Source organism: Aquarana catesbeiana, linkage group LG10, assembly GCF_042186555.1.
Source record: "Aquarana catesbeiana isolate 2022-GZ linkage group LG10, ASM4218655v1, whole genome shotgun sequence".
In the NCBI taxonomy this organism is placed as follows: domain Eukaryota; kingdom Metazoa; phylum Chordata; class Amphibia; order Anura; family Ranidae; genus Aquarana; species Aquarana catesbeiana.
In genome coordinates this window covers 230,597,356-230,741,534 of record NC_133333.1, presented here as the reverse complement: position 1 = coordinate 230,741,534, position 144,179 = coordinate 230,597,356, and the positions used below count along the sequence as shown (strand labels likewise).

The 144,179-nt window shown below is 43.1% G+C and overlaps 1 protein-coding gene across 1 annotated transcript; it reads left to right on the top strand.

Annotated features, from left to right (window-relative positions):
• Positions 1-59,225: 59,225 nt before the first annotated feature.
• Positions 59,226-120,645, top strand: LOC141111262 (indolethylamine N-methyltransferase-like). The gene is made up of 3 exons (XM_073603405.1): positions 59,226-59,416; positions 61,944-62,151; positions 120,082-120,645. Exons 1-3 carry the CDS (start codon positions 59,266-59,268, stop codon positions 120,503-120,505), a joined length of 783 nt encoding a protein of 260 aa, XP_073459506.1. The 5' UTR covers positions 59,226-59,265; the 3' UTR covers positions 120,506-120,645.
• The last annotated feature ends 23,534 nt before the right edge of the window (positions 120,646-144,179 follow it).

Sequence of the window (144,179 nt, the reverse complement as noted above, 5' to 3'; positions counted from 1 at the left end):
GGAGGCACTAAGTATCAAAAATATTTCCCTTGTATCTGCATAAACTACTTCCATGGTCCCTCCCTACCGCTCTGCACCGACTCGGGGATGAACCACATTCTGCAGATACATCATTGTAACTAACTACCAGTTAATCCACCATAACTGGCATTCCACCGGGGACCCATACCTTAGATGGGTCCTAATCATCTGATCACAGCAAGTTATTTTAAAATGCCTCCAAAGACCCAACCGAATGTACCCTGTAAAATAAAAAAAACAGCCAACACAACAAAAAAGTAAGCATAGAATGATCCAAGCTGATGTAGAGAGTAAGGATGAGCTCCAGTGTGTTCGCACACCCCACGTACAGAGCCCGCCAGGAAGTCGGCACTACGCTGCGCTAATCACAAGCAGTGAGACATTTCCTGATGCGTGGCTGCAGAGATTGGGAAATGTCTCACTGCCTGTGATTAGCTCAGCGCAGTGCCAACTTCCTGGCGGGCTCTGTACGTGGGGTGTGCGAACACACCGGAGCTCATCCTTAGTTGGGAGGGCGGGCGGGAATGCTTCTCCTTCTCGTCTACTCCCAGGATTACTGGTTTCACATTGTCTCCCACACTCCTGGCTTTTTGCAGTCCCTCCCCCACGCTAGCTGCCCAATTCCCTGCAGCCCCATGTTGCCTGACAACATGTTTTAATCCCGACTTGCCTGGCTTTCATGTGCTCCTAATCATGCTAGCACTACGCTATTTTTTGGGGGGGCTTCGGGCTATACTCTCTATTCACCAAAAAGTGCACTGAGGTGAATTAAAGTGGATTGTATATGCCGCTTTGTCATTTTTTACCTGCAGGTAATCCTATAATAAGGCTTACCTGTAGGTAAAATGAATAGCCCCTAAACCTGTACGGTTTAGGAGATATCCACCTCAGATGCAGCTGCTGACATCAGCGGCGGTGCATGCGCTCTGAAGGTCTGGCGGACTCTGCAGAAAAATCAAAGCTCCTCGCCGGAAAAAGCACTCCCACGCGCATGCGCGGGAGAGACCTCATCGCGGCTCCGGCGCTGTGAGTGACCCCAGAAGAGACGGCGAGGCAACGTGTCAGCCCCCTCAGCGCTGACCGGGTTGGGCTGCTGGGGCCTCGTTCTAAGGTATTTCATAATGTGTTAGTATGCGATGCATACTAGCACATTATGCCATTGTCTTGCAGGTTTCTTTTTTTTTTTTCTTCCGTGGTGTAATACCGCTTTAATTTGCACTGGAACTGTAAAATCTAATCTAAAGTTGCTATGTGTTAAAACAGATGTTATATTTCTTGCCAAATTGACCAGTTAAAATTTTTGTGAATAGCCTTTTACATATACTATTCTACAGCCCCCAAATACATACATACTATACCCCCCTCTTTTATTACACAATCCCATGCCTACTTCAGTTTCCTAAGTCCCCCTTCACATCACAGTTTCCCCTTCACAGTAGTGTTCTGAAGGAATGAGGAGTCATGTGTGTATGAATTTGAAAATGGACCTTTTATGTGTATTAGATGATAATGCCTGTGTGTATATAATGTGTACGTAGATGAATGATGATGATGGTGTGTCCTGTTTCTTTCCAGATTATGTACACTACTTACCCTGAGGCGTAATGGTCCGCTGCTTCCTGCCAGAAGTTGATGCTATTGGAGAGTCCGGGATACGGATCGGGCTTTCTGTTAAAGACGGAAGAAAAGACAAGAGTCAGGGTAATGTTCAAGATAAAGTCAACAGCTTTATTTATTATTTTTGCCTGGTATATGTTGGATGACAACAACATATTTGATAATCTAAGCGTAAAAAAGTGCACTGAGGTGAATTAAAGTGGATTGTATACCCCGCTTTGTCATTTTTTTACCTACCGGTAATCCTATAATAAGGCTTACCTGTAGGTAAAATGACTATCCCCTAAACCTGTACGGTTTAGGAAATATCCACCTCGGATGCAGCCGCTGATGTCAGCGGCAGTGCATGTGCTCTGAAGGTCCGGCGGATGGTGCAGAAAAATCAAAGCTCCTCGCCGGAAACAGGACTTCCACGCACGTGGGTGGGAGAGACCTCATCGCGTCTCCGGCCACTCACAGCGTCGATGCCCGGAAGAGACGGCGAGGCAAAGTGTCAGACCCCATAGCGCTGACCGGGTCGGGCTGCTGGGCAGTGTTAATTTTAGTCTTAGGACTAAAATGGCATTTTAGTTTTAGTCCCATTTTAGTCTTCTGCAATTCTTTTAGTTTTAGTCGTATTTAGTCGACTAAATCTTCAGTACACTTCAGTAATTCAGTAATTTAGTATTAGTCATAGTCTTTTGACTAAAATGGCTTTTAGTTTTAGTCGTATTTTAGTCATCTCAATTGTTTTAGTTTTAGCCATATTTTATTCGACTAAAATAGTATTTATTTAGTCGACTAAAATGTTTTAGTCATTTTAGTCGACTAAAATGTTTTAGTCATTTTAGTCAACTAAATTAACACTGCTGCTGATATATGATATATTTCTTGGCAAATTGACAAATTAACATTTTTGTGAATAGCCTTTTACATATACTATACTATACCCCCCTCTTTTATTACACAATCCCATGCTTATTTCAGTTACCCCTTCACAGTAGTGTTCTGATCTGAACCACCTTCACACAATGGTATCTTCTCCCCCACCTTCATAGCTAGGGTTGCCACCTTTTCTTCAAGCCAAATCTGAACACTTTCACGGCGCACTGCATTTTTTTTGTAGTACACGCTATAGGATTGTAAAATACCTGGGACACCTTTTGGGTTACCCAAAGAGAGTAGTAATGAGGTGTGCTACGGTGAACAATGGCTGTGGCCAAATTGAATTAAGTGTGGGGGGGGACTTAAAGGGGCATGGTTAAATAAAACAAAAGCATTAGTGTACCCATAAAATATGATTCGATAATAAATTAATAAAAGAAATGTCAGTTAAAATATGAAACTAGCCTACCTTAAAAGTGGACACTCTTAGCCAGTAGGGTAGTAGATTGTGTCAGTAGAGCAGTGGATGGTGTCAGTAGGGCAGTGGATGGCATCAGTAGGGCAGTGGACGGTATCAGTAGAGCAGTGGACGGTATCAGTAGAGCAGTGGACAATGTCAGTAGGGCAATGGACGGCATCAGTAGGGCAGTGGACAGAGTCAGTAGAGCAGTGGAAGGCATCAGTAGAGCAGTGGACATGGTCAGTATAGCAGTGGATGGTGTCAGTAGAGCAGTGGATGGCATCAGTAGGGCAGTGGACGGTGTCAGTAGAGCAGAGGATGGTGTCAGTAGAGCAGTGGACTGTATCAGTAGGGCAGTGGATGTTATCAGTAGAGCAGTGGATGGTGACAGTAGAGCAGTGGATGGTGTCAGTAGGGCAGTGGAAGGCATCAGTAGAGCAGTGGATGGTGTCAGTAGAGCAGATATCGGTGTCAGTAGAGCAGTGGAAAGTAACAGATTAAATATCAGACTGTGCCTGTGCCCCCCCAATAGAGACCTCCATTACTGCGAGACAAAAAAAACCCTTACCTTCCAGGAGCCACTGCAAAGATGTATGTGTGTGAACCTGTTAGGGGGCGGAGTCTGTAATACCATGCTTTCTCCTGCAAAAGCGTCCTTGGTTGTTAGGATACCAGTCCAGTGGCCCTCCATTCACTGTCTCTGGTGGCATCGGCACTGGCGGCTGGGTGGGAGAGAGAGAGCGCACAGACAGACAGTGCAGTGTGAGCCGGCTGCAGGACCTTAGCCCCACTGGAGCGGGGGAAGAAGGGGGGAGGTGTGTGGTGTTTGGGGGAGCTGACAGAGGAGGGGGGTAGCTGATAGAGGAGGGGGCTGACAGAGGAGGGGGGCTTACAGAGAGGAGGGGGCTGACAGAGGAGGGGGTGGCTGAAGGAGGAGGGGGCTGACAGAGGAGGGGGGTTGAGGCTGACAGAGAGGAGTGTGGCTGACAGAGGAGGGGGCTGACAGAGGAGGGGGGCTGACAGAGAGGAGGGGGGCTGACAAAGAGGAGGGGGGCTGACAGAGAGGAAGGGGGTGGATGACAGAGGAGGGGGGCTGGCAGAGGAGGGGGTGGCTGACAGAGGAAGGGGGAGAACAGAGAGGAGGGAGGCTGACAGAGAGGAGGAGGGCTGACAGAGAAGAGGGGGGCTGACAGAGAGGAGGGGGGCTGACAGAGGAGGAGGGGGACTGACAGAGGAGGGGGATGAATGACAGAGATGAGGGGGCAGACAAAGGAGGGGGGCTGACAGATGAGGGGGGTGACAGAGAGAAGGGGGCCTGACAGAGGAGGGGGGCTGACAGAGAGGAGGGGGGCTGACAGAGGAGGGGGGTGACAGCGGGGGCTGACAGAGGAGGGGGGCTGACAGAGAGGAGAAGGGCTGACAGAGGAGAAGGGTTGACAGAGGAGGGGGGCTGGCAGAGAGGAGGGGGGCTGACAAAGGAGGGGGGCCGACAGAGAGGAGGGGGACTGACAGAGGAGGGGGGTGATTGACAGAGAGGAGGGGGCAGACAAAGGAGGGGGGCTGACAGATGAGGGGGGTGACAGAGAGAAGGGGGGCTGACAGTGGAGGGGGGCTGACAGAGGAGGGAGGTGACAGCGGGGGCTGACAGAGGAGGGGGGCTGACAGAGAGGAGAAGGGCTAACAGAGGAGAAGGGCTGACAGAGGAGGGGGGGCTGACAGAGGAGGGGGGGCTGACAGAGAGGAGGGGGGCTGAAAAAGGAGGGGGGCCAACAGAGAGGAGGGGGGCTGACAGAGGAGGGGGAGCTGACAGAGGAGGGGGGCTGACAGAGAAGGGGGGCTGACAGAGTGGAGGAGGGCTGACAGAGTAGGGGGGACTGACAGAGAGGAGGGGGACTGACAGAGAGGAAGGGGGTGGCTGACAGAGGAGGGGGGCTGACAGAGAGGAAGGGGGTGGCTTAAAGAGGAGGAGGCTGACAGAGAGGAAGGGGGTGGCCGACAGAGGAATGGGGCTGACAGAGAGGAGGGGGGCTGACAGAGGAGGGGGGGTGATGGGGGGCTGACAGAGAAGGGGGTTGACAGAGAGGAGAAGGGCTGACAGAGGAGGGGTGCTGACAGAGGAGGGGGGCTGACAGAGAGGAGGGGGGCTGACAAAGGAGGGGGGCTGACAAAGGAGGGGGGCCGACAGAGGAGGGGGAGCTGACAGATGAGGGGGGCTAACAGAGAGGAGGGGGGCTGACAGAGGAGGGGGAGCTGACAGAGGAGGGGGAGCTGACAGAGGAGGGGGACTAACAGAGAGGAGGGGGGGCTGACTTGGTGCTGGGGGAAGAGAGACAAAGTGAGCTGCAGCATTCAGGATTCAGCGAGGGTAAGGGGGACCGGACCGAGACTGACTCATCACTGTCACCGTTCACCAGTGGCAGTGAAACTGCCAAAAATCATTAGCCCTGCTGGAGCAGAGGAAGCGTGCTGCTGGCGGGAGGGCAGGCTGCATTTGCCGATCGGCATTAACACACTGACGGGGGGAGAGGTGGATGGAGGGGAACTCTCACCACTGAAGCCACACAGGACAGGAGCTGTCGGGGGGGCAGGTGCTGTTGGAGAGTGTGCATCCAGAAACAGGATGGGGTCATGCTGCTTCCGAGACACAGAACGGAGCGCAGTCAGCTACAGGAGCGGGGGGGGGCTATGCTGCTGGAGGTATGAACACCCACTTCCCACACTGGCAGGAGCCTATGCTGCTCTGTCTGGGTTTCAGGAGGAGAGAAATCCGGGCACAGCTGTCAAAACCCGGACTGTCCGGGTCATTCCCGTACAGGTGGCAACCCTATTCATAGCACCCGAGCACAGCTGTGTGCTCTGCCCTCCCCCTTCACATCCTAACCCCCCCGCAACTCGACCCTCCTTCACATTACAGCCCCAGAACCTCTGGCCCCCTTCACATCACAGCCCCGGCACCCCTGGCCCCCTTCACATTACACAGCCCCCGGCACCTCTGGCCCCTTCACATTACACAGCCTCTGCACCTTTGGCACTTTCACATCCCCCCACAGCTCTGCCCCATCCTACCTTACTTGGGCACACAGAGCCGGAGACACGGCAGCACTGAATAATGGGCGGGAGCAGGAGGTGCTGAAGTTAACCAGCAGTTGATTGGTTGCTAGGGCCTCATAGCAACCAATCACCTGCTGTTTAACGTGGGAAGTTATTTTCAGCAGCTCTGCGATAGTGACAGCAGCAGAGGCAGGCAGACAGAACCGGCACCTAAATGGCTGGACTGGGGCGGTCTGGATGGCACAGTGACTCGGTCCACATCTGGCCCACAGTCCGCCATTTAGCGATGCCTGCTTTAAATGTTAAATAGGCGTTCATCATTATACATCCTTTGTCTTTGTGTTAGGTACTCACCAGAATGTCGATGGGATGGACTTGGAGCTGATCGCTCTACAGATGATGTTGCTCGATCTGAAAAACATTAATTTAAACAAAAACGTAAGTCTCACATGTGTAGTCATAAAAAATAATAGTGAGCTTGAAACAACCATATAACTGCAATATAAAATGATATATTTAATTTTACTCACCACCAGCTCTTTGATGTGAAGTCTGTGGACCCCTGCTGCTGACTCCAGGGACATCTTCTGCCAGAAGGCCAAGGCCATCTCTCAGCTCTGCCTCCCACTCTCGGAACTCAACGGGCTTTCCCCTAAAATACTCTCCCCATAAATGCTTCTTCATCTTTTTGATGACTGCCGCCCGACAATCATAGAATCTGCACATAAAAAAAACATTATTAGTTACAAAAATTAGAAACCAAACTGATTTTTTTTTTCGAAAAAAACAACCTGTCGTTTCACACAGTGATGGTTTTATATATACACGTTACAATATTTCCATGTATGTTAATGTTCTTTTCTGTATGTGGCTGTGCCAAATAAATAGTTTTGTAAAGTAGAACTGTTACTTTTTATTGACTATTACACTGTGTAATTTTTACAAATGTGTGTTCTAAGAGTGAAAGAATATTGGAATAATTACCTGTGTCTGACGCCAGTGGTGGGCCTGCGAAACTTGGAGACCGCATTCACAGAGTCCTGGATTTGTCCCCAGCCTGCTGTCTTCTCGGATGTTGGCACGGTTTGGCAGAAGAGTGTCACTTTTGCTATTAGAACTGCAGCAACCTCTTGGGTATATACAGGCCCCCTTGATCTTTATCACTTGCTTTGGTGGGGTTGCTGCATGTCTGAGTCAGCACTCTCTGATGTAGGGGGGACACATGTCTCCATTTTTAGCCATGCTTCCGCTCCACTCCACCTCCACACTTCCTTCCAGGCCTTGGCTCCACTACATGCCTCCGTTCACCTCCACTCCTCTCCCCTCCACTCCTCCTCTCCCCAACAATACTCTCCCCTTGACGCCTCTCCTCCCCTCTACGCCTCTTCTCCCCTCTACGCCTCCCATCCCCTCCTCTTCTCTCCTCCCCTCCTCTTCTCTCCTCCCCTCCACGCCTCTCCTCCTCTTCATGCCTTCCCTCACCTCCACGCCTCCCCTCACTTCCATGCCTCCCCTCCCCTCCACGCCTCCCCTCCATGTCTCCCCTCACTTCCACGACTCCCCTCCACGCCTCCCCTCACTTCCACTCCTCCCCTCCCCTCCACGCCTCCTCTCCCATGAGTCCCCTACTCCACTCCTCCGCTCCCCTCCTCCACTCCTTCGCTCCCCTCCACTCCTCCGCTCCCCTCCACCCCTCTCCCCTGAGTCCCCTCCTCCACTCCTCCGCTCCCCTCCACTCTCAGTCACACCAACAACAACTCTCATACCAACACACTCACTAACACCAACATTCTCACTCACAAGACTCACATGTCCATTCTCACTCCCAGACATTCTAATTGCAACAAAACAATCAAACCACACAAAAACAACTACAAAAACCACTCTCTGCTCCTCCCTCACCACACCACTGTATACCCTCTCAAAATGGAGTACAGGGGCGGAGGTTATAGCCGTGTGTTGAAAACGACTACAACTAAAATACGACATTGCGATTCATTACGAATGACCGCAATGTATTTCTGAAAGTACGAATCCATTCAAAGCACGGTAGGCGGAGGTTATAGCCGCGCGTTGAAAACGAAACTTAAATACGAGATTGCGAATCCTTACGAAAGACCGCGATGTATTTACGAAAGTACGAATCCATTCTATGCACGGTAGTAGACATTGGTACATTACGAATAATTCAGAATCAACTAAAATAAAACTGTTACAAAAATACGAACGATTCCGAATATGGAACCGTGTCTTACGAAATTACGAATTTCTAGACTAACAGAATTACAAATGATCTCGTATTAACGAAAATACAACTGTTACGAAAATACGAACAAGTCCGAATATGAAAACTCGCGTCTTACGAAATTACGAATCGTTACGAATCTATGAAAACGAGACAAAACGGAATGAAACAAAATGAAATTTTTTGTTGTGCACATGTCTAGTGATGTGAGCTAGTTCATCTTTTTATTAAAAAAATAGAAACCAAGCTTAAATTCTTTGGTTTTCACTTGTTAGAGCCTCAAAATTATTACATATAACTTCTCAATAAATTATACTAATCAGCCACTGGATAAACCTTTTAATACAGAAAACTAAAAGACAAGGAGCGTGGCCGGCCGGGAACGGAGATGGCAGTGTGAGAGCTGAGCTCCTCTTCCCACGAACCATCAGCGGCTCTAAGAGGGGGATTTCTCCCCACAAATAGAGCGATCTACACCCTACAGCATCGGGGACCATGACCAGGAAGAGAAAGGAGACGAGGGGACCCCAAAAACTGATGGACTTTGTATCCTGGCAAGCACATTGAGGTAGGCAAGATGGCGCCAGCAGCACATCTACCCCAGCCCAGAACCCACACTCCAGCCAAGCTAAAAAGGCCTCTCATAACTTTAATAATGGGTCTCCCCGCAGCCCGCAGTCATGCCCTAACACCCCACAATCTGCAAGCCCAGCTAAAGCCAGATTTAAGATGGATGGATCTGGATGCAATTCAGCAGCCAGTCCCAGCGGTGATTCAGGGGAATACACTAGAGAACTGCCAGATAGCATTGAAGTGTTCCCAACAAATAACATGCCTGTTATGGACACTGTCTTAAAAGACATGTTGCTATCACTAAGAAGCTCAATTCAAACTGACATGATGTCCTGCATGCAAAAATTCAATACAGACATCCAAGTAGTGGAATCGAGGGTGGAACACATTGAAAGCAAGATGGGGGAGTTTGCATCCACCATAAATGATTTGGTGGATGTACATGATGAGAAAGAGGAGGTAATAGAAGGGCTCAAATCCAAAATGGCTGACATAGAAGACAGAAGCAGAAGAAACAACTTAAAAATTAGAGGGATCCCAGAAACAGTTCAGCAGAATGACCTGCGTGATTATACTATCACCCTGTTTAAAGATATCCTCCCTGATCTCACAGATCTTGATGTAATCATAGATAGGATCCATCGCTTGCCCAAACCTACATACCTCCCTGATCAAGTACCAAGGGATGTAATATTATGGCTACACTTTTTCCATGTGAAGGAAAAATGAATGTCTGCGATGCGTTCCAAGGAGCATGTACCCCTGCAACATCAAAACCTGCAATTCTTTGCGGATCTGTCGCAGTACACCCTCCAAAAGAAACGGAACTTAGCTACAATTACTAAGGCCCTCAGGAACCATCAGATCAACTATAGATGGGGCTTTCCCATAAAAATCACAATCACCAAGGAAGGTTGCACTTTCAATGTAGATTCATTGGAAAAAGGACTGTCTTTGCTAAAAGAATGGGGGATCATTCCAGAGCCTGATAACAATCCTTCTCTCCCTAAGAGCACCTCACCTGTAAACCCTGAATGGCAAATGGTCACAGCCAAAAATGCTAAAAAGCACTGACCATCTGGAAAACATATTCATGCTATATACTGTTCTGGGGAGGAACAGCTTCTCTCGGCTCACAAACTCACCCCTCTGACTACTCTTGAGCAGTAAAATGCTGCATTCGGGTATACAATACCCATATTTGGTTCAAAAAGTTCAGTTACTACACTTACGAACTGTTCATAATCAGTTATATTTTTCTTTATAACATATTTTTCCAATACAGTCGAAACTTACAGATTCCTTTACAGCCTTTGGATGACTTCAGGTATGTCTCCTCCGAGATAACATCTCTACGAAAACTCCAGCTACTCCATATGCAAAACCACAACGAAAAAGCACGATGCAAGGTCTTCAATGTGAGTACAAACCATTTTAAATCTGCATTAGCTCTTGCAAACATATTCTATACCGATTTTGACCACTAGAGGAAGCCCTTCTTCCACAAAAGAACTCTCATGCAAGTTAAGTACCACATGCTTGTTTTTTTGCAGCACAAATGGGGGTGACTTTCCTCTCCATAAATGCTAAGGGCCTTAACCACCCTGTCAAGCGCAAATCAATGTGGAATGAAGCTATACAATTTAAAAGCAACATTCTATGTGCACAAGAAGTATATCCCCAGCAGTATATCCCCACCAAAATGCACAAACAGGCAGTTCCCCCATATTTTTACTGCTAATACGGACTCAAAAAAAAGAGGGGTTCTTATTGCAATACGAGACACGGTATCTTTGCAATCTTACGAAGTAATCACAGATCCACAGGGAAGGTTCAGAAAACAAAAAGACTCAGAGAATTTACCCAGAGTTTGAAAGGTTGTTTGAACTTCAGAACAATGGGTTGTATTGGTGCACAAACAGATAAGACCTGGACCCAGAAAGAAGTAAACTTTTTTTTTTTTTAAACTGAAACTGTTCCATGTTTACAAGGCTTTCAGAACTTACAAGTGTTACTGATGCCAAGCTAGTGAAAAACAAACCTAAACCTTTCTATTCAGCTGACCAAGAGCCAACACTCTTAGGCCCCTTTCACACTGGGGCGGTGGGGGCGTCGGCGGTAAAACAGAGCTATTTTTAGCGCTGTTTTACTGTTGTTTTTGCGGCTGTATTCGGCCGCTAGCGGTTCGGTTTTAACCCCCGCTGGCAGCCGAAAAAGGTTTAAAACCGCTTGAATAGCGTGGCTATAGCCGCGGTATTGCCGCGGTATAGCCGCGCTGTCCCATTGATTTCATTGGGCAGGAGCCGTGAAGGAGCGGTGCATACACCGCTCCTTCGCCGCTCCAAAGATGCGGCTTGCAGGAGTTTTTTTCTTCTCCTGCCAGCGCACCGCTTCAGTGTGAAAGCCCTCCGGCTTTCACACTGAACAAACAGCAGCGGCTGCTTTGGGTCACTTTGCAAGCGGTATTTTTAACGCAATAACGCCTGCAAACCGCCCCAGTCTTAGGCCCCTTTCACACGGACGGATAGAATGGTGCTTTTAGCTGCGGATTTTCTAATTTTCTACCGCAGCTAAAAGCACACAATGCTTTCCTATGGCCCCATTCACACACTGTGTTTAGCTGTGAATTAGATACATGCGGTTCTGTGCGGGTAGAAAAAATAGAATTGACTGTGTCCAGGTGCAATTTAGCGCAGCTATCCGCACATAACCGCAGGTAATCGCAGTGCACTGTGTCAGCTGCGGATAACAGTGCTTAGCTGCTCATCGGGAAAGGAAAAATCATTTTTCCTTTCCCAATGAGCGACAAGCACGGGGATCCGACTCGGATCCCCGCCAATGCCCGGCACTGTTTGGTATGAATCTTGAGGGGGAACTCCACGGCAAATTTTAAATTAAAAAATGGCGTGGGGGGGCGTGGCTTGGCCGAGCTGGGAGATGGCTGCCTGAGAGAACAGCTCCCGCCGTTGCAGTCTTTTCAGCAGTCATACCGGAGGTAATTATCTCTATACCTGTCAATGATACGGTGGGAACGGCCTCCCGACACACCTCTACCTCGAGGTCCCACTCACCCCGTGAAACGACCGGGAATTCGAACCAAAACATCCCTGAAATGTTCAGGGCGCAGAGAAGCAACATGGCGTCGTCCCGTCATGACTCCTCACAGGCCTCAGCAGCACAGCTAGCGGGACAGTTCTCTACATCCCAAATGTCACTCCCTCTGACCGCGGGACCACAGGATAATCCACAACCGCCATCCCTCAACATACATGATCTGAGGGCGATTGCTACCGACATCAAGGAATTAAGAGTAGATATCCACACCCTAAATGACCCTGTTCTTGAAGTGGAAAAACTACAGCAAAACATGACATGGTCCTCCGCAAAGCGACACGTCGGATAGACACGCATACCATGCAGCTAAGAGAGACACAACGCCGCATTGAAAATCTCGACAACCGCGGTCGCAGACATAACCTCCACATAAGGGGCATGCCGGAGTCCATTGAGGCAGATCACTTGTCCCCTGCTGTGACTGAACTGTTCAATACCCTGCTGGAAAGGCCACCTCAGACCCGCATAGAGATGGAGAGAATCCATAGGGCATTACACCCCAAAGGCAGAGAAAATGACCCACCCAGGGATATAATTTGTTGTCTTGTGGATTACAAGATAAAGGAAGATATCCTGAGGCAGGCAAGGGTTAAACAACCATTACAATACAATGGCGCCCATCTTCAGATTTTTCAGGACTTATCAGGAATCACACTTCAGCAGCGCAGGGACCTGAAACCACTGCTAGATGTGTTACGCGCCAATGGGATTATATATCGCTAGAAATTCCCCTTCTGTCTGGCAGCTACCCATCTCGGCCGTACAGCATTCTTAAAAGTGCCTGAAGACCTGCCTCACTTCTGTGATAGCCTGGGTATACCTTTGGTTGATGTACCAAACTGGTATGCAGACTTCCGCCATCATGCTGCAGGAAGACACCCCATGCAGGAAGAACCGATGGAAGCACAGGATTCGCGCTCACGCAGAAGGAGGTCTCCATCCAGCATCAGATCGCACGCAGGATATCAAGGCTTTCAACAACGCCACAGCCCTACGGATTCCCCACGTTCTCGGAGAGCTGGTAGAGACTACTGATATTTGCCCTATTCAAGGCGGCTGCCAAGATTTCAGTTTCTAAACTCCAGTTTTCACACTCCGTGGTGATATTCACCAATACAGGTTCCTGTAGTTTTGTCCGAATAGATGTTACCCACGCTGTGAATGCCCTATTCAGTTTCGGAAGTTGGTCACCTCAGTGTCTTATGCAGAAAACTCCAACTGTAAACTCGCACTGCACAGTGTCCCTCAGACAAAGCATATTTCACTCTGCTTGAATTATGTGATTGCCCACAGTGAGCTACGGCTGACAAATACTTTTGCTTCACAGTTAACCAGCCCTGCGCACTCTGATACTCTACTGTATACAGTTTTCATCATAAAGACATCTATCAATATGCAACGTACATCCTCAATAGGATCGTCACAATGTATGCAGCTGCAGACTCATGTAGACTCAAGTCTCCAACCTAAACTCGATATTACAAACTATATACAGTATGAGTAACGATAACTGACTTATGCCTCAACAGTAGTGGGCAGAATGCAACTCTTTCGTATAACAGGTTGGTGTGTCGGTTATGCATGTACAGCTATATACAAAGATGACTAATACTGTAAGGTACGATGTTCGGTTAGACTATAGCTTGCTAGCTCTTCCTATGCTGTTTAGACCACACATTTACGCACAACCAGGGCGCCAAATTATAAAATATACCATTTCTTCACGCTGCATCTTTTCATCTCCACTTTTCCAAGCACCTAATTACCGCGCCTCTCAAATGTACGAGGCGATACCATACCCTCAGAAAAGTATACTATTTAGCATATTACCTGCTCATTCTTTTCATTCCAGAATACATGTGGAATCGCACTATCGGTTCATAGTGGGTGTCTACCTCTGATGGTAGATTCCTACGTAAGTGGACTGAATTCTAAGGTAAAATGATATGACTAAAGATACTGACAGGAGGAGTGCGTTTGCCACGGCGGATGACACCTTCAAAAAGGTCACCTTTGTACATACTTACCTCACACCGCTTGTTCACTCATCTCTATATAAGAGATTCTGGCTGCTTGGAAACATCTCATTTTAAATGTGGAGAGAACAGATGTTAGAAGAAATATTGAGCCTAATTCTGGGGGGGCACAATTTAACTACAGTGCATGAGCTAGTATTTCAGAAGCCTATACCAATGTCACTATTGTGTTCTTTCCTTTTTTCTACTTTTTTAAGTTTCACAGGTTTAACTGTTTATGTTTTTACTGTTCTCGCAGATTAGTTTGCTTTACATGACTAATGGAAATATGATGTGTGTTTAACTATCGCTGATCCCAAACTTTAATACGGCTTGTGACAATACAGGTTGCCCTCATGACGTAACAATCTACAGAATGAACATTGACGCACTGAGTCTGAATACGTATCCCGCTCACAGCACGCTGATTTAGACTATACTCCTACAGCTAGGGGATTTCCTCTATCCTCTACCCTGTACTCTAAACTATAAAAGCTTTAGGGAATGATAGCACGACAGAGGTTGATATATTCAACATTATAATTTAAAACTATTGACCTGACCCCCTCCTTCTATAGAACTAAGTAGAATGCAACGGCGGAATACCACCTTTACGTACAACTCACAGTAGATCCATGGCTCGGTACACCCCAACCCCCACACAGTGCAGTGAGAAGGCTCAGGCTGTTATCTGGTCCTTTTCACACTAATTGTGCACTGAATCTTTCTGACCTTTCTTGTCGTAGATAAGGTTAGTTAATTCTACCTTTCCCCATCCCCATACTTTCACCCTCCTCTATATAGACACACAGCTTCATCATAGGCTTTACACTCCAATCGGAGGAACCACCGTATCCCTATCTTAACTGAAAGTTTGACACCCTACCACCACTACTAACATGGCAGATACTGGTCATGCTATACGCAAGAAGACAAACCATAATAATCCACAAAATAATGTCCAAATAAGAATTGACTCCATAAACATCAGAGGTCTGAATACTCCTGAAAAACGGTCACAACTGTTATATTCACTACACAAAAATAAAACACAAATCGCATTTATCCAGGAAACTAATTTCCGTACTGACAACGTACCCAAACTGAGGAATTATCGCTACCCTACAGTATACCATGCCTCCAATGCCTTCTCTAAAACAAAAGGGGTTGCTATACTAATTTCAAAACATTGTCCTTTGCTAATCACAGAAACCATGCAAGACCCTAATGGTAGATACCTATTTCTTAAAGGAACATTACATAACAAGCCCATCACCCTTGCGAACATATATGCTCCTAACACTAGACAGGTCACATTCTTTAGAGAAACCTTACAATTGCTCACAGAATTCTTCTCTGGCATCCTTGTACTGGGTGGTGATTTTAATGTAGAGTTAAACCCTCCCCAGGATTCCTCAACTGGAACAACGTCCTTGCCATATAGAGCTCTAATGCCCCGTACACACGGTCAGACTTTGTTCGGACATTCCGACAACAAAATCCTAGGATTTTTTCCGACGGATGTTGGCTCAAACTTGTCTTGCATACACACGGTCACACAAAGTTGTCGGAAAATCCTATCGTTCTAAACGCGGTGACGTAAAACACGTACGTCGGGACTATAAATGGGGCAGTGGCCAATAGCTTTCATCTCTGTATTTATTCTGAGCATGCGTGGCACTTTGTCCGTCGGATTTGTGTACACACGATCGGAATTTCCGACAACGGATTTTGTTGTCGCAAAATTTTATATCCTGCTCTCAAACTTTGTGTGTCGGAAAATCCGATGAAAAATGTGTGATGGAGCCTACACACGGTCAGAATTTCTGACAACAAGGTCCTATCACACATTTTCCATCGGAAAATCCGACCGTGTGTAGGGGGCATAAGAGCGATCAAACAACAATTACATGAGTTGACATTACATGATACGTGGCACACGCTTCACCCAAATAATAGAGATTTTACATTTTTTTCACCACCCCATAACAAGTATTCCAGAATTGATCACCTTTTTATTTCCCAAAATTACTTATCTTATCTCAAACATGTGACCATAGACCCTATGATCCTTTCTGACCACAATCCCATTTCACTGACATTAAATATCCCGATGGCACGCCCCTCACACTCGATATGGCATTTAGACAACTCTCTCCTGACAGACCTGGACTCTACATCCAAAATTAATAAAAGACTCGTCCATTACTTCAAAGAAAATGCCACTGGGGAAACAAGCCCATCCATCGTATGGGCTGCTCATAAATGTGTAATAAGAGGTGAATTAATCTCAATAGCTGCATCCAAAAATAAACAACGAAAAGCCCATATAACATCCTTAACCTCCAAAATCCATGCACTTGAAAGGATTCACAAAGCATCCCTGGCCACTAATTCGCTTACAGAACTTCTGCAAGCGAGGGAAGAACTTAGAGAAGAATTGCATAAATCACTACGACGCAAATACATTTTCACACAAAAAATATATTATGAATGTGGCAATAAATCCGGTAAATTAATGGCTAAAGCCCTGCAACATAGAAAGACAGCTCTGACCATCCACGAGATTAAAGATCCTAGCGGGAAGTCTTTTACATCCCCGGAAGACATTGCCACACAGTTTGTAAATTATTTCACCAAACTCTACAACCTACCAACAACAGAAGTTAAAGATCCCTCGTGAAATAGACAGGAAGCAATATCCACCTTCTTGTCACAGCATGGTGTACCACACATCTCCCCTGAAGCATCCAAGACCCTTGACTGCCCTATTAGTATTGAGGAAATCACAACAGCATTAAAACAACTCAAAACAGGGAAAAGTCCTGGTCCAGATGGGCTTACTGTCGGCTACTACAAAACATTTTAAGATATCCTTACCTCTCATTTTGTTACAGCATTCAATGCACTCTCTACCGTCCCACAAAATAATAAAGATTTATTAGAAGCACATATCACCCTTATTCCGAAACCCGGAAAAGACGATACACTAGTGACTAACTACAGACCTATATCCCTCCACAACGTAGATCTTAAACTTTATGCTAAAATTCTTGCAAATCGATTACTCCCTCTCATCCCTGACCTCATCTCCCTCGACCAAGTTGGTTTTGTCCCCAGCAGAGAAGCTAGGGATAACACCATAAAAGCCCGACATATCCATCATATCCTTTCATCATCTTCCTCACACAAACGCCAGGGTTTCCTCCTATCGCTCGATGCGGAGAAGGCGTTGGACAGAGTAGCATGGGACTACATGGCAGCGACGTTGCAAGCAATGGGCCTCCCTCTGCAATTTCTTCAAATGATATTGGCTTTATACTCATGCCCTACTGCTAGAATAAGAATTAATGGACGCCTGTCGGATGCCTTCTCCGTATCGAATGGTACATGTCAAGGGTGCCCGTTATCACCTCTTATTTTTGTACTCACGCTGGAACCTATCCTACGCAAACTGCGGGCAAATCCTGACATTAAAGGTATTGACATTGACAATAAACAGTATAAGATAGCTGCTTATGCGGACGACATCCTACTTTTTCTTTCAGAACCCCTGATAACTATACCCAATCTATTAAAAGATTTTGCTTCCTTCAACGAACTCTCAAACCTAAAAATCAATTTCACAAAGTCTAAAGCCCTGAATATCTCCCTCCCACAGTCAATAGTGACACAATGTAAAACAAATTTCCCTTTCCAATGGGAAACCCATGCCCTTACCTATTTGGGAATCCAAATACCAACACACTTCGAAGAGCTATACGACAAAAATTATTTATAATTACTAAGTAATATTCAAAAAGATCTCATTACGTGGTCATCTAGCCCTTTCTCTTGGTTTGGAAGGATTGCCATCGTAAAGATGAATATATTGCCGAGAATACTGTATATCCTTCAGACCATCCCAATCAAATTGCCCCCATCATTTTTTACCACATACAAACGAATCTGTCGTGACTTCATATGGGCAGCAAAATCCCCCAGACTGAGCTGGAATAGAATGACTATCCCCAAACCAAAAGGAGGCCTCAGCCTCCCGGACATCCAGAAATACCATTGGGCTTGTCATCTTACGAGAATTATTGATTGGCATATACACAAATCCACTAAAGATTGGGTTAGCATTGAAGACTCCTCCGCCCAAATGCCCCTTTCTCACCTACCCTGGATTGATGAGAATTCATTACCTAAAGAATACACTACACACCCATTGACAGGACCGATGACCCCCCTGACTAATAACCCAGACTTCGCACCTGGAGTTCCATTTCAGGACCGATCTCAAACTCAGGCCCACCATCCTCTTAGAGCTTCACAATTTTTTCACAAGGGTGTACTTCATCCTTATGATAGGATACCTTCACACTTCCCTGAATATTATATACCATTTTACAAATTTCTACAAATTAGACACTTTCTGACTAATGCCAAACCCACTTCTCAAAGGTTTAGAGACCTAACTCCCTTTGAAGCGCTTTGTACCAGTACACCTCCACAAAGACATCTCATCTCAGAGGTCTATTCACTACTCTTTCCCGATCAAGATCCCACAATCAAGGCAGCTAACCAAAAATGGGAAACAGAACTCGAGATACACTTACTGTATCTACGGAAGATTGGGGAAACATTTACGAACACATCCATAAAGGTTCAGTGAATGTTTCAGCACAAGAAAATTCTTACAAAATATACTCAAGATGGTACAAAACACCAGACAAGATTCACCTATACCACCCCTCTGTTTCTCCCATGTGCTGGAGATGCAATAGTGCAGTGGGTTCCTTGCTTCATATTTGGTGGAACTGTCCACAGATACAACAATTCTGGAAAAAAGTATATGAGGTGATACGCCATATTACTACTTACACCCTGTCTTTTACACCATCGCAATACCTATTACATCACTCTACAATTTCACAACATGCATACAAGAAGTCCCTCACACTCTACCTAGTGAATGCTGCTAAACAATGCATACCAGTACAATGGAGGAGTAATACACCACCTACTTTAACAGATTGGTTCAAGCGTATAGAAAAGATCTCTGAGATGGAAAACATAATCCACCAAGCCAAAGACACTCCTTCGAAATACGGGAAAACTTGAGCTTGTTGGATACACTTCAGGGACTCCCCAAAATACCAAGAGTTTCTTCAACACCTATAATCTTGTCAGGCAACAACTAAAGTATAGCAGACCTTTATCTACTTCATGATCAATACCATGGCATATAGACTTACAGATTCCTTTTCTCTGCACAGGGTATATCTAGGTTCATTCCCACCCCCCCTCCTTAACTGACATGAAGCGACATACGCCCATACTGGTCCCTGATACATGTCTTTATGCTTCTAACTCCCACTTTACCTGACGTTCAGTACACACACCCCTATTTAACAAAATAATTAGAACAACATCTCAAATGTTCCACCTATCATTCCCTTTTTGATAGAAAACTACATCCGCAATCTCCACTACATATCCCTGTCTTTTATCTCACTGAGTGACATAGTCCATCCCTATAATGTCACGGAGGCACATTATATCTAAATATATAAAAATACATCAAAGCCAGAATAAATGAAGTTTTGCTAACCATACACACCGCGAAGTATGATCCCTTTAGGGGTGCGGGAATGAGAAACTGGCATCTATTGTCCTAATTGCCTAATGCACATAAAATTGTAGGCCTCAGAAATCATATTGACATACAAGTCAGCCTATGTTACATCCTTTAGTTATTTCATATGTTATGTTCCCATAACAATTACGATGTTATCTACATTTGATATCATACTAACCACTATTACAGTATGTACCTGTAAAGAAAGCTGTTCAGTTAAGCGTACTTAAGAATGTACCCATAATACAAGATGTAAATTTAACGTTCATTTGATGTTATTGTCATTACTTTCTCATGAAAGATTTGACTATGTACTGTTATACCACTTGTACAACATAACTTTCTTAAAATAAAATAAAAATCTTTTGAAACAAAAAAAAATGGCGTGGGTCCCCCCCAGGGGCATACCAGGCCCTTCGGTCTTGTATGGATTTTAAGAGGAACCCCTACGCCGAAAAAACGGCGTGGGGTCCCCCCAAAATCCATACCAGACCCTTATCCAAGCACACAGCCCGGTTGGTCAGGTAAGGGGGTGGGGACGAGCGAGCGCCCCCCCCATCCTGAGCCATATCAGGCCGCATTCCCTCAACATGGGGGTGGGTGCTTTGGGTGAGGGGGCACCCTGCGGCCCCCCCACCCCAAAGCACCTTGTCCCCATGTTGATGAGGACAAGGGCCTCTTCCCGACAACCCTGGCCGTTGGTTGTCGGGGTCTGTGGGCGGAGGGCCTATCGGAATCTGGGAGCCCCCTTTAATAAGGGGGCCCCCAGATCCCGGCCCCCCACCCTATGTGAATGAGTATGGGGTACATGGTACCCCTACCCATTCACCTAGGGAAAAAGTGTCAATAAAAAAAACACTACACAGATTTTTAAAGTAATTTATTAGACAGCTCCGGGGGTCTTCTTCTGGCTTCGGGGGTCCTCTTCCGACTTCAGGGGTCTTCCTCTGGCTTTGGGAGTCTTCTTCCAGCTTTGGGGGTCTTCTTCCGACTTCGGGGGGTCTCTCCGGTTCTTCTCTGCGCTCTCCGGGTCTTCTGCCGGGCTCCTTCGCTATCTTCCGCTCTTTTGGCACTCTTTTGCTAGCGGAGGAGCCCGGTCTGCTACCTTCTGCCTTCTTCCCTTTTCTTTTCTTCTGATGTTGACATGACGCTCTCTCCGGCTGGAATGCACTCTGGGCACTCTGCTCTGACTTATATAGGCGGTGACCCCGCCCCCTTATGCCGTCACAGTCCCTGGGCATGCTGGGACTGTGACATTTTAGGGGGCGTGGTCATTACCTGATGACCACACCCCCTAAAACGTCACAGTCCCAGCATGCCCAGGGACTGTGACAGCATAAGGGGGCGGGGTCACCGCCTATATAAGTCAGAGCAGAGCGCCCAGAGTGCATTCCAGCCGGAGAGAGCGTCGTGTCAACATCAGAAGAAAAGAAGAGGGAAGAAGGCAGAAGGCAGCAGACCGGGCTCCTCCGCTAGCAAAAGAGTGGCAAAAGAGCAGAAGATAGCTGAGGAGCCCAGCAGAAGACCCAGAGAGCGCGGAGAAGAACCGGAGAGACCCCCAAAGCCGGAGGAAGACCCCCCGAAGTCAGAAGAGGACCCCCGAAGTTGGAAGAAGACCCCCCAAATCCGGAAGAAGACCCCCAAAGCTGGAAGAAGACCCCCGGAGCTGTCTAATAAATTACTTTAAAAATCTGTGTAGTGTTTTTTTTATTGACACTTTTTCCCTAGGTGAATGGGTAGGGGTACCATGTACCCCATACTCATTCACATAGGGTGGGGGGCCGGGATCTGGGGGCCCCCTTATTAAAGGGGGCTCCCGGATTCCAATAAGCCCTCCGCCCGCAGACCCCGACAACCAACGGCCAGGGTTGTCGGGAAGATGCCCTTGTTCTCATCAACATGGGGACAAGGTGCTTTGGGGTGGGGGGGCGCAGGGCGCCCCCCTCCCCCAAAGCACCCACCCCCCATGTTGAGGACATGCAGCCTGGTACAGCTCAGGAGGGGGGGTGCTCGTCCGTCCCCACCCCCTTTCCTGACCGACCGGGCTGCGTGCTCGGATAAGGGTCTGGTATGGATTTTGGGGGGACCCCACGCTGTTTTTTTGGCGTAGGGGTTCCTCTTAAAATCCATACCAGACCGAAGAGCCTGGTATGCCCCTAGGGTGGAACCCACGCCATTTTTTTATTTAAAATTTGGCGTGGAGTTCCCCCTCAAGAATCAGTGCGAGTCGGCACCCTGTCGGGTTGCCATGGAAATGGCAAACCGAAGCCAAACGCGACCGCAGTTAATCGCACTGTGCAAATGCAGCTGATCGCAGTGCCTGGAGTCTTGAACTCCACAGGAAAAAAAACATGCTTTTAACTGCGGCAGAATAGCCGTCCGTGTGAAAGGCGCCTTAAATTCGATGACAGTGTACTCTATTGTTCAACTTAAAGTGAAATAAACCCAACTATCATTTTCAGTCAAGGAAGCTGTCATCTTGGTTTCTGTTTACTCTTCAACTGCCATTAAGCTGCACATGTGATCAGTTGATTGGATGGTTTATCGGGTTGAGGTCAGAACTCTGTGCAGGCCAGTCAAGTTCCTCCACCTCAAGCTTGCTCACCCATGTCTTTATAGACCTTGCTTTGTGCACTGGTCTAAGTCCTTGGGTGGAGAGGGGATTATGGTGTGGGGTTGCTTTTCAGGGGTCAGGTTTGGCCCCTTAGTTCCAGTGAGGGGAACTCTTAAGGCATCAGCATACCAAGACATTTTGTACAATTTCATGCTCCCAACTTCGAGGGAGCATCGCCCCTTCCTGTTCCAACATGACTGCACATCAATGCACAAACCAAGGCCCATAAAAACATGGAGTCCTGACCTCAACCAAATAGAACACGTTCGAGATAATTTAGAGCAGAGATTGCAAGCCAGGCCTTCTTGTCCAACATCAGTGCCTGACCTAACAAATGCACTTCTGGAAGAATGGTTAAACATTCCCATAGACACACTCCCAAACCTTGTGTATGGCCTTGCCAGAAGAGTTGAAGCTGTTATAACTACAAAGGGTGGGTCAACTCAATATTGAACCCTACGGACTAAGACAGGGATGCCATTAAAGTTCATGCACATTTAAAGGTAGGCATCCCGATACTTTTGGTAATATAGTGTATTTACCCAGGTACATGTGCAAAATTCCTTTTACTGATATACCTTTTTGTACATTGGATGTATGTACTGTTAATAACCTTTTCTTATATAAAGCTTGTATTATTTCCATACGGGTCTGCAACTTTATACTTATACAAGAGGAAAAGGAAAAAAAGCGCCAAGCAGGCATCGTGAAGCACAATTTGTTAAAGGATAAAAAATGATATAAACAGCAATGGCACTCACAAGCGGATGTGGTGGGGGATGAAGTTTGCAGTGGATGAGATGACCAAGTGTGAACCGAGAGCTATGGTCTTTATCCATTATAGGAAGAAGGCAAGCTGTATAGAGGGAGTGAGATCAGCCTGAGATCTGTCCAGAGGGAGCCAGCATCAAGCTGCCCTGTATAGCCGGGATGATTTGTCTGGTGTTCGGATATCCATCCAAAGTATGTATCTTCAGTGGGAGTGTAGAGAGGAGCTGCCAGTCCATCTGCCATGAGAACCAATGGGAACGCGTTTCGGAAGCAAGCCACACTACCTTCAACAGCCTCTTTTTTTATTATTGACATTTATTCCTATACCTCCGGGAATAAGACTTTTTTTGGCTGTCTATATTAATCAGTTGCTTAATTATATCCTTTGACCATGGGATTGGCACAGAGATAGCGCTGTAGTGTATTGTGTTTTGTAGTTTTATCCTTATGCTTATGGTTAATAGTATATGCTAATAAATTTACCACAGCGCTGTCACTTTAAAAGCATGAATATTTGCCTTGGACTGCTTGCTGTTTATCAAGTACCAGAATTTTAGGCAGTTGTTTGTTCTCATCATATATGCATTTGTGCATTAATTACAAAATTAATGAAATGGTATAATAATTTCTTATTTATTGTTATATCAGTTTCATTAGTTTTGTATTTAATGCACAAATATTAGCATGAGAAGGACAGCGCTGTGGATAGAGATTAATAATGGTATATGCTGGTTGCAGTAGTTCCTCTGCTCCCAATAAGTTTGTTTAGATTTCTGTTTAATTTCTGAGTAAGGGAGTCCCCACTGTTCACAGAGACCCTGCCCTGGGTGAAGGCACTGCCAAATTTATGATCAAACTCACACTTCTACTTACCGACGATTCTGGTTCTCTTATTTTCCTTGGGGTTTAGTGCAATATCCTGTTTGGAATTGTTATTTCCCATACCCCCCTCCCAAAAAAGTGAACTACACTCCTTAAACTTTTAGTCAGGTAAACACAAAATATTGCATACACTTACTTAATATTTACTAATAATATTTCTACCCACATATAAAGCTCTCAGCTCCTTTATACAGCTCAGTAGCTCAAGCAGAAATTTACTGCAGAAATGAATGAGTCAGGAGACAAGCATTTACATCTTTCAAATTTTTCTGTCTATAAAGCCTGTACACACTTATAGGGCGTACACACGGTCGGATTTTGTTCGGACATTCCGACAACAAAATCCATGGATTTTTTCCAACGGATGTTGGCTCAAACTTGTCTTGCATACACACGGTCACACAAAGTTGTCGGAAAATCCGATCGTTCTGAACGCGGTGATGTAAAACACGTACGTCGGGACTATAAACGGGGCAGTGGCCAATAGCTTTCATCTCTTTATTTATTCTGAGCATGCGTGGCACTTTGTCCGTCGGATTTGTGTACACACAATCGGAATTTCCGACAACGGATTTTGTTGTCGGAAAATTTTATCTCCTGCTCTCCAACTTTGTGTGTCTGAAAATCCGATGGAAAATGTCCGATGGAGCCCACACACGGTCGGAATTTCCGACAACACGCTCCGATCGGACATTTTCCATCGGAAATCCAACCGTGTGTACGGGGCATAACAGTTTTTTTTTGCAGGCTGAACAAAAAAATGAAGGAGGAGCCGCTTTCCTAACTATCCGATGTTAGCAATCTCCCTGGCTGAGCTATTGTGTTCTGACAGGGGCCCCTGCCAGAACACACTGGTCAGCGCTCTCAGCCACTAGGTGGTAATCAGCAGACCTTTTTCGGTCAATAGAAGGGCTGAATCTCAGCCAATTTCTATTGAATCAGTCTATGCCACCTGACATGCGGCCTGTGTGTGCGGCACTTAAAGGAATTGTAAAGTCAGAAGGTTTTTGTTATCTTAATGCATTCTATACATTAAGATAAAATGCCTTCTGTGTGCAGCAGTGGCCCCAGCACCCCTAATACTTAACTAAGCCCCATCTCTGTATAGCAATGTCCACGTGTGTCTCGGCCATCCGAGACTCTCCCTCCTTAATGGCTGAGACTCAGCTGATGTCATTCAAAGTCAGTCAGCCAATCAGGAGAGAGAGGGGGTGGGGCTGGGCCGCAGTTCTGTGTCTGAATGGACACCGGAATCTGTGGCTCGGCTTGGGTGCCCCCATAGCATGCTGATTGCTGTGGGGGCACTCAACAGGAGGGAGGGGCCAGTAGAGCCAAAGAGGCCTGAGAAGAGGAGGATACGGGCTGCTCTGTGCAAATCCACTGCCCAGAGCAGGTAAGTATGACATGTTTGTTATTTTATTCAGAGAGGAAATTCATAAGAATGAAATGCACCTAAATACGTTTATCAAGCAGGGTTTTAAAAGTGTTTCTTAACAGGAAAACATAACCTCTGTGGAGGTGTTACCACTTGTTGACTGCATTGTTAATGCACGGATACTGGATTTCATAAGGAAAATTTAAAATGAATGCATTTTAATCTCTGACCACCTCTGTACCATGTCCACATCCTCTGACCACCTCTGTACCATGTCCACATCCTCTGACCACCTCCTCTGTACCATGTCCACATCCTCTGACCACCTCCTCTGTACCATGTCCACATCCTCTGACCACCTCCTCTGTACCATGTCCACATCCTCTGACCACCTCCTTTGTATCATGTCCACAATCTCTGACCCTCTCCGTACTATGTCTGCATCATCTGACCACCTCTGTACCATGTCTGCAGCCTCTGACCACCTCTGTACCATGTCTGCATCCTCTGACCACCTCTGTACCATGTCTGCAGCCTCTGACCACCTCTGTACCATGTCTGCAGCCTCTGACCACCTCTGTACCATGTCTGTAGCCGCTAACCATCTCTTGTATCATGTCTGCAATCTCTGACCATCTCTTGTCTTGTATCATATCTGCAGTCTCTGAGGGGGAGCCTGGAGAGGCATTGAAAGTTAGAATGCTGCCGGGATGGGAATTACGGGAGAAGTCAGTGTGGACTGTGGAGACGTGACTATAGGATAAAACCAGAGCCACCAAGCTGCAGCCAACTGACTGAGCCCTGCACGGTGCACCTGAGAGGTCAGTGATAGCATTGTCAGGCCAGTCTGAGGGGGGGATCACTGGTATAAGGGGGGAGTGAATTGTAAAAAGTAGCTTTTAGCTGAAAAATACTTTTCTAACTTTCAATGATGATTGTGTGACAAATTTCTGAATTGTATGACTGAGTCGACTTGAATCAAACCATGTGATTTATTTACGCACAAAGGTTACAAAAATACTTGAAAAAGTTGTACATTAGAATACAAAATGAATGTTGCTTCAAATATGATCAAAGATATAAAATAAAGTTGTTTCTTTTAAAATATAGTTCATTTGATATTATCTAAATTGGCTGCTGTGTCCTTTGTTCTTAAAGCATGTGTAAAATTGTCTGTATGCTGAGTCCTGTAGTAGTTAGCAGTGTAGGAAGAAATGTGTAAGAGACCTTCTTCACAAGGATCTGCCCTTATATATCAAATCTGGTTTCTTAGTTAAAATTTGCGCCGAAAACCAAATACTCCCATTCCTCTCCCTTTTCCTTCCTTCCAAAGGTGGGGATTAAGAGTATGTAGCATTTGACCAGCATGTCTAATTAACACCAGACTCAGGAAATGGGTTTGTCTGCCACAGACTAATTTACTATGCCATATGTTTTTACAACAAGGTATCTATAACATAGCAGTTATATCAATCAAAAATAATCTGACAACTTCTTGAAATTGAGAACTCAGTTCAAATGTCACCATTTGTAGGTTATTAACTCAGAAGACTTCACATACACACTTTTTTTTACAGGGGAACTCCTCAGATATATGTTTTTTTTAAAACCAAATACATTTTGAATATAAAGAATATAACATAAATACAATAATGTAAGGGGGCTCTGATACCTTATATCAGTAACCCCCCCCTTACGTTAGTGTATTCACTCTGCAGAAGGTGGACTCTGGTCACCAGAGTGCCCCCCACAACAGAGTTCCAAGTGTTCCCCTTTACATCAGTCTGCAAGGGGATTCTGCAGAACCTGATGTAATATATAAATATAACACTCCCCTCTGAAATATGAATAATAACCATATTTCATATTCTAATCATTCATACTTCATTCGTGTCACAAATACTCTGTCTTTGACCTACTATTTCCAGATGTATTTTCATTTGTAACTGAGTTTGAAACTCTAAAACCCATTCTTCTTTTAAGCCTATTTTGCAATAAATCATCACCTTTCCTGATTTTATTTCTAATTTGATAATATAATTTTTTCATTCTAAACATTAAACATAACTGAAATATAATGAATAACATAATAATAATAAAAATAATAACTATAGGATGCGATAAAATATTTCCTGCTGCTGAAGTTATTGAAGTTTTTCCCCAAATTGATATACTAATTACTTAATTTTTTCTAATCAATATTTCCTGAAAACTCTGACCATTGATGAGCTATTTCTTGTAAATGTCCTTGTTCATTTTTAAACAATATCTCTGCATTCTGAAGTTCCTTAGCTAAAACTATTAATAAACCTTTATCCTTTTGAATTACATTTGCCCATTTTTCCCATGGAAATTCATCTATCTGAGATATATTGTATTGTGTGGGAAGAGCACGTATATTTTTCATAAGCATATTTGTTAAATTTGTTCTCAACCCTTAACACTTATTGATACAATGCCTCCTTCTATACAATACAAGCCTTGATTTAGGTTTTCTCTATTTGTACAAGAAGAGAAAAAAGTTTTAACCCTTTATGTGTCTGTCATGATCTGAAAACAAACCTTCTTTTTATCTACAAGAGTAATTCATTCAGAAATAGTTTCAACTTTTTCTATTCTTGCTGAACATAATGTATGATTATGATAACAAGAAAGAAATATACTTTTGATTAGGTAAACAGATAATTTTAGACTGGAATTGTAAAAATGATGACAGATCTAAATGTTCTAATTCAGAATTTTCATTGTTAAATGCAAAATCTGTATACTGTAATTTATAATCTAATAATTGTGTATTGCTGACTGGTAATCCCAAGACAGTAATTGGAACCAATATTTGTTCTTTCCCTGCTATTGGAATAATATAAGAACTATAACATACATCCTGATTGCATCATATCCATTTATTTACCCATAAATCTGTATAATTTATTGCATATACATATCCTGTGGGTAAATTCTATAAAATGCCAAGAGGAGTTATTCTACTCTGAAATCCTTGCACAATCATTTTAAAATTAGTGGAATTTTCAGTCTGGATCTCTAAACATACTCTGGCTATATGAAAATGTTGTTCACTTGTCATTAAATTAAGAGTAATATTTTAAAGATGTATTATAGATGGACCCATTATATTAGCTGTTTTAACCATATCTTCTAATATCTGATTTATACTTCTTTGTACCTTAATACTTTTACTTCCCACTAAACAAGCTGTTCCAAGATCAGACCTTAAAGTATTAATATCCATACTATTTGTTTTACTTCCAAAAGTGCCAATTCCTCCTAAAATACCTTCAACAATACCACACTTATTTCTGTTATGATTTCTACTATTAATTCCAAATCATCTTTCAATAACCAATTCCATATTAACCAAATGTCCTTGACATTGTGGAATCTTTAATAATTTTTCCATTCAGAAACATTAAAGTTCCACAATATAATGACAAAATTTCCCTCTCTCAAGAGAGCTCTTGATTGGAAATGGTTAATCTGAAAAGGATTAGCAGGAACACTTTTCTTATTAATACATGGAGCTTTCCTTGGAGACACTACAACAACACTTGCCTTAGCACATTTCACTGGATAATTTACTATTGATATGCAACATTCATATATACCAGTATCATTTAACCACTTGCCGACCGCCGCACGACTATATACGTAGGCAGAATGGCACGGGCAGGCAAAAGGACTTACAGGTACGTCCTTGCCTGCCCGCGGGTGGGGGGTCCGATCGGACCCCCCCCGGTACTTGCGGTGGTCGGCAAATCTCCCCCGGCGATCGGTGGTGAGGGGGAGGCCATCCATTCGTGGCCCCCCCCTCGCGATCGCTCCCAGCCAATGGGATCATTTCCCTGCCTCTGTATTGTACACAGAGGCAGAGGAAATGATGTCATCTCTCCTCGGCTCGGTATTTTCCGTTCCGGGCCGAGGAGAGAAGACTGCAATGTGAGTGCACAACACACACACACACAGTAGAACATGCCAGGCACACAAAACACCCTGATCCCCCCCCGATCGCCCCCCGATCCCCCCCCAATCACCCCCCCCTGTCACAAACTGACACCAAGCAGGTTTTTTTTTTTTTTTTTTTGATTACTGTATTGGTGTCAGTTTGTGACAGTTACAGTGTTAGGGCAGTGAGTGTTAGGCCCCCTTTAGGTCTAGGATACCCCCCTAACCCCCCCTAATAAAGTTTTAACCCCTTGATCACCCCCCATCACCAGTGTCGCTAAGCGATCATTTTTCTGATCGCTGTATTAGTGTCGCTGGTGACGCTAGTTAGTGAGGTAAATATTTAGGTTCGCCGTCAGCTTTTTATAGCGACAGGGACCCCCATATACTACCTAATAAATGTTTTAACCCCTTGATTGCCCCCTAGTTAACCCTTTCACCACTGATCACTGTATAACCGTTACGGGTGACGCTGGTTAGTTCGTTTATTTTTTATAGTGTCAGGGCACCCGCCGTTTATTACCGAATAAAGATTTAGCCCCCTGATCGCCCGGCGGTGATATGCGTCGCCCCAGGCAGCGTCAGCTTAGCGCCAGTACCGCTAACACCCACGCACGCAGCATACGCCTCCCTTAGTGGTATAGTATCTGTACAGATCAATATCTGATCCGATCAGATCTATACTAGCATCCCCAGCAGTTTAGGGTTCCCAAAAACACAGTGTTAGCGGGATCAGCCCAGATACCTGCTAGCACCTGCATTTTGCCCCTCCGCCCGGCTCGGCCCAGCCCACCCAAGTGCAGTATCGATCGATCACTGTCACTTACAAAACACTAAACGCATAACTGCAGCGTTCGCAGAGTCAGGCCTGATCCCTGCGATCGCTAACAGTTTTTTTGGTAGCGTTTTGGTGAAATGGCAAGCACCAGCCCCAGGCAGCATCAGGTTAGTGCCAGTAGCGCTAACACCCACGCACGCACCGTACACCTCCCTTAGTGGTATAGTATCTGAACGCATCAATATCTGATCCGATCAGATCTATACTAGCGTCCCCAGCAGTTTAGGATTCCCAAAAACGCAGTGTTAGCGGGATCAGCCCAGATACCTGCTAGCACCTGCGTTTTGCCCCTCCGCCCGGCCCAGCCCAGCCCACCCAAGTGCAGTATCGATCGATCACTGTCACTTACAAAACACTAAACGCATAACTGCAGCGTTCGCAGAGTCAGGCCTGATCCCTGCAATCGCTAACAGTTTTTTTGGTAGCGTTTTGGTGAACTGGCAAGCACCAGCCCCAGGCAGCGTCAGGTTAGTGCCAGTAGCGCTAACACCCACGCATGCACCGTACACCTCCCTTAGTGGTATAGTATCTGAACTGATCAATATCTGATCTGATCCGATCAGATCTATACTGGCGTCCCCAGCAGTTTAGGGTTCCCAAAAACGCAGTGTTAGTGGGATCAGCCCAGATACCTGCTAGCACCTGCGTTTTGTCCCTCCGCCCGGCCCAGCCCAGCCCAGCCCACCCAACTGCAGTATCGATTGATCACTGACACTTACAAAACACTAAACGCATAACTGCAGCGTTCGCAGAGTCAGGCCTGATCCCTGCGATCGTTAACAGTTTTTTTGGTAGCGTTTTGGTGAACTGGCAAGCGCCAGCGGCCTAGTACACCCCGGTCGTAGTCAAACCAGCACTGCAGTAACACTTGGTGACGTGGCGAGTCCCATAAGTGCAGTTCAAGCTGGTGAGGTGGCAAGCACAAATAGTGTCCCGCTGCCACCAAGAAGACAAACACAGGCCCGTCGTGCCCATAATGCCCTTCCTGCTGCATTCGCCAATCCTAATTGGGAACCCACCACTTCTGCAACGCCCGTACTTCCCCCATTCACATCCCCAACCAAATGCAGTCGGCTGCATGAGAGGCATTTTCTTTATGTCCTCCCGAGTACCCCTACCCAACGAACCCCCCCAAAAAAGATGTTGTGTCTGCAGCAAGCGCGGATATAGGCGTGACACCCGCTATTATTGTCCCTCCTGTCCTGACAATCCTGGTCTTTGCATTGGGGAATGTTTTGAACGCTACCATTCACTAGTTGAGTATTAGCGTAGGGTACAGCATTGCACAGACTAGGCACACTTTCACAGGGTCTCCCAAGATGCCATCGCATTTTGAGAGACCCGAACCTGGAACCGGTTACAGTTATAAAAGTTACAGTTACAAAAAAAGTGTAAAAAAAAAAAAAAAAAAACACAAACAAAAATATAAAATAAAAAATAATAGTTGTCGTTTTATTGTTCTCTCTCCATTCTCTCTCTCTCTATTCTCTCTATTGTTCTGCTCTTTTTTACTATATTCTATTCTGCAATGTTTTATTGTTATTATGTTTTATCATGTTTGCTTTTCAGGTATGCAATTTTTTATACTTTACCGTTTACTGTGCTTTATTGTTAACCATTTTTTTGTCTTCAGGTACAGCATTCACGACTTTGAGTGGTTATACCAGAATGATGCTTGCAGGTTTAGGTATCATCTTGATATCATTCTTTTCAGCCAGCGGTCGGCTTTCATGTAAAAGCAATCCTAGCGGCTAATTAGCCTCTAGACTGCTTTTACAAGCAGTGGGAGAGAATGCCCCCCCCATCGTCTTCCGTGTTTTTCTCTGGCTCTCCTGTCTCAACAGGGAACCTGAGAATGCAGCCAGTGATTCAGCCAGCTGACCATAGAGCTGATCAGAGACCAGAGTGGCTCCAAACATCTCTATGGCCTAAGAAACCGGAAGCTACGAGCATTTTATGACTTAGATTTCGCCGGATGTAAATAGCGCCATTGGGAAATTGGGGAAGCATTTTATCACACCGATCTTGGTGTGGTCAGATGCTTTGAGGGCAGAGGAGAAATCTAGGGTCTAATAGACCCCAATTTTTTCAAAAAAGAGTACCTGTCACTACCTATTGCTATCATAGGGGATATTTACATTCCCTGAGATAACAATAAAAATGATTAAAAAAAAAAAAATGAAAGGAACAGTTTTAAAATAAGATAAAAAATCAAAAAAATAATAAAGAAAAAAAAAAAAAAAAAAGCACCCCTGTCCCCCCTGCTCTCGCGCTAAGGCGAACGCAAGCGTCGGTCTGGCGTCAAATGTAAACAGCAATTGCACCATGCATGTGAGGTATCACCGCGACGGTCAGATCGAGGGCAGTAATTTTAGCAGTGGACCTCTTCTGTAAATCTAAAGTGGTAACCTGTAAAGGCTTTTAAAGGCTTTTAAAAATGTATTTATTTTGTTGCCACTGCACGTTTGTGCGCAATTGTAAAGCATGTCATGTTTGGTATCCATGTACTCAGCCTAAGATCATCTTTTTTATTTCATCAAACATTTGGGCAATATAGTGTGTTTTAGTGCATTAAAATGTAAAAAAGTGTGTTTTTTCCCCAAAAAATGCGCTTGAAAAATCGCTGCGCAAATACTGTGTGAAAAAAAAAATTAAACACCCACCATTTTAATCTGTAGGGCATTTGCTTTAAAAAAAATATATAATGTGTGGGGGTTCAAAGTAATTTTCTTGCAAAAAAAAATAATTTTTTCATGTAATCAAAAAGTGTCAGAAAGGGCTTTGTCTTCAAGTGGTTAGAAGAGTGGGTGATGTGTGACATAAGCTTCTAAATGTTGTGCATAAAATGCCAGGACAATTCAAAACCCCCCCAAATGACCCCATTTTGGAAAGTAGACACCCCAAGCTATTTGCTGAGAGGCATGTCGAGTCCATGGAATATTTTATATTGTGACACAAGTTGCGGGAAAGAGACAAATTTTTTTTTTTTTTTTTGCACAAAGTTGTCACTAAATTATATATTGCTCAAACATGCCATGGGAATATGTGAAATTACACCCCAAAATACATTCTGTTGCTTCTCCTGAGTACGGGGATACCACATGTGTGAGACTTTTTGGGAGCCTAGCCGCGTATGGGACCCCGAAAACCAAGCACCGCCTTCAGGCTTTCTAAGGGCGTAAATTTTTGATTTCACTCTTCACTGCCTATCACAGTTTCGGAGGCCATGGAATGCCCAGGTGGCACAAAACCCCCCCAAATGACCCCATTTTGGAAAGTAGACACCCAAAGCTATTTGCTGAGCGGTATAGTGAGTATTTTGCAGACCTCACTTTTTGTCACAAAGTTTTGAAAATTAAAAAAAGAAAAAAAAAATTTTTTTTTTGTCTTTCTTCATTTTCAAAAACAAATGAGAGCTGCAAAATACTCACCATGCCTCTCAGCAAATAGCTTGGGGTGTCTACTTTCCAAAATGGGGTCATTTGGGGGGGGTTTGTGCCACCTGGGCATTCCATGACCTCCAAAACTGTGATAGGCAGTGAAGAGTGAAATCAAAAATGTACACCCTTAGAAATCCTGAAGGCGGTGATTGGTTTTCGGGGTCCCGTACGCGGCTAGGCTCCTAAAAAGTCCCACACATGTGGTATCCCCGTACTCAAGAGAAGCAGCAGAATGTTTTTTGGGGTGAAATTCCACATATGCCCATGACCTGTGTGAGCAATATATCATTTAGTGACAACTTTGTGCAAAAAAAATAAATAAATAAATAAATTGTCACTTTCCCGCAACTTGTGTCAAAATATAAAATATTTCATGGACTCAACATGCCTCTCAGCAAATAGCTTGGGGTGTCTACTTTCCAAAATGGGGTCATTTGGGGGGGGTTTGTGCCATCTGGGCATTTTATGGCCTTCAAAACTGTGATAGGTAATGAGGAGTAAAATCAAAAATGTACGCCCTTAGAAATCCTGAAGGCAGTGATTGGTTTTCGGGGCCCCGTATGCGGCTAGGCTCCCAAAAAGTCCCACACATGTGGTATCCCCATACTCAGGAGAAGCAGCTAAATGTATTTTGGGGTGCAATTCCACATATGCCCATGGCCTGTGTGAGCAATATATCATTTAGTGACAACTTTTTGTAATTTTTTTTTTTTTTTTGTCATTATTCAATCACTTGGGACAAAAAAAATGAATATTCAATGGGCTCAATATGCCTCTCAGCAATTTCCTTGGGGTGTCTACTTTCCAAAATGGGGTCATTTGTGGGGGTTTTGTACTGCCCTGCCATTTTAGCACCTCAAGAAACGACATAGGCAGTCATAAATTAAAGGCTGTGTAAATTCCAGAAAATGTACCCTAGTTTGTAGGCGCTATAACTTTTGCGTAAACCAATAAATATACACTTATTGACATTTTTTTTACCAAAGATATGTGGCCAAATACATTTTGGCCTAAATGTATGACTAAAATTGAGTTTATTGGATTTTTTTTAGAACAAATATCATTTTTTTTCAAAATTTTCGGTCTTTTTCCGTGTATAGCGCAAAAAATAAAAACGGCAGAGGTGATCAAATACCATCAAAAGAAAGCTCTATTTGTGGGAAGAAAAGGACGCAAATTTCGTTTGGTTACAGCATTGCATGACCGCGCAATTAGCAGTTAAAGCGACGCAGTGCCAAATTGTAAAAAGTGCTCTGGTCAGGAAGGGGGTAAATCCTTCCGGGGCTGAAGTGGTTAAAGATACACTTATTTGCTGATAAACAAATGTATCATTCATCCAATTCACACTTCCAAAAATTCCTTTATGAATTATATTAATAGTACTGTGAAGAAAGCTACCCAAAAATTCACCATTCCTTTTCCAAGTTAACAATGAACTTTGAAGTAATTATATTTCTGTATTACATATCAAATGCAAACTATCTTTGTCTTCAATGATTTTCAAAGACTGTGGAGACACTTTCATTTCTGGAATAATCATATCTACAACAATAATACTCATTTTAACCCTTATTTGAGCAAATTCTCTTGTTACTTTAAAATCCCATGTTCTTACAATGTCCCCTTTTTCATCTCATATTATATTTAAATGTCCTGGATCTAATATTTTTTACAAAACTTTGTATTAGGTAATAATATTGCTCTAATGGGTAAAGTAATTTCCCAGGCCTTATCATATTATTAGTAACATCAGAACAAATTGTTGAATTATTACCTTTTACAAATACTGACCAGAAACTCCTTTCCATTATATTACACTCAAAAGTTCCAGTTCTGTTGTTTAGTTTATAAGATCCCTGCATTTTAACAAAATTTGTTCTAGATTCTATTTTAATGTTGACTACAGCATTATTACTATGAACGAAATACAATTCCATACAGCAATCATATCCCTGTCCTACACATACTACATATCCGAACAAATCTTCAGCTGTATTGATATTAGCATATCTAGAATTATGATTTTTGTCATTTGTATTAAGATCAATATCTTTATGACTCATGTCCTCTGTATTGATATCAGTTTCTTTATCATTTTTCTCATCTGCATGATTTTACCTGTAAAATGGGATCCTCTGTCACTACTGAGGTTTGCTGGTATACCACAAACTGGAAAAACATGATTAATCAACATCCAACAGTTGTCAAAACATCATCTTTAGTAAATTCCACCTGTAGGTGTTGTGGTATAACAGGACGCAGAAACCCATCTAAGTCATGACACAAGATCCCGTTTTCACAAACAAAGAATGATCTTATGTCACCCGGAGAAAAAGACAAAAGAAACCATCCCCTTCATGTTCCTCTGCAAATGAGGGAATCTGTGTGTCTGTTTTCTTAACATCATTAATTGAAACCAATTCAGGTTGAATCACTAATTCTCCATACAAAGCTGCTTCCTTAGCTAATGTTCTTTTGCCTACAGCTAACTCAGTATTGTCTTAAATAAAATGTATTCAGCTGCTAATTGAGGACAAAGCTGCTAATTACCCCCACTTTCATGTGGACTAAACCTATCAATTTTCCATCTGAACAAAACAAACAAAATAAAAAATATAATAATCATAACAAGGAAAAATTTTAAAAAATAATAATCCAAAGGATTATCCTTGAAAATACTAAAAATAGGCCCTCTATAATATTCCAAACATGAAGGGCAAATCTCTAAAACTCACATCATAACCTTATTCATAGCAAAGAAACATTAACCAGAAAATTCTTACGATCCATACAGTTCATTAAGGACTGCTAACATTGTTTCTCCAGTGCTATATTCTATATAGTGATGCCTTTTCTGTCTTAATTGACTATTTTCAGTTTGTAATCTCTGCATTTGGATCTTAAAAGGGAAATGAGTTTGATTACTCTGGCCTCTATACCTTGAATTGAATTACTACACCATCTCGCAGAATAAACGTCATAACGTCTTGGTGTAATTTTCGGATAATACGACCTCCTTTGCATATCATTATTAGCCATCAAACAAAATCTGGCTATGTGACCCTCTCGTTTGCAAACAAAACATTTGAGAGCTGGCCTTTCTGCATAGACTCTTCTCTGAGCATATGGCGATGAAAACATTTCTGCATAACATTACTATAATTGGAATTAACAGACTTTATACTTTCATTGTCTGAGGAATTACTAACAATGGACTCGTCATAAATCTCCACTGTTTTAACTCCTGAATCAATTTCAAGTGCATTTATTACACTTTTATTTATCAGATCTCCAACATTGATTCCCACCATAGCAACATCACTAACACTCGCATCTGACTTTTCTACATGTTCAAGAGCCTCCATCTGTGCTAAGCACTGAGCATGTGCGGAGGACTGAGCTTCCTATAATTCCTTTCTAAGCAATGTTATAATACACTCATTTTCAACCTCTTTCTGAGTCAAAAAAGCAATACAACTTTCTCTTTGTTTAACCATTTCATCCCCCGGAAGATTTTACCCCCTTCCTGACCAGAGCGTTTTTTGCGATTCGGCACTGTGTCGCTTTAACTGACAATTATGCGGTCGTGCGACGTGGCTCCCAAACAAAATTGACATCCTTTTTTTTCCCACAAATAGAGCTTTCTTTTGGTGGTATTTGATCACCTCTGCGATTTTTATTTTTTGCGCTATAAACAAAATAAGAGCAACAATTTTGAAAAAAACGCATTATTTTTTACATTTTGCTATAATAAATATCCCCCAAAAATATATAAAAAAACATTTTTTCCCTCAGTTTAGGCCGATCGTATTCTTCTACATATTTTTGGTAAAAAAAAATTGCAATAAGCGTTTATTGATTGGTTTGCGCAAAAGTTATAGCGTTTACTAAATAGGGGATAGTTTTATAGCATTTTTATTAATAATTTTTTTTTACTAGTAATGGCGGCGATCAGCGATTTTTATTGTGACTGCGACATTATGGCGGACATGAGGGACATTTTTGACACATTTTTGGGACCATTGTCATTTATACAGCGATCAGTGAGATTAAAAATGCACTGATTACTGTGTAAATGACACTGGTAGTGAAGGGGTTAACCACTAGGGTGCAGGGAGGGGTTAAGTGTGTCCTAGGGGAGTGATTACTAACTGTAGGGGGATGGGCTAGCTGTGTCATTACTCTGATCACAGCTCCCAAGGACAGGGAGCTGTGATCAGTGACACTTGTCACTAGGCAGAACGGGGAGATGCTGTTTACATCAGCATCTCCCCGTTCGTCCTCTCCGTGAGGCGATCACGGGTATCCCCACGGCGATCTAGTCCGCGGGACCCACGACCCGGCTCACGGAGCTCCCGGCCGATGCGCGTGTCATTAGCTAGACATTCAACACAATCCACATTATGTCTACTCACCGAATATTAAACTGTTTCTGTTCTGTGCTGAACTCAATTAACCGTTTTTCAAGACTTCTGATTTCCACTCGAAATTCACAATCATCATATAATAAAAAACCAAAAGGTTAATGCTGCGCTTGAAATAAAATATAAAACTCAAAGATATAATTAGGATATGGGTGCAGCGCTAGACGTGATAAATTCCCAATGAATTAAAAAAAGGGAAAAAATAATCAAATGGATTAGTGAAAAAAATTGGATGAGGAAAACTAAGACAAAGTTCAAACATGTGTGATAAAAAAAACTTCAACCAAATAAGATGGAAAACACTTGTGATGTGTTAACCATTGGGTACTAAATGATAAAAAATAAAAATAAAAGTAAAATATCAAAATATAAATTAATATGCTACTGGAAATATAAAACTATACAATCAAAATTAAATGGTGAAGATAATCCCAATAAAATCGTGAAATATAAAAATACCTAACAACATATAAAAATGATACAATGTATATCAATTCTCAAATGCATTTGTTGAAAAACATCTTAAAAAGAAAGAGTCCCAAAAATGCAGTTGAAACACTGAAAAAAGTCCCAAATTAAAATCCGTGTAATGAAGAATTAACCAATAAGTTCTCATACAGGTGCAGGAATAAGGTGACTAGGAAAATTTGTGAAGAGAAATCCTTCATCCAGATTAGTTTACACCCAAGTGAGTGTATAATCTCCTTACTGACTTGAATGACCACTAGAAAGCTGTCTCACCAGGCACAGGGAATTAGGTCTCCCAAAAACCTATGTAGATGTCTAGATGTCTGAAGCTGCTAGGTCCATGTCACTCAAAAGACATAAACAGAATAGGCTCCATAGTGTAGTATTTAAATAAATTTAATGAGCTAAAATGATTTGCACTTACAAGATAAAAGATCTTTATGCGCAGTCTAACACGGTGGATTCAATTGCGGCGTCTCCACAGGCTTCCTCTGCTCGCTACTTTCTGTAACCATCAACTTTCGAAGAGGAAAGACGTGATGATGTCAGTAACACAGGCCACACCCTACGCGTTTCATCACAATAGGACGTCGTCTGGAGATTGGCTGCTGTGATGAAATGTGTAGAGTGTGGCCTTTGTTACTGAGGTCATCACGTTTTTCCTCTTCGGAGGTTGATGGTTGCAGCAAGTAGCAAGCAGAGGAAGCCAGTGGAGACGCCGTGATCGAATCCACCATGTTAGACCCCGCATAAAGATCTTTTATCATTCTATTCCCACTCTCACAAGTCGTACTCCAGGTTAGATCATTTCCTGGTTACAGAAACTAACTGAATTTTTTCAAATTAACGATGGATCGGTCTCAGAGATTTCCACCTTGTGGGAGGCCCACAAGGCTTTCTTTAGAGGTGAATGTATATCTGCGAGCTCCCGCTTAAAGAGAGACTCTGCAAAACTTAAAATTGATTTACTTACTCAATTGCGGAATGTGGAAAGGCGCCTGTTGGTATCCCCCACGGTGGAAAAACTAAGGATTGTTACGGCTATCCGAGACCGAATTAAGTCGTTTGACTTGCACAAAATCTCTAAATCTATGCTATGGGCCAAACAGAAATTCTATGATTTTGCAAACAAGCCGCATAAAATGCTAGTTAACAAGCTGAAGCCACGGCCCTTTCTAGCAATCCCCGATCACTTGACGCAGCCTGATGGTACTCCCACATATTGTCCCAAAACTATGTCAAAAGTCTTTGGGGATTTTTATTCTAGATTGTATAACTGCTTAGGCCCAGACTCACATCCTCAATTCTCACAAACCCACTTTGACGATTTCATGTCTTCTCTAAAATTACCCAAACTCTCCGCTGAACAAATCACATCTCTCAACTCCCCGATCACTGTAGAAGAGATAGGAGAAGTGATTAAAAACTTGCCAGCTCACAAATCCCCGGGCCCTGATGGCCTTCCGTATACCTACTTTAAAACGTTCTCACAGACCTTAACCCCTTATCTCCTATCTCTATACTCCTCCTTGCTTAAAGGTACCATTCCACACTCACAGTTCCTACATGCTAACATAACGGTTTTCCCTAAACCGGGTAAAGATCCCGCATTACCAGATAACTATCGCCCCATTGCTTTATTAAATTCGGACTATAACATTTTTACCAAAATATCAGCTAACAGACTTTCCCCTCTATTACCAGCCCTGATTCATAGAGACCAGGTGGGTTTCGTACCCACAAGACATGCTGGAGATAATACGAGAAGAACCATAGATTTGATCGATTTAATAACTAAAACTAAACGTCCCACTATAGTACTAAGCTTAGATGCACAAAAGGCATTTGATCGTTTGAGCTGGCCATTTATGTTTGCAGTCCTAGCCAAATTTGGAGTTTCAGGCCCCTTTATACAAGCCTTACGAACCCTTTATTCTCACCCCACATCTCAAGTCCAGCTGTCTTCCCACACATCACAAAGATTTACCCTTAGCAGTGGCACTAGACAAGGATGCCCTTTATCACCCTTGCTGTTTATACTAAGTCTCGAACCATTAGCAGCAGCCATCAGATCCCACCCTGAAGTCCGGGGAGTTTCTTTACGCCAACAAGACTACAAATTATCCCTTTTTGCAGACGACATCTTACTGACCATAACCCGCCCCGACACCTCCCTACCCTTTCTACATGATATATTATCCACCTTTGGAGCCTTGTTCGGTTTTAAGATTAACCAGACTAAAACAGAAGCCCTCCCAATCAATATACCCCCAGACATGCTTAGCTCTCTGCAAAACAGATTTAAATACAGGTGGTGTCAAACATCTTTGAAATACTTAGGAATTCATCTTACCCCCTCATACAATTCACTCTATCAGGCCAACTTCCCTCCTGTGTTTGCAGAAATCTCAAGACTTCTAAACCTCTGGACCCCCATCCCACTCTCTCTCCTGGGCAGAGTCAACGTCCTCAAAATGTCGATACTGCCCAAACTGCTGTACTTATTTGAAACATTACCAATTCCAGTCCCAATCTCGAAGCTGAAAAATCTCTAGAGAAAGTGCCTTAATTTTATTTGGAATAATGCCTCCCATAGAATTGCCCAATCAGTAGTCTTCTCCCCCAAAAATAAAGGGGGGTTGGCCGCCCCTGACCTCATCAAGTACTACTACGCTTCCCACCTCAGGGTATTGACTACCTGGACCTCAAGGAAAGCTCCAAGTAGGTGGGCTGAGATTGAAATGGGGATTACGGCTCCAGTACATCCCTGTTACCTCTTATGGCCTTTCTCAAATAAATTCACGACCCAATTGAGATCTCTTTGTTTATCCCCAATGCTTTTTACTTTATCTATCTGGAAGAGATGTGCAGCTAAGTTCTCTCTTTCCTCACCGTGTTCACCGCTCCAGAACGTCCTTTTTAACCCAGACATCCCAGATGGGCTGTCTTTTGTAAGAACAACCCCATGGACTCAAGCCGGTATATTTCGGCTGCGACATTTGGTACATCAGGTTACGCGCATACTACTATCATTCCCAGACCTCCAAAAAAAACATGATCTCCCCGCCTCTATGGAATACTTTTACATACAAGTCAAACATTTTTTCCATACCATTTCACCTTCATTGTCCTTAGAAAAACCTACAGACTTCGAAATACTATGTGCAAATGGCCCATATGAAACTAAACTAATTTCAGCTATATATAAAATGCTTCACGCAGTACCCCCTCTAATTGACACCTCACATAACTACATGGTAAAATGGTCTAAGATGTTAAATCGTCCAATCTCACTGTTAGACTGGGGGAAAATTTGGGAATCATCTTCAAAAGTCTCAAGATGTGTAGAACATAGGGAAACCGCTATCAAGATAATATTCTTGTGGTACAGAACTCCTGATTTGCTACATGCCCAGAATTCTACCCTTTCTAAACTGTGCTGGAGATGCGGTCAGTCTGTTGGAACCCTCCTCCACATCTTTTGGGAATGCCACATCCTAGGCCCATATTGGAGCGAGGTTCAAAGATTATTACAAACGATCCTTTCTGCAACCATTCCATTAAATCCCATACATTTTCTTCTGGGTCTTCCTTTCCCGGATATTCCCAAATCATCACAGAAACTTGCATCATTCATATTATTAGCAGCTAAAAGAGCCATTCCTAGGCTCTGGCTCTCTACCTCCACCCCCACTTTACATCATACCCTCTCCATAATAGCAGATATACGCAGGATGGAGCAAATGACTGCTAAGATTGAAGGTAACTCCCTCCTATTTGACAGAATATGGAAGGCTTGGGATACTTAAATATTCTCCTCAGAACCTGCAGTTGTCACACCTTTTTAAAAGTCTGCTAGAAATACCCTTTGACCATCCTTTATATCCGATTGTACATTTTATTTTATTTTATTTTATTTTGTTATTGACCCAAATCTAGATACGGTATGGACATTTTTTTGTTGAGATCCATTGAGGGAAGCCGCTGATACTTGACTATACTGGTATCCACATCAAGATGTATTATATTATTTTATTTTGTCTATTGTTTTGATGTTGATAACTTCTTCTTTGATGCTCACTTGGATTGATCTCTGTACCTTATGAAACAATGTTTTATAATTGTTAAAACTTTTGAAAAATAAACAATTTAAAAAAAAAAGATCTTTTATCTTGTAAGTGCAAATTGTTTTAGCTCATTAAATTTATTCATTTAAATAGTACACTATGGAGCCTATTCTGTTTATGTCTTTTGAGTGACCCGGACCTAGCAGCTTCAGGCATCTAGACATCTACATAGGATTTTGGGAGACCTAATTCCCTGTGCCTGGTGAGACCGCTTTCTAGAAGTCATTCAAGTCGGTAAGGAGATTATATACTCACGTGGGTGTAAACTAATCTGGATGAAGGATTTCTCTTCATAAATTTTTCTAGTTAATCCTTGGTTAATCCTTCATTACACGGATTTTAATTTGGTACTTTTTTTCATTGTTTCAGCTTCATCCTTGGGACTCTGCTTTAATCTTTCTTTGTAAGATGTTTTTCACCAAATGCATTTGAGAGTTGATATGCATTGTATCATTTTTATATTTTGTTAGGTATTTTTATATTTCACAATTTTATTGGGATTATCTTCACCATTTAACTCTGATTGTATTATTTTATATTTCCAGTAGTATATTAATTTATATTTTGGTATTTCACTTTTATTTTTAATAAATTGGGATAATTGGGATTATCTTCACCATTTAACTCTGATTGTATTATTTTATATTTCCAGTAGTATATTAATTTATATTTTGGTATTTCACTTTTATTTTTATTTTTATCATTTAGTACCCAATGGTAAACACATAACAAGTGTTTTCCATCTTATTTGGTTGAAGTTTTTTTTAATCACACATGTTTGAACTTAGTTTTCCTCATCCAATTTTTTTCACTAATCCATTTGATTATTTTTTCCCTTTTTTTTATTAATTGGGAATTTATCATGTCTAGAGCTGCACCCATATCCTAATTATATCTTTGAGATTTATATTTTATTTCAAGCGCAGCATTAACCTTTTGTTTTTTTATTATATGATGATTGTGAAGACCTGAGAATTTTGAGTGGAAATCAGAAGTCTTGAAAAACGGTTAATTGAGTTCAGCACAGAACAGAAACAGTTTCATATTCGGTGAGTAGACATAATGTGGATTGTGTTGAATGTCTAGCTAATGAAAGTAATTTGGATTTTGAAGGTTTAGCCAATCATGGGAAAAAAAACTTCCGCTAAATTGAGTATGGCTGGCTTGGCCAATGTAAAAAGTAGCTTTTACAGTATCTCACAAAAGTTAGTACACCCCTCAAATTTTTGTGAATATTTTATTCTATCTTTTCATGTGACAACACTGAAGAAATGACACTTTGCTACAATGTAGTGAGCGTACAGCTTGTATAACAGTGAAAATTTGCTGTCCCTTCAAAATAACTCAACACACAGCAATTAATGTCTAATGTCTCTTCCAAAGGTGAGGGTTAAGAATATGTAACATTTAACCAGCATGTCTAATTAACACCAGACTCAGGAAATGGGTTTACCTGCCACAGACTAATTTACTATGTCATATGCTTTTAAAATAAGGTATCTATAACATAGCAGTTATATCAATCAAAAATAAACTGACAACTTCTTGAAATTGAGAACTCAGTTCAAATGTCACCATGTGTAGGTTATTAACTCAAAAGACTTCACATACACACTTTTTTACAGGGGAAATCCTCAGATATATATTTTTTAAAGCCAAATTAAATTTTGAATATAAAAAATATAACATAAATACAATAATGTAAAGGGGCTCTGATATAAAGGTTCCACCTTATATCAGTAACCCCCCTTACGTTGGTGTATTCACTCTGCAGAAGGTGGACTCTGGTCACCAGAGTGCCACCCACATCAGAGTTCCAGGTGTTCCTCTTTCCATCAGTCTGCAAGGGGATTCTGCAGAACCTGATGTAAAGGGGAACTGTGATGTAAAAGGCAATGCTGCAGACCTTAATGTAAGCGGGACCGCTGATGTAAAGGAGAATGTAGTGGACTCTGATAAAAGGTGGTCTCTGGTGACCAGAGCCCCCCTTTACATCAGATTTCCCCCTTAGATCATGATTAGGGATGAGCTTCATGTTCGAGTCGAACCCATGTTCGACTCGAACATCGGCTGTTCGATCGTTCGCCGAATTGCGAACGATATGGGCCGTTCGCGCCAAATTCGTGTGGCGCGTCACGGCCCATAATTCACTGCGGCATCGCAGTGCATTGCTTGCTGATGATTGGCCAAGCATGCACTATGACCCGCATGCTTGGCCAATCACAGCGCCGCCTTAACAGAGAGCCATAATTGGCCAAAGCCAAGGAGGCTTTGGCCAATTATGGCTCAGGGGATTTAGTACACGCCCCACACTATATAAGGCCGCCTGCACGACGGCCCTGTGCAGTGTGTTCCGGTGTGCTTAGAGAGAGAGAGAGACAGTGTCATTTCATTTGAGTTAGCTAGATTAGGCAGGACAGTCAGTCAGTTAGCTGCACTTAAAGTGTATTGTGTATATGTATGCATCCCAGGTGTTGCATATATATATATATATATATATACACTGTATTCAGTTTAGCTAGATCCGTTACTGTTATCTTCTAGACTATTTACATTTAGTGCAGTGCGTCCTGCTCACAGTGTTCAGCTAGATCCGTTCCTGTTATATTCCTACTGATAGGCAGGCTTGTCTTGTTACAGTATTTTGAAGAAAATTACTGGTGTTCTTTTGATCCTATTAGTACCACAGTCAGGCAGCTAGACTATTTACATTTAGTGCAATGCGTCCTGCCCACAGTGTTCTGCTAAACCTACAAGTAAGTGGGGTGCGTCCTGCTCACAGTGTTCAGCTAAACCTACAAGTTAGTGGGGTGCGTCCACCTCACAGTGTTCAGCTAAACCTACAAGCTAGTGGGGTGCGTCCTGCTCACAGTGTTCAGCTAGATCCGTTTCTGTTATCTTCTTATTGACAGGCAGGCTTGTCTTGTTACAGTAAATACAGCTACCTGAAGAAAATTGCTGGTGTTCTTTTGATCCTATTAGTACCACAGTCAGGCAGCTAGACTATTTACAGTTAGTGCAGTGCGTCCTGCTCACAGTGTTCTGCTAAACCTACAAGTTAGTGGGGTGCGTCCTGCACACAGTGTTCAGCTAAACCTACAAGTTAGTGGGGTGCGTCCACCTCACAGTGTTCAGCTAAACCTACAAGCTAGTGGGGTGCGTCCTGCTCACAGTGTTCAGCTAGATCCGTTCCTGTTATCTTCTTACTGACAGGCAGGCTTGTCTTGTTACAGTAAATACAGCTACCTGAAGAAAATTGCTGGTGTTCTTTTGATCCTATTAGTACCACAGTCAGGCAGCTAGACTATTTACAGTTAGTGCAGTGCGTCCTGCTCACAGTGTTCTGCTAAACCTACAAGTTAGTGGGGTGCGTCCTGCTCACAGTGTTCAGCTAAACCTACAAGTTAGTGGGGTGCGTCCACCTCACAGTGTTCAGCTAAACCTACAAGCTAGTGGGGTGCGTCCTGCTCACAGTGTTCAGCTAGATCTGTTCCTGTTATCTTCTTACTGACAGGCAGGCTTGTCTTGTTACAGTATTTTAAAGAAAATTGCTGGTGTTCTTTTGATCCTATTAGTACCACAGTCAGGCAGCTAGACTATTTACAGTTAGTGCAGTGCGTCCTGCTCACAGTGTTCTGCTAAACCTACAAGTTAGTGGGGTGCGTCCTGCTCACAGTGTTCAGCTAAACCTACAAGTTAGTGGGGTGTGTCCACCTCACAGTGTTCAGCTAAACCTACAAGCTAGTGGGGTGCGTCCTGCTCACAGTGCTCAGCTAGATCCGTTCCTGTTATCTTCTTACTGACAGGCAGGCTTGTCTTGTTACAGTAAATACAGCTACCTGAAGAAAATTGCTGGTGTTCTTTTGATCCTATTAGTACCACAGTCAGGCAGCTAGACTATTTACAGTTAGTGCAGTGCGTCCTGCTCACAGTGTTCTGCTAAACCTACAAGTTAGTGGGGTGTGTCCTGCTCACAGTGTTCAGCTAAACCTACAAGTTAGTGGGGTGCGTCCACCTCACAGTGTTCAGCTAAACCTACAAGCTAGTGGGGTGCGTCCTGCTCACAGTGTTCAGCTAGATCCGTTCCTGTTATCTTCTTACTGACAGGCAGGCTTGTCTTGTTACAGTATTTTAAAGAAAATTGCTGGTGTTCTTTTGATCCTATTAGTACCACAGTCAGGCAGCTAGACTATTTACAGTTAGTGCAGTGCGTCCTGTTCACAGTGTTCTGCTAAACCTACAAGTTAGTGGGGTGCGTCCTGCTCACAGTGTTCAGCTAAACCTACAAGTTAGTGGGGTGCGTCCACCTCACAGTGTTCAGCTAAACCTACAAGCTAGTGGGGTGCGTCCTGCTCACAGTGTTCAGCTAGATCCGTTCCTGTTATCTTCTTACTGACAGGCAGGCTTGTCTTGTTACAGTAAATACAGCTACCTGAAGAAAATTGCTGGTGTTCTTTTGATCCTATTAGTACCACAGTCAGGCAGCTAGACTATTTACAGTTAGTGCAGTGCGTCCTGCTCACAGTGTTCTGCTAAACCTACAAGTTAGTGGGGTGTGTCCACCTCACAGTGTTCAGCTAAAGCTACCTGTAGAAGGTTGGTGGTGTTCTCATACTACAGGCAGGCAGTTGATTTTGCTAGCTGCAGTATCAGTACATATATATATATATATATATATATATATATATATATATATATATATCCCAGCTTAGTGCAGCTACAGGCCATTAGTATGTCTGGAAGGCCAAGAAGGAGAGGCAGACAGTCACAAGCCAATAAGAGAGGGCAAGCAGGCTCTGTGTCTAGTGCTGGTCGTGGAGACGGTGCATCCTCATCAGCACGTGGCCATGGGACACGCTTGGCCTTTTTTTCGGCAGCTGGCCATGTTGAGCCGCAACATGCGGAAGACTTGGTCGAGTGGATGACCAAGCCGTCCTCATCCTCCTCATCCTCTCTCACCCATGCCCAGGGTACTTTGTCTGGCAAAGCAGCGGCGTCTTCCCTCGGCTCAATGTCATCAGTGACTCCTTCCCTAGCCCCACCATGTCCTCCTGAGGAGTCCCTCGAACTGTTTGACCACAGTGTTGGGTACATGCTCCAGGAGGATGCCCAGCGTTTGGAAGGCTCTGATGATGATACTGAGCTCGATGAAGGCAGTAACACGAGCACGGACAGAGGGGGTGCCCAAGAAGGACAGCAATCTGGCAGTCATGCTCCCCCTGCTGCAGCATACTGCCAGGTTTGCTCCAGTGATGAGGAGGGAGGGGATGATGAGGTCACTGACTCAACGTGGGTGCCTGATAGGAGAGAGGAGGAGGAGGAGGAGGCGGCACATCACCAACGAGGCAGGATGCCCTCCAGGGGCCAGCCTAAGGGCAGCACATTGACTGCATCACACCCCAAAGCTCCACATGTGCAGGGCGCTGCAGTCTCTGCGCGTTATTCAAAAAGTTCTTTGGTGTGGGCCTTTTTTGAGACGAGTGCATCAGATCGCACCGCTGCTATTTTGCAACATATGTCTCAAGCGTATCTCGCATGGCCAAAACATCTCCCGCTTGGGTACCACATGCTTGACCAGACATATGTTGACCTGCCATGCAGTTCGATGGCAAGCGTATCTAAAAGACCCACACCAAAGAACAAAGAGGACCTCTGCTTGCTCCTCATCAGCTGAGATTTCCAACCCCACTAGACCTTCAGTCCTCTCTGAGACCTGCACTGAGAGGAATGAAGGTGTAGAATTAGGTGTGTCACAGCCACGTACTTGTGGGCAATCTGATTTTGGTACACCGACGTCAGATTGTACCAGGCAAATTTCCCTGCCCCAGCTGCTGCACCGCCGAAAGAAGTTTGCTCCCAGCCATCCACATGCCCAACGGTTGAATGCTAGCTTGGCAAAATTGCTAGCACTTCAACTGCTGCCTTTTCAGTTGGTAGACTCTGCCCCCTTCCGTGAGTTTGTGGAATGTGCGGTTCCTCAGTGGCAGGTACCCAAACGCCACTTTTTCTCACGGAAGGCGATTCCGGCTCTCTACCAGCATGTGGAAGGCAATGTCCATGCCTCGCTGGACAGGGCGGTCAGCGGTAAGGTGCATATTACCGCTGACTCATGGTCCAGCAGGCATGGACAGGGACGTTACCTAAGTTTCACGGCGCATTGGGTGACTCTGCTGGCAGCTGGGAAGGATGCAGGACAAGGTGCAGTAGTGTTGGAGGTTGTTCCACCACCACGCCTCCAAAATGCTAATGATTGTGACACACCTCTCTCCTCCACCCCCTCCTCTTCTTCTTCCTCCATGGCCTCTTCCTCGGAACCAGCGGTGCTCCGTAGTCGTTCAAGGGGCTACGCAAGTACGCAGGCCAAAAGATGCCATGCGGTGCTTGAGCTGGTGTGCTTGGGGGACAGGAGCCACACTGGGGCAGAGGTTCTGTCAGCTCTGCAGGGGCAGGTTCAGAGGTGGTTGACGCCACGCCAACTTAAGGCAGGAATGGTGGTTTGCGACAATGGCACCAACCTCCTCTCTGCCCTCCGACAGGGACAAATGACCCATGTGCCCTGTTTGGCTCACGTCCTTAACTTGGTGGTGTAGCGGTTCTTGGGCAGGTACCCGGGCTTACAGGATGTCCTGAGGCAGGCCAGGAAAGTCTGTGTGCATTTCCGCCGGTCATATAATGCCAGTGCTCGGCTGACGGACCTCCAAAAGGAGTTTAACCTGCCCAAGAACCGCCTAATCTGTGACATGCCCACCAGGTGGAACTCAACGTTGGCCATGCTGCAGCGGCTGCACACGCAGCAGAGGGCCATCAATGAGTACCTGTGCGACTATGGCACCAGGACAGGGTCAGGGGAGCTTGGTTTTTTTTCCCCACGCCAGTGGGCCATGATCAGGGATGCATGCACTGTCCTGTCACCATTTGAGGAGGCCACGAGGATGGTGAGCAGTGACAGTGCATGCATCAGTGACACTGTCCCCCTTGTCCACCTGTTGGAGCACACGCTGCGTGGAATAATGGACAGGGCACTTGAGGCAGAACAGAGGCAGGAAGAGGAGGACTTCCTTAGCTCTCAAGGCCCCCTTTATCCAGACAGTGTTCCTGCATGCCCGCCGATCACACAGGAAGAGGAGGAGGAGGAAGAGGAGGAGGAGGAGGAGGAAGATTGTGTCAGTATGGAGGTGGAGCCTGGCACTCAGCATCAGCAGCAGTCTTTAAGGGATCAGTCCCAAGAAACACATGGACTTGTACATGGCTGGGAGGAGGTGGCTGCGGACCATGTCGTCCTTAGTGACCCAGAGGACTCCGGACCGAATGCCTCAGCAAACCTACGCTGCATGGCCTCCCTGATCCTGCAAAGCCTGCGTAAGGATCCTCGTATTCGTGGTATCAAGGAGAAGGACCAATACTGGCTGGCAACCCTCCTTGATCCACGTTACAAGGGTAAGGTTGCGGACCTTATCTTGCCATCGCAGAGGGAGCAGAGGATGAAACATCTTCGGGAGGCCTTGCAGAAAGGTCTGTGCAACGCGTTCCCAGAGACTGGGAGGTTACAAACTCCTGTTTCTGGACAACGTGTTGCTGAGGCTTCGGTCAGTCAAAGAAGGAGCGGTGGAGAAGGTGGCCGTCTGACCGATGCGTTCAGACAATTTTTTGGTCCGCAGCCCCAAGGTATGATCGGTTCCAGCAACCATCGCCAGCGTCTGTTTTACATGGTGCAGGAATACCTAGGGGCAAGATCAGACTTGGACACCTTTCCCACTGAAAATCCTCTGGGTTACTGGGTCTTGAGGATGGATCACTGGCCAGAGCTTGCACAGTATGCAATTGAGCTACTGGCCTGTCCTGCATCCAGCGTTCTTTCGGAACGCACATTCAGTGCTGCTGGAGGCGTGGTAACCGATCACAGGGTGCGTCTGTCCACTGACTCGGTCGATCGACTGACCTTCATAAAAATGAATGAGTCTTGGATCACCACCAGCTACCAAGCACCTGATGCTGATGTAACCGAATAATTTTTTTTGAAATCTCAGATCCCTTCAAAGACTGCCTATGCTGATGCTGAGTGACTATCCCTGAGTAATTATCCTCTTCCTCCTCAATCATCACGCTGATATCTTGTAAGAACATTTTTGGTTCTGGGTGCCACCACCAGTGCCTAAGGCACAATTTTTTAGCCCCTGTTTAACAGGGGCGTGTAATTATGATTTTTGATGTAATACTTTGCAGCAGGGCTCGTTCCTGCATTCCAACTAGAGTGTCTGTGAGGGGTTGCAGTGTTGTGGCACCAGCACCAGTGCCTAAGGCCTAATTTTTCAGCTCCTGTTCAACAGGGGCATGTAATTACAATTCTTGATCTAATATTTCACAGCAGAGCCCTGTGAGGGCTTACAGTGATGTGGCCACAGCAACACCTAAGGCCCAAATTTCTGCTGAGTATATAGGGCAGGACCCTACTTTCAAACAACTAACTTACAAACGACTCCTACTTGCAAACGGAAGGAGACAACAGGAAGTGAGAATAAATCTACCCCTAGGAAGGGAAATTCTCTCCTGTAAGAGTTAATATGGGAAAAACATTTCTCCTTTCCACTGATGCTTTCCAATCCATTGGGACAAAAAGTGAGGTGAAATCTTCTGAAGAGGAGGAAAGACAGCAAAACAAATGTCACAGGGGTGATAACCCTTCCCTATGTTTTCCAAAAAGCTTAAAAAAGATTTTTTGGCTGGAGCTAAACACGTTAAAAATGTACCCGTTCAAAATTACAAAGAGATTCTACTTAACAACAAACCTACAGCCTGTATACTGCTGTTCAGAGTATATAGGGCCTGGTGGCCCCACACCTTTCCTTATTTTAATTTGGGTGTGGGGTTCCCCTTAATATCTATACAAGACCCAAAGGGCCTGGTAATGGACTGGGGGGTACCCATGCCGTTTGTCTCACTGATTTTCATCCATATTGCCAGGACCCGACATTACATTAAACCCGCAAGCAGTTTTAAATGAGATTTTTTCCTTTAAAAATGACATTTGGTGCAGGGACTGTTCTAAACACGGGAAACACGCGTCACTTTACAGGCATACTATAGACACCCCTCAGGTACGATATTTAAAGGAATATTTCACTTTTTTTTTTTTACTTTAAGCATCATTAAAATCACTGCTCCCGAAAAAACGGTCGTTTTTAAAAGTTTTTTTTGCATTGATACATGTCCCCTGGGGTAGGACCCGGGTCCCCAAACCCTTTTTAGGACAATACCATGCAAATTAGCCTTTAAAATGAGCACTTTTGATTACGAACGTTCGAGTCCCATAGACGTCAATGGGGTTCTAACGTTTGTGCGAACTTTCGGTCCGTTCGCAGGTTCTGGTGCGAACCGAACCGGGGGGTGTTCAGCTCATCCCTAATCATGATCTTCAGAATTCCCCTTTATGTCATAATTCCCTTGCACTGTAAGGGGGAATCCTGCAAACTCTGGTGTAAGGAGGAACTCTGTGCTCCTGGCATTTGTTTAACTTAAATACTTTACTTATAGCACTATCTACATGTTTATAGTGTAAATATTGATGTTTGCACTGTTTAGCACTGAAAATGGGCATTTTAGGTACTTTTGCAGTGTCATTAAAAAATTTGGCTCTGTCAATAAATTTCATGAATTTTGCCAGTAAAAAAATTGGCACTGTTTGTACATTTTTGCATTCTGCCAGTAAATTGCACTTCGGGGGGGTTGGCAACACTGAATCCTGGTAACCAACTACAAGAAACGTCTTACCTCTGTGCTTGCCAACAAGGTTTTCTCCACCAAGTACTAAGTCATATTTTGCATGGGGATCAAATACTTATTTTACTCACTGAACTGCAACTCAATTCAAAGCACTTGTTTTATGTGTTTTTTTCTGGATTTTTTTATATATTATGTCTCTATCATTACAAAAATACAAATACGATAAAAAATTATAGACCCTTCATTTCTTTGTAAGTGGGCAATTATGTTCCCCACTGTATAATATTTGGGTGTTCTAAGTAATTTTCTAGTAAAAAATACAGATTTTTACTTGAAAACAAGAAATGTAAAAAAAATCCTGGTCTTAAAGTGGTTAAACCTTTGCAAACTCAGATGGCAATCATACCTCAGTCAGCACTATTCCCATTACTGCTTTATAAATATATTTATGATTATATTACAATAAAATGTAAACACCTTATTTCAAAAGAATATAAATAGAACTCAAACATTAAAGCTTAGTTGAAAGGAGAAATCAAAGAGGTGAAGTTCAGCATTGCAGGACGATGGATTCCACAACTCATAAATTCTATCATGTACACGGAATGTCATCTGGATTTATGATTCTCTAATAAGAAATGACACTTTGCTACAATGTAATGAGTATACAGCTTGTATAACAGTATAAATTTGCTGTCCCCTCAAAATAGCTCAACACACAGCAATTAATGTCTAAACCGCTGGCAACAAAAGTGAGTACAACCCTGAGTGAAAATGTCAGAATTGGGCCCAATTAGCCATTTTTCCTCATGTGACTTGTTAGTGTTACAAGGTCTCAGGTGTGAATGGGGAGCAGGTGTGTTAAATCTGGTATTCTCGCTCTTACTCTCTCTTACTGGTCACTGGAAGTTCAACATGGCACTTCATGGCAAAGAACTCTGAGGATCTGAAAAAAAGACTTGTAGCTCTACATAAAGATGACATAGGATATAAGAAGATTGCCAAGACCCTGAAACTGAGCTGCAGCACGGTGGCCAAGACCATACAGCGGTATAACAGAACAGATTCCACTCAGAACAGGCTTCGCCAAGGTCAACAAAAGAAGTTGAATGCACATGCTCAGCATCATATCCAATGGTTGTCTTTGGGAAATATACATATGAGTGCTGCCAGCATTGCTGCAGAGGTTGAAGGGGTGGGGGGTCAGCCTGTCAGTGCTCAGAGAATACACCGCACACTGCATTAAATTGGTCTGAATGGCTTTCATCACAGAAGGAAGCCTCTTCAAAAAAAGATAATGTACAAGAAAGCCCACAAACAATTTGCTGAAGACAAGCAGACTAAGCACATGGATTACTGGAACCATGTCCTGTGGTCTGATGAGACCAAGATACACTTATTTGGTTCAGATGGTGTCAAGCGTTTGTGAGGCGGAAACCAGGTGAGAAGTACAAAGACAAGTGTGTCTTGCCTACAGTCAGGCATGGTGGTGGGAGTGTCATGGTCTGGGGCTGCATGAGTGCTGCTGGCACTGGGAACTACAGTTCAGTGGGGAAACCATGAATGCCAACATGTCTGTGACATACTGAAGCAGAGCATGATCCCCATCTTTGTAGACTGGGCTGCAGGGCAGTATTCCAACATGATACCGACCCCAAACACACTTCCAAGATGACCTCTGCCTTGCTAAAGAAGCTGAGGGTAAGGGTAATGGACTGGTCAAGCATGTCTCCAGACCTAAACCCTATTGAACATCTGTGGGGCATCCTCAAATGGAAGGTGGAGGAGCGCAAAGGTCTCTAACATCCACCAGCTCCGTGATGTCGTCATGGAGGAGTGGAAGAGGACTCCAATGGCAACCTGTGAAGCTCTGGTGAACTCCATGCTCAAGAGGGTTAAAGCAGTGCTGGAAAATAATGGTGGCCACACAAAATATTGACACTTTGGGCCCAATTTGGACATTTTCACTTAGGGGTGTACTCACTTTTGTTGCCAGCGTTTTAGACATTAATAGCTGTGTGTTGAGTTATTTTGAGGGGACAGCAAATTTACACTGTTATACAAACTGTACACTCACTACTTTACATTGTAGCAAAGTGTCATTTCTTCAGTGTTGTCACATAAAAAGATAGAAGAAAATATTTACACAAATGTGAGGGGTGTACTTACTTTTGTGAAATACTGTAGCTGAAAAAGACTTTTCTGTCTTTCAATGATGATTGTGCGACAAATTTCTGAATTGTATGTCTGAGTCAACTTGAATCAAACCATGTGATTTATTTACACACAAAGGTTACAAAAATACTTGCAAAAGTTGTACATTCGAATACAAAATGAATGTTGCTTCAAATATGATCAAAGATATAAAATAAGGTTGTTTCTTTCAAAATATAGTTCATTAGATATTATCTAAAATGGCTGCTGTGTCCTTTGTTCTTATAGCATGTGAAAAATTGTCTGTATGTTGAGTCCTGTAGTAGTTAGCAGTATAGGAAGAAGTCTGTAAGGGACCTACTTCATGAGGCTCTGCCCTTATATATCAAATCTGGTTTCTTAGTTAAAATTTGCGCCGAAAACCAAACACTCCCATTCCCCTCCCTTCCAAAGGTAGGGGTTAAGAATATGTAACATTTGACCAGCATGTCTAATTAACACCAGACTCAGGAAATGGGTTCACCTGCCACAGACTAATTTACTATGCCATATGCTTTTAAAATAAGGTATCTATAACATAGCAGTTATATCAATCAAAAATAAACTGACAACTTCTTGAAATTGAGAACTCAGTTCAAATGTCACCATGTGTAGGTTATTAACTCAAAAGACTTCACATACACACTTTTTTACAGGGGAAATCCTCAGATATATATTTTTTTAAAGCCAAATTAAATTTTGAATATAAAAAATATAACATAAATACAATAATGTAAAGGGGCTCTGATATAAAGGTTCCACCTTATATCAGTAACCCCCCTTACGTTGGTGTATTCACTCTGCAGAAGGTGGACTCTGGTCACCAGAGTGCCCCCCACAACAGAGTTCCAGGTGTTCCTCTTTCCATCAGTCTGCAAGGGGATTCTGCAGAACCTGATGTAAAGGGGAACTGTGATGTAAAAGGCAATGCTGCAGACCTTAATGTAAGCGGGACCGCTGATGTAAAGAAGAATGTAGTGGACTCTGATAAAAGGTGGTCTCTGGTGACCAGAGCCCCCCTTTACATCAGATTTCCCCCTTAGATCATGATCTTCAGAATTCCCCTTTATGTCATAATTCCCTTGCACTGTAAGGGGGAATCCTGCAAACTCTGGTGTAAGGAGGAACTCTGTGCTCCTGGCTAGGGATGAGCCAAACACCCCCCTGTTCGGTTCGCACCAGAACATGCGAACAGGAAAAAAGTTCGTTCGAACACGCGAACACCGTTAAAGTCTATGGGACACGAACATGAATAAACAAAAGTGATAATTTTAAAGGCTTATATGCAAGTTATTGTCATAAAAAGTGTTTGGGGACCTGGGTCCTGCCCCAGGGGACATGGATCAATGCAAAAAAAAGTTTTAAAAACGGCCGTTTTTTCAGGAGCAGTGATTTTAATAATGCTTAAAGTCAAACAATAAAAGTGTAATATCCCTTTAAATTTCGTACCTGGGGGGTGTCTATAGTATGCCTGTAAAGGGGCGCATGTTTCCTGTGTTTAGAACAGTCTGACAGCAAAATGACATTTTGAAGGAAAAAACTCATTTAAAACTACCCGCGGCTATTGCATTGCCGACAATACACATAGAAGTTCATTGATAAAAACGGCATGGGAATTCCCCAAAGGGGAACCCCGAACCAAAATTAAAAAAAAAAAATGACGTGGGAGTCCTCCTAAATTCCATACCAGGCCCTTCAGGTCTGGTATGGATATTAAGGGGAACCCCGGCCAAAATTAAAAAAAAAAAATGACGTGGGGTTCCCCCTAAATTCCATACCAGACCCTTCAGGTCTGGTATGGATTTTAAGGGGAAACCCGCGCCAAAAAAAAAAAAAAAAACGGCGTGGGGTCCCCCCAAAAATCCATACCAGACCCTTATCCGAGCACGCAACCTGGCAGGCCGCAGGAAAAGAGGGGGGGACGAGAGTGCGGCCCCCCTCCCTCCTGAACCGTACCAGGCCACATGCCCTCAACATTGGGAGGGTGCTTTGGGGTAGCCCCCCAAAACACCTTGTCCCCATGTTGATGAGGACAAGGGCCTCATCCCCACAACCCTGGCCGGTGGTTGTGGGGGTCTGCGGGCGGGGGGCTTATCGGAATCTGGAAGCCCCCTTTAACAAGGTGACCCCCAGATCCCGGCCCCCCCCCTGTGTGAAATGGTAAGGGGGTACTTATTACCCCTACCATTTCACGAAAAAAGTGTCAAAAATGTTAAAAATGACAAGAGACAGTTTTTGACAATTCCTTTATTTAAATGCTTCTTCTTTCTTCTATCTTCCTTCATCTTCTGGTTCTTCTGGTTCTTCTGGCTCTTCTGGTTCTTCCTCCGGCGTTCTCGTCCAGCATCTCCTCTTCGGCGTCTTCTATCTTCTTCTCCTCGGGCCGCTCCGCACCCATGGCATGGGGGGGAGGCTCCCGCTCTTCTCTTCTTCTTTTCTTCTCTTCTTCTCTTCTTCATTTTCTTCTCCGGGCCGCTCCGCAATCCATGCTGGCATGGAGGGAGGCTCCCGCTGTGTGACGGCGCTCATCCTCTGACAGTTCTTAAATAACGGGGGGGCGGGGCCACCCGGTGACCCCGCCCCACTCTGACGCACGGTGACTTGACGGGACTTCCCTGTGACGTCACGGGGAATGCCACAGGGAAGTCCCGTCATGTCCCGTGCGTCAGAGGGGGGCGGGGTCACCGGGTGGCCCCGCCCCCCGTTATTTAAGAACTGTCAGACGAGGAGCGCCGTCACATAGCGGGAGCCTCCCTCCATGCCAGCATGGATTGCGGAGCGGCCCGGAGAAGAAAATGAAGAAGAGAAGAAGAGAAGAAAAGAAGAAGAGAAGAGCGGGAGCCTCCCCCCCATGCCATGGGTGCGGAGCGGCCCGAGGAGAAGATGATAGAAGACGCCGGAGGAGATGCTGGACGAGAACGCCGGAGGAAGAACCAGAAGAGCCAGAAGAACCAGAAGAACCAGAAGATGAAGGAAGATAGAAGAAAGAAGAAGCATTTAAATAAAGGAATTGTCAAAAACTGTCTCTTGTCATTTTTAACATTTTTGACACTTTTTTCGTGAAATGGTAGGGGTACTTATGTACCCCCTTACCATTTCACACAGGGGGGGGGCCGGGATCTGGGGGTCACCTTGTTAAAGGGGGCTTCCAGATTCCGATAAGCCCCCCGCCCGCAGACCCCCACAACCACCGGCCAGGGTTGTGGGGATGAGGCCCTTGTCCTCATCAACATGGGGACAAGGTGTTTTGGGGGGGTTACCCCAAAGCACCCTCCCAATGTTGAGGGCATGTGGCCTGGTACGGTTCAGGAGGGAGGGGGGCCGCACTCTCGTCCCCCCCTCTTTTCCTGCGGCCTGCCAGGTTGCGTGCTCGGATAAGGGTCTGGTATGGAATTTAGGGGGAACCCCACGTCATTTTTTTTTAAATTTTGGCCGGGGTTCCCCTTAATATCCATATCAGACCTGAAGGGCCTGGTATGGAATTTAGGGGGACTCCCACGTCATTTTTTTTTTAAATTTTGGTTCGGGGTTCCCCTTTGGGGAATTCCCATGCCGTTTTTATCAATGAACTTCTATGTGTATTGTCGGCAATGCAATAGCCGCGGGTAGTTTTAAATGAGTTTTTTCCTTCAAAATGTCATTTTGCTGTCAGACTGTTCTAAACACAGGAAACATGCGCCCCTTTACAGGCATACTATAGACACCCCCCAGGTACGAAATTTAAAGGGATATTACACTTTTATTGATTGACTTTAAGCATTATTAAAATCACTGCTCCTGAAAAAACGGCCGTTTTTAAAACTTTTTTTTGCATTGATCCATGTCCCCTCGGGCAGGACCCAGGTCCCCAAACACTTTTTATGACAATAACTTGCATATTAGCCTTTAAAATTAGCACTTTTGATTTCTCCCATAGACTTTTAAAGGGTGTTCCGCGGCATTCGAATTTGCCGCGAACACCCCAAATTGTTCGCTGTTCGGCGAACTTGCGAACAGCCAATGTTCGAGTCGAACATGAGTTCGACTCGAACTCGAAGCTCATCCCTACTCCTGGCATTTGTTTAACTTAAATACATTACTAATAGCACTATCTACATGTTTATAGTGTAAATATTGATGTTTGCACTGTTTAGCACTGAAAATGGGCATTTTAGGTACTTTTGCAGTGTCATTAAAAAATTTGGCTCTGTCAATAAATTTCATGAATTTTGCCAGTAAAAAAATTGGCACTGTTTGTACATTTTTGCATTCTGCCAGTAAATTGCACTTCGGGGGAGTTGGCAACACTGAATCCTGGTAACCAACTACAAGAAACGTCTTACCTCTGTGCTTGCCAACAAGGTTTTCTCCACCAAGTACTAAGTCATATTTTGCATGGGGATCAAATACTTATTTTACTCACTGAACTGCAACTCAATTCAAAGCACTTGTTTTATGTGTTTTTTTCTGGATTTTTTTATATATTATGTCTCTATCATTACAAAAATACAAATACGATAAAAAATTATAGACCCTTCATTTCTTCCTTCAGTGGGCAAACTTACAAAATCTGCAGGGGATCAAATAATTATGTTCCCCACTGTATAATATTTGGGTGTTCTAAGTAATTTTCTAGTAAAAAATACAGATTTTTACTTGAAAACAAGAAATGTAAAAAAAATCCAGGTCTTAAAGTGGTTAAACCTTTGCAAACTCAGATGGCAATCATACCTCAGTCAGCACTATTCCCATGACTGCTTTATAAATATATTTATGATTATATTACAATAAAATGTAACCACCTTATTTCAAAAGAATATAAATAGAACTCAAACATTAAAGCTTAGTTGAAAGGAGAAATCAAAGAGGTGAAGTTCAGCATTGCAGGACGATGGATTCCACAACTCATAAATTCTATCATGTACACGGAATGGATTCCAGAAGTCATCTGGATTTATATTTCTCTAATAAGGAGGACATGGTCTTTGCAGAGGATACTTTAAAATTTCCAATGGCGATGATTCACTATCAGCTCTGCACTGGTATGTACAGTATAGATTGATGTTTTTAATTGTTAATGTTGTTAATAAATCTAAGAGTATCACTAACATATATGGGAGTCCCCATAGCTCTGACCTCACAGCTTCCTCTTGCTTGTTGTGGGGTAATGCTTTATTTCTTACTCAAAAATCAAGCTGTTTCTATAAAAAAAAATATTCACCTCACTATGGGCTCTTCCACATTTTGTTGTGTTACAACCTGAAAATGAAATTGATTTGATTGATATTTTATATCACTGACGTACATGAAATTAAATTGCATTTGTAAATAAATAACAAAGATCAACACAAAAAAATGAGTTTCCTCTGGAGCCCTCTGATTTAGTATATTTGGTTAAATGAAGTCTACTTTTGGGAAATTAATGTTCCTGGAGTAAGCAAGTCCAGGATAAGGGTTTAGACAAGTACCAATCAAGGTTGGGTTCTAGAAATAATTTTTAGAAACTTCTCCAGTGGGTATTAAAAAACATTTTATTGTGAAAAGCTGTCTTGGTTGCCACTTCCATGGGAGGCAAACAACAACTTCAAAATTAAGCCTCTGTCCATTTACTCCATCCAATGGCACAATGAAGGGATGGAGAACTTAACTTGAGGTGGAGAGGTCAACAGTGGCAGCCTGATCCAAAGAAGATTATTGTAAAACAGAATTATAAAATGGTACCACATTATGATGAGACGATAACAAATGATAATTTATTTTTTATGACTGTTTTATTTGGTGAATATGTCACTCTTAGTCATTATATTATCACTTTTTATTTATTTGCTTGCAAAAGGTCAATTCACAAACATTACCATACTTGTTTTCTATCTTTAAGGCCCAGTTTACACTTGTACGACTTGTCATGCAACTTTGGACCCCAAAGTCACATGACAAGTTGTACCCCATGCTTTCCAATGAGTACGTTCATATTTGTGCAACTTAAGACTTATGCACACAGGACGTTTTTCCTGACGCTTTTAAGAGCGTCATGAGTTTTTGTTTTTTTACTTATTTAAAACATCTCTCCATGTTATTCTATGTGTCCACATAGGCTTTTGGGAGCTTTTAGTGGCATAGGCATTTTCAAGCTGCAAAAAAACTCCACAGCCAGCGTGTTCTTGAGCAGCAGCTTTACAGCTGTAAAAATGCCTGACGTGGCTAAATGCTTGTTAATGTTGTATACAGCGCTAAGCCGTGTCAAGCGTTTTTAAGCTGTAGTAATTGGAATTGGGAGTGGAAAATAGAAGAGGGCAGAGAAACACTGCTAAACGCCAATGCAGCATGTAAGAGGTAATGCTGCAAACTCTGTATGGAACTCTGTGTGCATTAACACCATTAACACCAATGCAAAACACTTCTAAAAGCGCATTTTTCCTGATGTCAGTACTGGCTTTGCAACTTGTTTTTTTGTTAATGCCCTGTGTGCATAAGACCTTAAAGTCACAGCAACTTTAAAGTAGTTCCTGTACTACTTTGGTCAGATTTTCATGCAATGTGAGGCCCATAGACTTCAATGTAAACCCTCAAAAGTCACATGAAAGTTGCACCTGAATCATATACATGTGTGTGCGACTTTTTTGAGCACACGCAGTCACATGGTCAAAGCCAAAGTCGCAACAAAATCCCACTCAACCAACATGGCATCAAACGTGCATCAAGTCACACTGTAAAGTCGCAGTGGAAATCACACAATTTTGAAGTCACACAAGTGTGAATGGAGCCAAAATGATCAGAACAGATGTAGAGCAAAGTGACTGCTTCTCTGCAAATGGCCCCCTGATCCCTTTATACTTTATACTCTCCTTACCCTCTCTCTCAGCTCCTTGCTTATCTGGTGCTTTCATATATGGAGGATAATGTGACATATAAGGCTGGGCCTAGCAGGAAATCCCAGAACCATATTATTTATTGGTTGGGAACAATTTTTAAAGCGTTTTTTACATAGTTACATAGTTACATAGTTAGTAAGGTTGAATAAAGACGCCAGTCCATCTAGTTCAACCTGAGTTCTTGTCTACAACTGTCCCTATCCCTATACATTGCATCTCATTAAGAAGCTCATATATTATTATTATTATTTTTATTTAAGGTACCCATATAGTGTCAATTTACGCAGTGCTCCACACATACATCACACCCCACCCTCAAGGAGCCCACAATCCAAGGTCCCCAACTCATTCATATACTAGGGCCAATTTATTTTGAACAGAAGCAATTAACCAATTAAGCCAATTAAACTACTAGCATGTCTTTGGAGTGTGGGAGGAAACCGGAGTACCCGGAGGAAACTCATGCAGGCACAGGGAGAACATGCAAACTCCAGGAAGGTAGTGTCGTGGCTGGGATTTGAACCAGGGACCCTTTTTACTGCTAGGCAAGAGTGCTACTCACTACACCACTATGTCACCAGTTTTCATCTAGCACTGTCATTAAATGCCAAATGTTATGAAAGTGTGAAATCTTTTTTTTTTGGCAGTGAGATTAGTTTCGAGTAAGATAACATCTGAATCTCTAATATTCCTCCAGGTCGAGCTGAGGGTACATTTATGATTGACATCAGCATTGGTTCCCTCATTCACCATCTTTATTCTGTCTCCAATTCTTTCAAAAAAATAGTCATATTAAAATTCCAAGAGAAATGTATCATGGAACTGAACAGATGGGTACATGATCGTACCGGAGCATATGATTGGTCGCATACATCATCAGCCGCAGCTGAGATAGAAGGAACGAGGTGATTTGTCATAATGATTCATCACTTTCTGATTTTTTGCATTTTAGGTTACAGAATATTATTTCTTTAAAGGCAGCTTTTATTGTTTTTGAGTATATTTCATTTATTAAGTTGTTTAAAATACAAACTTTTTTTTCATGTTTTTAGTCAGGTAACTTTGAAATATTGTATTTGAAAAGTTAAAATCTATGTTTTCATCCAGCAGATGGAGCTCTCAGCTCTTTATAATGTTTTTATTCCAGTTCTCCTTATCTACTGTGCTGAAAAAGCACATTCACCTTGTTTAAAGTAGAAGTCCAGACAAATCTAAACTTAACCCTGCTCTCACCCCCATTCTAAGCCCCTATACTAACTACCCTGTAAAGAAAGGATGTCTATGCTTTCCTATTCTGAGGGCCCCCCAGTCCAAACCGACTACGGATGCCCCATAGTAAGCCTATGGGGGAAGAGTAATCACCGCTCAAGGTCAGTCTCCACCTGTACCACCTCCACTGCACACTACCAAGTGCTGTCCCAGTCCATTACAGGCTTCACAGTAGAGGAAAAGGGTCTAGTCGGCCACACATATGATAAAATCACCTTAATTTAGACATATTCCGAAATAGATATCCACAATGTACAATTGCGGGAAAATAGCACTAGCTGGTGTGCCATTTTCCCTTGATTGTACATTGTGGAGTGTCTATTTGGAATATGTCTAAATTAAGTTGACATTATCAGATGTGTGGCCGACCAGATCCTTTTCCTCTACTGTGAACCCCATAATGAACAGGGCCAGCACCTGGTAGTATGCAGTGGAGGTGGTACATGTGGAGACCAACCTTTTTACCTGATTACTCGTAACCTATTGGCTTACTATGGGGCATCGTTAGTCAGTTGTCCCTCCAATACACTGAAGCCGGCTCCAGGAGCATGGGGCAACCAGACCATTTTCCTCTACTGTGAAGCCTATAGGTGATATCACCACCCAGGCACTGCAGCCGGTGTCTGCGATCTCTCCTCTCCACGGAAGCCGGCTGCTAGGGAGATCATGTGACCAGACCAGAGCACCTTCAGAATAGGTACGTATAGAGATCTTTCCTTTACAGGGTAGTTAATATAGGGCTTAGAATGGAGGTGGGGGCAGGTTGAACCGAACATCGCGTGTTGAACCGTTAGTCGAATTACGAACGAAATGGGCCGTTCGTGCCAAATTTGAGTAGCGTGTCACGGCCCATAATTCACTGCAGCATCGCAGTGAATTGTTGGCTGATAATTGGCCAAGCATGCACTATGACCCGCATACTTGGCCAATCACAGCGCCGCCTGTACAGAGAGCCGTAATTGGCCAAAGCCAGAGTGGCTTTGGCCAATTATGGCTCAGGGGGTTTAGTACACACCCCACACTATATAAGGTGCCTGCACGCCGGCCCTATGTAGTGTGTTTCGGCGTTGGGAGAGAGTTAGAAAGAGAGAGAGACAATGTCATTTGATTTAAGTTAGAGTAGGCAGGCGAGTCAGTTAGCTGCACTTACAGTGTATTGTGTATATATATATATATATATATATATGTATATATATATATATATATATATATATATATATATATACATCCTAGGTGTTGTATATATATATATATATATATATATATATATATATATATATATACACACTGTATTCAGTTTAGCTAGATCTGTTCCTGTTATTATCTTCCTACTGACTGACAGGCAGGCAGGTGTTTTTATAGTATTTACAGCTACCTGAAGAAAATTGCTGGTGTTCTTCTGATCCTATTTGTCCTATTAGCTACAGTATTTACAGTTAGTGTAGTGCGTCCTCTACACAGTGTGTACCTAAAGCTACCCGAAGAAAATTGGTGGTGTTCTTCTGATCCTATTAGTACCGCAGGCAGCTGTAGTATTTACAAGTTAGTGTAGTGCGCCCTCTGCACAGTGTGCACCTAAAGCTACCTGAATAAAATGGGTGGTGTTCTTCTGATCCTATTAGTACTACAGGCAGCTGTATTATTTACGAGTTAGTGTAGTGCATCCTCTGCACAGTGTGCACCTAAAGCTACCTGAAGAAAATTGCTGGGTGTTCTTCTGATCCTATTAGTACCGCAGGCTGTAGTATTTACAAGTTCATGTAGTGCGTCCTCTGCACAGTGTGCACCTAAAGCTACCTGAAGAAAATTGCTGGTATTCTTCTGATCCTATTATTCCTATTAGCTACAGTATTTACAGTTAGTATAGCGCGTCCTCTGCACAGTGTGCACCTAAAGCTACCTGAAGAAAATTGCTGGTGTTCTTCTGATCCTATTAGTACTGCAGGCAGCTGTAGTATTTACAAGTTAGTGTAGTGCGTCCTCTGCACAGTGTGCACCTAAAGCTACCTGAAAAAAAATTGCTGGTGTTCTGATTCTATTACTCCTATTAGCTACAGTATTTACAGTTAGTATGGGGCGTCCTCTGCACAGTGTGCACCTAAAGCTACCTGAAGAAAATTGGTAGTGTTCTTCTAATCCTATTAGTACCGCAGGCAGCTGTAGTATTTACAAGTTAGTGTAGTGCGTCCTCTGCACAGTGTGCACCTAAGAGCTACCTGAAGAAAATTGGTGGTGTTTTTCTGATCCTATTAGTACTGCAGGCAGCTGTAGTATTTCCAAGTTAGTGTAGTGTGTCCTCTGCACAGTGTGCACCTAAAGCTACCTGAAGAAAATTGCTGGTGTTCTTCTGATCCTATTAGTACCACAGGCTGTAGTATTTACAAGTTTGTGTAGTGCGTCCTCTGCATAGTGTGCACCTAAAGCTACCTGAAGAAAATTGCTGGTGTTTTTCTGATCCTATTATTCTTATTAGCTACAGTATTTACAGTTAGTATAGCGCGTCCTCTGCTCAGTGTGCACCTAAAGCTACCTGAAGAAAATTGGTGGTGTTCTTCTGATCCTATTAGTACCACAGGCAGCTGTAGTATTTACAAGTTAGTGTAGTGCGTCCTCTGCACAGTGTGCACCTAAAGCTACCTGAAGACAATTGCTGTTGTTCTGCTCCTATTAATACCACAGGCAGGCAGCTACAGTATTTATAGTTAGTGTACTGTGTCCTCTGCACTGTGTGCACCTAAAGCTACCTGAATAAAATTGGTAGTGTTCTTCTGATCATATTAAAACCACAGACAGGCAGCTACAGTATTTACAGTTAGTGCAGTGCATCCTCTGCACAGTGTGCACCTAAAGCTACCTAAAGACAATTGCTGTTGTTCTGCTCCTATTAATACCACAGGCAGGCAGCTACAGTATTTACAGTTAGTGTACTGCCTCCTCTGCACAGTGTGCACCTAAAGCTACCTGAAGACAATTGCTGTTGTTCTGCTCCTATTAATACCACAGGCAGGCAGCTACAGTATTTACAGTTAGTGTACTGTGTCCTCTGCACAGTGTCCATCTTAAGCTACCTGAAAACAATTGGTGGTGTTCTTCTGCTCCTATTAATACCACAGGCAGGCAACTACAGTATTTACAGTTAGTGTACTGTGTCCTCTGCACAGTGTGCACCTAAGGTTACATGAAGACAATTGCTGGTGTTCTCATACTAATAATACTAAAGGTAGACAGTTGATTCTGCTAGCTGCAGTATTAGTATATATATATACATCCCAGCTTTATGCAGCTACATCTCACTGCAGGCCATTAGTATGTCTGGAAGGCTAACAAGGAGAGACAGAGTGTCACAAGCCAATAAAAGAGGGCAAGCAGGCTCTGTGTCTAGAGGCAACGGTACTGGTCATGGAGATGGTGCATCCTCATCAGCATGTGGCCGTGGGACACGCTTGTCCTTTTTTTTCGGCAGCTGGCCATGTTGAGCCGCAACATGTGGAAGACTTGGTAGAATGGATGACCAAGCCGTCCTCATCCTCCTCATGCTCTCTCACCCAGGCTCAGGGTACTTTGTCTGGCAAAGCAGCTGCCAGCGCGGCCTCTTCCCTCAGCTCAATGGCATCAGTCACTCTTTCCCTAGCCCCACCATGTCCTCCTGAGGAGTGCCCTGAACTGTTTGACCACAGTGTTGGGTACATGCTCCAGGAGGATGCCCAGCATTTTGAAGGCTCCGATGATGGTACCCAGCTAGAGGGAGGCAGTAACGTGAGCCCAGAGAGAGGGGGTGCCCAAGAAGGACAGCAATCTGGCAGTCATGTTCCCCCAGCTGCAGCATACTGCCAGCTTTGCTCCAGTGATGAGGAGAAAGGGGATGATGAGGTCACCCACTCCATGTGGGTGCCTGATAGGAGAGAGGAGGAGGAGGAGGCACATCACCAATGAGGCAGGAGGCCCTCCAAGGGCCAGCTTAAGGGCAGCACACCGACTGCATCACATCGCAGAGCTCTGCATGTGCAGAGCTCTGCATGTGCAGGGCGCTGCGGTCTCTGCACGTTATTCCAAAAGTTCTTTGGTGTGGGCCTTTTTTGAGATGAGTGCATCAGATCTCACCGCTGCTATTTGCAACATATGTCTCAAGCATATCTCACGTGGCCAAAACATCACCCGCTTTGGCACCACATGCTTGACCAGACATATGTTGACCTGCCATGCAGTTCATTGGCAAGCGTACCTAAAAGACCCACACCAAAGAACAAAGAGGACCTTTTCTCCTCATCAGCTGGGATCTCCAACCCCACTATACCTTCAGTCCTCTCTGAGACCTGCACTGAGAGGAATGAAGGTGTAGAATTAGGTGTGTCACAGCCAAGTACTTGGGGGCAATCTACTATCGATACACCAACATCAGATTGTACTAGGCAAATTTCCCTGCTCCAGCTGCTGCACCGCCAAAAGAAGTTTGCTCCCAGCCATCCACATGCCCAGCTGTTGAATGCTAGCTTGGCTAAATTGCTAGCACTTCAACTGCTGCCTTTTCAGTTGGTAGACTCTGCCCCCTTCAGTGAGTTTGTGGAATGTGCGGTTCCTCAGTGGCAGGTTCCCAAATGCCACTTTTTCTCACTGAAGGCGATTCCGGCTCTCTACCGTCATGTGGAAGGCAATGTCTTGGCCTCGCTGGACAGGGCAGTCATCGGTAAGGTGCATATTACCGTTGACTCATGGTCCAGCAGGCATGGACAGGGACGTTACCTATTTTTCACCACACACTGGGTGACTCTTCTGGCAGCTGGGAAGGATGCAGGACTGGGTGCAGTAGTGTTGGAGGTTGTTCTGCCACCACGTCTCCAAAATACTACTAGTGGTGATTCTGCCACACCTCTCTCCTCCACCCCTCCTCTTCTTCTTCCTCCATGACCTCTTCTTGTGCTGATTTGTCTTTGGAACCAGCGGTGCTCCGTAGGCATTCATGGGGCTATGCAAGCACGCAGGCCAAAAGATGCCATGTGGTGCTTGAGCTAGTGTGCTTGGGGGACAGAAGCCACATTGTGGCAGATATTCTGTCAGCTCTGCAGGGGCAGGTTCAGAGGTGGTTGACGCCACGCCAGCTTAAGGCAGGTATGGTGGTTTGCAACAATGGCACCAACCTCCTCTCTGCCCTCTGACAGGGACAACTGACCCATGTGCCCTGTTTGGCTCTCGTCCTTAACTTGGTGATGCAGTGGTTCTTGGGCAGGCTTACAGGATGCCCTGAGGCAGGCCAGGAAAGTCTGTGTGCATTTCCGCAGGTCATATAATGCCAGTGCTCGGCTGCCGGACCTCAAAAAGGAATTTAACCTGCCCAAGAACCACCTAATCTGTGACATGCCCACCAGGTGGAACCCAACAATGGCCATGCTGCAGCAGCTGCACACGCAGCAGAGGGCCATCAATGAGTACCTATGCGACTATGGCACCAGGACAGGGTTAGGGGACCTTGTTTTTTTTTCCCCACGCCAGTGGGCTATGATCAGGGATGCATGCACTGTTCTGTCACCATTTGAGGAGGCCACAAGGATGGTGAGCAGTGACAGTGCATGCATCAGTGACACTGTACTTCTTGTCCACCTGTTGAAGCACACGCTGCGTGGAATAATGGACAGGGCATGAGGCAGAACAGAGGGAGAAAGAGGAGGACTTCCTTACCTCTCAAGGCCCCCTTTATCCAGACAGTGTTCCTGCATCCCCGCTAATCACACAGGAAGAGGACGAGGAGGAGGAGGATTGTGTCAGCATGGAGGTGGAGCCTGGCACTGAGCATCAGCAGCAGTCTTCAAGGGATCATTTACAGTCCCAAGAAACCCATGGACTTGTACGTGGCTAGGAGGAGGTGGCTGCGGATCATGTTGTCCTTAGTGACCCAGAGGACTCTGGACCGAATGCCTCAGCAAACCTACGCTGCTTGTCCTCCCTGATCCTGCATAGCCTGCGGAAGGATCCTCGTATTCGTGGTATCAAGGAGAGGGATCAATACTGGCTGGCAATCCTCCTTGATCCACGTTACAAGGGTACAGTTGCGGACCTTATCTTGTCGTCGCAGATGGAGCAGAGGATAAAACATCTTCGGGAGGCCTTGCAGAAAGGTCTGTGCATCGCATTCCCAGAGACTGGGAGGTTACAAACTCCTGTTCCTGGACAACGTGTTGCTGAGGCTTCGGTCTGTCAAAAAAGGAGTGGTGGAGAAGGTGGCCGTCTGACCGATGCGTTCAGACAATTTTTTAGTCCGCAGCCCCAAGGTAGCAACTATCACCAGCGTTTGTTTTACATGGTGCAGGAATACCTAGGGGCAAGATCTGACTTGGACACCTTTCCCACCGAAAATCCTCTGGGTTACTGTGTCTTGAGGATGGATCACTGGCCAGAGCTTGCACAGTATGCAATTGAGCTACTGGCCTGTCCTGCATCCAGCGTTCTTTCGGAATGCACATTCAGTGCTGCTGGAGGCTTTGTAACCGATCACCGGGTGCGCCTGTCCACCGACTCAGTCGAACGACTGACCTTCATAAAAATGAATCAGTCTTGGATTACCACCAGCTACCAGGCACCTGATGCTAGACATGTGCAGGATGAAAAAATGTGTTTAGTTTCGTTTCATTTCGATTCGTTCTTTAGTTAAATTTGTTGCATTTGTTACATTCGTTTAGTTTCGTATTCAAAAAATTTGCCCGTATTCGAAAAAATTTGACTGCATTCGAAAAAAACCTATCAAATTCAAAAAAATTCTACCGCATTCAAAGAAAACTATCAAATTCGAAAAAATTCTACCGCATTCGAAAAAATTTTACCAAATTTGAAAAAGTAAACTGTATATAACCATTTTGCGAAATTAGAAATTCATAAAGAATGAAAGTAGATTTGAATAGAAAAGTTTAGAATAGAATAGAAAAGAATAGCATAGATAACAATAGAACAGAATAGAAAAAAATATAATCTATTCTGTTCTAATCTTTTCTATTTGAACTCATTCTGTACCAAATTCCAATTTCGGATCAGAAGATGGTTTTATATATATATAAAATATTTTTTTTATATTCTGTTCTATTGTTTTTTCTATTCTAGTCTTTTTTATTAGAATTCGATTTCATTCTATTTCTACATAACCATTTTTCGTATAGAATGAATTCACATTCAAATAGAAAAGATTAGAATAGAAAATAATAGAAAAACAATGGAACAGAATAGAAAAAAAAATATATATATATATGTGTATATATATATATATATATATATATATATATATATATATATATATATATATACACATATATAATATCTTCTGAAATTCGAATTTCATGTAGACTGAAATCAAATTTGAATAGAAAAGATTGGAATCGAATAGAAAATAATAGGACAGAATAGCATAGAAAAACAATAGAATAGAATAAAATATAATATATATATTATATTTTATTCTATTCTGTTCTATTGTTTTTCTAGTCTATTCTTTTCTATTCTTTTCTATTCTAATCTTTTCTATTCAAATTCATTATATACAAAATTCGAATTCCAGAAGCCATCTTCTGAAATTTGAATTTCGTATAGAATTAATTCAAATTTGAGTAGAAAAGTTTAGAATAGAATAGAAAAGAATGGCATAGAAAAACAATGGAACAGAATAGAAAAAATACTATATATATATATATATATATATATACATTGTATACATATAATATTTTTTTCTATTCTGTTTTGAATAGAAAAGATTAGAATAGAAAAGAATAGACTAGAAAAAAAATAGAACAGAATAAATTATAATATATATATATATTTTTTTCTATTCTGTTCCATTGTTTTTCTATGTTATTCTTTTCTATTCTATTCTAAACTTTTCTACTCAAATTTATATTCATTCTATATGAAATTTGAATTTTGGAAGATGACTTCTGAAATTCGAATTTCGTATAGAATGAATTTGAATAGAAAAGATTAGAATAGAAAATAATAGAAAAGAATAGACTAGAAAAACAATAGAACAGAATAAAATAAAATATATTATATTTTATTCTATTCTGTTCTATAGTTTTTCTAGTCTATTCTTTTCTACTCTATTCTAATCTTTTCTATTCAAATTCAAATTTATTTTATACAAAATTTGAATTTCGGAAGATTGATATATATGGATATATATATAATATTTTTTTCTATTCTGTTCTATAGTTTTTCTATTATTTTCCATTCTAATCTTTTCTATTTTAATGCGAATTAATTCTATACGAATTTCGAATTTTGGAAAATGGTTATATAGAAATAGAATGAAATAGAATTCTAATAGAAAAGACTAGAATAGAAAAAACAATAGAACAGAAAAAAAAAAAAAAAAATATATATATATATATATATATATATATATATATATATATATATATATGTATATATATATATATATATATATCCATATATATCAATCTTCGAAAATTCTAATTTTGTATAAAATGAATTCGAATTTGAATAGAAAAGATTAGAATAGAATATATTGTATTTTTTTTTCTATTCTGTTCTATTGTTTTTCTATGCTATTCTTGTCTATTATTTTCTATTCTATTCTAATCTTTTCTATTCGAATTCATTCTGTACCAAATTTCAATTTCGGAAGATGGTTTTATATATATATATATATATTCCAATATATATATTATATTTTTTTATGTTCTATTGTTTTTTTCTATTCTAGTCTTTTCTATTAGAATTCAATTTCATTCTATTTCTAGATAACCATTTTCCGAAATTCGAATTTCGTATAGAATGAAGTTGCATTCAAATAGAAAAAATTAGGATAAAATAGAAAATAATAGAGAATGATAGCATAAAAAAATAGATCAGCATAGAAAAAATATAATATATTATATAATTTCGTATAGAATTAATTTAAATTCAAATAGAATAGAAAAGATTAGAATAGACTAGAAAAACAATAGAACAGAATAAAATAAAATATATATATTATATGCTGTTCTGTTCTATTGTTTTTCTAGTCTATTCTTTTCTATTATTTTCTATTCTGATCTTTTCTATTCAAATTCAAATTCATTCTATATGAAATTCGAATTTCAGAAGCCATCTTCCAAAATTCGAATTTCGCATAGAATGAATTCAAATTCGTATAGAAAAGTTTAGAATACAATAGAAAAGAATAGCATAGAAAAACAATGGAACAGAATAGAAAAAAATATATATATATATTCAAATTTGAGTTTATTCTATACGAAATTCGAACTTCAGAAGCCATGTTCCGAAATTCGAATTTCATATAGAATGAATTTGAATAGAAAAGACTTATAGATTAGAATATAATAAAAAAGAAAAGCATAGAAAAACAATAGAACAGAATAATAAAAAATATTATCTATCTATCTATCTATCTATCTATCTATCTATCTATCTATCTATCTATCTATCTATCTATCTATCTATCTATCTATCTATCTATCTATCTATCTATCTATCTATCTATCTATCTATCTATCTATCTATCTATCTATTCCATTGCTTTATTATTTCATATTCTATTCTATTGTATTTTTTAAAAAATCATTTTCTATTTTTTTCTAATTCGATTCAAATTTGTTTTCGAATTTGTTTTCGAATTCGACTAAAATTTGTTTTCTAATTCGATTCAAATTTGTTTTCGAATTCGATTCAAATTTGTTTTCAGATTCGTTTAAATTTGTTACTTTTGAAATTCGGATGCATCCGAATTTCGAATAATGAAAAATTTGTCCGAATTTCGATTCGGAACGAAACATAATGAACATGTCTACCTGATGCTGATGTAACCGAATAATTTTTTTTGAAATGTCAGTTCCCTTCAAGACTGCCTATGCTGATGCTGAGTGACTATCCTGTTATGCTGAGTGATTATCCTCTTCCTCCTCAATGATCATGCTGATAGCTTGTAAGAATATTTATGGTTCTGGGCACTGCCACCAGTGGCTAAAGCCCAATTTTTCAGCCCCTGTTCAACAGGGGCGTGTAATTACAATTTTTGATGCAATATTTTGCAGGAGGGCTCATTCCTGCGCTCAACTAGAATATTTGTGAAGGGTTGCAGTGTTGTGGCACCAGCACCAGTGCCTAAGGCCCAATTTTTCAGCCCCTGTTTAACAGGGGTGTGTAATTACAATTTTTATGCAATACTTTGCAGCAGGGCTCGTTCCTGCACTCAACAAGGGAATCTGTGAAGGGTTGAAGTTTTGTGGCACCAGCACCAGTGCCTAAGGCCCAATATTTCAGCCCCTGTTTAACAGGGGCGTGTAATAACAATTTTTTATGCAATACTTTGCAGCAGGGCTCATTCCTGCGCTCCAACTAGAGTATCTGTGAGGGGTTGCAGTATTGTGGCAAGAGCACCAGTGCCCACGGCCCAATTTTTCTGCCCCTGTTCAACAAGGACATGCAATTACAATTCTTGATCTAATATTTCACAGCAGGGCCCATTCCTGCGCCCACCAAGAGTAATTGTGAGGGCTTATAGTGTTGTGGCAACACCACCACCACCATCAAAGGCCCAATTTTTCTGCCCCTGCTCATAAGGTGCATGTAATTACAATTCTTGATAAAATATTTCACAGCAGGGCCAGTTCTAGCACCCACCAAGAGTAACTGTGAGGACTTAGTGTTGTGGCACCAGTACCACCACCACCAAAGGCCCAATTTTTCTGCCCCTGATCAAAAATGACATGCAATTACAATTCTTGATCTAATATTTCACAGCAGGGCCCGTTCCTGCACCCACCAAGAGTAACTGTGAGGGCTTACATTGTTGTGGCAACACCAACAACTAAGGCTCCAATTTCTGCAGAGTATATAGGGCAGGCCTCTACTTTCAAACATCCGACTTACAAAGAACTCCTACTTGCAAACGGAAGGAGACAACAGGAAGTGAGATGAAATCTTCTCCTAGGAAGGGAAATTCTCTCCTGTAAGATTTAATGTGGGAAAAACGTGTCTCCTCTCCACTGATGCTTTATCACCAATCCTTGTTTCACTAAAAAACCCACATTTTCAAAAAACATTTGTCATTGGGACAGGAAGTGAGGTGAAATCTTCTGAAGAGGTGCACAGGCAGCAAAACAAATGTTACAGGGGTGATAACCCTTCCACATGGTTACCAAAAAGCTTAAAAATTTTAATTAAATTTTAAAAATTTTTAATTTTTTGGCTGGAGCTGCACTTTAAAAATGTACCAGTTCAAAATTACAAACAGAATCTACTTAACAACAAACCTACAGTTCCTGTCTTGTTTGCACCGCCTGTATACTGCTGTTCAGAGTATATAAGGTCTGGGGGCCCCATGCCTTTCCTTTTTTAAATTTGGGTGCGGGGTTCCCCTTAACCATGCATATTAGCCTTTAAAATGAGCACTTTTGATTTTGAACGTTCGAGTCCCATAAACTTTAATGGGGTTCTAAAGTTCGCACGAACTTTCGGTCCATTCGCAGGTTCTGTTGCGAACCGAACCGAGGGGTGTTTGGCTCATCTCTAGTGGTCATGCAACACTGCACCCATATGACATTTTTATCATTTTTTTCACACAAATAGAGCTTTCTTTTGGTGGTATTGAGGTGAGGAGAGCCGATTACCAGTATCTCCGTGTTTACATTGTTATGGTTAAGAGCTTCAATCAAGCTCAAGGTTATCTGCTGCTGTCTCTAATTGGAAGGTGTGGATATGCATGCATATAAAAGTAAACTCTCTGAGACGCTCAGCACTAGGGATGAGCTTTGAGTTCGAGTCAAACTCATGTTCGACTTGAACATCGGCTGTTAGCAAGTTAACTGAACAGCGAACTATTTGGGGTGTTCACGGCAAATTCGAATGCCGCTGAACACCCTTTAAAAGTCTATGGGAGAAATCAAAACTGCTAATTATAAAAGGCTTATATTCATGGTATTGTCATAAAAAGTGTTTGGGGACCTGGGTCCTGCCCCAGGGGACATGGATCAATGCAAAAAAAAGTTTTACCCTTCAGGTCTGGTATGGAGAACCCCGCGCCAAAATAAAAAAAACGGCATGGGGTCCCCCCAAAAATCCATACCAGACCCTTATCCGAGCACGAAACCTGGCAGGCCGCAGGAAAAGAGGGGGGATGAGAGAGTGCCCCCCTGAACCGTACCAGGCCACATGCCCTCAACATTGGGAGGGTGCTTTGGGGTAGCCCCCCAAAACACCTTGTCCCCATGTTGATGAGGACAAGGGCCTCATCCCAACAACCCTGGCCGATGGTTGTGGGGGTCTGCGGGCGGGGGGCTTATTGGAATCTGGAAGCCCCCTTTAACAAGAGGACCCCCAGATCCTGGCCCTCCCCCTGTGTGAAATGGTAAGGGGGTACACCCCTACCATTTCACTAAAAAAGTGTCAAGAATGTTAAAAATGACAAGAGACAGTTTTTGACAATTCCTTTATTTAAATGCTTCTTCTTTCTTCTTTCTTCTATCTTCCTTCGGTTTCTTCCTCCATCTTCTTCTTCTTCTGGTTCTTCTGGTTCTTCTGGTTCTTCCTCTGGTGTTCTCGTCCGGCATCTTCCTCTGCGGCATTGGCGTCTTCTTCTCTTCTTCTCCGGGCTGCTCCACATCCATGATGGCATGGAGGGAGGCTCCCGCTGTGTGACGCTTCTCTCTTCATCTTCTTCTCTTCATCTTCTTCTCTTCATCTTCTTTTCAGGCCGCTCCACATCCATGATGGCATGGAGGGAGGCTCCCGCTGTGTGACGATTCAAGCACCCTCCCAATGTTGAGCGCATGTGGCCTGGTACGGTTCAGGAGGGGAGCCGCTCTCTCGTCCTCCCCTCTTTTCCTGCGGCCTGCCAGGTTGCGTGCTCGGATAAGGGTCTGGTATGGATTTTTAGGGGGACCCCATGCCATATTTTTTTTTAAATTTTGGCACGGGGTTCCCCTTAAAATCCATACCAGACCTGAAGGGCCCGGTATGGAATTTAGGTGGACCCCCCCACGTCATTTTTTTTTTTAATTTTGATTCGGGGTTCCCCTGTGGGGAATTCCCATGCCGTTTTTATCAATGAACTTTTATGCTTTTATGTATATTGTCGGACCGGCAATTCATTAATAGCCGCAAGTAGTTTTAAATGACTTTTTTTCCTTTGAAATGTCATTTTGCTGTCAGACTGTTCTAAACATGGGAGACATGCGCCCCTTTACAGGCATACTATAGACACCCCCCAGGTACGAAATTTAAAGGGATATTACACTTTTATTGTTTCACTTTAAGCATTATTAAAATCACTGCTCCTGAAAAAACGGCTGTTTTTAAAACTTTTTTTGCATTGATCCATGTCCCCTGGGGCAGGACCCAGGTCCCCAAACACTTTTTATGACAATAACCTGCATATAAGCCTTTAAAATTAGCACTTTTGATTATTCATGTTCGTGTTCCATAGACTTTAACGGTGTTTGCGTGTTCGAACTAATTTTTTGCCTGTTCGCAAGTTCTGGTGCGAACCGAACAGGGGGGTGTTCGGCTCATCCCTACTCAGCACGATTACTTCTTACACTTCTAATTTATTCAAAGCGGTGCTAATGTTTTATACACAAAAATACGTCATTGCTATGTTAGTCTAATAGGTACATCTCATTGGTTAAGATAGATAAGAAAATGGAGAATCTTCATGTCGAGGTTTGGCTATCCCTGGTTCTATCTTCAGTTCCGCATTCTTCTGATGTATGGGATGTAGGGTGTACCCGCCATTTTAAGAAGATAAAGAAACAGAGCAAATCTGTAATACTTATATAATGAGTAAGGAGAAAAATATGTATGCACATAAGAAAATAGACATTTTCAGATTATTATTATCATCTACATCACATTCCTTCACAACATGTGATTGGACACAGTCAATCACATGGTTAAAGAGCTGCGGCCCGCAGGAGCGCGCAAGAGTGTTCATTCGGGAGGGCCGTCATCTGATGTCCACCCAGAACGAGAGCCCCGCCGCCCAGACGTCATTTCACGGCCAGCGGGCGGGAAGTAGTTAAAGGAATATTTAATTTTTATTGCTTCACTTTAAGCATCATTAAAATCATTGCTCCTAAAAAAAACGTTTTAAACACCCCGGAAGAATTTACCCCCTTCCTGACCAGAGCACTTTTTGCGATTCGGCACTGCGTCGCTTGAACTGACAATTGCGCGGTCGTGCGACGTGACTCCCAAACAATATTGACGTCCTTTTTTTCCCACAAATAGAGCTTTCTTTTGGTGGTATTTGATCACCTCTGCGGTTTTTATTTTTTGTGCTATAAACAAAAAAAAGTGTGACAATTTTGAAAAAAACGCATTATTTTTTACTTTTTGCTATAATAAATATCCCCCAAAAATATATAAAAAAATTTTTTTTCCTCAATTTAGGCCGATACGTATTCTTCAACATATTTTTGGTAAAAAAAAATCACAATAAGCGTTTATTGATTGGTTTGCGCAAAAGTTTTAGCGTCTACAAAATGGGGATAGTTTTATGGCATTTTTATTAATAATTTTTTTTTAATAGTAATGGCGGCGATCAGCGATTTTTATCATTGCTACGGCATTATTGCGGACACATTGGACAATTTTTACACATTTTTGGGACCATTGGCATTAATACAGCGAACAACGCTATAAAATTGCATTGATTACTGTAAAAATGTCACTGGCAGTGAAGGGGTTAACCACTAGGGGGCGGGGAGGGGTTAAGTGTGTCCTGGGCAGTGATTGTAACTGTGGGGGGATGGGCTAGCAGTGACATGACACTGATCACTGCTCCCAATGACAGGGAGCAGACGATCGGTGTCCTCTCACTAGGCAGAACGGGGAGATGCTGTTTACATCGGCATCTCCCCGTTCTTTAGCTCTGTGACACGATCGCGGGTATCCCAGCGGCAATCAAGTCCGCGGGTCCCTCGGGCATGGTCACGGAGCTCGCGGCAGGCACAGGTGCGCATGCACAGCGGGAAATTCAAAGTAACGTACAGGTACATTACTTTGCCCAGCCGTGCCATTCTGCCGACGTATACTGTATGTGCCGACAGCAGTCCGCAAGTGGTTAAACATCTTTACAGGATACTTGTTTAGAGCTACACAGAGTTACCTTTTACCTGCTAACCACTTGGGTGGGATGAAGTGTGCGGCGGCTGGACTGTCTCTTCCTATTTCTGCAGTATGCTTTGGGTCTGGGTGGACCACTCTTCAGCCTGCACCCTCACTACTCAGCAGCATCCAACTCATGGGACCTTGTTGACAACATGAGCGGGTACCCTTAAGCATTTATCATGGGTCACAGTGAGTACGTCCGGGCTCCCTGGTCTTGGCTTTGGTCTATTGTGTACTTATTGAAGCTATGCACTGTAGAGCCTGATTTCTATACAGGATCTTGCTGCATGGTCCATTTATATTTATTGTTATCTTCATTGCTTATGATTTATGCCTCACCTAAAGGCACTACTCTGGTGAATGAGTTGTCAGATGGGGCACATCCCAGCATGTACACAGGTCTAAACAATCTCAACAATGAGGCTAAGTTCTTGTCTCTGATTGGATCATATGGACTGTTGTGAACAGTTGGACAAATTAACTTTTTGATGGTTTATCTGCAAGTATAATGGCTCCTTGGATGTCTCAATCTGACACTTTGCTGACTGTGTGAGCCATGGCTGATAATATTAAGTTAAACAGCTGTAGCATATTTTCTTAACCCTTTAGATGCAATTTCCTGCACAATTGACCTTTGTTTAGGGATCTAAACTTATCAGATTATTTTATCTTTCATTTGTATGTTCACACATTGTTTTGGTGAGGTTTCAGTACTTTGGCACATCCTTACAGCGATTCACATATTATATATATAAGGCAATAAAAACCATAAACTAAAAATGACAATGCAAAGTCTTTGGTATCTTATTGCAACAACAGCGCTGCCGCAATAAGATACCAAAGACTTTGCATTGTCATTTTTAGTTTATGGTTTTTATTGCCTTATAAATATATATATATATATATATATATATATATATATATATATATATATATATATTTATGGCTGGAGCCCTATGTCCGGTATGTACATGAATACCACTTACAGTAAAGATAGGACTTACCATCGGAAATGGACCTGAAAGTGTGGACTTAGCATATGAAATGGACCTGAAAGTGTGCCTTGGTCTAATGGCCGGTATGCCAAAATAAGGGGGCATACCCTGGTTTAAGAAATGATTATTCTGTAAGAGAAATGAATGAAATGAATAGTTTGAGAAATGCTGTGAAATGGGGATGGGAGGGTGGGTATCGCGCACAGGAAACCGACAAGCACCACAGGTGAGCGGGCTGCTTAAGTACCCCCCGGGCTCCTCCCATAAATTCAGGCCACCATACTGGCCTTCCTACTTATGGCTGGAGCCCTATGTCCGGTATGTACATGAATACCACTTACAGTAAAGATAGGACTTACCATCGGAAATGGACCTGAAAGTGTGGACTTAGCATATGAAATGGACCTGAAAGTGTGCCTTGGTCTAATGGCCGGTATGCCAAAATAAGGGGGCAAAAACATTCAGGTAGGGTTATGATTTTATTGATTTTCAATTATTTATTGAGCCAATTTGGAGAATGCCTGTGCCATCTCTGTTTGTGGGTTGGGGATATACCGGGCGAAGCAGGCTGACTTCCACCTGCCCAGTCTTTTGATGATGTGGTCCGGAACCCCGTGGCGGGATGCCGCGGAGGCTGCTCCGATGCGAAACGAGTGTCCGGAATACTGACTAGGGTTAAGATGAAGATTGCGGAGAAGTATTCTTATGTGTTCCACAAACTGAGAGGCGTTTAAGGGTTTAACTGGGAACGGTAGAAGGGGACTGCTGTCTGGCTGTTCAGGCAGGAGTGACAGGAGCCGGTTGAGTACGGCGACTGGACACCAGCTGTTGTCGGTTTTGTAGAGGTGAATGTTCGCTCCTGAGCCCGTTTGCTGGGTTTTAGAGACCTCGAGGTGCAGGATGAAGTGGTCTTGGTATCTAAGTAAGTGTCGTCTGCGTAGTACTCGGTCTGTGGGTTTGTTAGAGGTGAATTCGCCAGGGCGCATGAACCCATAATACGCTAGATATATCGCTGCTTGTAAGACCGTGCTGCGGAGCAGACCGAATGGCGAGGTAGCCAGAATAGTTGACATGTCCCTAAAGATGGGTCCCGTAATGGGCAAGCGCTTAGTGCTGATGACTGGTTGTTGTTTCTGGATTCCCCTTAAAACGGCTCGTATAGCGTGAGATGAGAATAGTGAAGATTTCGTGGGGTCTTCAAGCGCCATAAAATGTTGAATGCCGGCTAGGTATAGCCGGATGGTATTGTAGGATAAGGCCAACTGCGTGTGGCAGTGTGCAGTGAAGGCCAGTACCTGCTTGATATCTGTTGGTCCTTTACTGCAGGACGTGAGGAATTTGTTGAAGGCCTTCCAAGCTGTCTGGTAGGCTTTAAGTGTGTTGTAGGAGAGGGAATGATTTATGAGTTGTGTAGCTTCGTGTAAATGTTGATCTAGTCCAGGGTCAGTTGTGACCAGACAGGGATAGGGGCCGACATTGGATCGGCATCGGGAACCTGTTTGAAAAAGGAGGAATAATTGAAACGTGACAGTGCGTCAGCTGCTGAGTTGTATCTGCCGGGAATGAATGCACAGTGTATATTGAACTGATGTTGTAAAGACAGTTGTACCAACCTGCGCAGGAAGGACATGACTGCTAGGGACTTGGACCTGCCTTTGTTGATGATGTCTGCCGTGGCCTGGTTGTCGGTGCTAAAGACTACAGTTTGTCCTGTCCAGTGGTGGCCCCAGAGTTGTGCGGCTGCCACTATGGGGTAAAGCTCAAAGAGGGCAGATGTTTGGGAAAAGCCGGGTATCAATAGTATCTGTTGAGGCCAGGGTCCTGAAAACCAATAATGGCCAAAAATTGCCGCGAAACCTGTGGAGGCTGCGGCGTCCGTTACCACCTGGGGTGAATGGACCGAAACTATAGGTATGAATAGAGATATGCCATTCCAGGCGGACAAGAATTCCTCCCACATGGATAGGTCCGCTATGGCTGCGGAGTCTAAATTCAGAATCTGATCAGGGTCTTGAGTTTCCGACAGAAATCTGAGTAGGCGTGATACAAATGTGCGGCCTTGTGGAATAATTCGCATAGCGAAGTTGAGCATACCCAGGAGGGACTGCAACTGTTTTTTGGTACAGTCCTTGGTGTGTGTAAACTCGTGAAGGACTGCCCTAATGCGTGATAGTTTGTCGAGGGGGAGACTGGCTTGCATTGCGCAGGTATCCAAGCTGACCCCGAGAAAAGTGATGCTATTTGCTGGGCCATCGACTTTGTGCTCGGCAATAGGAACATTGAGGTTTCCAAAAATTACCCTAAGTTTGTCGAGATCTCCTGGGGGCTTGCTGGGTGGTTCTATCAGTAGGAAGTCATCTAGATAATGGATGACTTCATGGCATTGACCTTTGTGTAATAGTATCCAACCGAGGGACTGGGCGAACGTGTCGAAGAGCCACGGGCTACTCTTCGAACCGAAGGTGAGCTTTGTAGCAAAATAATATGCTTCCTTCCACTTGATGCCATGCCAGCACCAAAGGGATGGGTGGATGGGCAGGAGCTTGAAGGCATCCGAGATGTCGGCTTTGGAGAGCCAGGCGCCTGTGCCTGCTTTGATGATCGCTTGTATTGCCATGTCCACGGAAGAATATTTTAGGGAAAACTCCTCGGAGGGGATCAGGGAATTGAGACTGGGTATGTGGGAAGAATGAGGCGCAGACAAGTCGTACACCAAACGCAATTTATTTGAAAACTTGCCCTTGACAAGCCCAATAGGGCTGACTCTCCATGTGTTGAAAGGGGGGCAACTGAAAGGGCCTATCACGTAACCTCGATCCACCTCTGCCTGTAAGAGCTGATCTATGGCTTGTTCGTCAATGGCTGCCGAACGAAGATTGGCACATTCGTGGGTAGTGTGGGGTAGTGAAATGAGGCCGGTGTGAAAGCCTGCTGTGAAGCCTTGAATAAGGAAGGTGGCCAGGGAAGGGGTGGGATGTGAAGTGAGATACCATCCTAAGCGTAAGAGGTTGATCCGGCTTAGTCACGCCTTCTTGTGTTGCTTGACTTCACACAAAATCCTAGGGTGTGCTCTATGACATAAGGTGCAGAGGTGAAGTAGACGGCACTGGCTGAAGTTGCAGGACCCCTGATTAAAGTTATTACAGATGGCTGCCCCTCCCACGGTTCGGACTGGGCGTCCGAGTTTGTCCACCTGAGGCGTTGGTTCAGGGATCGGCTGACCCTGTACTGAACCTGAGGTAGAGGGAAACTCGAAAGGCCGTCTGGTTGCCGTATTGGCGCACCAGGTGGCAGTGTGGGTGGAAGACTGGCAAATCGCACACAGAGGTGAGCGTAAGCCGGCAAAGTGGCGGCAGAAGAGCTCTGTATCCATGAGACTCCAATCTGTCGTGATCTGGAACTGTATGAGTCTGGCCGCGGCCTTGGCTGAAAAGGAACGATGGTAGTCGTAAAAGGCAAAACCTCCGTACTTGTGGCCCAAGTCTACCACAGTATGGAGATACAAGTCCAGCTCTTCCCGCCTGCTAGGGGTGGCTGAGCACAGGACATCTCTGAGCATGCCAAAGGCCAGGGTAAACTCTGAGACTGTTAGCTTGCGGTTCAATCTGGGGTCTTTGGCTTTAAGGACCACTGATATGTCACCCCAGGAGTAGGCTTTATTTTCTGCCAAATCATGCACGGAAATGAGGAGAGAGGCCAGGTTGACGTCCTTGCCGTCCAAGATGTCCTTCCTGATACTGGTTGGGACCAGGTGGGAGGGGTAGACAATGTGGCTCGAGCCTGAGGTACCTGCAGGAAGAGGTGTCAAGCTTTGAGTTGCCGTTGGGTCGGGGACAGCCGTGGCCGGTCGGGCCTCCAGAAGTGCAACCCTGGTTTGGACGTCTGCCACTGAGGTGGATAGAGATGACACCATCGTGTGTAATTGTGAAATGGCCGATGATATCGACTGAAGGGACGCCTGTTGGATACTGGGTCCTGCTGCTGGTGGGGGAAAGAGGAGTTTGAAAAGCTCGCCTTTCCTTGCTGTGGCGGGGAAGGGGACACCTCTGCGTCTGAGCTCTGCCGTCAGTTTGGGGATAGTCCATCCCCTAAGGGATTGCACGCTGCCGCTTTCTGAGACCGGAGAAGGTGACAGAGGGGCCGTGAGGTCTTCGCTGCCGGTCTGAGACATGGTTGCTCTGGTGAGGATTCTCTTGAGCTTTTATTTCCTGGTTGACTGTAACCTATTAGGGGTGAGATGAATTTCAAGTTTTTTCTTTGATCCGCTGAAACATACTTACCCGACTTATTCTCCCATTCCCCTTTTTTTTTTTTTTTTTTTTTTTTTTTTTTTTTTTTACCTGGGGGGATATCGTCCAACCTGGTGCAGGGTGGACCTACTGAACTTTGACTGACCTGAGAAAACGAAAAGGTGACAATTCGTGAAGGGATTGCTAACTGATTTTTTGAAGCAACGATTTGTACGACAATGAAACGATTCGAAATGTTTGCCTTGATTATGAATGGACTCCATGACAGAGGTCCGGCCTGGTCGTCATCATTGATTCGACCGAGAACCGGGCTCTGGAGCATGTATTGAAATGAGGCAAGTGAAAACATTGGTGCACCCGGGACGATCTGGTGCCTGTTTGATGCATCTGGATTCGAATCGGAGCACCGTATGAAATGAAATGAGAGAAATGATTATTAGACCGAGGCTTGAATTGGTTGTGCCGTGTTTGCGACTGGCAACCAACCGAGCTCTGGTATAGGTATGAAATGCTGTTTGGAACCAGCAAGGCATTCCGTAAAGAATCGGTGCATGTCAGATGCGACTGGTTCCGGAACGGTGATGCGTTGTGGGAGTGAAATGGTAGTAAGCTGCATGGCAGAGACATGGATCCATCTCCCGATGTCTGCGATTAGCTATGATCCGGACTTTGAAGCATGTATCAGAAATGAGGCCGAGCCCTGGGGTACGCCATAATGAATCGGTGCATTTCCATGCGACTGGATTCATGTGTGAACGTGATACGTGGAGATGAAATGATAACCATGACAGAAGGTACGAATTACTGATAAACGTAACTCTGGAGCATGTATAGAAATGAGGCCAGTCCTGGGGCACGCCGAGACGAATCGGTGCATTGCCATGCGACTGGATTCATGTCGGAACGTGATAGGTGGAAATGAAATGATAACCATGACAGAGGTATGAATGACTGAAAACGTAACTCTGGAGCATGTATAGAAATGAGGCCAATCCTGGGGCACGCCGAGACGAATCGGTGCATTGTCATGCGACTGGATTCATGTCGGAACGTGATAGGTGGAAATGAAATGATAACCATGACAGAAGGTACGAATTACTGATAAACGTAACTCTGGAGCATGTATAGAAATGAGGCCAGTCCTGGGGCACGCCGAGACGAATCGGTGCATTGCCATGCGACTGGATTCATGTCGGAACGTGATAGGTGGAATGAAATGATAACCATGACAGAGGTATGAATGACTGAAAACGTAACTCTGGAGCATGTATAGAAATGAGGCCAGTCCTGGGGCACGCCGAGACGAATCGGTGCATTGCCATGCGACTGGATTCATGTCGGAACGTGATAGGTGGAAATGAAATGATAACCATGACAGAGGTATGAATGACTGAAAACGTAACTCTGGAGCATGTATAGAAATGAGGCCAATCCTGGGGCACGCCGAGACGAATCGGTGCATTGCCATGCGACTGGATTCATGTCGGAACGTGATAGGTGGAAATGAAATGATAACCATGACAGAGGTATGAATGACTGAAAACGTAACTCTGGAGCATGTATAGAAATGAGGCCAATCCTGGGGCACGCCGAGACGAATCGGTGCATCTTTTCGATGCGACTGGATTCGAATCGGAGCGCGGTAGGTGACTGAAATGAGAAATGTTTTGAAATGATTTGAAATGTTAGAAATGAGTTCTAGAATGTTTCAGAAATGAGAAATGATTGGTATCGAACTGACTTGATCCGATAACTTGCAAATTGCGACTTGCTATGGCTGTTTACTGATGCATATATTTAAACACCGACATGCTAGAAATGAAGCGACGTCTGCGTCGCGGTGCTGTCGAAATGGTAACATATCGAAAGTACGAGCGATATACATTACAATAGTGAAGTGCGAGTAACGAAATTGAAAGTACGGTTTAGTGACATGACATGAAACGAAAAATGCGATATACATTGCAGTTTATGAAAAGCGAGTGAAACGAAAAATTTGAAATTACCGTTTAGTGACCTGATATGAAAACGAAAAGTCCGACGGGACCTTACCTGCGACAGCCAAGCCAGCCGCGTGGTACAAACTACGAACGAAAAACGCGGACTTCGAAAGTTTTGAGAACGGTATCGAATACGAAATTTTGCGAGGCAAGAACTTGCGGACGCTGGTATATCGAATAGTCGGCCTAGTGACGTATATCGCGCACAGGAAACCGACAAGCACCACAGGTGAGCGGGCTGCTTAAGTACCCCCCGGGCTCCTCCCATAAATTCAGGCCACCATACTGGCCTTCCTACATATATATATATATATATATATATATATATATATATATATATTTTTTTTTTTAATCATTTAAGTAGCTGCTTTATTTATTAATTTAATATACTACAATTTACATCGCTGTTGATTTGGTACTGGCACGGCGGAGTGATGTGTAGTTAGGCGGACAATTCTCATATCCTTTACATAGATTCACATATTATATTTTGAATACCAAACACTTAGCTTATTGCTTCCACTAATGCCGCGTACACATAATCAGAAATGCTGCCAACAATACTCTGATGAAATTTTTTTGTCATAAAATGCGATCCTGTGTATGCTTCATCGGTCTTTTGCTGGCGGAATTCCATTCAGCAAAAGATTGAGAGCATGCTCTCTATTTTTCTGTCGGGGAAAGTTCTTATCCGAAAATGCGATCGTCTGTATGCAATTCGGACGTGCAAAAAATCACGCATTCTCAGAATCCAATACGAGACGGAAGCGCTCGTTCTGGTAAAATGGGAGTTCGTAATGGAGATAGCACATTTGTTGCGCTGTCAATTTTTCAATCCTTTAATGCAGCGCATCCTCTTCTTCTTTATAATGCCAGAAGAATGAATTTGTTTTGCTGCTAATATTCACACAGAGTTATCACAAACTTATTTCTTTATTATTTTTCGTAATCTCCAGAATAATCTTTTTTGTTTTTAAAGCCAGATCTCCATAATAATGTTTTGAATTATTTTTTATAGTCATCTTTTTTTTTTTTAATCAAGATCTCCTGTTTTTTTGATTACCGTATTTATCGGCATATAACACGCACAGGCGTATAACACGCACGTTCATTTTAAGAGGGAAGTTTCATGAAAAAAACTAAAATTTTAAATAAGGAACTTTGAAGCAAAATAAGGATCAGTGCCCATTTGCAGCCTCACCATTGCCATCAATGCAGCCTGATCAATGCCCATCTGCAGCCTCACAAGTGCCATCAATGCAGCCTCATCAGTCCACATCAATGCAGCCTCAACATTGCCATCAATGCAGCAGCCTCACCATTGCCATCAGTGCAGCCTGATCGATGCCCATCTGCAGCCCAGAGGGGACAGGGAGAGGGGCAGAACAAGCGCCGACCGATTACATACAGGGAAAATCTCCTATGGTAGACAGAACAGTGGTCCAATGGAGGCCCAGGAGATGGGAGTTCCTATTACAGAGGCCGCCAAGTAAACAGGAGATTCTTACTTTATGTAATCTGACGGTGCTCGGCCCCCCTCCCTGTCCCCTCCGAGGCAGCTAAAACTGAAGTATTGGTGTATAACACGCACACACTATTTGCACCCAATTTTCATGGTGAAAAAGTGAGTGTTATACGCCAATAAATACAGTATTTTTAAATTATTTTCTAGTGATCTCCATATTTTTTGTGTGTGTGTTAAGTTTCCACAACAACATTATTATCTTGTATTTTTAAAGCTCAAGGAGGTTGGTTGTTGTCCCTTGTTAATTTGACATTGTATTTTTGAAATGTACCTGCCTACTCACAAACAAACTGTCCTTTTTGAAGAAAAACACAAGTATTTCCATATAAAAAAAAAATCTACATTTAATCTGGCTCATAACAAAAGAGGAAGGCAACACTGGAGAAACTGCTTTAATTTGCAAAGCCTTTGTACCCCAGGGCACACATCAACTCTTTGTAACTAAAAATTGGTAGCCTGAGAAGTCCATATAATGGTACTACAACAGCCTGCGTCTTCTGTCAGACCAGACTAAACCCAGGCCATCACTTTCTTGTCTTCCCTGCAGCCTTCCCTCCACGTTTCCCTGCAGCCTTCCTTGGAGGCTGTGGCTCTGGAAGTGGACTTGTGGCAGGAGGAGGAGGAGGATGGGCGAGCGCACATAAGTGCATGTTCTCACTAATTTGGCCCCTCAACCCCTTCCGAAGGGACTGAAAAATAACATTCTCACACATGAGCTACATAGCAGCCATAGACCTCTTCAGCGTCGGGGGTGTTTTCAGGGCCGCATTAGCCTCCTTAGGGAGGCCCAGTGCTGCCTCCTCCACGTTACTCCCCTTCCTGGCCCTTTTTGTTGTAAGGTGGAGGGGAGGCACCTCGGATTGGAAGAGGCTTCTGGGCCTGGCCACCTCCTGGCTGACACTTACCCCAGCCTCCTCCTGGCTGACACTTACCCCCGCCTCCTCCTGGCTGACACTTACCCCGCCTCCTCCTGGCTGCCACATTCCAGAGCCTCGTCCTGGCTGAGGTCTTCCTGTGTATGAAAGAGGGACAATTTTCAGCTCATGACTGTTGCTAATTGAATGTTAATAAATACAAAAGACTATCATTCTGAGCCCAGCATTTTTCATTCTTGTCCCAATCATTTTTGGCCACCACTGTCTATTGATATGTAAAACACTTTTTGTTAAATCATTCATTTGTTATAAAAAATAACATCTAGTTAACACCAATAATTTTCGGACAATAAATATGTTCAAAAATACTATACCTGGCTCCAGCTGGGCTCCTCATTTTCTTCCAGGATGGAAGACCAAGGATGGTCCTCGGAAGCCTCAGCTGGGGTTGAGGGAAGGGTGGATGGAAGTGTAGAAAGTGATTCACTGGCTTCAATCTGGTCTTCCAGAAACCACATCCTGTTGTAGTACCACAGACTGGGTACATACACATCCTTTGCTGCTGCTCCTGATCTCATGGAAGACTGGACCTTATTAAGCTCCTTCCTATACGTGCTTCTCAAGCTACCAATTTTCTTATCCACAAACTCGATGTCTGCGTCAGAGACCTGCGTCTTCACAAATTGCAGCAGTTTCTCCAGCGATGCCTTCCTAGCTGGTTTATTTCAATATAAGGGGTTTTTAACCTTCCACAAATTTCTCATATCCCTGTATCTGTCTATGAACTGGCCCATGAATTCAGAGTCTTTGAATTGTTTCATATCTGCAAGACAAAACACAAGACAAAAACACTAATATCAGGCTAAACTCTCCTAATCTTATCCCAATATAGGCCTCAATCTCGAATCAGTATAGGCCACTGATGTTCCAAGATAAAATGTTACCTTTGTTATAACCTTCGGTGCTTCCTCCACTCACAGATCGTACGTACGACACACGCGTGTTAGCTTTATACACACTGCGCATGCGTGAAACTCTGCCCGCATCGCCTGCCCCTAAAATTCTTTCTCCAATATTCCCCGCCCCTTCTCTTTTGTTGCCATGGGAGAAAAACATGGTGGGGATACAGCAGGTGCATGATAATATCAGTAATGAGGCGGAGGAAAGCCCGGAGCCCGAAACGTCCCAATTCTGCAGGAGATTTAAGGCCTCAAATATGGCCTTTGTAGAGATGGTGGAGATGCTGGATATCTTAAAGAGGGTCGACTATGATGGGAAGTATGGACTGTACCTAAACCCAAATGTGAGAAAGGCCAAGATCATGACTAAAGCCGTGGAGTCTGCACAGGAATTTTGGGGTACGACAATCCAAGGAGCAATTGAGGATACGCTGGTCAGACGTGAAATTGAGGGAGCAGGATCAGTACAGAAGGATCAAGAAAGTGCTTCTAAAAAGTAAGTAGTTGTCGTATGTTTCAATTATTATTATTATTACTTGCATGCTGCTCCATGTGCTTTTCTTTACTGTTGTACAGTTTAAAATGGCAACTTTCATGTTCATGGGCACAGTAATTGATCATAGGAAACATTGTTCATTTGCCAACTAAATACGATGTTTTGGGAAGATACAGGGTTAACTACATTTGGTCATGCTAATTTGTATTAAAAGAAGTTTAGGACATTGCTGTCTAGATGTGTTGAAACTAGAAAGAATTGCAAACTTGATTCAGTGTAATGTAAAGAGAGGACACTCAGCAAGAACAAACTTTTTATGGTGTCCCACACAGGTACTCCAGTGGATACTTGGGGTGTTTCCATGTGTTACCAAAAAAGGTAAGTATTCCAGTTTTGGTAAGTGAAAAAATCATGTCTTCAGCTTGCCAAAACAGACAACTGTACCCCACTTCCAAACAATGTTTCATATTCCTATTTCTGGCCTCAAATATCTGTGTTCTAAGTATACCTTTTGTTTCATTCTCATAGGGGAGAAAAAGACTCTGGACGTCTGAGGACACCAGGAAACCCCCACCTCCTGAAGAAGGGGAACAGAGGACACCACAACCTCAGAATGTGGAGGAAGGAGAGGTGGTTGAGATTGTCACCACAACGGGGGGCAGGAAGCGGAGCCTAGCGGAGCAGACATGCATTGTTAGAGCTCCACACCGCTGAGGAGAGAAGAGAAGGACAAAGCGGAGCCTGCAGGCTCAAAAGGTATCCATTTGAACCTTTTTGCCCCAGGGAACAAACTGTGAAAGTTTGGGCAGGAAATATGGTACTGGGAGGAAACCGTGGCAGAAATAAAAATCACCTCACAAAGAGCTCACAGGCACTCACTGCAACTGAAGCAGCTCCAGTCACCTCACAAGATACAGCATCAGGGCGATCTCACAGACAGAAAATGTAACAGCAAGACTCTCCATTTGAGTCAGATACAGAACAAATCCTCTCACAAACTTCTCCACAAGCCTCCTCAGTATCCCCAGTAATATTATTACAATTTGAAAAGATGCTTCATAAGGCTTTAAAACAAACCTCAGACCAAATAACAAAAAGCCTAACCAAAGAAATAAGAGAGCTGGGAAACCGCACCGCAGCCTTAGAAATAAAAATGGATGAAATTGAAATTACAACCCAAGAAAATATAACAGAATTGGAACAATTAAAAAAAGAGAATTTAATACTTCAAACTAAGCTCAAAGATTACGAAAATAGAGCCAGACGTTCAAACTTGCGCATAAGGGGAATACCTGAAACTGTGACAGACCTGCAATCTACTATTACTGCTCTATTACAAGAACTAAAGCCAGATATCCCTATTGAACGTTTAGAACTGGACAGAGTACACAGAGCCCTCACAGCCAAAAAGAAAGATGGACCCCCACGTGATATAATCACAAAATTTCATTATTACAGAACGAAAGAACAAATACTAATTGCTGCAAGAGAAAAAAAGGAACTTAATTTTCAAGGACACAATTATCAAATTTTTGCTGACCTATCCCAACTTACTATTACTAAAAGACGATCCATGAAACCCCAACTAATGGAACTGCAACGCCACAACATTATGTATCAATGGGGCTTCCCCTTTTCAGTCAGATTTAACTACCAAGGTACAATTTACAGAAGCAGATCAGCAGATGAACTACAACAAACCCTTTTAAAATTAAATCTGACAGAACCCACAAGCAGCAACACTCCCACACGCAGAAGAATGGCATCATCTTCACCTTCAGGCAGCACCCAGAAAATTTCAGAACAAAATGGGAATCATCATTCTCACAAAAGAGGCCGTTATGCCACATCATCCATGGACCAAGAAGATTCAATGGACTGACATCCTAATTCCTGATATCTCTTCATTTATTATACTAAGAGATGGTTCTCTATAAAAAACCTGTATTTATAACTGAATGTAACTGAATTCTGATAGTCACACACTGAGTGGGATCATGTTTCATTCCAGTTATATTTCTTATTACTTCTGATTCATATAGCCTTAGAATATATAAGTGAAATAAGGAAATTCTTGTTCAGTTATATATTATCAGGTAATAACAATAGATTTATTACTTTTTAGGACAAATATGTTCAATAATCCAGAAGTAATGGAATCTTTTTCTTTCTTTTCTTAAAACAAATATATTATTACCTAACTAGTTCCTAGAATTATGTTTTTGTTTATTCTAATCTGAAGCAATACAACCTCAATTTTATGAGTTAACATATCTAAACAGTTACATATGTAATTGTTTACTCTAAAAGGGTTAAAATCCCAAAATAATTCAAACTATCTTCATCAATACCAAAGTTATTAACAGTACCTTTCTAACTGAATTATTTAGCCTAGGGCAAGACTAACCATATACAACCACCCTGGAATAAATAATTTCAACAAAAACTATATTCTGCACTCCAATTAATGAAACATCATTTTGATGTCTTTTGACATAGCACTTCTCTCCTGTAAGAGGAAGATCCGTGTACCCCCATTAGCCCTCCTCATTCTCCCAACCATATTATGTGGGAGTGTGACGAAGGCACTTATTCCCCTGAGAGAGATATTTATTCTCTTTCACGGGTAAATTGTGATTACTTGCAAAAAATAATTTATACAATGTATCATCTAATCTCATATGTTTTTTGTTTACTCTTTACTCCAGAATTCACTGGTTTCTTTTCTATCTATTCATCTCTTCAGTCCACACAGGTTGATCTGAGCAGTCAGCTCTGCATAACAAAAAGTAAGTCAAAACTATTTGATCTATTGCCATGGCACCACTGAATATACTTTCCCTGAATGTTCAGGGAATAAATGTCCCTCAAAAAAGGACCAAAGCCTTCCGTACTTTCCATAACAAGAAGGCTCACATAGTATGCCTCCAAGAAACACACTTCACCAAAGATTCTATATTTCTCCTTTTTATCAACAAATTTACACGGCTTCTGCCTGTACCAAGCAAAGGGGAACTCTAATTGCATTTCACCGATCCACACCATTCACCTTATCATCAGAAATTAAAGACCCAGAAGGTAGATACCTGATACTCATGGGTTATATAATGGATACAGCAATCACGGTGATTTCCTACTACGCTCCTAACAAACAACCTACACCATTCCTCTCACATATATTACAAGTGATTAATACACACAAAATTGGAACAGTGATAATGTGTGGGGATTCGAACCAGGTCCTACTCCCATTTCTAGATAAATCACCTTTTACACCATCCAAAATAACCTCTAGATTACCTTTTTCTCAACTTCTTTCCAAATACAATCTGGTAGATTCATGGAGAGAAAGTAACCCAATGAAAAAGAAATTCACTTATTTCTCACACCCTCATCAAACCTTCACCAGAATAGATCATATTTTTCTAACAATAGGAATGATACCAGAAATTATTGCATCAGATATAATTCCGATTCCGTGGTCTGACCATAATGCAGTATACACTACTATAGCCTCAGCCATACCAAAAGCGCATGACCCAACATGGTACTTACCGGACATAATGCTCAAACACCCACTACATCAGATGGCCATTGAACAAGCTTTAAAGGAATACATATCAATTATTAATACAACAGACATCTCCCCAATAACACTGTGGGAAGCTCATAAGCCTGTCTTGCGTGGTACAATACAAAGACAAATGGCACTATTTAAACGGGAACGCAAAAATCTAGCAAAAAAACTAGAACTCAATTTTCAGCCTACATATCATTTCAAGATAATCCATCTCAGAGTACAAAATCTCATCTGGAAAAATCTAGATTGGAATACAATCTATTTCTCACTGAGTCAGTTGATAAATCCCTCAAACGCTCCAAACACAATTTCTACATGAATACAAACAAACCAGGTACATATTTGGCTCGGGCATTAAATTCAACTAACAAATCTTTCAAACCAATACGTTTGAAATTATCAAAAAATGTTTACACTTGTAATCCAGTTAAAATAGTCCATAAATTTCACTCACATCTCGCAACTTTATACAAGACAAACAATGAATTTAATCCTACAGAGGCTGAATCCTTCTTCTCAAAAATAACCTTACCTGAGTTATCTCAGAATCAAAAAAGCAGTTTGGATGAGCCTATAACTATAGATGAAGTTGCTAATGCCATAAAAGACCTAAAACTTAACAAAAGACCAGGCCCAGACGGCTACTCGGCTTTATACTATAAAACATTCTCAGAAATACTCTCTCCCATTCTCACTGAAACTTTTAACAAACTTCTAGAAGGACATTCTTTTCGGCAAGAAACACTAATGGCAATTGTTTGTATGATCTCAAAACCCCTTTCTGATGATACTTCCTGTGTGAATTATCGGCCTATCTCTCTGTTAAACCTCGATATTAAATTATTAGCAAAAATAATAGCAAAACGCCTCAATAGCATTATAGGAAAATTAATACATAGAGATCAAGTAGGCTTCATGCCAAATAGACAGGCAGGCGATAATATACGCAGGGCAGTGTTATTGGCACATATTGCTAAAAAACGGAAAATCCCTTTATGTTTTCTATCTCTCGATATTAAGAGGGCATTTGACACAGTATCCTGGCAATATATGCAATATTCATTACAAAAATGGGGTTTTGGACCCCACTTTTTAACATGGATCAAAGCATTATATAATAAACCCAAAGCCTATATAAAATATGCTGGATACAAATCTGAAGCCTTTAATATCGAAAGAGGTACCCGACAGGGTTGCCCATTATCTCCCTTATTATTTGCCCTTATACTCGAACCCATGGCCCAATACATCAGAACAAACCAAACTATAACTGGCATTGAAGTAGGAGGTATTACACACAAATTATGTATATTTGCAGACGATATATTACTTTTTCTATCATCACCACAGGTCTCTGGTCCTAACTTAATACCAGCTCTTGATGGATTTGCAGCCCTATCCAGCCTTATGACTAATCCTAAGAAATGCCTAGTGCTTAATATTTCACTCACAAACATGGAATTGATCCCGGCTAGGGCTGCATTCCCATTCACATGGGCAGAAAAATCAATCCCATATCTTGGAATTCATTTAACAGCATCTCATTCTGACTTATTCTCAACCAATTATCCTCCTGTATTAAGACAGATCACAAATCTAATAAAACAATGGTTGCAACTTCCTTTTTGCATTAATCTTCCCCTGGATAGGGAAGATTAATGCAATCAAAATGACTATTCTACCCAAATTGCTTTATCTATTCAGAGTCCTCCCTATTCTTATTCCTTCCTATTTTTTGAGAATAGTACAAAAAAGAGCAACTTCGTTTATATGGGGCTCTTCTAAACCACGTATACCTATACACACACTACATCTTCCCAAAAATAAAGGAGGCCTGGGATACCCTAATTTTACTAACTACTACAGAGCAGCACATTTGGCCAGTCTGTCCAAATACCATGCAAAACAGGAAATCCCATTATGGGTATTTATAGAGACTTCAGAAAATGACCCTCTATTAATATCAAATTTATTATGGCTTGATCCTAAAGACCGCTTTAAAATTCATAATCCCATAACTAAACACTTCTTATCTCTCTGGGATAAACTAAAAACCAAATATCAGTTACAATCTCCACACAATCCTCTCCTTTCTTTTATCAGAAATCCGGCCTTTTATCCGGCATGGATCTACCCAAATTCTTTTAAAGCTTGGACAACATCAGGCATTCAGACACTAAATGACTTCATAGCATCTAAATCATTTCTTTCATTCCCATCGCTTAGAGAAAAATATGATCTACCAAACTCTGAGATATTTAGATATCTCCAAATCAAAAATTTCTATACACCATTCCTAAAGGGGGATACACCATTATCCCAATTATCCATTTTTGAATCAATCTGTACAAAAGATCCATTTGCTAAAGGTACAATTTCATCACTTTATAATCAATTATATGGAGTAGCAAATCTTAATAGACCCTCTTACATTCAGAGGTGGGAGGAGGACCTGGGACGAACTTTAGAAGACACGGACTGGTCTAACATATGGCTCACATCTAAGTCATCTTCACCCAACATCTTAGCACTGGAGACAAATTATAAAGTCCTAACTCGCTGGTACCTTGTACCCGCTAGAGTGGCAAAATATTCACCTAATACCTCAGCTCTTTGTTTTCGACGATGCCCAGAAATAGGCACATATTTACACATATGGTGGACGTGCCCAGTAATCCAAACCTTCTGGAAGGAAGTCTTCGTGATTGCATCTAAAATATTTAAAAAAATAATACAACCAGATCCATATTTAACTTTACTTAATCTAAAACCGGAATGGTTAACACTCTCTCAATTCAAACTTATGATCCAACTAATAACGGCTGCAAAACAAACAGTGGCCAAGGCATGGAAATCTCCTACAATGGTACTAGCAGAAACAATTCACAGAATGAATAATACAATGTCCCATGCTAAGATGGTAGCCATCGATCAAAATCAAATTCCAAAGTTTGAAAAACTTTGGCATCCTTGGATAAAACAACAGTTCCTGTCAAACTTCAATGACTGTCCTGTTGCCATGGTAACAGATTAAATGACTTACAGAGACACCCATTCTAAGGCTTCAAAGAGAACTAAAAAGAATAATAAACTGACGAGCGGGACAACCTTGTGGACCATACCTCTACCTTTCAACCCTTTTTCTTCTTTTTCCTTTTCTCCACCTTACGATTAAAGCTCATTATCAGAATTTATTTGACCTATATACACTCTACTTGTAAACAATATGTATAGTAGGTATAAATCATTTAAAATACCTACAAAAGTAACTAAGGAAATGATATATATCTTTAATTTAGGTTTACGTGAACCCAATGTTTAATATTTGAAATTTCATGATATTTACCTATATAAACCCTACTGTAAAACAATGAGCTTACTTTATAGATCCTTGTAAACTTACTTTATGTATCTTTATAACATTGTATACTCAATAAACTTTTTTGACAAGGAGATTGTCACCACAACAGGTGAGTGTCTGACACCACAGATTCAGGTAGTAGATGTATGCCTGCATATTTATAATACATGGTGTGTATTTTTTCTTTGATGATGTGCATGTTGTGGAAGAACAATCTACTCATTTCACGACTGACAGTGCACAAAGGCTAATCCAGGACATAATGTTTTGCACTCAGGATTTAGACCTCATCAAGCAAAAAACAAATGACATAGAACAAAAACCAAAGAACATGATTGATGTACTAGGAAGAATCTAAAGAAAAACAAAATGACACCATTTTCAATTTTTGGGGACCAATTTTTTTCTATTTTTTTATGCATTTTAAAAGCAACATTTTGAAGATGCACACTGTGTGTCAACATGTGCTATCTGCCATCAGGGGATATCAATGTACATGTTTTGTGGGTGCAACCCCTTCCTCGTAACTCAAGTAGGTGAGAGGAAGTGGTTTCACCCCCAAAACAGGTCCATTGATCCCCCATGATGGAAGATAGCACATGTTGACATTAGGCATCAAAGAAACACAAGCAGTAAATCAAAATCAAGATTTGATCAGATCAAATTTTTTTTAATATCTTAAATAATTACAAATTTGCTGGCATAGCAATGGCCCCCTACCCATAAAATAATCTACATATTTTTGATGCACTTCACTGGCGCTTTGGGGGGGCAAGCCAGGACAGCCAGTTTCCAGGGCCATCAGTGGATTTTCTGGAAGTCCGGCCTCAGGCCCAACTGAGGCAACATAATTTAGAGCATTTCTCTTCAAAAAGTTGTGAAGTATGCAGCATGCTAGAAGTATGTGGTTAAGTTTGTACTCTGCCATATTAATAGCCATAAGAAACAGGCAGAACCGGCTGGCCATTATCCCAAAGGCATTCTCCACGACTCTTCTGGCCCTGGCCAGCTAGTAATTAAAAACCTTCTTCTCCGGGGTGAGGGTCCTCGGGGGGAATAGCCTCATCAGGTGATCACCCAGACCAAATGCTTCATCAGTGATAAAAACAAATGGGGGTCCTTCCACGTTCTCTTCCACAGGTGGCAATCCCAAGCCACCACTCTGGAGACATCGGTAGAACTTGGTCTGGGCAAAGACTCCACCATCCGACATCCGGCCATTCTTTCCCACATCCACATAGAGAAACTCGTATGTCACCAACACCACCGCCATCAACACAATACTATGAAACCCCTTATAGTTAAAATAGTATGAACCCGAGTGGGGTGGTGGGACAATGTGGACATGCTTCCCATCGATTTTTCCTATGTAGTTGGGAAAGTCCCAACGATGAGCAAATTGGAAAGCCACACTCTGCCATTCTTGTGACGTTGAAGGAAACTGTGGAGTCCAAAAAGAAAAAATAATTATTAGTACTTTTGCACATAACATTGCAAGCAGATTAGACAGAAACATTCTTGGCCAACATCAGTATAACATTTATTTTAAGGAGTATTTAAAGACAAAAATATAAGGTCCACTTATCAGATTCCTCACCCCCTCTGATGGCCCATTGGAAACATTTAAGGGGGAGGGTTATAAATGAGTTTTGGACCCCAAATAAAAGCCTCTGGCACTCTGCCTGAATTTAAGGACAACAATAACATTTGGACACATTTTAGGGGGTGTTTAGGGTAAAGCACTACAATGGAGCTGACAAAATACATTGTTAAGTGACTAGGCTAGGTGTATATGGGCCCAGGATAGCATGCTGGGAGGTTAGTGAAGGTAAATATGCATGAAGGACAAAAAAGGAGCATTTAAAGCTGACAGAATGCATGAGGACAAAGGACATTCACACCATATTACAATCATGGTGATGAAAGAAATACAATACATTAGCATACTTTAAATACATTGAATGTGATGTTAAAGGAGAAAACTTACCCTAATATAGTCCTTCTGCAGGACCTGAATGATGGCAGAACAGGTCTGTGGGATAATGATTCCCAGAGCCTGGGGGGAGATGCCTGTAGAGAACTTGAGGTCCTGTAGACTTCTCCCCGTTGCCAAGTACCGTAATGTGGCGACAAGCCTCTGCTCCGAAGTGATGGCTTGCCACATGCAGGTGTCCTGCTTCATAATATAAGGGGATAGCAAAGCCAACAGACGGTAAAAGGGGTCCCTCATCTGGAGAAAATTTCTGAAATCATCAGGGTTATTCTCCTGGATCTCCCGCAGCAAAGGCATATGAGAGTATTGGTCACGCTGGAGCTACCAATTGGTCCATGAACTCCTCCCCACCCTGTTTATGGACTGGGCTTGGGGCAAAGCAAGAACCCAAACACCAAGCCCCCGCACAGCACGAACTCTACGACGAGCACGTACCCGCAACATGGCTTCAAAATGGTTGGCTGGTCAGAACGAACTAACAGAACACACTGTAGAACAGAAAGGCATGTGAAGAGCGAGCTGAAAATCAGAAATGAGCAGACAAGAAAGCACTGAAAAACAGATACGAACTGACTACACGCACTGAAAACCAGATACAAACCCACAAGCACAAACTGAATAGCAGTAACGGACTGAAAAGCACGAAAGCTGAAAAGCGCAAATCGTCTCTCACCAAACTTCTACTAACACGAGATTAGCAGAAGGAGCCCAAAGGGTGGCACACTGGGTATTGAGTTTCTCTTTTCTAGTCCCGTCGTATGTGTTGCACGTTCTTGATGGTCGGACTCTGTTTGGTATGCATGGTTTATTATGCTTTTTTGCAGTGCCATCACATAGTAATCTAAAGCCCCAGGGCAAACATGCCAAACTGCGATGTTGAGATGTATAAACATTATGTACATGACCTTCCCCACCAGTGTAGCACATTGAGAGAGTGGTCTTGTATTTACACTAGTAATATTTGCATATTTGAGCCATTTTAAAGTTTTTTGGGATTATAGTCTATTCCACTACTAAGGAGAGTATCTTCATACACATTTAATCAGATCAGGATTGAAAAAAATTTCTACCATGAGGGCTCATTCACACCAAACATGTATGAAAATTGATGGGAACTGAAGGGAAAACTGCACAGATTTCACTTGCAGAGACATCAGTTTCACATCAGTTTTCATGCGTGTTGACATCAGTTTTCATGCATGTCAGTTATGTGCCCTGTTCACACCAATGTTAATGCCATGTCAGTTTTTCTCCCATGCAGAAAACTGCATACACGTTGCAGATTCCTGTGCAGAAAAAATCTGCATGTGGTGGTGTGAACAGGGAATGAGGCATTAGCCCCTGGATCACACCATGGTGCAGAGACTCCAGTTTTTCTGCATGCGTTCTGCAGTGGCACAAAAAATAATGGTTCTCTACATGCCCTGTTCATACCACAATATGTGTGGATTTTTTCTGTGCAGAAATCTTAAATGTGTATACAGTTTTCCATGCGGAAAAAAACCTGACATGACATCAACATCGGTGTGAACAGGGCACAGAACTGACACGCATGAAACTTGATGTAAACTGACGTGAAACTGATGTCTCTGCAAGTAAAATCTGCATTCCCTACAACACCCTTACAACACACTTTTTGCTACAGGCAAGCGTATAATAAGGCTTACCTGTATCTACCCTGGATATTTCCAAAACCTGTATGGTTTAGGAGATATTCCCTGTATTTGTATGTGCCGACATCATCGGCACATGCGCACTGAAGCAAATTTAAGCAACAGCACGTATGTGCCGTTGCTTCAAATAGACTGTGCCGTTACCGGTGGCTCCCGCGTGCATGCGCGGGAGTGACCTCATCGCGGCTCTGGCCAATCACACCGCCGGAGCCCGTGATACTTGGAAGTTACTCAGTGATGTCGCCGGGCAGAGCGCTGAAAGAGGGCCGATGCAGGGGCTTCAATCTAAGGTAAGTAATACATAATGAGCTAGTATGCTATTATGCCTTTGTCTTGCAGGTTTTATTATTTTTATTTTTTATCTTGGGTTTACAACCACTTTAAGCTCCCATCATTTTTCACGCACGTATGGTGTGAACGAGCCCTTAGTCTTGCCTCAAGGTTACTTTCTTCTGTGGGCTATGTCACAGTCTTGTGATATTTAACCACACATATTTACCTCTGAGTTCAGCACTTAATTTATTCCTTTGAACATATTTTTACATTTACATATTCATCATCTTTGCTGGATTCCATGATCTCTCATGAACCTACACAGACTATTCATATTATTCCCTTTTTCTCAGTTGGAGATCATTTATTCACTCAAGTTAATCCTGTAAATAGACTCATCCCAATTTATTGTGTTCCTTAGGTTACTTTATCAGCTTGCTTAGATTGTGTTAGTTTTGACCCCCTATCTTACACAATATTTCTGTTAAACATTTGTGTATTGAATATTATTGCTGATAGGAGAGATATTGTATGAGGTCTTAGTGCTTTTTTCCTTCTATGAATTTTGAACCTTTTCTTGTAATTTTTGATTGAGTTTTACGATTGGGATTTAGTACGCAAGTTTATTATCATGGCACAAGCTCCATCTTTGTTACCTAAGTTTTTTCCTGTCTTTTAAGACATTTTTTTTAGCTTTTTCGTACTACATATTTTAAAGTGAACACCAACAACTAAACAACATTAAAAAAATGAATCCTTAAACTTCTACACTTGTTCAATCACATTTTTGAAGCTTCCACATTACCTACAGTATTTCTACTGTTCAGACAGGCGAGCCCCCCCTCCTGAACCATACCAGGCCGCATGCCCCCCCCACGCCAAAGCACATTGTCCCCATGTTGATGGAGAAAAGGACCTCTTCCCAACAACCCTGGGCTGTGGTTCTCTGGGTATGCTATGCAGGCAGGGGGCTTATTGAAATCTGAATGGGTATCGGGTACATCGTACCCCTACCCATTCACCAAAAAAATGTCAAAAAGTAATAACCACAAGAAACTGTTTTTGAAAAGTCCTTTATTAAGAAATAAAGAAATATTGTCCCTCGACGTAAATCAATCATCAATCACAATGCCCGCCGAAACCAAATAAAATAAATAAATTAAAAAGATTTCGCCTCCTGGAAGGCCTCCCGCCGACTACCTGCTCTGCGCTTTGACAGTTCTTATATAGGCAAGGGGTGTGACGTCAGAAGGGGTGGTGCCACCGGGGTGATGTATCCGGGTGGCCCCGCCCCTTGCCTATATAAGAACTGTCAAAGTGCAGAGTCAGCAATCGGCGGGAGGCAATTTTTCGGGTCCGGCGGGTGTCATGATTGACGATGGATTTACATCAAGAGACACTATTTTTTTTTTAATAAAGGATTTGTCAAAAACAGTTTCTTGTGGTTATTACTTTTTGACACTTTTTTGTTAAATGGGTAGGGGTACGATGTACTCGTTACCCATTCACATGGATGAGCCCCCCACCCCAATGCACCCACCCCCCATGTTGAGGGCATGTGGCCTGGTATGATTCAGGAGGGGGCGCTCGTTCCTCCCCTCCCTTTTTTCTGACCTGCTTGGCTGCATACTCGGATAAGGGTCTGGTATGGATTTTAGGGGGGCAACCTATGCCGTTTGTTTTTTTATATTTTGGCATTGAGTTCCTCTTAAAATCCAAACCAGGCCCTTGGTATCTTCTGGGAGGGGGGTTTCCATGACATTTTTTCTTTTTTGTGTTACCAGCACTTTTTTTTATTCAGCTGTCAGCAGGGAAACCCATTGACAGCTAATGACTCATTGGTTGTTACGGACGCAACGGCCCTGCTCCTTAACAACCAGCTTACACTGCACCATGACTGGGCAAAGCTTTGCTTAATCAGGGTGCAGAATGAACTGTGAAAAGCTCAGTGCATTGCAGTGTGTTTGTCGAGGCGAACACCTAGTGAACACTCTTCAAATTTGAGTGTTTGGAGACAGGCCAAACACGCTCAGGTCGAACCTTTGCCCATCCCTACAAAAGGATATGGGACTTAGCCTCTACAAACTAAATCTCCCAGAATATCATGATTTCACTCCTCTCTGGCACAATAATTACCTACCTGAGCTTCTATCTATTCCCAATGTGGATATTTGGGCATCCAAAAGTATATATTTCTTGCTTATGTGCTGTCCTCTGGTAGCCTCAAAATATATGACCTCTTGAAGGAGGAATTCTCTTTACCCAACCACATATTTTTTGGTACCTACGACATACTTCAGGATCAGGAACTTACCTCTGGCTCATTTTATCATCTGCTATGGGTCTTTCATATTATTCAGGGCACAGGTGGTGACATTTGTGCATGACACCATGGGCTCCCCACTGACCCTAGACCTGAGCTTGCTTGAACAATATCCTAATCCAGATATGGATACATAGTTACATAGTAGGTGAGGTTGAAAAAAGACACAGGTCCATCAAGTCCAACCTATGTGTGATTATGTGTCAGTATTACATTGTATATCCCTGTATGTTGCGGTCATTCAGATGCTTATCTAATAGTTTCTTGAAGCTATCGATGCTCCCTGCTGAGACCACCGCCTGTGGAAGGGAATTCCACATCCTTGCCACTCTTACAGTAAATTACCCTCTACGTAGTTTAAGGTTAAACCTCATTTCTTCTCATTTTAATGAGTGGCCACGAGTGGCCACAAGTCTTGTTAAACTCTCTTCTGCAAAAAAGTTTTATTTCTATTGTAGAGTCACCAGTAAGTTCACTAAAATGATTAAATATGAAACCCTATTCCTAGCTAGAAAACTAATTGCGAGAAGTTGTATGAGGGCTGATCCCCCTACACTCAACTCCTGGATTTGTGAAATTAATAATACATTTCCTTATAAGAAGTTTATCTATGTCCATAGAGGCTGCATGTCCAAATACAACAAAATGTGGGATAGATGGTTGTAGTCGTAAGCAACATATGGGTGACTTTGGAATATGTGTTTCTATGCCACATGAAGAATAATGGACCAACTTGTGTACTGCTTTCCCACATGTTATGGTTGACTAATAAAAGGGTCCTTTATTAATGGGCCACGTGCCTTCTATTGGTAAAATTCCATTGACCTTATCACACCTATACTCCACTTCCACTAACTGTTTTTGTACTCAGTTGACATGGATACCATGTTTAGGAGTCAATCTCTTTGTTAGTGATTGCAATATTGTACTACACTGTCCATTGTACTGTATCGTGTTGTACTATTGGGAGATTCTTCCTTCACATGTACTTGGATTTGCCATCTTGTAAACAGTATGTTCTATATAATTTCCCATGTGTGATGATTTAATAAAGATCACATTTTTCAACAACAACAAAAGAAACATAGGCAAAGCTCTTTATGGTCTAGCATCTGTGCTTCAGAAACTCTGAGACTAGATGTTATAGCCATGAAAGATGCTGTTTTCAGGTTTAAGTTCTAAATGTTGTGTAGCGCAGACCCCAAACCAGTCTCGCTGTTTGTCCCAAGTTATATTCCTTACCGGATGCATAGCAGCCAGGCACACAGCAGTTTTCAGTCTCACCATGCAATAACCAGGCAGAAAGTACCTTTTTAGGGTTTCTTGCCTGAAGAACTTAGGGTATAGGATGATCCTTGGGATACTCCAAATCTAGTGTACACTTTAACAGATGACCAGTGGTGTTGGGAGGGGGGGTGAGGGGGGCTGGAGCCCAGAGTGGGTCCCCAAAAAGCCCTGGGTCTCAGGTATGCACAATTCTATTCTTAGCAACGAGCCAGAGCGGGGACAGATCTGACCCCGAGCGCGGCCAAATGACATACCAGGTCCTGCCTTCTGGAGACTGCAGCACCTATGATGGACATCCCACTGGTCCAATGCCGGGACCGCAGGGTGTGCAATGTCTATCATAGGCACTGCAGGCTCTAGAAGGCAGGAATTACAATGCGGCCACCACCGCGCCCTGTCACTGTGAGAAGATCCCCACTCGGCACTCAGGTGGGCGGCTCTCCTCTACTGTCCTGTCATGGCTCTGGCTGCCTGGAGTGCCTGGAGAGCCTGCTGTCCACTGTCTACTCTACTGTGATGAGCACACTACGGCTGAGCTGCAGGAGGAGGTCACGTCACCTGAAGTCTGGTCAGGTAGGTCATTGCGTGTCAGTGTATGTCAGGTGGGTCAGTGTATGTCAGGTAGGTCAGTGTGTATCAGACAGGTCAGTGTATGTCAGGTAGGTCAGTGTATGTCAGGTAGGAAGGTCAGTGTATGTCAGGTAGGTCAGTGCATGTCAGATAGGTCAGTGTAATGGTCAGGTAGGTCAGTGTATGTCAGATAGGTCAGTGTATGTCAGTTAGGTCCGTGTATGTCAGGTAGGTCAGTGTATGTCAGATAGTTCAGTGTATGTCAGGTAGGGATGAGCCGAACACCCCCCTGTTCGGTTCGCACCAGAACATGCGAACAGGAAAAAAGTTTGTTCGAGCACGCGAACACCGTTAAAGTCTATGGGACACGAACATGAATAATCAAAAGTGCTAATTTTAAAGGCTAATATGCAAGTTATTGTCATAAAAAGTGTTTGGGGACTGGGTCCTGCCCCAGGGGACATGGATCAATGCAAAAAAAGTTTTAAAAACGGCCATTTTTTCAGGAGCATTGATTTTAATAATGCTTAAAGTCAAACAATAAAAGTGTAATATCCCTTTAAATTTCGTACCTGGGGGGTGTCTATAGTATGCCTGTAAAGGGGCGCATGTTTCCTGTGTTTAGAACAGTCTGACAGCAAAATTACATTTTGAAGGAAAAAACTCATCTAAAACTACCCGCGGCTATTGCATTGCCGACAATACACATAGAAGTTCATTGATAAAAACGGCATGGGAATTCCCCAAAGGGGAACCCCGAACCAAAATTTAAAAAAAAAAATGACGTGGGAGTCCCCCTAAATTCCATACCAGGCCCTTCAGGTCTGGTATGGATATTAAGGGGAACCCCGGCCAAAATTAAAAAAAAAAAATGACGTGGGGTTCCCCCTAAATTCCATACCAGACCCTTCAGGTCTGGTATGGATTTTAAGGGGAACCCCGCGCCAAAAAAAAAAAAAAAAAACGGCGTGGGGTCCCCCCAAAAATCCATACCAGACCCTTATCCGAGCACGCAACCTGGCAGGCCGCAGGAAAAGAGGGGGGGACGAGAGTGCGGCCCCCCCCTCCTGAACCATACCAGGCCACATGCCCTCAACATTGGGAGGGTGCTTTGGGGTAGCCCCCCAAAACACCTTGTCCCCATGTTGATGAGGACAAGGGCCTCATCCCCACAACCCTGGCCGGTGGTTGTGGGGGTCTGCGGGCGGGGGGCTTATCGGAATCTGGAAGCCCCCTTTAACAAGGGGACCCCCAGATCCCGCCCCCCCCTGTGTGAAATGGTAAGGGGGTACAAAAGTACCCCTACCATTTCACTAAAAAGCTGTCAAAAATGTTAAAAATGACAAGAGACAGTTTTTGACAATTCCTTTATTTAAATGCTTCTTCTTTCTTCTATCTTCCTTCATCTTCTGGTTCTTCTGGTTCTTCTGGCTCTTCTGGTTCTTCCTCCGGCTTTCTCGTCCAGCATCTCCTCCGCGGCGTGTTCTATCTTCTTCTCCTCGGGCCGCTCCGCACCCATGGCATGGGGGGAGGCTCCCGCTCTTCTCTTCGTCTTCATCTTCTTCTCTTCTTCTCTTCTTCTCTTCTTCATTTTCTTCTCCGGGCCGCTCCGCATCCATGCTGGCATGGAGGGAGGCTCCCGCTGTGTGACGGCGCTCCTCGTCTGACAGTTCTTAAATAACGGGGGGCGGGGCCACCCGGTGACCCCACCCACCTCTGACGCACGGGACATGACGGGACTTCCCTGTGGCATTCCCCGTGACGTCACAGGGAAGTCCCGTCAAGTCACCGTGCGTCAGAGGGGGGCGGGGTCACCGGGTGGCCCCGCCCCCGTTATTTAAGAACTGTCAGACGAGGAGCGCCGTCACACAGCGGGAGCCTCCCTCCATGCTAGCATGTGTGAGGAGCGGCCCGGAGAAGAAAATGAAGAAGAGAAGAAAAGAAGAAGAGAAGAGCGGGAGCCTCCCCTCATGCCATGGGTGCGGAGCGGCCCGAGGAGAAGAAGATAGAAGACGCCGCGGAGGAGATGCTGGACGAGAACGCCGGAGGAAGAACCAGAAGAGCCAGAAGAACCAGAAGATGAAGGAAGATAGAAGAAAGAAGAAGTATTTAAATAAAGGAATTGTCAAAAACTGTCTCTTGTCATTTTTAACATTTTTGACAGTTTTTTAGTGAAATGGTAGGGGTAAGTACCCCCTTACCATTTCACACAGGGGGGGGCCGGGATCTGGGGGTCCCCTTGTTAAAGGGGGCTTCCAGATTCCGATAAGCCCCCCGCCCGCAGACCCCCACAACCACCGGCCAGGGTTGTGGGGATGAGGCCCTTGTCCTCATCAACATGGGGACAAGGTGTTTTGGGGGGCCACCCCAAAGCACCCTCCCAATTTTGAGGGCATGTGGCCTGGTACGGTTCAGGAGGGGGGGCGCACTCTCGTCCCCCCCTCTTTTCCTGCGGCCTGCCAGGTTGCGTGCTCGGATAAGGGTCTGGTATGGATTTTTGGGGGGACCCCATGCCGTTTTTTTTTTTTTTTTTTTTGGCGCGAGGTTCCCCTTAAAATCCATACCAGACCTGAAGGGTCTGGTATGGAATTTAGGGGGAACCCCACGTCATTTTTTTTTTTAAATTTTGGCCGGGGTTCCCCTTAATATCCATATCAGACCTGAAGGGCCTGGTATGGAAATTAGGGGGACTCCCACGTCATTTTTTTTTTTTAATTTTGGTTCGGGGTTCCCCTTTGGGGAATTCCCATGCCGTTTTTATCAATGAACTTCTATGTGTATTGTCGGCAATGCAATAGCCGCGGGTAGTTTTAAATGAGTTTTTTCCTTCAAAATGTCATTTTTCTGTCAGACTGTTCTAAACACAGGAAACATGCGCCCCTTTACAGGCATACTATAGACACCCCCCAGGTACAAAATTTAAAGGGATATTACACTTTTATTGTTTGACTTTAAGCATTATTAAAATCACTGCTCCTGAAAAAACGGCCTTTTTAAAACTTTTTTTTGCATTGATCCATGTCCCCTGGGGCAGGACCTGGGTCCCCAAACACTTTTTATGACAATAACTTGCATATTAGCCTTTAAAATTAGCACTTTTGATTTCTCCCATAGACTTTTAAAGGGTGTTCCGCGGCATTCGAATTTGCCGCGAACACCCCAAATTGTTCGCTGTTCGGCGAACTTGCGAACAGCCAATGTTCGAGTCGAACATGAGTTCGACTCGAACTCGAAGCTCATCCCTAATGTCAGGTAGGAAGGTCAATGTATGTCAGGTAGGTCAGTGCACGTCAGGTAGGTCAGTGCACGTCAGGTAGGTCAGTGCACGTCAGGTAGGTAACACACCCCCCTGTGTCGGGCTTGGACTTCGGGCTGAAGCCCCTGGTCTTTTTGCCACCTAGCAATGCCCCTGCAGATGACACACTCTGCTCCACTCTACAGAGGAGCCCAAAACTAAATTTACCTAGACCTATTAGCAACCTAACTAGGAAGGTGCTATAGTTGGTATCTTAAAGAACAACATTCAAATCCCACAATGTTACAAAGCTCTCCTTTTAAGGTCTACTCATCATATAGGCTTTAGAATTACAATTGGATGAAGAGCCTATCTGGTTGCTGAGAATGCTGACAAGGTCAAAATATGAACTCTCAATGTATTGTCCCCTAGATTCATATCCAGACCACTTTAAAGAACTTAAAATTTGCTTTGCACCTGAATTGATTGGACTGAATTTATGTTTTCCTATGTGGTCTATGAATTTGTCCTAGACTCTGAAATAAATGCTTATTAATATAATCATTCTCTAGTAGAGATATCCCCTGAAGGACAATTAAATTTACAAATATATTTTAAAAATATACAAATCTTTATTCACATTTCTCTAAACACAGACCAAATGACAAACACTTAAAACCATTTAAAATAAGATCACTGGAACAGAAATATAGGTCTGGTTCATGGTACAACACCCAATGAAAAGGCACCTCATCCCTAGGTAATGATGAAACAAAGAAGAAAAAATTGAGGGGATTTTTACAGTGCCAAATAAAATAATAAAGAGAGATATATAACAATTTAAAATTGACAAATTGGATTTTATTGTTACACATAAATTGAATAAAAGTACGAAATTCAAGAAAAATTGTTTACAGTAATAACAATGAAATGGTGGTTATAGAGTAGGTAGGTTAAAGCCAAAATCAATAAATACTGCACACTAGCCCAACATGTTTCGCTGATTGCTTCTTCAGGGGATGTGCAATTCAGAGAAAAATTGGCATGAGAAACTAAACAAATAAGAAAAATAAATTATTATAGCAAACGTCATTGTTATTGCAATAAGAATCAAAAAATAATAAATAATAATAATGCTTATGAATGAGCAGGATCTATACTGTGGACTATGCATAGAGGGCCACTCACCCCACAAAAATCTCCACCAAATACACAGGACAAGCGGGCTCAAACAATCCCTCCCAAGCCCCCCCATCACGTGGGAGATGGTCATGTTTGTGGTCATAGATGACAGAAGGATGAGACTATAGAACAAAAAATATTGATGTTGATAAGTAACCTAAAAAATGTTTTTGTCTATATATACTCATGTATCTGGTTAAGAAAAAAGGACGAATGTCTCATACACTAAATACTTACTAATGCCCTGTACACACGGTCAGATTTTCCAACGGAAAATGTGTGATAGGACCTTGTTGTCGGAAATTCCGACCATGTGTGGGCTCCATCACACATTTTCCATTGGAATTTCCAACACACAAAGTTTGAGAGCTTGCTATAAAATTTTCCGACAACAAAATCCGTTGTTGGAAATTCCGATCGTGTGTACACAAATCCGACAGACAAAGTGCCACGCATTCTCTGAATAAATTAAGAGACGAAAGCTATTGGCTACTGCCCCGTTTATAGTCCCGACGTACGTGCTTTACGTCACCGCGTTCAGAACGATTGGATTTTCCGATAACTTTGTATGACCATGTGTATGCAAAACAAGTTTGAGCCAACATTCGTCAGAAAAAATCCATGGACTTTGTTGTGGGAATGTCCGATCAATGTCTGACCGTGTGTACGGGGCATTAGAGTGATATATATATTTTCTTAAAATACATAAAATATGGGGCGCTGTTCAAACAACTTTCAACTGCCCACACAATGTTAAATGCAGGGAGTGATACTGAAAGTAAAAAGAAAAATTAAAAATTTAAGAAAGATATAATAAATTAATACAACCTAGATTGCGGTAGAAATGACCGCCATTTTGTGGTATTTAGTTGAAGAGTAAAATAAATTGAAGCCTTTATATAAAAGAGAGGGGAATATTGATATGGAACTGGGAGATAAAACTAAATAAACAGATGGCTTTGAGATTTTATGTAAAGGACTGTGTCTGCAGTGCAATTGGTTTAAAAAGGTAAGAGTGCCACTTGCTTAGAGGCTTTAACTTATGGACATAGAGATTGCTTGAGTATAATAAAGTGGGGCTTTAGGAAAAAAAATATGATAAATAGTAAGTGGCATAAGGTACAAATGGCTAGCAGTGAAAGGGCTTACCGATGTGACAGACGCCGCTCAATGGAGTCTCACCTTCCGGCTCTGGCTAGATGAATAGCCAGACAAGTCGGTTTTATCTGTCCTCCATCGAACCGGCGTCTGACATCACTGGCTCGATGCAGATGAAGGAACACCAGCATGCATGCGTGAAGCACCAGAGGAGTCCTTCAGACTACAATAACCATGGGGCCCGCAGGTAAGGGAGGAGTCAAGTCCATTCATGATGGATCGTAGAACGGACATAACACCAACCCACCACCAGCGCAGGGACCCATGGGGATGCAGTATAGGTGGAATGAAGCACTGGTGGAAATGTGCTGAGGGCAACGATAACTGTCGCCTTGTAAAAGGGAAGACCATTGGCGCTGCTAGATGTAGAGCGGGCCTGCATTGATTAAATCAATTGCAAGCCCTGGGCGTCCGTATGACCACTGTGTCCATGTCCCTAGTGAGGGGGGAAAAAGGAAGAGGAGAGAACTGGTGCAAATGAATTGGAGGAAACCTAAAGGGGGGCCCCTAGGGCAAGAGGCTGGACCACAGTTCTCCAGCCCGTTTGGGAGCCCAGGCATAGATCCGGCTCACCTTAAATACATATTTGAAATTAGAATAAATGAAATAATTTTACAGATGAAACACATAAACACACCATTGATAAAGCTATAATTGAGTTAAATAATAAGCATAATACAGATTGGATCAAACAAGTATAAATGCAAAATACAAACGAGATAGTAAATAGTATTACTACAACCAAAACCCATTGGCTCGTAGGAAAAAAAAAAGGATAAAGGAAAAGGGGGGCCAGAACATGGAAACCAACCCAGGGAGGGTATGATGTGAAATGCTAACATAGAGTGGAATTAAAGAAAGGGCTTGAAGCTTAGGCTCTCATTGAATCCAGGAAATACTGTAGCTTTAAGATCATATATCCAGCGAGCCTCAAGCTGTAGCAAAGTACAGTCAACACTACCCCCTCTAGAATCTAAGGGGACATGTTCAAGTGCCAAGAATTTAATAAAATGGGGATTAAATTAATGATGCATGCCAACATGTTGGCTAATAGCAGTGTCCATCTTATTTTTCTTGATTGGTTTAATAAGATCTCTGATCCTTTTAAAAAAGTGTCGCTTTGTCTTTCCAATGTAGAAGCCCCCACACTGACACTGGGCTATATAAATAATCCCTGGTGTCTGGCAGGTGACCCTACATTGGATGGAGTGCCATTTACCATTAGGAAGTTTAAATTTAGTTTTGTAATCGACAAATTCACACACATCACAGGTCCCACAGGGGAAGGTACCCCACTCAGTTTAGGTAGTGGATAACGGGATAGTTTCAAAGTGACTGTGGACCAGACGGTCCTTTAAAGATGGGGCTCGTTTAAAGGTTATCTCAGGATGGTCCTTGATATATTTCCTTGCAACAGGAATAACAGGAACAGAGGCCAGTATTTAGTCAGTATTTGTCTAATTTCTTTGTGTTGGCTTGAATAACGAGTAATGACTCTTACTGTGTCGGTTTTAGCAGCCTGTTTGTTGGAAAAGATCAATGTGCTTCTATTCCTTTTGTTAACCCGGTTATATGCTTTTTTGAGACAGGCATGACTATAGCCTCTATTTTTTAGTCTATCATAGAGATCCCTTGCAGCAGTTTGGAAATCAGAGTCCTTGCTGCAGTTTCGTTTCAGCCGTAAGTACTGACTGTAAGGAATGCTTTTGACTAGGAAGATAGGATGAGAACTTTGAGCGTGGAGGATGGTATTTCCAGTGAACGGTTTCCTATATAATGTTGGGTCTAGTTTGCCTTGTGCATCAATTGAAATGACTAGATCCAAAAAACTGATATGGCTCTGACTGCAGTGCATTGTAAACTTTAGATTTAAAATCATTAATTGAAATTATTTGTAGAAATTCATTCAATTCGGGCAGAGTTCCCGACAGAATATAAAGACATTGTCTATATATCGATGCCAGACAATGACTTTATAGTGAAGGTGATTCAAATCCTCTCTAGAGAAAACTTCCTTCTCCCACCCCCCCAGGTACAGGTTTGCATACGATGGGGCACATTTAGTCCCCATCGCAACTCCCTGCACCTGGAGGTAGTGGGTGGAGTCAAATTGAAATACATTATGTTTTAAAATGTAGTCAAGCAATTCCAGTAAAAATTTGTTATATTTAGCAAAGAGGGGTCCCCTTTCATCTTAGTGATGTTTTATCACCTCAATTCCCTTGTCATGGGGAATAGCATTGTAGAGACTTTCTACATCAAGGGCTACGACCCAGGTGTTGGGAGGAAGGGAAATACCTTCAATAGTTCTGAGAAGATCAATCGTATCTTTGATATACGAGAAAAGTGAGGTGATATGGGGTTGGAGATAGCAGTCTACTAGAGAACTAGCATTTTCTGTGAGGCTGTAACAGCCAGAGATTATGGGACGCCCCGGAGGTTCAATTAGGGATTTGTGCACCTTTGATAGTGCGTAGAAAGTAGGGATTTTAGGGTCCTTCGTATTCAAAAAGTTATAGGTATTTTGATCAATAACCCCTTGACGATAAGCCCTAAAAATAATGGCACGGTATTGTATATTGAAGTTATCAATGACTGTTTTTGAGATAGGGCGATACCAGTTGCGATTCATTAGGATTTTTTTGCACATGATTACATATTGGGAAATCCCTATAATAACCAGGCTTCCGCCCTTGTTGGAAGGCTTTATTATTAATTCCGAGTTGGATTGTAGTGATTTTTTTTTTTTTTTTTAATCAAAAAGGTTTTTATTGAACATTTTAAGTAAATACATCTTCCGGTGTACAATTTTCTACATTTCAGTGTCATATTCATACAATGTAAAGCATAGGTTCTTATAGTATTACTACATAGCCCTCTAATTTTTCATTATACCATGTCAAAAATATATTTAACTCCCAACATCCTTCCAATACGCATGTATTGTACCTCCTTTCCATTTTCCATTTTCCATTAACTTATTTATCTAAGGACCCTGTAAGAGCCTTGTCATGACTAGTTCTCTCGGACTAAGTCCAGGCGTGTCTAACCAACTTGACCAAATGCGTTCAAACCTATGTGGGGAGCCTCTATGTTGATATATGTATTTTTCCATAATTAGAGTTTTACCCATATGTGTTATCCACATTTTGACAGAGGGCGGTACTGCAGACTTCCATGCCATTAGTATAAGTTTTCTAGCTTGAAATAAAGCCCTGGAGAAAGCCACTTTAGTTTGTTCCTCTGGGATTACCTCATCCAGAACCCCCAACAAACAATGTATAGGATCTACCGGTACCGTCGTTTGGAACACTCCATTTAGTGTATTAATCACCTCATGCCAGTACCGATGGAGTTTCGGACACCGCCACAGAAGATGTATAAGATCCGCACTGTGCTGCCGACATCGGCAGCACGTGGGGTCCGCCACTCTGCCCATCCTGTGCAACTTGGATGGAGTGTAGTGCACTCTAAGTATTATATAAAGTTGGGACACTTTTTGCGCAACATTAAGGGAACACGTGGGTATGGCCTGCAGCGCCTCCTCCCATTGATCCTCAGTTATGTGACCCAGGTCCCTTCTCCATGCATCAATTGCCTTACATGGGTAAGCACCTAAGTACTTGGCAAGTAGCATCTGGTAACACATGGAAATAATTCCCTTTAGTTACACTGGATGACTGCAACACATGGAACACTGGCGTGGGACAAAGTTCCCACTCACCTGCGTCTCCCTGCGCTGCAGTACATAGTACATAGTACATAGTACATAGTACATAGTGTCTGGGAGCCCAAATATGTTCTGCAGTTCTGTAAAGGGCATCAGTTTACCATGTTTAAATATGTGAGAAAGCATGGTCACTCCGTGGGCCTTCCATCTGGGCTCACACTGTAACTTAGCCAGTTCCACATAGGTGCGATTTCCCCATATTGGGCTGTATTCTGTAAATCCCTGCACCCCTTGTATTTGTCTACTTTTTTTCCATATTTTCTGCACCAGGGATAGTGTCGGAGTTGTTTTGTTAGATTTCGCAAATATTTGTGCCTCTAGACCCAAAGGAAAGGTCTCAGCGCCCGTAGCAAAAAGCATCAATCGCGCTGCTGAGCCCATTGGTTCATGCGTCATAGATCCCACAAGGTGTTGCAACTGCGCCGCAATATAGTATAGCCAAGGGTTGGGGACCGCCAACCCTCCGCCATCCTTTGGATACTGCAACTGCTCTATCCGGACTCTGGGTGCTTTGTTGTGCCATAGCAGTCGTCGAAAAAGGGTATTGACTACTCTGAAAATTTTTAAATGTATCACTACTGGTGAGTTGTGAAGGAAATATAATAGCTGGGGCATTAAAATCATTTTAATGAGATTTGCCATACCCGCTAGTGACATCATTAAGTTGTTCCATGTGTTTATTTTTTCTCGAAAGCGGGATAGCAATGGGAATATGTTTAAAGAGCAGAAATCCCCAACACATGGGGATATCTGGACGCACAGGTATTTAAATCCAGTGGTGGTTGGAATGGGGCAAGAGTCAGGCAGACTCACATCCCGGCTCTCGTCTAGCATCATCAGGGCCGATTTGGACCAATTTATAGTCAGGCCCGAGAAATGTCCAAATTGCTCTATTATATCCATTACCCCCAGTAGTGATTGACTAGTGTCTCCCAGGAATAGCAGCATGTCATCCGCATATAACATGAGCTTTTCATGCAAGTCACCATACCTGAATCCGACTATCCGTGGACTGTCCCTTATTTGAGCCGCCAGAGGTTCTATAGTGATTGCGAAGAGCAGGGGGGACAGCGGGCAACCCTGCCTCATCCCCCTACCCAGAGCAAAAGCGTCTGACATCCTGTTCGCTATTCTAATGTTGGCCTGAGGGGCCGCATACAGCAGTTTTGTCCATGCTACAAACCGCCGTCCAAAGCCAAATTTGTCCAGTGTCGCCCATAAGTATCTCCAGCTAACGCTGTCAAACGCCTTATTGGCGTCTAGGGATAAAAGAGCTCTGTGTCCCTCATTGTCAGCCTGTATTTGCATATTCAAGTATAGCCTTCGAAGATTTGTAGCTGTGGACTTCTGCGGCATAAAGCCAGCCTGGTCTGGGTGTATGATTGAGGATATTATGCCATTGACCCGAGTTGCCAGGACCTTGGCAAGGATCTTTACATCACTTTGGAGTAGAGATATGGGCCTGTACGAACCCGGGTCCACAGGATCCTTCCCCGGCTTAAGCAGTAAAATCACATTTGCTCTGGTCATGGAGTCCGGCAATCTACCCCTATCTAGGCTAGTATTGAAAACCTTTAGTAGTTCAGGCAACAGTTTTTCTCCATACTGAGAGTATACCTCCATTGGGAGACCATCCTCCCCTGGCGCCTTACAGTTAGGGAAAGAACTCACCGCCACCTGGAGCTCCTCTATAGTTATTGGAGCGTCCAGTTGTCGTCTCGCCTCAACAGACAGTGTGGGTAGATTTATGTTAGCCATAAAAGCATTGAGATCATCATCAGAGTAGGTCTCTCTAGATTTCTATAGATCCCTATAAAAATTTGCCAGCTCAGAGATGATATCATCTGGAGCATTAACTATCCTGCCATTGGCAGCTCGTATGGCTCCTATAGCCGGTGATTGTTGTTGTGATTTTGCAATTTTTGCTAATAGGCGGCCTGTCTTTTCCCCCTCCTCATAAAACGCCAATTTCGAAAAAAATCTCTTACGTTCTGCAGCGGAGGATCGCACGCGGTCTAAGGAATCCTGAGCCGCGATCCATGCCTCCCTTGCAGAGTCAGTGGGATCATTCACAAATGCCAACTCTAGTTGACTCACCAAGTCCTCCGCCTGCTCTAGCAGGACCAAGGTATTTTGTTTAACCACATTTATTTCCTGAATAAATATTCCTTTACAATATGCTTTAAGCTGTTCCCATTTATACAGGATATCTGTGTGCTGTCTATGTATTCTAAGAAATTTATGGATCTGAGCCTCTATCTGTTCATGCGAAGTAAATAGTTTAAGCCAGAAGGCATTTAGTTTCCATGGGGCCTTAGATAATAGACTGGAGGTCTGCGCATTCAGCCATATGACTAGTGGGGAATGATCAGACACCCCCCGTGGGTAGTACTCCACCCTCGAGGTGTATCCCACCATATCTTGAGTGCCGACACAGAGGTCTACACGGGACAGAGAGCCATGTGTCTTGGAGAAACATGAAAACTGCCTATGGTTTGGGTAACGAACCCGCCACAGGTCAGTCCATCCTATTTCCATTAAGAGACAGCTAAGGGCAGTTCCCCGACCTCCCCTGGGTGGAACCATAGGAGGGTGCCTGTCCATTCTTGGGTCCAGGCAGCAGTTAAAGTCCCCCATAATTAATATTGGAATGTCAGGTTTATTAATCACATATGAAACCAGTAGCTGCAACACTTCCCTCGAGAACGGGGGTGGTATATATATAAATGCCAGAATCATGGTAATTGTATATATTTTGCAATGGAGAAATATAAATCTGCCGGATATATCTATCAGAGAGTCTAGCTCTTGGTATGCTATGGCCTTGTGTATCAGTACACTTACTCCACGGGAAAAAGCAGAGTATGTGGAATGATATGCCTTCCCCACCCATGCATACTGCAGAAAGCTAACCGTATTGTCCTGCAGGTGGGTCTCCTGCAGGCCAATGATGGCGGGGTGGATCCTGCGCATAACTGTAGATATCATTGTTCTCTTCAAAGGATCATTTACCCCCCGCACATTCCAAGACATTATAGGTGTGCTAGCCATACCAAATCATTGTGAATTAATCTATGCATATAACACATTCCAGCATCCTCATATACATTTCCCTTTACGCCCCTGATGTGTGCTGTGTTGAGTTCAGATGTGGTCGTCACTTGACTTAGCACCTTATGGGCCATGTGAAAGAGACCCGTACACCGGAGATGTAGTAGAAAACTGATAAACAAACATCTGCGCCACTGCGCTTTCCTGCGATTACGCTGTTGAATCGATAAGTGAGTTACAGTCAGTGTTCCTGTAATTTCTAACTTGGTGTAGTAAAAGATTCCCAGCATCCACAGGTTTTGATCATTAACCTTCAACTTTTTGCCAACAGGGCAAACATATCTGTGCCACAGCAACCTAAACAGTAGGTTGAAAGTGCACATTGCACTGACTTGCACGCCAAGTAGGCGGTTAAACTTATGAGTGTTCAAACACATATTGCAATTAAACTGCCATTCGCTGATGGTGACATTTTTATCATGAGTCCTCTTTGAACTTTGTAAGACTGCACAAGTGATGGGGCGCCCGTCCTGCCCGATTAGTGTGGATTTGACTACGTCATCCGTCTCCATTTTCCCTTCGTGGTCTTCGGAGGCCCTGCTCATTGCGGTCTAGCCATTCCGCTGCATCTTGGGCATTTTCAAAGAAGTGATTTTGATCTCCTGCTGTAACGCGCAGCTTGGCCGGAAAAAGCATGGCGTACTTTAACTGTAAACGTTGCAGCCTTTTCTTGACATCCATGAATTTAGACCTTTTTCGCTGCACTTCTGCGGAAAAGTCCGGGTAGAAGGATATTTTAGCTCCATTAAAGTGTATTACTCCCTTTTCTCTGGCCAATCGAAGCACCACCTCACGATCCCTGTAATTCAGGAGTCTGGCAAGCACTGACCTCGGGGGACTGCCGGGTGGAAGAGGACGCGGCGGCACCCGATGTGCCCTTTCCACCGCGTATAGGGGTGAGAACACCTCTTTCCCAAAGATTTCCTGCAGCCAGCCTTCAACAAAATTAGTGGGGTCCCTGCCCTCCACCTTCTCGGGGAGCCCCACAATACGAACGTTGTTGCGTCTCAGGCAGTTCTCGATGTCATCTGTTTTATTAAATGCCTGGTGGGCCTGCTGAGCTGCCACCCTCACTTCTCTGTTCAGGTGAGGCATGTGATCCTCCATGTCGCTCACTCTCCCTTCTACTGCAGTGGTTCTCTCTCTGATTTTTTGCAAATCATGGCGTAGCAGAGAGACTGTCTCCCACAGGCCCCCAAATTTCTCTTTGAGATCATCCACCGATGCTGTGCATTTATGAACAGCCTGCAGAATATCACTCAGTGATGGTTGGGGACTGTCCTCTGTCTGCATATCAAACAAGGCAGGCATAGGATCAGGAACAGATTCTATGGATTCAGTGTCTTCCAGCCTGTCTGCACTATCTCTGTCTGCCTGCATCACTGACACTGTTGTGTGCTATGAATCAGCCTGTGTAACTTCCAGGGTTCCTGCCATTTTCTGAGCATAATATATCATGTCTTTAGGCTGGTCTTTTGTTTTAGGGAGTTTAGGTAGCTTACCCCCGTGCTCCGGTTTCTTGTCCTGGCCGCGTGGAGTCCTCTGTGGCTGAGGATGCCCGGCGCCATCTTGGAATTCCTGGGAGGCCGAAGCTGCGGCGTCTCCTCGGTTCCCCCGGCTCATCATACCCGTTCTAGTTGCCGTTTTAGGGTCTGCCGGCTTCTAGTGACTGTTAGGGGTCGGTTCCGTGCGTTTGCGGGCGCTGTGTGTGGCGAGGATAGGATTCTCTGTAGGATCAACAGTGGGAGCTCCGTCGAACACGACTGTTCACATGCCCTGCTAGGCCACGCCCCCCGGATTGTAGTGATTTGATAGCGCCTTTTTGTTGTAAAGTCAAGTTGGAGGACACCGTAGAGGGAAACTTAAACGGCGCTGTCAATCACTGGCGTATCCTTCCCGCCTCCTCAATCCTTCAGACCTAAATCTAGGCTTTTTTCACTCTTGAATACGAATCCCAATATTTGGGCATTCATTCAACAAACCTCTAGGGAGATTGAAACATTTAAGGTTCCCTCTACGGTGTTCTCCAGAGTGCTCAGGACCTCAGGCTGGGCCGAAGGTTTACCTTCCAACAAGACAATGACCCTAAGCACACAGCTAAAATTACCAAGGAGTGGCTTCACAACAACTCTGTGACTGTTATTGAATGGCCCAGCCAGAGCCCTGACTTAAACCCAATTGAGCATCTCTGGAGAGACCTAAAAATGGCTGTCCACCAACGTTTACCATCCAACCTGACAGAACTGGAGAGGATCTGCAGGAATGGCAGAGGATCCCCAAATCCAGGTGTGAAAAACTTGTTGCATCTTTCCCAAAAAGACTCATGGCTGTATTAGATGAAAAGGGTACTTCTACTAAATACTGAGCAAAGGGTCTGAATACTTAGGAACATATGATATTTCAGTTTTTCTTTTTTAATAAATCTGCAAAAATGTCAACAATTCTGTGTTTTTCTGCCAATATGGGGTGCTGTGTGTACATTCATGAGGAAAAAAATGAATTTAAATGATTTTAGCAAATGGCTGCAATATAACAAAGAGTGAAAAATTTAAGGGGGTCTGAATACTTTCCATCCCCACTGTATATATGTATCAAATACACTGCCACTAACTGAATAACCTGCCTGCTTAATCTAAATCAAGCTAGCTCTCTGTTCACGCCAACAACACTACACAGGGCAGCCGTGTAGGCAGCCTTATATAGTGTGAGGCGTGGACTTAGTCCCCCTGACCCATGATTGGCCAAAGGCACCCTGCCTTTGGCCAGTTATGGCTCTCTCAGCAGGTCAGGTGCATGCTTTGGCCAATCATCATACAGCAATGCACTGCGATCTCACAGTGCATTATGGGGGCATTCCATGGTGCTCAAATTTTCCGCGAATGCCCCATAATGTTCGCTGTTTGGCGAACGGGCGAACACCCAATGTTTGAGTCGAACTTACAGTATATTTGACCCGAACATCAAGCTCATCCCTATTCCTAGCCTGTAACGGTCTGTTGCTAAACTAACTAAAGACTGTTAGTTCCCCCAAGTAGTGAACCAGCAGGAGCTACACAAGGGAACCAAGTTTGTGCAGGTGGAAGGAAGAAGAGAAATCTGTAAATAGGGAGGAAGTTGTCCCTGGTTTTAATTGTTGAATATTTTCAAGTTGGGTATCCATAATCCCTTACCTAGGGCCATCTTAATATAAGGGCACTCCTGGGATGTGCCCAGGGGCCCGAGGTGCATGGGGCCCCACGATAATCTTGCATTACGTCATACTTGCCAACTGTCCCAGATTTGGGACAGTCGTGCTTTTTACTAAACTGTCCCAAGATGGCCGTGTCCTGGGAAGCGTCCCAGAACCTATACTGTGCCCTCCTGATCCTAATATTGTGTCCTCCTGACCCCTCCTGTACTGTGCCCTTCTGCATTCCCCACTGTACTGTGCCCTTTGTGTTGATTTAATCTTTGATTTATGGAATGTTTTCCTTTTTGTAAAATCGATTTTATTTAAAGTACTAATGAATATATGTTTTATTCTATGAACTATTTATACTTTATTTCTTGAAAAAACTTTGCCCAGGGGCACATGATGCTATTAAGTCGACCCTGCCCTTACCCCATCCAAGTTATCATCCCCTAATAAAACAACAAAAAACAAGCCAAAGGTCTAATTACTGTGCCTGGATGCGAGAAGGAAATGCTGTGTGACTGGCTGTGCAGTAGTGGGGAACCCTGCCATTAGCAACTCCTACAGGGGTAGTGCTACACTAGTATGACAATTTTATTTTAACTTGTCAAATTACAGTCTAACTGAATTTTGGCAGAATTGCTTATCACACCACATCACTTTATATTGAAATATTTCCTGTAATGTCCATATTATGTTTTTTTTTCTTTCAGAGATCAACTTCAGGAGAAAGAAATGCGCCTAAGGTCATCCATCATGCAGATTTTGAAATGTGATTTTGGACAGGAAAACATATCTTCTCCAGTGCTACTACCACTTGCTAATTGTATTATCAGTATGTGGATACTGGAAGTTATCAGTAAAAATGAAGATGAATACTTGAAGAATCTGGAGAAGATCATAAAGCTTCTAAAACCCGGAGGCCAACTGCTACTTATTGCGGTATTAGATACAACTTACTGGTTTGCTGGAGCAGAACGGTTCCATTGTTTTAAATGTAATGAGGAGTTTGTGAAAAACGCCTTTGGTAAGCTGGGTTTAAGCATTGATTACTATTCAGTGCAAAGGAGATGCAATGTCAGTGATATCATTGATTATAAAGCTATGCTATTCATTGTAGGACGCAAAGGGGAGTAGATGATTGGAGCCAAATAGAGCCAAATAGAATTATGTAATGACCTACTAATGGCAGTCAGAAATCACAGCAGTTGCGCTAAAGTCAGCAATGTTATTTTGCATTAATCTGTGTTAAATTGTGTTAACAAATATCGCTATCCTAATAAAGATCATTCAGAATATAAATGTGTGTTGACTTGTCTTAGGGCAATATTGTAAACCTTTTATGTGTACAATATATCTTTTTATCTATTTATTGATAACCAACGCATTTCAGGACATTTACTGTGTGCCTTTCATCAGAATATGGATAAAGATTATATAAAAATACAATATTTTAGATACAGTGTATGGATAATACATTAGAAAACATAAAAAAATTTACATTATCAGGTTCAATACCTAAACATTATTAAAAGTTTGTGAGGAGAAAAAATATAGAAGAGATTAAATTGATAAGTGTTGTACAGGACGGCAGGGATGGGTCCTGGCTGGCAGCTATATTTCCCCACTATTTGGGTTGTGGTCCCTTTAACCACTTGCTTACTGGGCACTTTTACCCCCTTCCTGCCCAGGCCAATTTTCAGCTTTCAGCGCTGTCACACTTTGAATGACAATTCAGCGCGGTCATGCTACACTTTGCCCATATGACATTCTTATCATTTTTTTCACACAAATAGAGTCTTTTGGTGGTATTTAATCACCACTGGGTTTTTAATTTTTTTCTAAACAAGCAAAAAAAGACCAAACATTTAAAAAAAAAAAAAAAAAAAAAAAAAATTCATAGTTTGTTATGGAATTTGGCAAACTTAATTTTTCTCCTTCACTGATGGGCATTATTAGGCTGCACTGATGGGGACTGTTGAGGCGGCACTGATGGGAACTGATAGATGGCACTGATGTGCACTAATAGGTAGCACTGGTGGGCGCTGATGAGGCTGCCCTGATAGGTGGCACTGATGGGCACTGATAGGTGGCACTGATGGGATCTGACAGGTGGCACTGATAGGTAGTACTGATAGGCGGCACTGATAGGTGGCACTGATGGGCACTAGTAGGCAACACTGATAGGTGGCATTGATGAGGATGCACTGATGGTCACTGATTGGCAGCACTGGTGGGTACTGTTGGGACTGCATTGATAATCGGTACACTGATAATCGGTGCCCTAATTATCAGTGTTGATATCCCTTTAACACAAGCCGGTTTTTGGCTTCCTTCTTCTCATTGGACACAGCTGATCACGTGGTAAAGGACAGCTGTGATTGGCCCTTTATTCCAAACTGTAATTAGTGGGTCTGAACCCAAGGGAGAGAAGCGGACTGACTTATGGTCCCCTCTGGATCGATAAGTCCTCATTTGGGACCCTCATTACAGGGACTTTTACCCTAAAAGGATTCACCCATTTGCATCAGAGTCCAGAAAAGGAGGAGGAAACACCCAGTTTCAGTCTGTGAGGTGAAGTAGAGAAGAAACAACTAAATGAGCAATGTGGGCTAGTGCGTGGCTGAGACAAGGTTGCTGAACTCTGATGACCTTCTCTTTGGGACCCCTTAGGCATCCAGGAGATTTCAAACACCCTGTTAAAGTAGAAGTGTGACTGGCAGTGAGCCGAGCGTTTATGTTTTGTACCAACAATTGATCGACATTTTTTGTTTCCATAGGACCAGCTGTTTTTTCTGTTGGCCTGTTTTTGACCGTAAGAATGACTGTTTGCTTTTACTAGAGTGCTTGGCTGATGATCTCCGGCTCCAATATCACAGTGTATATAAAATAAATAAACTACGTTTTGTAAATCTCATGTCAAATAAATGGCTTTAAATATTAATTAGATATACACATCATAGAAACTAAAAAGTAAATGTTTACATTATCACAAAAGGTGACTTTCTTTAGCTATACTTTTCCGATTCTATAATGTGTTTATATATGTAGTCATAACTAATGATTTGTTATTACTATAGTTAGATAAAGCTTTAGGTTAGTGTTTTTTGTTTAATCCAGTACCAGGGACAGTACTAACATAAATGACTTTTGCAAAGTACCTGCAAAAGGGCATCTGCAGGTCTTCAGGCAGCTGCATAGTAGCCAATTACAAGATGTGCTGACCAGGATATTTGAGGCCACATAAATGGAGCCATGTAAGTAAAGAACTATATTTAAAAAATCGTTTAGATGTCTTTTTCACAAGACAGAATATACAAGGCTACCGGGATTGTTAGAGAATAAAAATCACACTACATAGGTTTAACTGGATGTATTTTTTTCAACATTATAAACTGAATAACTATGTAAAGGAACAGAAATGAGGGTTATTACAAGATGCAATAGGCCAGGCCTAGTCTTATCTATACCTGTTTGCCAATGCTGTGTCTTAGACCAATAGAATTGGAAAAACAAATTATCAAAGTATTCTCTACCTCATGAAGTTGGTCACATTTGAGGTCCTGCACTCAGAACCTTCTTAAAAGATAGCACTGAAATTGACAGCTACAGTCCTCATTTTCTATGACCTATGGTGATGAGGAAAATCCCTTGGCGCCAGAGCCTCCTGGCCCTTTAAAGGTTTTCAGATACCGGGAGGCAGGGCGGGGTTTATGATCATGTGACTGCCATGATTGTCTGTCACAGCAGTCACATAATTGGAAAGCTTTCTGTTAGTCGCTGGTAACTGTGCTGGGAATGCACAGGGCGCGCTCTCGGTACATCTGTGTTTACAAAAATATATGAAAATCTGCAGCCACTCAGAGAGGCCACATATTTGTACTGTTGGTGCAAAGGAGTTAAAAAGGCCAGCTAGGAAATGCACCACTATGCAAACAGTGTGGCCAAAGGAGCTGATTGTAGATACATATAAACCCAACTATTGGATTAGTTAAATGGGTTGTAAAGGTTAATTTTTTATTTTTTAAAAATAATAAACATGTCATACTTACCTCCACTGTGCAGCTTGTTTTGCACAGAGTGGCCCTGATCCTACTATTCTGGGGTTACCTTGCGAGCACGCTCCCATCTCATACACTCTGCATCCATAGACACAGAGTGTATGTCTCGGTCCCGCCCCCCAGTGGCCGCGTTATTGTATTTGATTGACAGCAGCGGAAGCCAATGGCTGCGCTGCTATCAATCTATCCAATCAATGCCGAGACTACGTGGAGAAGAGGACGACGGGGACAAGCCGAGTAGGTATACGGGCTTAGGTAAGTAAAACGAGGGGCTGGTGGGACCTGTCATTGCCAGGTGTTTTTTCACCTTAATGCATAGGATGCATTAAGGTGAAAAAACACGAATCTTTACAACCCTTTTAAAGCTTAAGTTCACCTCATTGCATGCATTGTGATAGTACCTATGAGCTGTGCAGTTAATACTCCAAGTGTGAGGTCTGTTACACAGGCTGGTGTGGATGGTCATAATTTACTGTATAAGTGCAGCAAAGATTGGGGGAAGGGTGTCATGCCCCGTACACACGATCGGATTTTCTGACAACAAAACTGTGGATTTTTTTCCGAAAGGATGTTGGCTCAAACTTGTCTTGCATACACACGGTCACACAAATGTTGGCCAAAAATTCCAAACGTGAGAACGCAGTGATGTACAAGACGTACGACGAGTTGAGAAAAAGGAAGTTCAATAGCCAGCGCGGCTCCTTCTGCTTGATTCAGAGCATGCGCAAACTTTTGTGCGATGGACTTGTGTACACACAATTGGACTTTCCAACAACAAGTTTTGTTGTCAGAAAATTTGAGAACCTGCTCTCAAACATTTGTGTGCGGAAATTCCGACAGCAAATGTTCGATGGAGCATACACACGGTCAGACTTTCCGACAACAGGCTCTCATTGAACATTTCCCGTCGGAAAGTCCGATCGTGTGTACGCGGCATAAGGGTGATGTGAGCTCATTGTGATGTGAGATCTTTTCATAAAAAAATTAAAAATCAAGCTAAAATTCTTTGGTTTTCACTTGTTAGAGCCAAAAAATTATTACATATAACTTCTCAGTAAATTATACTAATCGACCTCTGGATAAACCTTTTAATACAGAAAAGTAAAAGACTCTGAGAATTCGCACAGTTTGAAAGGTTGTTTGAACTTTAGAACAATGGGTTGTATTGGTGTGTGAACAGATAAGACCTGGACCCAGAAAGAAGTAAACTTTTTTTTAAACTGAAACTGTTCCATGTTTACAAGGCTTTCAGAACTTACAAGTGTTACTGTTGCCAAGATAGTGAAAAACAAACCTAAACCTTTCTATTCAGCTGACCAAGTGTCAACACTCTTAAATTCAATGACGGTGTCCTCTATTGTTCAACTTAAAATGAAATAAACCCAACTATCATTTTCAGTCAAGGAAGCTGTCATCTTGGTCTCTGTTTACTCTTCAACTGCCATTAAGCTGCACATGTGATCAGTTGATTGGATGGTTTATTGGGTTCTATCGGGTTGAGGTCAGGACTCTGTGCAGGCCAGTCAAGTTCCTCCACCCCAAACTCGCTCATCCATATCTTTATGGACCTTGCCTTGTGCACTGGCCCAAATCCTTGGGTGGTGAGAGGATTATGGTGTGGGGTTGCTTTTAAGGGGTCGTGCTTGGCCCCTTAGTTCCAGTGAATAGAACACTTAAGGTGTCAGCATACCAAGACATTTTGTACAATTTCATGCTCTCCACTTTGAGGGAACAGTTTGAGCATGACCCCTTCCTGTTCCAACATGACTGCACACCAATGCACAAAGCAAGGCTCATAAAGACATGGATGTGCACATTTGGAGTGGAGGAACTTGATTGACCTGCACAAAGTCCTGACCTCAACCCAATAGAACACCTTTGGGATGAATTAGAGCAGATACTGCGAACCAGGCCTTCTCGTCCAACATCAGTGCCTGACCTAACAAATGCACGTCTGGAAGAATGGTTAAACATTCCCATAGACACACTCCCAAACCTTGTGGACAGCCTTCCTAGAAGAGTTGAAGCTGTTATAGCTCCAAAGGGTGGGTCAACGCAATATTGAACCCTACGGACTAAGACAGGGATGCTATTAAAGTTCATCAAAGCCACAAAATCTCTGCGCTTAGGAGCTACGCACTTACGTCATTTCCGGGTACGGAGCGAGAGAGCTTGGAACGCAGCTGGACCGCACGCTGCGGGAAAGCTCTTCCTGGTTTCGGCTTCACCCATAGTGTAGTGTTTTGCGGATTTTAATTTTTCCCTATCGGGGATTATTATTTTAATAAAGCTTTTAATTATACTACACTATGAGGTGGCATCTTCTCTTATGAGGATTCCTCTGGCGATTCCCCTTCTTGGACGTGGAGTAAGGTGACAAGGTGATATGGAGGAGTGACCTGGAAATCCTGGGAGAGAGGATACCATATCTCAGCAACCACGGGATACCTACCAAGAGGACGGCATTGGGATCTTAAAGTGCCTGTCACCCCTGCAGGGGTATTGGGAGCCGGTGAGTGGGGAGCCAAAAGGGGGAGCACAGAAGTCACGGATATTCTCCTCTGTGGGCACTACAGTCACTAAAGCTCTTGGAACTTTGTCATGATATTTACATTTTGGGAATATATCACTTTTGAATAGACTTTTTGCATTTTGCATTTTCACTTCATTTGGATTTTTATTTACTATTTTTTATTATTTATTATTTTTTATTATTTTTTCCTTTACTTTTCCGATTGGATTGCATTTGTCATTTACTTCTGGAACACGTTGGACTCATCACAAGAGTTGCATAGTTTATATATAGTATTAGCACCTAGTGGTCATCACTTGCAACTGACCAATATCTCACACTTGTTATTATATGTGAATGAATTATATGTGTATGGGGTGTTTTCATCACATTTTTTTGGACTCACAATTTTTTATGGTATTAATCCATTTATGAGTTATTGCACTTTTTCACCCTTTGCGTATGGTATATACTTATGGTATTAATCCATTTATGAGTTATTGCACTTTTTCACCCTTTGCGTATGGTATATACTAATCAATATACTATTCATTATAATATCCTTATCAGTATTTACTGTAACCACTTATATACCCCCCACAAGGTAGCGCCATACCCCCATTTACATTCTGTTCCATTAAAGTTCATGCACATGTAAAGGCTGATACTTTTGGTAATATAGTGAATATACCCAGGTACATCTACAAAATTCCTTTTGCTGATATACCTTTTTGTACATTGGATATATGTACTATTAATAACCTTTTCTTATATAAAGCTCGTATTATTTCAATACAGGTGTGCATCTTTACACAAGAGGAAAAGGAAAAAAGTGCCAAGCAGGCATCGTGAAGCACAATTTGTTAAAGGATAAAAAATGATATAAACAGCAATGGCACTCACAAGCGGGTGTGGTGGGGGATGAAGTTTGCAGTGAATGGGAAGTCCAAGTGTGAACCAGGAGCTATGGTCTTTATCCATTATAGGCAGAAGGTAAGCTGTATAGAGGGAGCGAGATCAGCCTGAGATCTATCCAGAGGGAGCCAGCGTCGAGCTGCCCTGTATAGCCGGGATGGTTCGTCCGGTGTTCGCCTATCCATCCAAAGTATGTATCTCCAGTGGGAGTGTAGAGAGGAGCTGCCAGTCTGTCTGCCATGAGAACCAATGGGAACGTGTTTTGGAAGCAAGCCACACTACCTTCAATAGCCTCTTTTTTTATTATTGACATTTTTTCCTATACCTCCGGAAATAAGACTTTTTTTTTGGCTTTTTATTTTAATCAGTTGCTTAATTATATCCTTTGGCCATGGGATTGGCACATAGATAGCACTGTAGTGTATTGTGGTTTTATCTTTATACTTATGGTTAATGTTATTTGCTGATAAATTTACCACAGAGCTGTCACTTTAAAAACTGATAGCAGAGAAAAGACGCTCCTGCGTACAAGTGAATAACCAGTCAAGTAGTATAAAAACACAGGCCTTGCTGCCCTCAAGGATGGGGAACCCTAATAGTCAACGAGAGAAAAGAAATAAAGGGCGCACCAGCCATGTGCATTATCCTTTGGATGTAAATTTATTAAAAACAATAATAAAAAGGAACTACTCACAAACAGTTGTAGAAGGTCTCACAGTGTAAATAGTCATCGAATAGCAGCATGCAGTCTACGATGAGCAGAGCCCTCCAGAGGTCATAGAGGAACTCACAGGGATCACTACTAGCTGATGCGTTTTGAAGGGAACATCCCTTTTTCCTCAGAGCTCAGCAGTGAACCCTCCTTCAGCAATCCCTATATATATATATGTGTGCTCACATGCCCCTTCAGTCAATCAGGAAGAATGCTTAGGGCCCCTCCCTCTTACACCCCCAACCCAGTGGGCGATCCAATAACACAATAAGAATAATAATAATAATACCAAAAATAAAAACAATACTAATAATTTAATGCCCATTGGAGGGGCATAGCTTGACCCTTGTTGTAGGCAGTAGCATACCGTATATGTGATATGTGCAAATGGTTAGTAGGAGGTCCCTCCCAGTCCGTGGTGTCAGGGTAAATAGCAATCCCTTCAGTGGCCACTCATAGCATCTATGAAATACAAGGAGCCACACCGCCAGGTCTGCACCATTGTCCATAGTGCAGGTCTTCTTCCACAGCAATGTGTTTGCGCTCAAGGCTGGAGGAAGAGGCAGGCCTAGCATCACTTCCTCCGCATCATTCATCGTCGTCAATGAGGTAGGCGGGGAATTGCTGATCGGCGCCATACTGCTGGGGGCAACATTAAAGAAGGTCAGATAAAGACCTGCTGTAGCAGTATGGACAAACTGCTCATTAGGCTGGATAGAATACAATAGTTGCTTGGCGCCAGCCCAATTACTCAATTGCCATCCAAGCAGTAATATAGGCGGAACAAAGGATAATGCGGCCCCTATAAGGAACAAATGAAAATACATTTGAACACCAACAAAAAATGAAACCAATGAGGAAAGATCATAATGTAGATATACATTGTATATGTATATCCCCATGCGTGCATGCCATATGTGTGTACTCATACCGCTGGTTGATAATTAGATCGATCCAAGACTGTCATATGGGAAGATGTCCATCAAAAGTGTGCATAGGTGCCTCCCGGACAGGGAAGCACCTAGCTAGGGATGGTGCTGAAGGAGGTGAACACATGATGCACTTAGCAGTAACATTGAAAACAATAGTTCATAAATGTATTATGCTTGAAAGCTATATAAAAAAGACATGCAATAAAAAATAATAGTGATACTAAACGGTGCATATACACTCATACATATATATCTCTCTAGTTACTGCGTGCAGCATATGACTGTAGAACTAACAATAATGTCAGTGACAAAAGGATAAACATATTTCATAAAATTGAAAGAATGTCATGAATGATGTCACAATAACAATACCATTAAAAAAGTAATAGAATAGTAAAACATAATATAATATAATATAATATAATATTATCATAAAAACCTTAAAACTTGCATACAAATGCATACAAACATAAACACATATACCAGAGCCTGCCTGAAGGTAGAGAATCACTAGAGTGCTCTGCGATATTAGGTGATTTTATGAAGCTCAGGATCCTCATTGAGTCTCCCGGGGGTCATGCTTCCGAGGGTGAAGATCCAATAAGCCTCACGTTTGCAAAGCCTTTGATGTCTTCTACCTCTATCAAGATCACCCCCAATAGACTCAATCCCAAACACTCTCATACCCGATGGATCTCCATGGTGGGCTTCCTGAAAGTGCCGAGGAACTGGATATTTCACTCGTGTATTGGTGATGTCACATTTGTGCTCACCAATACGCACTCTCATGAGACGAGAGATTCAACCCACATATAGACGCCCATATGGACAGATAATGCCATATACCACATGGTCCATCCCAAAGTTGATGAACTGCTTTAAATGGTGGACCCTGCCATTCTTACCAATCACTGTCTTTTTTCTGTGCCACATGTACTGATATGTGCCACTGTTCCTGACACTACATTTATAACTACCTTTCTGGTCAAAAATAGTAGACCACGTGTTGGTAGATCTACTAGAGGATTTCTTCACCATGCTGGGAGCTATCAAGCTTCTTAGATCTCGAGGTTTCCTATACACTATGTTGGGTCTATCCGGAAGGTGCTTACTCAACACTGGATCGTGCTTGAGAATGTCTCAGTTCTTCCTTAAGATGCCTTGTATTTCAAAAGCTTTGTTTGTGTACTGAGTGGAAAAGCGAGTTTGTACAATGTCCAGGTTGGCAGTGGAGGCAGATCGTGGAGCATGTACGAGAGGCTTATCGTACAGATAAGCATATTTGTTAAAGGCAGTATCTATTAGAGTGGGATTATAACCCTTATCCAGGAATTTGTTCCAGAGGGTCTCGCTCTGTTCCAGGTAGTCGCTCTTCTTAGTGCATGTGCGCTTAAGATGGCAGAACTGTCCGTAGGGGACGTTTCTAATCCATCTCGGATGGTAATTGCTATCAGCATGCAAAAAGGAGTTACCACCACTGGGTTTGAAATGTGTCTTGGAGAGGATGTTACCATCAAAGTCGCTCCTAAGCTCAAGGTCTAAAAATACCAAGCAGTCTTTATTGATGACATGGGTGAACTTGATCCCGAAAGGGTTGTCTCTACAGTACTCAAGAAATAGGTGCAGTTCCTGATCAGTCCTGTCCCAAATGATGAGGATATCATCAATATATCTGGCAAAGAGGACCAGGTTAGCCCCATATGGGTTGTTGCTCCAAATGAACAATTCCTCCCAATAACCCATAAAGATGTTGGCATAACTAAAGGCGAACCTGGCCCCCATAGCCATGCCCTTGATTTGCAAATAGTGCTCTCCAAGAAAGGAAAAGTGGTTATGCGTCAGGGAATACTCTACACAGTCTAGCACAAATTTAGCCTGCACAGAATTGAGTGTACCTTCTTTGGAAAGATAGTGATTGACTGCCCTTAGGCCATAAATGTGATCGATTGATGTGTAGAGAGAGGCTACATCCAAGGAGAACCATCTATACCTGGGCTGCCATACATAGTGGGATAGAATCTCTAGCATATGGCTAGAATTCCTAACAAAGGACGGGAGACTTGTCACTATTTCTTGCAAGAAATGATCAATATAGCATCCCACATTACTTGAGATGCTATCGATCCCTGCAATGATGGGTCTACCCGGAGGATCTACTTCGCTTTTATGCACTTTGGGAATATGGTAAAAGTGCTTGGTCAGTGTATGTCTATTGTAAAGAAAGTGATATTCGTTTTTGGTAAGAACCGCATCAAGTAGACCTTGATCCAAGTGTAATTTAAGATCTTTTGTATACTCTGTAACAGGGTCTCCTTTCAATCTGATATAGGTGTCTGTATCCCCCAGTAATCTCATTGCTTCGGCTATGTAGTCCTCTTTGTTTTGAATGACTAAACTTCCACCCTTATTGGCTTTTCGAATGATGACGTCCTGGTTCTGCCTAAGGCTATTAACAGACAGCCCCAATGGGTCAAGGTGCTTATTGAATTTGTTCCCTTTAGTATTGGCATGAAGAAATCTCGTTCCAAAGGATTCAAAAACCACATCTTAGAAAGTAGAGATGTATTTACCCTTAGCCCAATACGGGAAGAAGGAGGATTTTGGTGCAAAGGAGGTGTGAACTGTAGCAATGTCACTAAGATGCTCACAGGTGGATGATGGCAAGTCCCCATGCTCGGCCCCTATGTAGAGTTTCTCTAAGATATTGAGGACAGAATCATTATCTGCACTTGTATCCAAAGAGGAACGGGGCAATGGCTCTACGATATTGGAGGTTACAGAGGGCTTTCTGGTGTCCTTCAATATGTAATACAGTTGAAGGGTAAGTTTCCGTACGTATTTATTGAGATCAACAAATAATTCAAAAAGGTTAGGTACACTGGGAGGGGCATAGTTTAGACCTTTCCTGAGTAGATTGAGCTCGGTGTCCGTAAACACAAGACACTAGACAAGTTGTAAATTTTGATAGTGGCATGAGTGTGTTTTACACTCTGCCTCTATTTTTGCCTCTTGCCTCCTCTTCTGCCTCTTCTTGTTCCTCCTCCCTTTTCCTTGACTTCTTTGTTGACAGAGTGCATGGCAGAGGGTTCAACATCTCGTTCTCCATTGCAATCCCCTCTATTCTTGCAACTTCTTTTTTCTAAAAAAGTCAATGGGGTGTGACGTTGGCTATACTACCATTACTAAGATGTGATTCTAGATTCTCTTGAATGGTGAAAGGATTGTGAACTGCTATTACTAGGAGGCGATAAAGAGCCTACAAGGGCTGTTGAACAATCCCTCCCAAGGAGTGAGGAGCTGACAGGTCCTCCATCTCTAGTACCCGCTATCTTGGGGTCAACTTTGTTAGATGGTAATTGTGAATGGGGATGTACATTCCCATTCGTTCGATCCCTAGTAAAGGGTCAACGTCTGTTTTGTGCACCTTTGTTGCTCTTTTTAAATTGATGTTTACTACTCTTATTGTTTGATCGACCATTCTTAATGTGGCTAGAGCCATCAGTATAAGTAGTACACTAAGGCTGAGGTGAACAAGGAGCCTGAGATGAGATGGTAGGATGTTTGGGCTCATTGATGGTATAATCATTTCTGTTTATGTTTTTATTTTTATTGTTATTACTTCACCTATTCTTGGAGTCTTTTAAACCTTTAGCCTTATTAGTAGGAGTCTTGGGCTTTTTCCAGTTGAACTCCCTATCGTTAAGGTAATCCAACCGGTCTCGCTCAAACTTCCCTGATCTTTTGCTGATAAGGTTTGTTTCGTACACCATCATCTGTTCATTGATTTTTAGATCCCAACTGTCAAATGTTGTAACATCCAAAAAAAAAAAACAGATCCTCTTGTAAAGTGCTGATATCAGCACAAATTTTGACTAGGTTGCGTTCCCTCTGGGCAATAATGTATTACAACCATAGTTGATTACATTCATGTAAACAAGAGATCCATTTTGCTTTGAGATCATCTTTAAGAAATGAGCACAATTTAGTGATTCTTAAATCTCTAGGAACTCTTTTGAATTGCAAATATTTCTGTTAGAGCAAAATGTCCCACCATTGTAACATCTCCTTCTCCAGTAGATCTTTCAATTCATAAAACAGTGATATCATTTTGTCCTCTCTCGATGGGGTCAGCTCATCAACAACACATGCTGCATTAAGTTCATTGGTTGGATTCTCAACTTCAAAGGAGTAAATACTTGTGGTGAATCCTCTAGCCAATGAGGATCTTCTTAACTGTCTTTCTTCAATTGATTTGACCATTATCAGTTAATCTAGTTCCAGAATACTGGTGAAAAAAAACACTCTGCAGCTGGAGACCCCAACAAGAAAAACTGATAGCAGAGACAGCCCTCTGTAACTTCCAATATCGTAGAGCCATTGCCCCGTTCCTCTTTGGATACAAGTGCAGATGATGATTCTGCCCTCAATATCTTAGAGGAACTCTACATAGAGGCTGAACATGGGGACTTGCCATCATCCACCTGTGAGCATCTTAGTGACATTGCTACAGTTCACACCTCCTTTGCACCAAAATCTTCCTTCTTCCCGTATTGGGCTAAGGGTAAAAACATCTCTACTTTCTACGATGTGGTTTTTGAATCCTTTAGAATGAGATTTCTTCATGCCAATACTAAAGAAAACAAATTCAATAAGCACCTTGCCCTATTGGGGCTGTCTGTCAATAGCCTTAGGCAGAACCAGGACGTCATTATTCGGAAAGCCGATATGGGCAGAGGTTTAGTCATTCAAAACAAAGAGGACTACATAGCCAAAGCAATGAGATTACTGGGGGATACAGACACCTATATCAAATTGAAAGGAGACCCTGTTATAGAGTATACAAAAGATCTTAAATTACTCTTGGATCAAGCTCTACTTGATGCGGTTCTTACCAAAAACGAATATCACTTTCTTTACAATAGACATGCACTGACCACACACTTTTACCATATTCCCAAAGTGCATAAAAGTGAAGTAGATTCTCCGGGTGGACCCATCATTGCAGGGATCGATGTAGCCTCTCTCTACACATCAATCGACCACATTTATGGCCTAAGGGCAGTCAATCACTATCTTTCCAAAGAAGGTACACTCAATTCCTTGCAGGCTAAATTTGTGCTAGACTGTGTAGAGTATTTCCTTACACATAACCACTTTTCCTTTCTTGGAGAGCACTATTTGCAAATCAAGGTGTCATGAACATGGCTGTCCTAGTACTGGCAATATTGCCCAGACCCTCCATGGATGTCCATGGACGCCCACGGATGATCCTGAGAAATGCAGGAGTGTGCGCCATGCATCAGCGTGCATTGGCGCATGCCGGCGTGCATCGGCGCACACGCATGCGCAATACGGCACGCATTGGTGCACATCGGCGCACACGCATGCGCAATACGGTGCATGCGCAACGACGCACAAGTGGCGTGACTGACACTGGCGCCAGTGGCCCTATTTAAACAAGCCTGTGACCACAGGACATTGCTGGATTATCTTCTTAGCTTCCTTGTGTACTTGACCTTGCTTCCTGATCTGTGGATAACCGTTGTGACCCGGTTTGCCTTGACCTTGCTTCCTGATCTCCTGGTTTGACCCTTGGCCTGCTTCTGGACTCCGCTTCTGCATCCTGATCTCCCGGCTTGACCTTCGGCTTGTACCTGGACCCTGCCTGTGCATGACCTCTACTCGCCCCTGTACTCTCTCTGGACTGATTTACCCGTGTATGATCCCTGGCCTATCTCCTGGTTTCTCCTTTTACCTGGACACTGCAAGTTCTGCTTTGCCAGCATTAACCATCCCTCTGTGGCTGAGCTCCTTGGACTGCAGACAAGCACCTGGCCAACCGTGCTTCTTTGGGCACCACGCTTCCTGTTTCCAAATCCAGGAACGCACTGTACTTAGCTGCAAGGGGAGCCCTCTTAGCATCTCGATCTCCATACCCGCATCTGACACAAGGGCACGGCTATGGGGGCCAGGTTCACCCCTAGTTATGCCAACATCTTTATGGGTTATTTGGAGGAATTGTTCATTTGGAACAACAACCCATATGGGGCGAACCTGGTCCTCTTTGCCAGATATATTGATGATACCCTCATCATTTGGGACAGGACTGATTAGGAACTGCACCTATTTCTTGAGTACTGTAGAGACAACCCTTTTGGGATCAAGTTCACCCATGTCATCAATAAAGACTGCTTGGTATTTTTAGACCTTGAGCTCAGGAGCGACTCAGATGGTAACATCCTCTCCAAGACACATTTCAAACCCAGTGGTGGTAACTCCTTTTTGCATGCTGATAGCAATCACAATCCGAGATGGATTAGGAATGTCCCCTATGGACAGATCTGCGGTCTTAAGCGCACATGCACTAAGAAGAGTGATTACCTGGAACAGAGCAAGACCCTCCGGAACAAATTCCTGGATAAGGGTTATGATCCCACTCTAATAGATACTGCCTTTAACAAATATGCCCATCTGTACGATGAGCCTCTCGTACTTGATCCACGATCTACCTCCACTGCCAATTTGGACATTATACAAACTCGCTTTTCCACTCAGTACACAAACAAAGCTTTTAAAATACAAAGCATCTTAAGGAAGAACTGGGGCATTCTCAAGCACGATCCAGTGCTGAGTATTTTTGACCAGAAAGGTAGTTATAAATGTAGTGTCAGGAATTGTGGCACATGTCAGTACATGTGGCACAGAAAAAAGACAGTGATTGGTAAGGATGGCAGGGTCCACCATTTAAAGCAGTTCATCAACTCTGGGATGGACCATATGGTATATGGCATTATCTGTCCGTGTGGGCGTCTATATGTGGGTCGCACCTCTCATCCCATGAGAGTGCGTATTGGTGAGCACAAATGTGATATCACCAATACACGAGTGAAATATCTGCTTCCTCTACACTTTCAGGAAGCCCACCATGGAGATCCATCGGGTATGAGAGTGTTTGGAATTGAACCTATTGAGGGGATCTTGATAGAGGTAGAAGACATCAAAGGCTTTGCAAACGCGAGGCTTATTGGATCTTCACCCTCGGAAGCATGACCACCGGGGGACTCAATGAGGATTCTGAGCTTCATAAAATCATCTAATATCGTAGAGCACTCTAGTGATTCTCTACCTTCAGGCAGGCTCTGGTATATGCGTTTACGTTTGTATGCATTTCAGCAAGTTTTAAGGTTTTTATGATGATATTATATTATATTATATTATATTTTACTATTCTATTACTTTTTTTAATGGTATAGTTTTTGTGACATCATTCATGACATTCATGAAATGAACATCGGCTGTTCGCCAGTTCGCTGAACAGCGAACAATTTGGCGTGTTCGCAGCAAATTCGAAAGCCGCGGAACACCTTTTAAAAGTCTATGGGAGAAATCAAAAGTGCTAATTTTACATGCTTATATGCAAGTTATTGTCATTAAAAATGTTTGGGGACCTGGGTCCTGCCCCAGGGGACATGGATCAATGCAAAAAAAAGTTTTAAAAACGGACGTTTTCGGGAGCAGTGATTTTAATAATGCTTAAAGTGAAACAATAAAAGTGTAATATTCCTTTAAATTTTGTACCTGGGGGGTGTCTATAGTATGCCTGTAAAGGGGTGCATGTTTCCCATGTTTAGAACAGTCTGACAGCAAAATTACATTTCAAAGGAAAAAAAGTCATTTAACACTACTCGCGGCTATTAATGAATTGTCGGTCCGACAATACACATAACAGTTCATTGATAAAAACGGCATGGGATTTCCCCACAGGGGAACCCTGAACCAAAATTTAAAAAAAAATGGCGTGGGGTCCCCCCAAAAATCCATACCAGACCCTTATCCGAACACGCAACCTGACAGGCCACAGGAAAAGAGGGGGGGACGAGAGAGCGCCCCCCTCCTGAACCATACCAGGCCACATGCCCTCAACATTGGGAGGGTGCTTTGGGGTAGCCCCCAATGCACCTTGTCCCCATGTTGATGGGGACAAGGGCCTCATCCCCACAACCCTTGCCTGGTGATTGTGGGGGTCTGCGGGTGGGGGGCTTATCGGAATCTGGAAGCCCCCTTTAACAAGGGGACCCCCAGATCCCGGCCTCCCGCTGTGTGAAATGGTAAGGGGGTACAAAAGTACCCCTAACATTTCACAAAAAACTGTCAAAAATGTTAAAAATGACAAGAGACAGTTTTTGACAATTCCTTTATTTAAAGTCTTCTTTTTTCATCTTCTTTCTTCTATCTTCTTTCTTCTATCTTCCTTCAGTTTCTTCCTCCATCTTCTTCTTCTTCTGGTTCTTCCTCCGGTGTTCTCGTCTGGCATCTTCCTCCGTGGCGTCTTCTTTCCTTCTTCTTCTCGGGCCGCTCCACATCCATGATGGAGGCTCCCGCTGTGTGACACTTCTCGTCTTCTGACGGTTCTTAAATAATGGAGGGCGGGGCCACCCAGTGACCCTGCCCCCCTCTGACGCATGGGGACTTGACGGGGACTGTGGCATTCCCCGTAATGTCAGAGGGAGGCGGGGTCACCCGTTAACAGCAAATGCAGTGGGATGGCAGTGTGAGTATCTGGATATGGATTCTTCTTCAACTCCAAGATTTGGGTACCTTTTGATCCATGCCTTGCTGACCTTCAAGTGCAGAGCAGGGAAATGATGAGCTCCAGTGCGCTGCACTTGAAGGTCAGCAAGGCATGGACGTGCCCATGATCAAAAGGTACCCAAATCTTGGAGTTGAAGAGGAATCCATATCCAGATACCCACACTACCATCCCTCTACATTTGCTGTTTGTGCTTGCTGACCTTTTTACCCTATGGGAATGCTGTTTGAGACCTGACTGATTCACTCAGAGGTCCACTACATGAGGTGAGGGGCCATTCCGTATGCTGGTGGAGGGTGTCACAGAAGTCACTATATATGTTTAACTCTTCACTCTCATCACCGGATACTCACTAGTGCTCTTGGAATCTTGTTTCTAAAGGACTTTTTAGATTATCTCTTTTGGTGTCTTTTATTGTGAATGCACTAGTTAGTTTCATATTTCTTAGCGCTGTACTGCCTTTTATAATTTTGTATTTGGGATTTGATAACTTGACCCCCAATATTTCAGCTGCTAGTATTAGGAATTGGTGTTGTGCTGGTTGATTTTTTTCTCTTTATAGTGTGTTTTATTATTAGTATTATTTTTATTTTTAGTATTATTATTATTTTTATTGTTTTATTGGACCGCCCACTGTGTTGGGTGCCTAAAAGGAAGGGTCCTAAGCATTCTTCCTGATCGACTGAAGGTGCATGTGGGCACACATATATATATATATATATATAGGGATTGCTGAAGGAAGGTTCACTGCTGAGCTCTGAGGCAGAAGGGATGTTCCCTTCGAAACGCGTCAGTTAGTAGTGATCCCTGTGAGTTTCTCTATCACCTCTGGAGGGCTCCGCTCATCTTAGACTGCATGCTGCTAGTCGATGACTATTTACACTGAGACCTTCTACAACTGTTTGTGAGTAGTTCCTTTTTATTATTGTTTTTAATAAATTTACATCCAAAGGATAATGCACATGGCTGGTGCGCCCTTTCTTTCTTTTTTCTGTCACTTTAAAAGCATGGATATTTGCCTTGGACTGCTTCCTGTTTATCAAGTACCAGAACTGTAGGCAGTTGTTTGTACTATAAATCTTTAGCCACAGCGCTGTCCTTCTCATGCTAATATTATCACACCAATATTACTATACATGATCTCATCATATATGCATTTGTGCATTAATTACAAAATTAATAAAAACTGTTATAATAATTTCATATTTCTTGTTATATAAGTTTCATTAGTTTTGTATTTAATGTATAAATGCATACAGTATATGATGAGATCATGTACGGTACTATTGCTGTGATAATATTAGCATAAGAAGGACTGCGCTGTGGATAAAGATTAATAATGGTATATGCTGGTTGCAGTAGTTCCTCTGCTCCCAATTACTTTGTTTAGATTTCTGTTTAATTTCTGAGTAAGGGAGTCCCCACTGTTCACAGAGGCTCTGCCCTGAGTGAAGGCACTGCCAATTCTAAAATCAAACTCACAGTTACATAGTTACATAGTTAGTCAGGTTGAAAAAAGACACAAGTCCATCCAGTTCAACCATAAAAAAATAAATAAATAAAATAAAAAAAATATTTTACAATCTAATATACCCAATTCTATACCCACAGTTGATCCAGAGGAAGGCAAAAAACCCCAGCAGAGCATGCTACAATTTGCTACAGAAGGGGAAAAAATTCCCTCCCGATCCCCCAAGAGGCAATCAGATTTTCCCTGGATCAACTTTACCTATAAATGTTAGTAGCCAGTTATATTATGTACATTTAGGAAAGTACCCAGGACTTTCTTAAAGCAATCTACTGAGCTGGCCAGAACCACCTTTGGAGGGAGTCTATTCCACATTTTCACAGCTCTTGCTGTGAAGAAACCTTTCCGTATTTGGAGATGAAATCTCTTTTCCTCTAGACGTAAAGAGTGCCCCCGTGTCCTCTGTGTTGACCTGAAAGAGAATAACTCAACACCAAGTTCACTATATGGACCCCTTATATATTTGAACATGTTGATCATATCCCCCTTATTCTCCTCTTCTCAAGAGTGAATAAATTCAGTTCCTCTAATCTATCCTCATAGCTGAGCTCCTCCATGCCTTTTATCAGTTTGGTTGCCCTTCTCTGCACTTTCTCCAGTTCCCCGATATCCTTTTTGAGAACTGGTGCCCAAAACTGAACTGCATATTCCAGATGAGGTCTTACTAATGATTTGTACAGGGGCAAAATTATATCTCTCTCTCTGGAGTCCATACCTCTCTTAATACAAGAAAGGGCTTTGCTCGCTTTGGAAACCGCAGTTCGGCATTGCATGCTATTATTGAGCCTATGATCTACCAAAACCCCCAGATCCTTCTCCACTATGGATTCCCCCAGTTGTACTCCCCCTAGCATGTATGATGCAGGCATATTCTTAGCCCCCAAGTGCATAACTTTACATTTCTCAACATTAAACCTCATCTGCCACATAGTCGCCCAATTAAACAGTGCATTGAGGTCAGCTTGTAAATTGGAGACATCTTGTAAAGACGTTATTCCACTGCATAGCTTGGTGTCATTTGCAAAGACAGAAATGTTACTTTTGATCTCAGACCCAATATCATTTATAAAGATATTAAAAAGTAAGCATCCCAGCACTGAACCTTGGGGTACACCGCTGATTACCTTAGACCATTCAGAGTAAAAATCATTAATTACTACTGAATTCCGTCTTTTAGCCAGTTTTCTATCCATTTGCAAACTGATATTTCCAAGCCTGTAGACTTTACCTTACACATGAGCCGTGTGTGCGGAACTGTATCGAACGCTTTTACAAAATCAAAGTATACCACATCCACAGCCACCCCTCTGTCCAAGGTTTTACTTACCTCTTCATAAAAAGAAATCAGGTTTCTCTGACAACTTCTGTCTTTCGTGAATCCATGCTGTCTGTTGCTTAAAATGTTTTTTTCCGGCAAGAACTCATCTATGTGGTCTTTTATTAAATGCTCCAGTATCTTCCCGACTATCGAAATTAAACTAACAGGTCTATAGTTACTTGGTAAAGACTTTGATCCCTTTTTAACTATAGGCACCATGTTCACCCTGTGCCAATCCAGTGGTACTATTACTGCATTAATGAGTCCTTAAAAATTAGATACAATGGCTTTGAAATTACAGAGCTCGGGGGCGCATGCGCGGACTCCTCCAAGATGGCCGCTTGAGCCCGGAGCTCCGCACTGCCCTGACCACCCGGCGCACATAGCGGGGGAACCGGGATCCCGTGGGCCACGACATCCACCTCAAGGCTGATAGGAAGGGCTGGGGAACAACTCTATGCTGGCTGGATCGTCCAGGAAGGACCTGGAGCCTCTATTCAGAGCATCGGCGGAGCGGGCCGAATCCAAGATGGCGGGCGCCATGCTGCACGGTGCACAGACAGCTGCAGAGAGCCCAGGAGAAAAAATTTCCTATGCCGCAGTGACCCGCTCTCTCCCATCTGGGACCCCAGTGAGTACTCCTCAACATTTGGCTCAGTTCACGGCCCTCTCAGAGCACCTTGCAGAACATCCCATGACACCCCCCTCGCAGCCTTCCTCCCCTCACATTACATCAGGGCCTGAAATGGCGCTCACTCCAGCCCACTCTATCCTCACAGCCCCTGACCTCTTCTCCCAGTTATCAGCTTTGCTGGATAGAGGTCTGGCCCAAACGGCAGCCAAAATAACAGGAGACATTAGGGAGGACTTCCAGGCCCTGGGCTCCAGGATGGAGGCGATTGAAGATAAACTTGACCAGACCATCTCTAAAACCAGGCAGAACTCCAACCACATACAGGTCCTACAAGACCAACTGGACATTGCTCTCTCACGCATTGATGACCTTGAAAACAGGTCCAGAAGGGAAAACTTTAGACTTAGAGGTCTCCCAGAATCTATTACCGACTCCACGATGGCGGTCCAAGACTTCATTAAACAACTTATTCCTGACATTCCTCCACATAAGTTGGAAATTGACCGCGCTCACAGGACATTAGGACCGCCGAGGAAAGATGGCCTCCCCAGAGATATTGTGGTCAAGCCACACTACTTCTCGGTTAAAGAAGAGGTGATGAAAAAGTGCAGATACCAACAGCCCCTCACGTGCAGAGGCCACGCCGTACAAGTCTTTGCAGACATTTCACCTAACACAATACAAAAAAGGAGGGCGTTGAAGCCCCTACTCTCGGTGTTGGCGCAAAACGAAATCAAATATAAATGGGCCTTCCCATTTGCACTCAAGTTTGATCATAGAGGCAAAACCTACTCTTTCCGCAGCCTCCAAGAAGGAGAACAGATCCTGTTAGACCTCCGCCTCATCTCGCAAGAGTCAGCAATGGACTTCAACAATTCTGCGGCGGGATCATACAAACGCCCATCCCCTGCAAGCCCCTTGCAACCCCTGTGGGAAAAACCTAAATACAAGCGCCCCAAGGAAACCAAACCTCCATGAGTCCTCGAGTCAAGAAGATGTTTGATGGACTATCCCTGATCTCTTTTTCCCTTTGTAGGCTCCTACACGAACTCTTTTTTTTTATTGCTGGATTGTTTTTCCCTTTGGTCATCCCAGCATTAGATGGTCTGTGCTAGAGATTTTCTTTATTTTTAGCCGGGGGGGGGGGGGGAGGGGGGAGGGGACGTTATGTCCCCTTTTTCTTCCCCCCCCCTCAGTCCTCTATATCTTCTCCTAATAAGAAAGACACACTTAAATATTTCTGTCCCAGGGTGGTCCCTTGGGGGTAATCCTATTGGGACCTACCTGGAGCTAGGTATTTTAATGTCAACCAATGCGATCCTTAACACCACTTTATGACTCAGGTCTCCAAGGCACAGGGTAACAGAGTGTGAACTCATGACTCCTCCTTAGGTTGTGCCTTAGACACAAAAATGAGCTTCATTTTGCATGGGCTATAGCCCAGGGAGCCCTCCTCATCCACCCGGAAATGTGTCCTGGGTGGGGGGGGGGGGAGGTGGGAAAAAAGGGTGGGCGGGGTCCCCTTCGGTTCCCCAGGTCGGACTAGTTCCGATCAGCAGTTTTATTGTTCAGTATTTCACTAAGGTGCGCCGAGGTCGCGGCAGTTAGGCTGCACCTCCATTAATCCCAAGATCCAGGTGATACTGGTCTCCTGGGTTAGGAATCCACCCTGTCAGCAGGGTTTGGACATTTCCTCCACTGTGAAGAGCGGTGTGCTCTGTTGCCATCACTGTTCACACAAGTCCCGAGAGGACTTGACCTTCCCCTCTTCCCCTTTTCCTATGATCTCTTCTCTACTATCTTCTCTAACAATATCTTTTCTTGTAGTTGGCTGTCTGCTGGGTTATACCCACTTCCCCAGTAAGAAGCGAAAGGATGTCTTAATGGTCCCAACTTCGGTTCCCACTCTTCAACTGGAACAGGTAGGCGCTGAGAGATGGGGGGTAGGTCCCCTACTTCTGCTTCATGGCTGTCACTGACAATCTGACCTCCCTATTAAGGGTGGCCACACACAATACCCAAGGGCTGAACTCTCCTTCTAAACGAAGGAAAGTACTTGATTTTATGAAATCCCGCAAGATTGATCTTCTATTTCTCCAAGAAACCCACTTCCCGATCCGGTACAAACCTAACTTTATCCACTCGCAGTTTCCATTGTTTTATCTAGCTAATGCGGAAGATAAGACCAGAGGGGTTGCCATCCTTATATCTAAAAACTGCAGATTCACACTACATAAGGTTCAACGAGATCCAGAGGGTAGGTACATCCTAGTTAAGGGTTCCGTAGAGGGCAGACTATATTCCCTAGTATCTTACTACGCCCCTAACACAGGACAGCATAAATTCTTTAGCTCAATGTTTAAGACACTCGGACCAATGCTTGAAGGCTCTGTCATTTATGGGGGAGACTCCAATGTGGCCTTCGACCAGGGACTAGACAAGTCTAAACCCCCAACCGCCCAAAACATCCGTCCAACTAAAACCAGCTCGAAAATAGCTAAACTGTTTTATTTACAAGGACTCACTGACATTTGGAGGGAATTAAACCCCACCAAAAAAGATTACACTCATTTCTCCCATGCCCACCAATCCTATGCTCGTATAGACCATCTGCTAGTCTCGAATGACTTGATCCCGGCAGCCCAAAGATCACAAATTACTGACACGGTCTGGTCGGATCACTCCCTGTTAAGTGTCCTGTTAAATAACCAAACCCCACACCACAAATACAACCTTTGGAGACTAAAAGAAAACATCCTTTCTGACCCCGCCTGGAAAGTAGAAATTGAAAAGGCCATCACGGAATATTTTAATCAAAATGACACGGCAGACGTCTCCGCGGAAACCTTATGGGCAGCTCATAAGGCCACAATAAGAGTGAAATTAATACAAATAGCAGCCAAAATTAAAAAAGAACACGGGATAGACATAGTCAACCTAGAAAAGAAATTCCAAAAATTATGTGCGGAACACAAGAGAGACCCTGCTTTAGTACCCGTATCCCAATTGGATGCAGCACGCCTAGAATTAAACTTAGCTCTTACAGCTAAAGCGGACAAAAGTCTATCATGGCTAGGAGCAAAATATTACTATCAGAAGGATAGGGCAGGGTCTCTCTTGGCGGCCCGTCTCTCCCCGCGCCCTCGCTCATATACCTTCCCCAAAATTAAACTAGCGGGCCAAACCCACACAACAAACCCATTGAGGGTCATGAAAGCCTTCCATGGATTTTATGCAGATCTATATAGCGAACATAAGGCAAGTAATCCCCAAACTCTGACGAAATTTCTGAATAATCTCCCGATTCCTACCCTTTCGGCTGAACATAGAGATAGACTCGAAGCTCCAGTTTCTGCCGCAGAAGTGATAGCGGTTATTAAAAATCTTAAGAGGCGGTCGGCTCCGGGTCCAGACGGCTTCTCCCTACCATACTATAAAACCTATGCAAATACCATAGCGCCTTATCTTGCTAGATTCATTAACTTCAAAACCAAGGGAGAGCCTCTGGACCCGCAAATGAACGCTACTTTCATAACCGTAATACCGAAACCAGACAAAGACCAGGGAGAAGTATACAACTATAGACCCATATCCCTGATCAATTATGAC

Bases quoted from the DNA above. Each gene is read 5' to 3' on its own strand.
- LOC141111262 (XM_073603405.1), top strand. From the start codon at position 59,266: ATGGATTCCACAACTCATAAATTCTATCATGTACACGGAATGGATTCC. The intron at 59,417-61,943 runs GTATGTACAGTA...ATATTCCTCCAG, and splicing joins TCACTATCAGCTCTGCACTG to GTCGAGCTGAGGGTACATTT. The intron at 62,152-120,081 runs GTGATTTGTCAT...TTTTTCTTTCAG, and splicing joins GCTGAGATAGAAGGAACGAG to AGATCAACTTCAGGAGAAAG.